Raw genomic sequence first — 144,179 nt, 5'->3', positions numbered from 1 at the left:
AGTCCCCTCCGGAAAACTCAATCATTCAATTACTGTAAACTTCTTTTTCAAGCCGTTATGCAAAAGGTGCTGGTATGAAATGGGTACCGGTTGTGTCTCAGTCCCAATTAGTACATACACCACAACTATCTATAGCCCATGGGACATTTATTGAGTCACTAGAGATGTATCCAAATTTCTGAATTACAATAGTACCGAATTTAAACGAATCCGAAATAGCGAAAAATAAAAAAATGAAAAATCACATGTACGTAAGTATTTGCAGCCTTTGCCCAATACTTTGTTGAAGCACCTTTGGTACCAATTACAGCCTGAACTCTTTTTGAGTATAATGCCACCAGCTTAGCACACCTATTTTTGGGCAGTTTTTGCCATTCTTCTTTGCAGGACCTCTCAAACTCCATCAGGTTGGATGGGGAGCGTCAGTGCACAGCCATTTTCAGATCTCTCCAGAGATGTTCAATCGGGTTAAAGTCTGGGCTATGGCTGGGCCACTTAAGGACATTCACAGAGTTGTCCTGTAGCCACTCATTTGTTATTTTGGCTGTGTGCTTAGGGTCATGGTCTTGTTGGAAGATGAACCTTCGTCCCAGTCTGAGGTCCAGAGCGCTCTGGAGCAAGTTTTCTTCAAGGATGTCTCTGTACATTGCTGTATTCATCTTTCACTCAATCCTGACTAGTCTCCCAGTTCCTGTCACTAAAAAACATCCCCACAGCATGATGATGCCACCACCATGCTTCACTGTAGGGATGGTATTGGCTAGGTGATGAGCGGTGCCTGGTTTCCTCCAGAAATGATGCTTGCCATTCAGGCCAAAGAGTTCAATCTTTGTTTCATCAGACTAAAGAATTTTGTTTCTCATGGTCTGAGAGTCCTTCAGGTGTCTTTTGGCAAACTCCAGGCAGGCTGTCATGTGCCTTTTACTGAGGAGTGGCTTCCATCTGGCCACTCTACCATACAGGCCTGATTGGTGGAGTGCTGCAGAGATGGTTGTTCTTCTGGAAGGTTCTCGCTTGAGCTCTCTCAGAGTCACCATCAAGTTCTTGGCCACCGCCCTGACTAAGGCCCTTCTCACCCGATTGCTCAGTTTGGCCGAGCGGCCCACTCTAGGAAGAGTCCTGGTGGTTCCAAACTTCTTCCATTTACAGATGATGGAGGCCACTGTGCTTATTGGGACCTTCAATGCTGCAGACATTTTTCTGTAACCTTCCCCAGATCTGTGCCTCGATACAATCCTGTCTCGGAGGTCTACAGACAATTCCTTGGACTTCATGGCTTGGTTTGTGCTCTGACATGCACAGTTAGCTGTGGGACCTTTTATAGACAGGTGTGTCCAATCAACTGAATTTACCACAGGTGGACTCCAAACAAGTTATAGAAACAAATTAAGGATGATCAGTGGAAACAGGATGCACCTGAGCTCAATTTTGAGTGTCATGGCCAAGACTGAGAATAATTATGTACATGTGATTTATTTATTTTTAATACAATTGCAAAGATTTCAAACAAACTTCTTTCACATTGTCATTATGGGGTATTGTTTGTTGAATTTTGAGAAAAATAATGATCTTAATCCATTTTGGAAAAAGTCTGTAACATAACAAAACGTGGAAAAAGTGAAGCGCTGTGAATACTTTCTGGATTGCAATGTATTCACTTGTAAGTTGTAATAGCAACTGTTTGGGGCTTCATTATATATAAGAAACAGTAACTCATAGCAGCCAATCACAGACCAGCTCTGACTGGAAACTTTAAGCCCAAGTTCCCACTAAGCTGTGGGAATGAAGCCAAACCTGCGAGTTCAGCTGAACTCGCACGATTTCACTCCCGCATGTCAGTCCCGATTTCGGCCGCGATTTCAAAGACATCTGTGCAGGTTTCTGCACAGATGTTAATGTAAATCGCAGCCCGAAATCGCAAAAAGTAGTACAGAAACTACCATTTTAAATCGGTGCAGCGCCGCAGATGCGGCGTCAGACCGATTAGGACGGTGCCATTGTGTCAGAAACCATGAACCAGACCGAGACAGAAGTACAGTAAAATCGCACTTTTTTAATAATAAAAATAAAAAGGTAAATAGAGTAAGCGTAGTCAAAGCATAGCCAAGTCAGCCAAGTCAGAGTTCAGTAATCAGATCAGGTAATCAGCCAGGCCAGAAGTCAGGGATCCAAGTAGAGGAACAGCAAGCAGGATAAGGAGCCAGAAGGGATGTCAGCAAAGCCAGTCTTTAAACAGGAACGCAGGAGATGATTTCTTGTGATGAGACCAAGGCGAAGGCAGGAATGAAGTGAGCTGGAGATCTTTAAGTAGGCGGGACTGATCCACAACAGCTGGTTAACTGTGGAGAGAGATGGGAGCTGGCAATTAGCCGACAGCTGAGAGAAGGAAGGGCTGAGCCAGCCCTGACACATTGACAGCAATTGCCGCCGATTTCACATGTGATTTGACATGTCAAATCGCATTTCAAAATGCTCCAGTGTGAACCAAGGCTAAAGGCGTGTTTTTTTTTTTTAAACAACAAGCATGTTATACCTGCTCTGTGCAATAGTTGTGCACAGAGCAGCCCCGTTCCTCCTCGATTCCCCCATCGGTGCTCCTGTCCCCTCTCTCCCGCAGAGTGCCCTCACAGTTAGCAGCTTGCTGCGGGGACACTCAAGCAGGCTTGCTCCCAAGCCGCTGCTCTGCGTGTCCTTTCACACACACAGAGCCACGGCTCGGCCCCGCCTCCTCTCTTATTGGCTTGATCCGAGAGACCAAAGAAAATGTGATTGATCCCAATGGGAACATTCGATTCCCTGCAGTGCCTGTTAGTCAGAACTCATTTTGAAGCTGCACCCCAGGAAGATGGAAAAGACACAATTCTATAACGTCAGATATTCATCCATTAATAAACATTTGGGTTTGACTTGATATGACCAGCTTGCAGTTCCTAGAACTGAGGCGGAATCAGGAATTCTGCTTGCAAATATGTTGTCTTGGAAAATGCTGCTAGGAAGAGATAACAAAATGGGTAGAGATATGACCTAATCTATCTCCTGCTGCTCCTTCATTGTCCAGTCAGCAGGCTGGGGGTGGTGAGAGGACACCACTGTGTATCCCTTTCACAGTCTAGAATTGTAACAGCGAAGTGGCATCTGGTTGATCTGTTCCATTTATTATTATTGGTGGAACAAACCTCACACACTAATGCTTGTAAAGAATCATATTGCACACAAGAGAGTATGAAGAAATGCTGGCAAGAAATGATCCAACATCTCCTCCGCTTTACTCGTACAAAAAAAAAAAAAAACAAACTGGAAAAGTGCAGTGTTCAAGCTTTGCTCTGACACCATCCTGAGGCTAATATCACAGAGTGCTGTAAGATGCCAGCTCTTTGCACCTAATTACATTCAGCGTTTAATCTCTGCCACTTTTACTTGATTAGAAATGACTATAGGTTACAGCTGTAAAATGCTCATGTCACAGGAGCTTGGAATATACACAGACTGTAATGGGAGCGACAGCAAGAATTTCTGGTGTTTTGCCACTTTCTTGGATATCATCAGTGTTTGCTTCAACAAATTAAAAGGAACGTATCATGTTCAGAACCAAAATAGGTTTACATTTCTTTTCTTTTTTTTTTTTTTGAATAAAGAAGTATATAAATATTTCTTATTTATCATTTCCAAACAGCAGGTGGGGCTATAGCGTCCTTTTCATATGGTTATAGGTGCTTCCTGTATTAAACATTTATTATAAATCATGATAACGCTTATACTGCAAGTCCAGACAAAACTATTCTTTTCTGGTTTTTAAATAGAGTGGGGAAAAAGGGGGGGGGGGGGGGGGGTAGAAAGTTAGGAGATTTCCCCTTACTTTCACTATGACAATGGTTTCTCAAGACAGGACATGAGGAATTATCTGGGACACAGACAGCAATCAAAACCTATAAAAATACAGAAAGGAACACTTGACCAAAGTTGGATTTAAAAAAATAAATTAAAAAAAAGTCCCATATAATTTTATTGTTGATTAGAAAAAGTCTAATAAAATCATCCAATGCATTTCAGGGGCAACACCACTCCTCCATCAGAGCTCAACCGAGAATAAAACCTGGATGGACCAGTGACTTCACTTTTCCTGATCTATATCTGAACCAATACTGAACTCTCCTTATAGAAGTAAAACCTGACAGCAGTTGCTGAGCAGCAACCAAAAGCAGGATTCTCCTACTTAAAGTGGATGTAAACCCGAATTTTTTTTTTTATATGTCATAATGTAGAGTATAAGATTTCCTGTCATTTGAGCCCAGTCTTGCCACACAGAGTTAATCCATCTCTGAGCAATCCTCTTTTATTGTTCAGTGAGATAAAACTTGACAAACTGAGAAAAACTTTGTCAAATCCTCCCCCTTGCTGTGAGTGACAGGTGATTTACATCTCGTGCATTAGCCTAAGACATGCATTATTTTTTAATTCCCTCCCCCACTCCTTTCTTCTGCAGCTCTGCAAGGGTTGGCTGTTCCACACCTCAGCATGATTTGGCATGCTGAAGTCATGTGGTTACTTTCCTGTCTTTTCACTGGATGTTAGAGATCATAGCAGAAGTTCAGTGTAAGAAATACACAGGAGAAAATACATATTGACAAGGGGAGTGTAGAGGTGGGCGGGGAGTCTACTGACATCACGACTCCACCCACCGAGCTCCAGACAACAGACCCACCCACAGAATCTGCAGTTTTTTCGGGTCTAATAACAGACAGAGGAGAGACATTTACAGGTAAAGATACATGCAGGAGACATGTATATCCTTATAGATAACCCCTATGGCAGTAGTTTAGAAAGGATGACATTGGGTTTACATCCACTTTAATTTAACACTTCCCATCTGGCCACTACACGTATGTAGCCAAGCAGGATAAGCATCATTCTGGTGCTGTTGCGCAGCCTTGGGAGCAGGCAGTGGCATGATCTGTTCTTGCTGGGTCCAAATCACCAATCGGATATCGGCCCATTGTGATTGGCCGTGGTGTTATGTGGTCGCTGTGACCAATCACAGCGATCACCTGAAATGTAGTAAACAATGCCCATCATTTATGACACCATTACTGTTATGATCGGTCACAGTGATCACATGGTACAGGGCCAACCACAGCAGCCCTGTACTATGTGATAGCTGAGGCCAATCACAATGATAAACAATGGCAACATGAATGGATGCCAAACAGATTTCTTATACAGTGATCACCACCATCCACATGGGTAATGTTTAGAGCCCATTTTCAGTACTGTATAACCACTTCAGCCATGGAAGATTTTACCCCCTTCCTGACCAGAGCACTTTTTACAATTTGGCACTATGTCGCTTTAACTGACAATTGCATGATCGTTCGACACTGTACCCAAACAAAATTTGTGTCCTTTTTATCCCATAAATAGAACTTTCTTTTGGTGGTATTTGATCACCTCTGCGGTTTTTATTTTTTGCGCTTTAAACAAAAAAAGAGTGCCGATTTTGGAAAAAAAACAATATTTTTTACTTTTTGCTATAATAAATATCCCCAAAAGTTTTAAAAAAAAACTAATTTCATCATCAGTTTAGGCCAATATATATTCTTCTACATATTTCTGGTAAAAAAAAAAAAAACAAAAAAAAAAATTGCAATAAGCATATATTGATTGATTTGTGCAAGGTTATAGCGTCTGCAAACTATGGGAAAGAATTATGGCATTTTTATTATTTTTTTTTTACAAGCAATGGCGGAGACCTGTGATTTTTAACGCTATTGCGACGGACAGAACGGAGACTTTTGACACTTTTTTGGGACCAGTGGCATTTATACAGCGATCAGTGCTATAAAAATGCACTGATTACTGTGTAAATGTCACTGGCAGGGAAGGTGTTAACACTAGCGGGCGATCAAGGGGTTAAATGTGTGTTCCTTTAGCATGTTCTAACTGTGTGGGGATGTGAGTGACTAGGAGAAGAGCCATATCGTTTTTCCTTCTTAGTAGGAAGGAACAATAGGGCACCTCTCCTCTGACAGCACAGGGATTTGTGCGTTTACACACACAAATCCCCGTGCTGGCGCTCGTGCACTCGATCGCGCGTGGCCGGCGGCGATCATGCCAGCCGACCACACGCATCGGGTCCACCGCCATGCAGCGGGCACACACTCTCTGGTGGCCGAAAAGGGGTAGGACGTACCCGTATGGGATTTTGCCCAGGAGGGCCATTGTGCCGCGGTATATCTGCTTGACACAGTCGGCAAGTGGTTAATGGAAACCCCACAAGCACCATGCCGATGAATGTACATTGCATTGCAGCGTTAGGGCGCGCTGTTAGAAATGCTACATGCACCTTTTTTGGTGTGTTAGTCTACCGATTCAAATGAATGGGCTGCCTTAATGCAACACATGTTAACACTCAACATAACATGGATTAATGCAGCGCAATCTCGTGAATGGTCCCTTAAAGTTTTGGAAAGTTGTACTTCAAGGGGAAGAATAGATACATAAGGCTTCTGATAGCAATACAAATGGGTTTGTGTAATTCATTTTATACATCCTTACAGTCTAATTTTCATTACAACATATACACTGATCAGCCATAACATTATGACTACCCACCATAACATGACCACCCACTTAATATTGAATAGGCGCAGGGCCAGATTAACGAGGGGCTATTGGAGCTGCAGCTCCAGGCCCCCACCGTAATATAGGCCCAATACACTGACACTGCACACAATGGCCGTCTGCCGGCTGCTACATTGTACAGTCATTGCAGAGCTTCAGCGGAGCGGTGCCTGTGTGCCAAGTGCGCTCCTGCTCAAGCCTAGGACCAACACACTTCCCTCCCTGTCAGGCGAAGTGATCTCCACCCGACAGGAGTTCCTGGTCCCAGCGCGATGTCATTATTCAGGGGTCGGCCCGGGAGGTTCGATGGGAGAGGAGTGCTGGCGGTGCTGTGAGCATCAAAGAAGCCGCTGTACAAGTGAGCAGAGCAAAGCAATAATCGTATGCCGCGTACACACGAGCGGAATTTCCGTCAGAAAAATCTTAGCTGGTTTTTCTGACGGAATTCCGCTCAAGCTTGGCTTGCATACACACGGTCACACAAAAGTTCTCTGAACTTTCGACCTTCAAAAATGCGGTGACGTACAACACTACGACGAGCCGAGAAAATGAAGTTCGAATTGTTTCCGAGCATGCGTGATTTTTTGCGCGTCCAAATTTTTTGCGCATTTTCGGATAGGAACCGACCGAAAAATAGAGAACATGCTCTCATTCTTTTGCTGTCTGGAATTCTGCCAGCAAAAGTCCGATGAAGCATACACACGGTCGCAATTTCCGACCAAAAGCTCTCATCGGACTTTTGCTGGCGGAATTTCCCCTCGTGTGTACGGGGCATAAGGGGTCTGGGCTGGCAGTGGCAGATGATTTTGTCCTATCGTATGTTTCGTCAGCTCAGTGTGAACAGGCTGAAGTGGAGTGGGGGAGGAGGGAGAGGAGGGAGCGCGCCCACAAGGTAACCCCCCCGGGAGAGCGCTTCTCCCAGGGGGTTATCTGATATGGAGAGGAGCTGCGAGAGCCGCCGGGGGACCCCAGAAGATGAGGATCGGGGCTACTCTGTGCAAAACGAGCTGCACAGTGGAGGTAAGTATGATATGTTTGTTATTTATTTTTTTTTTTAAACGAACCATTAATGTCACTTTAAGTTAGGGCTGCAACTAACGATTATTTTCATTTTCATCGATCAGTCTGCACTGATGGCATTGGCAAGGCTGCTGCATTGATGGCACTTGTGAGGCTGCAGATGGGCATTGATCAGGCTGCATTGATGGCAATGGTGAGGCTGCAGATGGGCACTGACCCTTATTTTGCTTCAAAGTTCCTTATTTAAAATTTAAGTTTTTTTCCTGAAACTTCCCTCTTAAAATGAATGTGCGTGTTATACGCCTGTGCGTGTTATACGCCGATAAATACGGTATATATATATATATATATATATATATATATAATGTTTTTTAAGCAAACACCCTAGGCAATAAAATTACAGTCGTTGCAACTTTTTATCTCGCACAGTATTTGTGCAACAATTTTTCAAATGCTTTTTTTTAAAAAAAAAAAACTGTTTCATGAATTAAACAACAACAAAGCAGTAAAGTTAGCCCAATTTTTAGGTATACTTTGAAAGATGATGTTACGTCGAGTAAATAGATACCCAACATGTCACGCTTTAAAATTGAAATTGCGAACACTCATGGAATGGCGCCAAACTTCAGTACTTAAAAATCTCCTTAGGCGACGCTTACATTTTTTTTTACAGGTTACCAGTTTAGAGTTACAGAGAAGGTCTAATGCTAGAATTATTGCTTGCGCTCTAAAGAGTGCAGAGTTCAGGGGGGTTACACACAGAGCGCAGAGCTGTCACTTGTAAACACAGAAACCAGACTTCTGTGTTTACAAGTGATTGTGGTGAGCAGGCCCCCACATGGGTCTGAGCCAGAGGTGGTGGCACCAAGTTCCACCAAGTTCCCCCTGAAAAAAAAGCCCTGTGTGTACTACTTCTTTATCATTAAAAATTTGTATCACCACAGAGTGTTACTGTGGATATGACACTTTTGTAAAAAAATTTCCACATCCCGATAATATGGATTGAAAAATATAAATCAAAGGCAAAAAAACTTCCAATGCATCATTAAAAGTGGTCCTAAAGTAAAATTATAAAACATAAAGAAGTAGTAAAAAATGAATTTTTGGATGATGGACTTTATAAGCATAACACAAGTATATATTGAAAATATATTTATTACAAAAATAAAATCAATTACACAAAATTTCATAGTTTATTCACAAGATGTGCCTATGAGCATAAACAACGCACCACCTACATACATATAAAATATAGATAAGTATAGTTATGTAGGTGGTGCGTTGTTTATGCTCTTAGGCACATCTTGTGAACAATCTTTGAAATTTTGTGTAATTGTCTTGATTTTATTTTTGTAATAAATATATTTTTAATATATACTTGTGTTATGCTTATAAAGTCCATCATCCAAAAATTCATTTTTTACCACTTCTTTATGTTTTATAATTTTACTTTAGGACCACTTTTAATGATGCATTGGAAGTTTTTTTGCCTTTGATTTATATTTTTCAAACAAAAACAACAAGAGATAAAGAGAGAGCTAGCACTGGTAGTTATATCCTCAACACCAACATTGCAGGTTTGCTTTAAACCAATTTAGGTCAAACATTCAGCATTCTCTATAAAAGTTGCCTCCTGTTTAATATGGAGGATTTTTATAGTTTCATAAAATCAAGTAATAATGTTACTCTGGATATCTTCCAGTTTCAGGGATAGAGGGCAGGTGAATTCATTTTAGCCCATTTCCTGGTGGCCGCTTTGGAGAATTGCTAATGAACGATGTCAGTGAGCCTCCCCACTATGTCAGCCAGTAACAGATGCAAGCCATCTACTTGAACAGAATCTGAAAACAGAACTTGGTGACTAATGACTCTAACAGACCCGATAGTGAAGGTGCAGCGATACTGGGACTGCTCCACCTAGCACATGACAAGGCCCAGCTGGAGAGTGGCAGCAGAGATTGCTGTTTATGTTTTATGGGACATTGTTATGACCTTACTAATTGTCTGCTTGTTTCTTTTACAGGGAGTGAGGAAAGGATTATAAATGATGGGAGTTGGGCTCTGTGACATGCAACTGACTTCTTGGGAGTCTTCACTATGCAGAACTAATTGTCACATCACCATTAACTTGTTAGTGTCCAGTAGTTCATTTTAAGTGACTGTAAAAGGTATTTTTTTTTTAATAACAATTACATACCTCCCAACATTTTGAGATGGGAATGAGGGACACCTACTAGCAAACATATGTAGGCATAGGACACACCCCCTGCCACGCCTCTTAAAGGGGACATAACAAAAAAAAAAGGTTAATCAAATCCACAAGTGCTTTTTTACCACTAATATTCCTTTATATTGGCTTTAAAAGTTGACAAATGCAGCAATTTAGAATTTGGATGAAAGGTTTAGCACTGGGAAACACTTTTTGAAAGATAAAAAGTGCAATTTATATACTATATAGATCAGACCAAAATGAGGGACAAATGGGGAGGAAAGAGGGACAGAGGGACATTGCTCCTGACTCGGACATTTTGTTGATAGGCAACTCCTATCCTCATATTGATTAGTGGTTCCAAATTAATAATAACTACTGCAGTAGGGAACAGACACAAAAGATATGCTCAGCATCTTTCCAAATAACTGTTCTGCTTTATTATGATGTAATCGAAAGTTTTTATACACATGATTACGTAGGTATCACATTAATATTACAATTGTACGTTTATGGTAACAAGGGGCGTTACATAGGCAGGCTAATTCTAATCAGGATTCGAAAGAATGTAAACATGTAGAGCCCTTGCACACTGGGGCGGTTTGCAGGCGCTATTGCGCTAATAATAGCGCCTGCAAACCGCCCCAAAAGTGCCGCTGCATGTATTCCTGTGTGAAAGCCCCGAGGGCTTGCACACTGGAGCGATGCGCTGGCAGGACGGTAATAAAAGTCCTGCTAGCAGCATCTTCGGAGCGGTGAAGGAGCGGTGTGTATACCGCTCCTTTACCGCTCCTGCCCATTAAAATCAATGGGACGGCGCGGCTATACCGCCGGCAATGCGCCTCTGCAGAGGCGCTTTGCGGTGGTTTTTAACCCTTTCTCGGCCGCTAGCGGGGGGGTAAAACCGCCCCGCTAGCGGCCGCATACCGACGGTAAAACGCCGCTATTAATAGCGGCGTTTTACCGCCGACGCCGCCCCCGCCCCAGTGTGCAAGGGCTCTTACTGAAAACATTATTAGTGCCGTGTGCACAATGAGGGCAGTGTGTAATACATACAAAATATAATACAATTATATACAGAACTTACAAATTTCCATTACACTCCAAATCAGCCGCTCCTGGCTCCTCCCCCTTTCCAAGTGCCTCCATAGCAAGCCACTTGTTATGGGGGCACTCGTGCAGGCTTGATCCTGATGCCCATTGAAACACACAGCTTGGCTCAGCTCCCCCCTCGCATTTTCCTTACTGGCTCTGATTGACAATGCATTAAAGGTAAAAAAACCTTCTGCCTTTACAACCACTTTAACCTCCCTGGCGGTAATCCCGAGTGTGGCTCAGGGTGAATTTTCATTACCAAAAGCGGTAACCCCGAGCCACACTCGGGATCGCATTGCAGTATTCTGGGAAAGTTACTTACCTTGTCCCCAGGATCCTGCGATGTCCTCCCGCTGTGTTCGCTGGCTGTGTACTCTGCTCGATTTATCAATGTGCCGGGCTCCGTTCCCTGTGAGCGTCACGACACATGAGGAACGGAGCCTGGCGCCAAATTCAAAAAGTAAAAAAAACAAGACACATACAGTACACTGTAATCTTACAGATTACATTACTGTATCAAATAATTTCACCTCTCTTTTGCCTCTAATGCTTTGTCCTGCCTGCAGTTTTATATTATATTTAGTGTTCTGTCTGCCTGGAAACGTGAAAATGTCCACAGCAACCAAAAAGTGTCCCTTTAAGTCAAAAAACGGTTTTAGACCAGCTAGAAAAAAACGATAGCGAATTAGAACACTTGCAGAATTGAGTGATAGTGATTTGTGGGGAAATTCGTCATCTGACACTGAAAGTGACGACAGCGACAATTCTGCAACTGAGTAGATTTCTGTGTTTTTGATTTGATTACATTATTGAATACATTTTATTATTATTATATTATTATTTGTTATAGTTATTTATTATATTATAATTTATGATTTCGTGTTTCAAACTTTATCACACCCGAGATGTCTACTAGACTCTTGTTTGGACAGATTTAAGTGTGTTATTACTAAGAATTACAGGCCTACAATATAAAACGCCAAATTTCCATGCAAAACAATTGTACTGCTTTGAGAGGTAAAAATCTGACATAATCATACCGCCAGGGAGGTTAATGTTGATTTACATGTAAATGTGCAAAATTGTTACATAAAACATTATATCTTTGGGACCTATAAGAACAAGGAAGTGGTCTCGGGACTTTAAATGAGGTAGGTCACAAAGTAAACTGATAATTTATTTAAATTTACAAAATATTTGGGACCTAACTTTCCCAGATATCTAGGTTTAAAGTATTTCTAAAGGCAGAAGTTTTTTTTTATCTTAATGCATTCTATGTATTAAGATAAAAAGCCTACTGTGTGCAGAAGCCCCGCCTCAGCCCCCCCCCCCCAATACTTACCTGAGCCCCATCTGGATCCAGCGATGTTGCACGAGAGACTCGGCTGTCCAGAACTCTCCCTCCTCATTGGCTGAGACAGTGAAGCATCATTGGCTCCCGCTGCTTTCAAAGTCAGCTGGCCAATGAGGAGAGAAGGGGGCAGGGCCAGGCCGCGGCTGCTTGCTGTGGGGGCACTCAGCAGGAGGGAGGGGCCAGGTCTGCTTAAGAGGGACCCGAGAAGAGGAAGATCTGGGCTGCTCTGTGCAAAACCACTGCACAGAGCAGGTAAGTAAGTATAACATGTTTATTATTTTTAAACAAAAAAACAATAATGAGACTTTAGCATTACTTTAATTCTCTATGTAAAATTTCAGGTTGAAAAAAGGGTCAGCAGACTATAAAATTTGGATGATTCAAAAGACTGCTGTGAAGAACCGCCAAAATGGTGTTAAAGTGTTACTAAACACCCACTTTACATTGTACCCACATTGTACATTGTACAGTGTTACCCCCTCTACATTGTAAAGTGCTGCGTAAACTGTTGGCGCTATATAAATCGTGTATAATAATAATAATACTAAACCCACAAAAGTAAAATCAGTCTGTATATGCAGTAAAGCATGCTTGTTATATTCACTGTGGAACCCGAGGGGTTAATCCTCCGCATTGTGTAAAAAGGCTGTTGATCCTGTCTTCTCTGATCCTCCCCTTCTTCCACAGTCCCCAGTCCATCTCCCTAAAATCATAGTAGTGGTTCTAGCCCACCTGATGTGTGACTATACAGTAATAGGAAAAAATAGGATTTTTGCACGTGCTGTAAAGTTCATTCAATGGCGTTCATTGAGGGCCACAGTATTCAGAGACAACTTAGTTATAGAGACAACAGTTATACTGCACCTACAGGATGAATTGGACACTAGCAAACAAAAAAAATCAACTAAAACAGAACTTTTACAAGTTCAGCCACATGAGAAGCACCTTGTACAAAAGTCTTAATCAAAAAATAGCAGGCTAACAGTTTCTGAAGCATGTTCACAAGTGCCAAGACCTGGCCCTTGGTGATACTCAGGGCCAAATGTTGTTCCAGGCTTGATTCGTAAAAAGTCAGCATTTATCCCATGGAATATTTCTTGTGATGAAAGCCACTTTCCTCACACAAAGCAAAGTATGCATTCTATGTGCAACAGTAGACTTTTGGGAAGTAGACTTCACCAATTCAGAGAGAGACCCCTGTACCTCAAGACCTGGGCTTTACCAGCCATAAATTTAAAACCAACGGCCATGAAGCAGGATAGTAACTCATTCAGACAGAAGAGCCTGATGGTTTGGAAGAGCCCACAGAGCTCTGATCAGCACAGACTACCACATTTGCATGGGTCAATATGGAGTTTTGAGTATCACCTGAATGCCCTACATCTTGATCCTTCGATTCAGATGAGGAAAGAATTTCAGGGGGGGGGGGGGGGGTAGATCAGACTGTACAGATCCCATGGAGCCACCAGAGAATCTACAACATCTGCCAGATGATCTCTGCACCTGGAGACAATCTTGTTCAGTTTGTTGTTGAACCTGGAAGCCAGGAGGTGCGCATATAGGGCTCTCACCTGTAACACAGTTCCTGGAACAGCACCAGGTGTAAAGTCCCTTTCTCCAAATCCGGGCATTGCTGAATGAGGAAGTTGGCCTGTCAACTGTCCACACCTGGGGTGTGAAAATCAGGCAAGCCTTGAATGTGAAATTCTGCCAAGACAGAATACTTTATATGTCTCCTGCTGCAGCAAGTCTTCTGGTTCTTCCCTGATGGTTAATATATGCCAATGCTTTGGATTTGTCAGACTGGATCCTTATCAGATGACCCTCCAACAATGATGTCCAGGGCTGTATGGACAACCAAATTGCCCACAGCTCCAGAATATTGATCGGGAAGCAAGATTCATCTGGTGACTGAGTCCCCTGTACCAACAAGATGTCTAGGACTCCTCTAATGCCAGTCAGGCTGGAATCGGTTATGAGGTTCTTCCAAGAGATCGGGAGGAAATATTTCCGCAACCCCAGGACTGCATTTCTGAGCCACCAGGACAGAGAATAGCTGATCATCTCTGTCAGATGAAATGGTTGATTTGTCCTGCGTTCATAGGTTAATGAGTCATAGGGGTCTGGAGTGCAACTGAGCAAACTGGACTTCAAAGGAGGCTACCTTTATCCCCAGGACTTTCATGCAGAAACGAAGAATCAGGTGACTCCTGGACTGTAGTGCTCAAGTCTGAGTGGAGAGTTTTAATTTTCTTTTGGGGAAGAAAAACTCTTGAGCTGTGTCTAGGACAAGACCAAGATACTTCAAATAATGAGTCAGCTCCATTGCTGACTTCTGAAAGCCAAGATTTAATTGAACCTTTTAAGGTCTGAACTGTCTGTACCACATTGTTGGCCAGAACTTGTACAGACCAGATATCCCACAATGGCGATATGCTAGGAGCCTATTCAAGAGGAGTACAGAGGCCAAAACCTTGTAAACACTCAGGGGATGAAAGACAGGCCAAATCCAGGGCCAAAAATTAGAAGTGCTGGATACTCACTGCAAAGCGATGAAAACGCTGATGTGCTGAAAATATGTTGGCTTTCAAATATGCATCCTTGATGTCCACAGAGGCCAGAAAGTCTCCCTGATGGAGGGAAGCTTTAGCAGACCTGGTGGATTCCATGGTGGAATTTTTGGACCTGAATGAAGACATTTTGGGCCTTGAAATCCAGCATGGAACAGATGCAACCTTTTGGTTTGAGTACTGTGAAAATGTTGGAGTAGGAGCCCTGAATACCTTCACGCTGTATGAACTACAGCATCATTAACTGCTTTATCCAGAACACTTGTAAGGGCTGCATTGAGATCTAATCTGTGCTATAACACAGGCAGTTTGGAAGCTATGAACTGGGGAGGGGGAAGTGAGCAAAACTCTAGTTTGTAGCCCCCTGGAAACCACCTGCATGTTAACTGACAGGAGGCTCATGCAAGAAATAGATGAGAGAAATCTGCAGCTTTAAAGTGGTTGTAAAGTCACATTCTTAATTTACTGGTATACCCTCTGGTATAAATATATAAACTACAGTGTGTGTGTTTTTTGAAAATTATAATGCGAAATACCTTTTCTCACACTGCCACTGTGTGGTCACGTGATCCCTCTCCGTTCTCCTTCCCCAATCTAAGGAGAGCAGTGGGAGGGGCTGAGATTCCCTTCTGATGTCAGCCAGCAGAGGGAGATCATGTGATCGCACAGCAGAGGTGTGAGAGAAGGTATTTAGCATTATAATTTTCAAACAAACACACACTGTAGTTTATATTTGTTTAAACCAGATGGGATACAAGTCTTTGTTTTAGAAATTGCAGCGGAATAGCAGCAGGAGAGGAGGGGAGGGGCGGGGAGGAGATCGGCTCTTACAGTGACTAGGAACTGACAGGCAGGGAGGGAGGTGGGAGAGACTCAGAACACACAGCATGATAATGGAGGGGTGTAAACTCCATGGTATCATGGATCAGCAGCCATGATTACTGTAGTCAGCACACACAGGGGGACACAGGAACAGGTAGGATCAACCAGGTATTTTACAGCAACCACATTCTCAGTGTCCATTAGGTAGTTGTCCATCACTTTCTCGGTCATCCTGTGCCCCTAATAGACACAATGTGACTTACACATAAGAAGTGCTGGGGGAGCTGAACCAGAAGTTTCCTGACCTCTTTAGGGTAAGCTGGGTTCCACGGGCCCCCCGCCCAAAGTGACTCCCGTCACACAACCACTTTAGGCACACTACAAACAGGGAATCCACTTGGAGTTGAAACAGGATCCCTTCTCATGGCTCCTAGTCCTGACCCCTAAAGTTTGACAAACTAGCATGGCAGCCAAGGAAGATTACAAAACAGGACCAGCCAGGAAAAAGGATTTACATCTGAGACTAGCGGATGCACCAGAATGGTCATGGTAATTTTAGTGCCTCTTAGGGATTCTAGACAGGTGGCAGCACTGGTAGAACCTGCAGCCTGATCTTCCAGTTTCAGAGTGGCACACACCACGTTAATAGAGCCAAAATAATCTCTCCAAGCCTGGGAGGCTTGGCAGTGGCTTCTGGCTCCTCATGGGCCACATCACCTGAGTCTGAGCATCAGACAGAGCCTCTGCGACAGATAGCTCAGAAGCTGCTAAGGCCTTAGACAGATCAGACATCTTGCATAAGTGCTGTGAAATTGTCCTGGAGCACAACCAAAGAGGGGGACGCACATGATGAAGCTAAGAATGACTCAGATGAGTGCAGGGACTCAAGCAGAGGAAAATTCCAGGCTGTCAGTGTCAGGCCCTCAAATGGATGCACTGCAGGCAGCACCAGAGTTGTTAGTGAATTGTGAGCTGGTGTACCTGTTACAGCAGTACTGCTCCCTAAATGTCTGGGATCCAACATCTTGTGCTGCAAGGCATGAACAACATAGCTAAGGGTACAGGGCTCTGCTTTGAACACTCAAAAACCAGCTGCTTTTGGCGGGAGCGGTTCAGACAGCCAGAGGTGACCAGGTCACTGTAGATGGGCAGCATAGACAAACCAAGGAAGAGCCATATTTCACTTGAGATAAGGAGCAGTAGCAGGAATGTTTTAGCAAAAGCTGAATGGTGAGAACAAGGGTGCAGAGCATGTGTGCAAGGCACTCCAACTAAAGGATTAAATCAGCACTCACTCCTTCAATGTTAACCTTATCAGCGGTAAACTAACAGAAAATAGAAATAAGGGCACCCAACTGTCCAGTTAACAAGGTACTTCCTAGTGCTTGGCCCACACAGCTTACCCACAAAGTGAGTCTTCAGAGACTGGGTCACACCAGAGAATATTGCCATGGACCTGGTAAGGGCTCCACAGCTAACACAGTACACTCAGGTTTGGAAAGCACCCCAAAGCAGCGCCCAGTGCATGAAGGGCACATTTCAGGCTAGTCCTGTAATTGTTCAGTCCAACAGGGACTGTCTTTTCTCTGGTTGTCATGCTCATCATATGGTTTCTGCTCTGTCACGGAAAATTTACATGCAAGTTGGGATGTCCTTATGTCACTGACTGTTGCTGTTGATCAATAAAAGTTTACTCATAATTTTATAACTCTACCTTGGTGGAAGGTAGGCACTCTGTTGTGCCTATGCCTGACAGCAAATTAGGACACCCCGGCAAATCAACACCTCAAATCTAGTATGTAATGCAAGCTTGTTAAACTGATTGTAAAGGTTTTCTTTTTTTTTCTTTTAAAATAACAAACATGGGGGGACATTTATTAAAACGGGAGCACTCATAATCTGGTGCAGCTGTGCATGGCAGCCAGTCAGCTTCAAGCCTTGGCTTATTCAGTTAAGTTTTGACAATAAAACCAAGAAGTTGATTGGTTTCTATGCAGAGCTGCACCAGATTTTGCACGCTCTCATTTTAGTAAATCAACCTCATTTTATACTTACCTGCTCTGTGCAATGGTTTTGCACAGAGCAGCCCTGATTCCCCCCTTCTGGGGTTCCCTACCGGCCCTATTTCCTCCTCCTTTCCAATACTCATTTGGAGTTATTTAAAAACATATTATACTCGCTTTCGTTTGATAATATCCAGTAGCCTGTCCTCAGCTGTTAGGGCTACCTGGGTAACCTATGTATGATAACGAAGGGGGGCGCACCTATTCTAACCCACTGTTAAAACCGAAGTGGACTATGCTATTAGGGGTACTATCCTGCATGTTAAGTGGACACCACTAACCATTTAGCTACTGGACGGAAGTCCACAGTATTGACTCCATATATTTATCAGCATTTTATCAGCATTTTGCTAAGACCACTAAATGGACTGTTCTCCTCCTTTCATGTTTATCCCCAACTTGTGTTTGGAATAGGACCTAACACAAAGACCCAGCTGTGCATGACAATAGAGAGGCCTGTATGTCTGTTTGTGGTGGCCACCTGTGTCCTTAGACAACTGTCTAATTTTATATGTATGTGGTGGAGGTTTGGTTTCTCTATTCATTATACAATGTCATTATGTGGATTTTTTCAGTAAAGTAATTTTTTATTCGTGAAGAATTTTGAAGAATTCTTTGTGAAACCTCTTCTTTCCCCACCTTTTTGTATACTTCCTATACTTCCTCCTCCTGCCTTATGAGTGCCCCCAGAGCAAGCCTCTTGCTCTGGGGGCACTCATGCGGGCTAGATCCTGAGCCACACTTTGAGTGTCTGGTACAGCCCTGAAATCGGCACCCTCGTCACTGTATTTGATTGACAGCAGCAGGAGCCAGTGTGGTAGGAGAGAGAGAGAGGATACATTAAGGTAAAAAACATTTAGCCTTTACAACCACTTGAATGGTGCCATAATCTGGACCATGTTTTGCACAAGATAATAAGTCAGTGCCTAGGAAAGCAGAGTTATAGAATCCTTACCAGTTAACTTACTAAGTGAGTCCCCAAACCTCCAACAATTTGTTTCTTTAGGAAATAACATATTTTATAATGATGGTGGCTGCAGCACATGGCTTTATGGGTGTGTCACCTCATCATGACATAGGCAACTCTATTGGGACTTTGCAGGTTTGTCATCAATCATGGGCACATGCTGAGTGGTAGAGACACCTTTTCTAGCATACAGAATGTATTTGTCCTTCCATCTGTGGTGAACATCCCTTGTCCTGAAATGTAAAAATCCTGCAAAAAGGGATATTGAGAGTTGTGTTCTGTAGTCAGTACAGTGGAAGAGTAGAGCTACATGTACGGCAGACTCCTCCAACAGCACAGCTCTATTTTTGCTAAATAATCATGAAACAAAAAAGTACAAAGGTGTCCTCATTCCCATGTGCCTAGGGAACAACAATGTGGAATTACAGAATTGCCCTGTTCAGGCATAAATGATCCCTGTTAAATGCACGGATATCCACCTTCCATAAATACGTGTTATTTCTGCCTTATAAATTATTCCTTCCGTTAAGCTTTTTTACTGTAATATAAGCAATTAGGTTAGAATTTTGGTTTATTATTTTTATCTACAGAAAAATTGTTAATTCATCCCCCAAGGAAAGATTGTGCAACATTATGGAACATGGTTTTTATTTCTTAAAAAGATATTCATGAGAAAATGCATTAACCACTTCCCAACCGCTGCACGACGATATACGTCCGCAGAATGGCACAGGTGGGCAAAAGGGCGCACAGGTACGTCCCCTTTAAGAAGCGGTGCTGCGGCCCACTGCGTTCTCCGTGACCGTGGACTCGATGTCTGCCGGATGCCCGCGATCGTGTCACGAAGAGGTAGAATGGGGAAATGCCCCGTTCTGCCTTGTGACATGACAGGGATCTACTGCTCCATGTTATCGGGAGCAGTGATCGCTGTCATGCGAGTTGAAGCCCATCCCCCCCCACAGTTAGAAGCACTCCCACACTTAACCCCTTCATCGCCCCCTAGTGGTCAACCCCTTCACTACCAGTGTCATTTACACCAGTAATCAGTGCATTTTTATAGCACTGATCGCTGTATAAATGACAATGGCCCCAAAATAGTGTCAAAAGTGTCTGCCATAATGTCGCAGTCATGATAAAAATCGCAGATCGCCGACATTACTAATAAAAAAAAACTAATAATAAAAATGCCATAAAACTATCCCCTATTTTGTAGACTAGGGGTCATCAAACTATGGCCCTCCAGTTGTTCAGCAACTACAATTCCCACCATGCCTAGTCATGTCTGTAAATCTCAGAGTTTTACAATGCCTCATGGGATATGTAGTTCCGCAACAGCTGGAGGGCCGTAGTTTGAAGATCCCTGTTGTAGACGCTATAAATTTTGCGCAAACCAATCAATATACGCTTATTGCGATTTTTTTTTTACCAAAAATATGTAGAAGAATACATATCGGCCTACACTGAGGGAAAAAAATTGTTTTTTTATATATTTTTGGGGGATATTTATCATAGCAAAAAGTTAAAAATATTGCTTTTTTTTAAAAATTGACGCTTTTTTTTTTTATAGCGCAAAAAATAAAAACCGCAGAGGTGGTCAAATACCACCAAAAGGAAGCTCTGTGGGTAAAAAAAAGGCGTCAATTTTGTTTGGGTACAACGTCGCACGACCGCGCAATTGTCAGTTAAAGCGACGCAGTGCCGAATTGCAAAAAGTACTCTGGTCAGGAAGGGGATAATATCTTCCGAGGCTAAAGTGGTTAAAAGATATCTGCACTTTTAAAACACAGCAGCTCTTTATTGCATCCAGGGACAACAAGAAATCCTGCAAATATAACCTTTTACCTCTGCATTTTGAAGCTGTCATCACTGCGCCAAGCTAGTTTAACAGTTGCTTATTTATATTATTTCTGTCTGCATCTACGTTACACCAGCATACAAGGACTGACGAGAAGGAAGGCATCTGCTTCACATGCCTTTTTGCTCCAATGTCTTCAGTGCTAGGAGAAATACATTATGATTTCTATGTTGCAATTCACTCACTAGAGACTATGGAGTCAGCATCCAGAGAGGACTTCACAGGGGCACTGGGAATTTTTTTTTTTTTTTTAAGGCTGAGCTGTGTAAATTTCTTTGTCTTGTTTCCTGCATAGCCAATCACATTTAATCATTAAGGCTGGGTTCACACTTGCTGCGACCACGGCTTACAGCAGAGGGTCCAGTGCGTCCCTGTTCACCATTTCAGGTACTAATCAGGTCCAAGTTTTTAGCTTGAATTCGGACGTAAAACGGACTGGAAGATGCACAGGACCCGTCCGCGGCCACCCCGGAGGTGTGTGAACTGGTTCCATTAAGAGCCGGTTACACTCTGCTGTCATGCGAATTGGATGTAGGGAAATCCACATCCAATTCGCATCAGTGTGAACCCAGCCTCAAGGTAGTCCTAAGTCTGATTGGAGCCTGGGAGAAACTTTTGAGTACTTACTTTTTTCTTTTTTTTTTAAAAATATAAGGCTTTCTGTATGGAAGGGATAACAAGGAGCCTGCAGTGGGTGCGTTTGTGAATTCCTATCCTTTATAGGAGCAGAGGTTCTCCAATCCCTGGACTACTGATAAAAGGGAGTGGACCTAAGGCCTCAATTCACACACAGCGTATCAATTCGTACACCCCTGTGAAGGGCGTTTTTGCCCACATCGAAAGCACTGGTGTTTCGAGCATTCAAGTGCAGGGAGTCCTATTCATGTCAGTTGGGATGCAGCAGTTGCAGGGAGGCAGACACTTGTCCCAATCTGACTGCCACGCAGGTAAGTGTCCCCCAACACACACTGTGTGTCCATGCAGCCGCTGCTCCCCAACTGACATGAATGGTACTGCTTGCACACAGATTTATGGAACACCTGTGCATCCCATGCAGGAAAAGTCGGCCCTCGCACATGTATGCATTGATATGCCCCATGTGAACAAGCCCTAATGCATTATAGAAATATCTGGATTAATAGTATCAACAGATACTGTGCTTCCTGCACGCATTATAGGTTTGATTTTCAATTTCGTGCTTTGAGAATAATTTAAAGGCATCTTTTGCAAAAAAAAATAATAATGCACCCACACTGATTGCATTTATTAATTAACTAATTAATGCATTTAACTGAGTGCATTTATTAATTTTTTGCATTGAAACCTGCAAAGCATTGCAACCATGTTAAGTGGAATGCAGGTGCAATGCACAGGTTCCTGTAAACTACTCCTCTACTACTACTGCTGAGGTACAGACCTTTGGTTATGGGGCTGGAGGCAGTATTATTGGACTACAAGTGCGACACAAGTGTCAACGTACTTGTGCTCCATTGAGGTCTACAAATCTTTGTTGTAGTGACAGATGGGACTTGTATTCTCTCCATATATAGCTTTGCCGCACAGCCAGGCAAATTAAAAAAATTGACAGGAAGCTGAAGAGAAGAACCCCCAGATTCCTTTAAGACTTAGGGGGGGGGGGGGCGACTGTGACCATGTTTTATGTTACACCCTAAATATGGGTATAACATAAAACCTGGTCAGGGAGGTGACCACCAACTTACCTTTGGCCAATGCATGTGTGCAGTCAGTACAGAGCAATGGAACAACTCTGCTTGAAGATAAATGCTGGCTGCGCTCATACGCTCTTTATACACTATGTAGCTTTAAAGAGTACCTGTCATCATAAGAGAAATACATAGATTTCTATTAGTAACTTTATTATGAAAAAAATAGTTTATAAATGTCTTTCTATGCATAGATCAATTAAAATAATTGACATGAGGCTGCAAGGAAAATAACCTCTCGATTCAGTAAAGGGGTGGGGCAGTGACGATGTTATATGCCACACCCTAAATATGGGTGTAACATAAAAACAAGGTCAAAAAGATGGAAGTAATCTTAATTTTACACTTAATCCCTACACTGGCTCCCAATCACCCAGCAAATTAAATTCAAAATACTAACCACAGCATACAAAGCCATTCACAACTCTGCCCCGAGCTACATCACCAATCTTGTCTCTAAATATCACCCAAGTCGTCCTCTCCACTCTTCTCAAGACCTCCTACTCTCAAGTTCTCTCATCTCCTCCTCCCATGTTCATCTCCAGGATTTCTCCAGAGCCTCTCCCATCCTCTGGAACTCGCTACCTCCACCTGTCTGGCTATCCCCTATTCTTGCTACCTTCAGGTGATCCCTGAAAACTCATCTCTTCAGGGAAGCTTATCACGTCTCCAACTAATTTTTTACCACTTCCATCAGCTCATTCCCCACAGCTACAACCTTTTGTACCACCTGCCTCACCCTATTAGATTGTAAGCTCTTCTGAGCAGGGCCCTCTTAATCCTCTTGTATTTTATTGTATTATAACTGTATTGTCTCCTTTTTATATTGTAAAACACTGCGTAAACTGTTGGCGCTATATAAATCCTGTATAATAATAATTAATTACTTATGCCTCAAGGCATCATTGGACCTAACACAAAAACAGATGAAACCAATAAAAAAATAAAACAATCAAATGATATCTGTAATTGTAGTAGTATTTTAGTGATATATTCAAGCAAAAAGTTGTGAAGAATATGATTTGAACTCTTTTCAAACAATTCCTCACTGCTCATAATCAGGGACTCAGAAGAAAAGAACACTTAACCTCTGTGATATGTTTCCTGCTCCCACTACATATCACCAAAATGGACCTGATTTATTGGCACAGACGATAAACAAAGAGATTCTCCCTGGAGATGGAAACATAAAATTCCAGATGTTTCCAGACTGTGTTCAGGACTTGTTGTGTGCGTCCCTCTCTGCACTGCCAAGCTGCAGGAAGACAGAGTCCCATATACACAAACACAGACAATCCTCTTCAAGGCCAGAACTTTCAAACAAACACACTGGATCCGCTTGCTTTTCTTTGCCACTCTTGAAGAGTTACTTGGCCAAAAGTCAATCTTGCCCCTGAGCTGTGGGCTTCCTGACTTCTGCTCGGGCTCTTATGATTCACCTTTGAACTGTAAGAAGTGAGGTAGACCTTGTTTTCCTGCAAGATGTCCTGGTGATGAATGAGCAAGAATACAGAGGCACATGTGCATAGGAGAGATAAACCGGACTGGCCTGGGTCCTACTGGTCAATGCATTAGCTTTATCCTAGGGTCAGGGGCCCTGGCCTTTCCACCAGCTGGAAGATTTAATCTCTATGAGCTATTTCCACCACCTTCCCTTCTTCTCACTGTAAGGAACTGGGATATCCGTCTAAAGGCCTTATTTCTCTATTGTTTCATGTATTTATTACAACAAATTCCTTTCCCTTCCTTTAAATGTCCGGATCAAATCACTTCATTCATGGACTACAAAGTGGTGCCTAACTATGGTTGTGTAGCCTGGTGACATATACCCGATACACCAGGGTTGTTGGAAGGAGAAGGATTTGGCTTTATAGTTCGTCGATAAACAAAGTCATCATGATTTACAACCCTCCATCCCTTTCAATATTGACAATGCAACAGTTTCCTAGTAAAAATAATAAAATGAAATAAATGTGTTGGGTGTATTTTGTAACCCTTTTCATGTACAAATTAGAGTTCATAATAAATATTTAACTAGACATTACAAAGACAGGTCAAAACTAAAAGCTATCTTGATATAGGTATACAGTGGGTATAGTAAAGAATCACCCCCCTTTAAATATTCACATGTTGTTGCTTTGCAACCTGAAATGAAGACAGGCACCGTTTTTGTTTTATCCAGCTGTATTTACTAGTGCAACTTATAATATCTAAGTGAAAGTGTGAAACTCCAAGTGTCAGAAAAAATAAACAAAATTCAAAAACAGAATCAATGAGTTGGAAAAAGGATCACCCTCCTTATGTCAGTATTTTGTCGGCCACTGCACATAAACGGCCGGGTGGTCCTTTCCTCGTTCTGAGTGGATTTTCAGGGACGTCCCTCAAAACGAGTGCTCGCAGCATGGCCCACGAGGCATGCTGCGGCTCGATCCTGTGATCACAGAATCCAGCTGAGCAGAGATCGGGATATGGGCACTGTGAATGGCCCTCCCGATCACGTGACACCTGTGTCCAATCACAGCCGTCAAAATGTAAACAGAGACGCGTGTCTCTGTGACAGTTCTCCCCGCCAAGCTCAGTGAGAGCTCAGTCCGCCGGGGGTGGTTGGGGGACGGGTTGCAGGGGAATCTACAGATCTGTGACAGCTCTCTGTGTGAGGATGATTTTACACAGAGAGCTGTTACAGATCACCCCACAAACAGTACACCAAGCACCACTGAAAAATCTGTCTGTCCCCCATCACTGCCAACACCAAATAAACACTGATTTTTGGTTATTTTTACCAAAGAAATGACATTCAATTACAATATGACTTGTATCGCCATTGTACACGCTATATTATTTTTTCTTAATTTGCTATTTTTTTTTCCCCCACGAAAGCGGAATTACCCTTTAACCACTTGACGACCGCCTCACGCCGATGTACGTCGGCAAAGTGGCACGGACAGGCAAAATCACGTACATATACGTGATTTGCCTTCCGCGGGTGGGGGGTCCGATCGGAACCCCCCCCGGTGCCCGAGGCGGTCGTCTTTTGTCCAGCGGCGATCCGTGATGAGGGGGAGACCATCCGTTCGTGGCCCCCCCCTCGCGATCGCCGCCGGCCAATGAGAACACTCCTTTGCTGCCGTATGCTAAACAGCAGCAAAGGAAGTGATGTCATCTCCCCTCGGGTCGGTATTTTCCGTTCCGGCCCGAGGAGAGAAGACATCTATGTGAGTGCACAACACACACACACACAGTAGAACATGCCAGGCACACAAAACACCCCGATCCCCCCCCCGATCGCCCCCCAATCACCCCCCCCCCCCTGTCACAAACTGACACCAGCAGTTTTTTTTTTTTTTTTTTTCTGATTACTGCATAGTGTCAGTTTGTGACAGTTACAGTGTTGGGACAGTGAGTATTACCCCCCTTTAGGTCTAGGGTACCCCCCTAACCCCCCCTAATAAAGTTTTAACCCCTTGATCACCCCCTGTCACCAGTGTCACTAAGCGATCATTTTTCTGATCGCTGTATTAGTGTCGCTGGTGACGCTAGTTAGTGAGGTAAATATTTAGGTTCGCCGTCAGCGTTTTATAGCGTCAGGGACCCCCATATACTACCTAATAAATGTTTTAACCCCTTGATTGCCCCCTAGTTAACCCTTTCACCACTGATCACCGTATAACCGTTACGGATGACGCTGGTTAGTTCGTTTATTTTTTATAGTGTCAGGGCACCCGCCGTTTATTACCGAATAAAGGTTTAGCCCCCTGATCGCCCGGCGGTGATATGCGTCGCCCCAGGCAGCGTCAGATTAGCGCCAGTACCGCTAACACCCACGCATGCAGCATACGCCTCCCTTAGTGGTATAGTATCTGATCGGATCAATATCTGATCCGATCAGATCTATACTAGCGTCCCCAGCAGTTTAGGGTTCCCAAAAACGCAGTGTTAGCGGGATCAGCCCAGATACCTGCTAGCACCTGCGTTTTGTGCCTCCGCCCAGCCCACCCAAGTGCAGTATCGATCGATCACTGTCACTTACAAAACACTAAACGCATAACTGCAGCGTTCGCAGAGTCAGGCCTGATCCCTGCGATCGCTAACAGTTTTTTTGGTAGCATTTTGGTGAACTGGCAAGCACCAGCCCCAGGCGTCAGGTTAGCGCCAGTACCGCTAACACCCACGCACGCACGCAGCATACGCCTCCCTTAGTGGTATAGTATCTGAACGGATCAATATCTGATCCGATCAGATCTATACTAGCGTCCCCAGCAGTTTAGGGTTCCCAAAAACGCAGTGTTAGCGGAATCAGCCCAGATACCTGCTAGCACCTGCGTTTTGCCCCTCCGCCCGGCCCAGCCCAGCCCACCCAAGTGCAGTATCGATCGATCACTGACACTTACAAAACACTAAACGCATAACTGCAGCGTTCGCAGAGTCAGGCCTGATCCCTGCGATCGCTAACAGTTTTTTTTGTAGCGTTTTGGTGAACTGGCAAGCACCAGCCCCAGGCAGCGTCAGATTAGCGCCAGTACCGCTAACACCCACGCACGCACCGTACACCTCCCTTAGTGGTATAGTATCTGATCGCATCAATATCTGATCCGATCAGATCTATACTAGCGTCACCAGCAGTTTAGGGTTCCCAAAAACGCAGTGTTAGCGGGATCAGCCCAGATACCTGCTAGCACCTGCGTTTTGCCCCTCCGCCCGGCCCGGCCCAGCCCACCCAAGTGCAGTATCGATCGATCACTGACACTTACAAAACACTAAACGCATAACTGCAGCGTTCGCAGAGTCAGGCCTGATCCCTGCGATCGCTAACGTTTTTTGGTAGCGTTTTGGTGAACTGGCAAGCGCCAGCGGCCTAGTACACCCCGGTCGTAGTCAAACCAGCACTGCAGTAACACGTGGTGACGTGGCGAGTCCCATAAGTGCAGTTGAAGCTGGTGAGGTGGCAAGCACAAGTAGTGTCCCGCTGCCACCAAAAAGACAAACACAGGCCCATCGTGCCCATAGTGCCCTTCCTGCTGCATTCGCCAATCCTAATTGGGAACACACCGCTTCTGCAGCGCCCGTACTTCCCCCATTCACATCCCCAACCAAATGCAGTCGGCTGCATGAGAGGCATTTTTATGTCCTCCCGAGTACCCCTACCCAACGAACCCCCAAAAAAGATGTTGTGTCTGCAGTAAGAGCGCGGATATAGGCGTGACACCCGCTATTATTGTCCCTCCTGTCCTGACAATCCTGGTCTTGCATTGGTGAATGTTTTGAACGCTACCATTCACTAGTTGAGTATTAGCGTAGGGTACAGCATTGCACAGACTAGGCACACTTTCACAGGGTCTCCCAAGATGCCATCGCATTTTGAGAGACCCGAACCTGGAACCGGTTACCGTTATAAAAGTTAGTTACAAAAAAAGTGTAAAAAAAAAAAAAAATATGAAATAAAAAAAAATAGTTGTTGTTTTATTGTTCTCTCTCTCTCTATTCTCTCTCTCTATTGTTCTGCTCTTTTTTACTGTATTCTATTCTGCAATGTTTTATTGTTATTGTTATTGTTATTATGTTTTATCATGTTTGTTTTTCAGGTGTGTAATTATTTACACTTTACTGTGCTTTATTGTTAACCATTGTTAACCATTTTTTTGTCTTCAGGTACGCCATTCACGACTTTGAGTGGTTATACCAGAATGATGCCTGCAGGTTTAGGTATCATCTTGGTATCATTCTTTTCAGCCAGCGGTCGGCTTTCATGTAAAAGCAATCCTAGCGGCTAATTAGCCTCTAGACTGCTTTTACAAGCCGTGGGAGGGAATGCCCCCCCCCCCCACCGTCTTCCGTGTTTTTCTCTGGCTCTCCTGTCTCAACAGGGAACCTGAGAATGCAGCCGGTGATTCAGCCAGCTGACCATAGAGCTGATCAGAGACCAGAGTGGCTCCAAACATCTCTATGGCCTAAGAAACCGGAAGCTACGAGTATTTCATGACTTAGATTTCGCCGGATGTAAATAGCGCCATTGGGAAATTGGGGAAGCATTTTATCACACCGATCTTGGTGTGGTCAGATGCTTTGAGGGCAGAGGAGAGATCTAGGGTCTAATAGACCACAATTTTTTCAAAAAAGAGTACCTGTCACTACCTATTGCTATCATAGGGGATATTTACATTCCCCGAGATAACAATAAAAATGATTAAAAAAAAAAATATGAAAGGAACAGTTTAAAAGTAAGATTAAAAAAGCAAAAAAATAATAAAGAAAAAAAAAACACCCCTGTCGCCCCCTGCTCTCGCGCTAAGGCGAACGCAAGCGGCGGTCTGTCGTCAAACATAAACAGCAATTGCACCATGCATGTGAGGTATCACCGCGAAGGCCAGATCGAGTGCAGTAATTTTTCCAGTAGACCTCCTCTGTAAATCTAAAGTGGTAACCTGTAAAGGCTTTTGATGGCTTTTAAACATGTATTTATTTTGTTGCCACTGCACGTTTGTGCGCAATTTTAAAGCATGTCATGTTTGGTATCCATGTACTCGGCCTAAGATCATCTTTTTTATTTCATCAAACATTTGGGCAATATAGCGTGTTTTAGTGCATTAAAATTTAAAAAAGTGTGTTTTTTCCCCAAAAAATGCGTTTGAAAAATCGCTGCGCAATTACTGTGTGAAAAAAAAAAATGAAACACCCACCATTTTAATCTGTAGGGCATTTGCTTTAAAAAAATATATAATGTTTGGGGGTTCAAAGTAATTTTTTTGCAAAAAAAAAAAACTTTTTCATGTAAACAATAAGTGTCAGAAAGGGCTTTGTATTCAAGTGGTTAGAAGAGTGGGTGATGTGTGACATAAGCTTCTAAATGTTGTGCATAAAATGCCAGGACAGTTCAAAACCCCCCCAAATGACCCCATTTTGGAAAGTAGACACCCCAAGCTATTTGCTGAGAGGCATGTCGAGTCCATGGAATATTTTATATTGCGACACAAGTTGCGGGAAAGAGACAAATTTTTTTTTTTTTTTTTTTGCACAAAGTTGTCACTAAATGATATATTGCTCAAACATGCCATAGAAGTATGTGAAATTACACCCCAAAATACATTCTGCTGCTTCTCCTGAGTACGGGGATACCACATGTGTGAGACTTTTTGGGAGCCTAGCCGCGTACGGGACCCCGAAAACCAAGCACCGCCTTCAGGCTTTCTAAGGGCGTGAATTTTTGATTTCACTCTTCACTGCCTATCACAGTTTCGGAGGCCATGGAATGCCCAGGTGGCACAAAACCCCCCCAAATGACCCCATTTTGGAAAGTAGACACCCCAAGCTATTTGCTGAGAGGTATAGTGAGTATTTTGCAGACCTCACTTTTTGTCACAAAGTTTTGAAAATTGAAAAAAGAAAAAAAAAAATGTTTTTTCTTGTCTTTCTTCATTTTCAAAAACAAATGAGAGCTGCAAAATACTCACCATGCCTTTCAGCAAATAGCTTGGGGTGTCTACTTTCCAAAATGGGGTCATTTGGGGGGGTTTTGTGCCACCTGGGCATTCCATGGCCTCCGAAACTGTGATAGGCAGTAAAGAGTGAAATCAAAAATTTTCACCCTTAGAAATCCTGAAGGCAGTGATTGGTTTTCGGGGTCCAGTACGCGGCTAGGCTCCCAAAAAGTCCCACACATGTGGTATCCCCGTACTCAGGAGAAGCAGCTAAATGTATTTTGGGGTGCAATTCCACATATGCCCATGGCCTGTGTGAGCAATATATCATTTAGTGACAACTTTATGAAAAAAAAAAAAAAAGTGTCACTTTCCCGCAACTTGTGTCAAAATATAAAATATTCCATGGACTCAATATGCCTCTCAGCAAATAGCTTGGGGTGTCTACTTTCCAAAATGGGGTCATTTTGGGGGGTTTTGTGCCACCTGGGCATTCCATGGCCTCCGAAACTGTGATAGGCAGTGAAGAGTGAAAGCAAAAATTTACACCCTTAGAAATCCTGAAGGCGGTGATTGGTTTTCGGGGCCCCGTACGCGGCTAGGCTCCCAAAAAGTCCCACACATGTGGTATCCCCATACTCAGGAGAAGCAGCTAAATGTATTTTGGGGTGCAATTCCACATAGGCCCATGGCCTGTGTGAGCAATATATCATTTAGTGACGACTTTTTGTAAATATTTTTTTTTTTTGTCATTTTTCAATCACTTGGGACAAAAAAAATAAATATTCAATGGGTTCAACATGCCTCTCAGCAATTTCCTTGGGGTGTCTACTTTCCAAAATGGGGTCATTTGGGGGGGGTTTGTACTGCCCTGCCATTTTAGCACCTCAAGAAATGACATAGGCAGTCATAAACTAAAAGCTGTGTAAATTCCAGAAAATGTACCCTAGTTTGTAGACGCTATAACTTTTGCGCAAACCAATAAATATACGCTTATTGACATTTTTTTTACCAAAGACATGTGGCCGAATACATTTTGGCCTAAATGTATGACTAAAATTGAGTTTATTGGATTTTTTTTATAACAAAAAGTAGAAAATATCATTTTTTTTCAAAATTTTCGGTCTTTTTCCGTTTATAGCGCAAAAAATAAAAACCGCAGAGGTGATCAAATACCATCAAAAGAAAGCTCTATTTGTGGGAAGAAAAGGACGCAAATTTCGTTTGGGTACAGCATTGCATGACCGCGCAATTAGCAGTTAAAGCGACGCAGTGCCAAATTGGAAAAAGACCTCTGGTCCTTAGGCAGCATAATGGTCCGGGGCTCAAGTGGTTAAAAAGCTGTTGTCAGTTGTTGAAGGTCTAATGATTTAATCTAGCACTTGTATCAAAAAGTTTATATCAATAATACCTGGAATATAAAGTAAGGAAAAGGACATGATTTAGGTTAAAAAAAAAAAAACTATTATAAAAATGATTATTTGTAGTTTTGAGTTGTTCAAATATTTGTAAATGTGTAATCGAGTTATGTAATGTGATGATTGTAGCTGTAGACAATGTTGCAAGCACCGGCCCAGGAGTGATAGCATTGCACACATCAAGATTAGATGTGTAGAAGATGGAAACATGAGGATTTGACACCCCGTCACACAAAGATATTCCTGGTTCTCTACACAGTATAGCCAGGGATTTCAGTTATGGCCAGTAATTTAAAAAATTGATAGTGGAAGTAAATAAAAACAATCAATAAGGGGAAATAAGAAAAAAGATTAATAAAAAAAAAAAAGATTTCTACAGCAGGTGGCAAGTGACACGCTGAATCTGGTGACAAAGGACTGGTGGCAAGTGACATGCTGAATCTGGTGACAAGGGACCGGTGGCAAGTAAGAATGAGCTCGGGCGTGTTCGCACAACCCACGTGCAGAGCCCGCCAGGAAGTCAGCACGGCGCTGCGCTAATTACAGGCAGTGAGACATTTTCCTGATGTGTGGCTGCAGAGATCGGGAAATGTCTCACTGCCTGTGATTAGCGCAGTGAGACTTCCTGGCGGGCTCTGCACGTGGGCTGTGCGAACACGCCCGAGCTCATCCTTAGTGGCAAGTAACACGCTGAATCTGGTGACAAGGGGCCGGTGGCAAGTAACACGCTGAATCTGGTGACAAGGGACCGATGGCAATGTCATGCTGAATCTGGTGACAAGGGGCCGGTGGCAAGTGACACGCTGAATCTGGTGACAAGGGACCGATGGCAATGTCACGCTGAATCTGGTGACAAGGGGCCGGTGGCAAGTGACACACTGAATCTGGTGACAAGGGACCAATGGCAATGTCACGCTGAATCTGGTGACAAGGGGCCGGTGGCAAGTGACACGCTGAATCTGGTGACAAGGGGCCAGTGACAAGTGACACGCTGAATCTGGTGGTAGGGGACCGGTGGCAAGTGACACGCTGAATCTGGTGGTAGGGGACCGGTGACAAGTGACACGCTGAATCTGGTGGCAGGGGACCGATGGCAATGTCATGCTGAATCTGGTGACAAGGGACCAGTGGCAAGGGAAATGCTGAATCTGGTGACAAGGGACCGATGACAAGTGACATGCTTAATCTGGTGGCAGGGGATGGGTGTCAAGTGACACAATGAATCTGGTGACAGGGGACCGGTAGCAAGTGACATGCTGAATCTGGAGGCAGGTGACGGGTGGCAAGTGACACGCTGCAAGTAGAAATATTGTACTTTAATTCTTGAGAGTAAGTGCGTAAATTGGGGCATGCTTGTAGGGGCCCCATAGCATTACTTTGCCCAGGGGCCCATGATGCTATTAAGATGGCGCTGGTTAATAGTGGACACTGCAGTCTTTAGCCAGTCTGTTAGCTTGGAGGAGGGAGAAGCAGGGGAGTATCTTGCCATCCTAGACTATAGGGCTGAGTGTTTCTATTGATGCACACAGGATAGGGAGACACAACTTTAGTTCATGCATGCAAGGGTGGCTCCATAGGATGCTGCAAGAGAAAGGAACCACCCTGAAACAGAAAACCTCAGTCAGCGATCATGTCACCAGCATAAATAGGAACTAAGCGTAAATAGGCATACTAAAGCCCCATACACACTATTAGATTTTTTGCAGATTTTTGTCTTCAGGTTTACCAAAATCTTATAATATGAGGTCAAACCTTAATGCCGCGTACACACGGTCGGACTTTTCGTCTACAAAAGTCCAACGGACGCCGACGGACTAAAGCTGGCTGGTAATCCGATCGTGTGTGGGCTTCTCCGGACTTTCAGCAGACTTTTTCAGCCTCAAATCCGACGGACTTTAGATTTGAAACATGCTTCAAATCTTTACGTCGTAACTACGACGGACCCCGAAATCCGCTCGTCTGTGTGCTAGTCCGACGGACAAAAACCCATGCTAGGGCAGCTATTGGCTACTGGCTATGAACTTCCTTATTTTAGTCCGGTGTACGTCATCACGTACGAATCCGTCGGACTTTTGTGTGGTCGTGTGTAGGCAAGTCCGTTCGTTAGAAAGTCTGCTGCAAGTCCGCCGAAAGTCCGCAGGAAGTCTGTCGGACAGGCTGTCGGACTTTTGTAGACGAAAAGTCCGACCGTGTGTACGCGGCATAAGAGTTTCAATTTGTATGCAATCAGGCCCTTGCAGTACACGGTTTTGGTAAATCTGAAGACAAAAATCTGCAGAAAATCTAATAGTGTGTATGAGGCTTTAGTTAGTGAATTAAATCAGCTGATGAGAGTGCTTAAAAAATTGAGTGTTTAACCGCTTGCCGACCAGCCGCCGTCATTAAACTGTGGCAGGTCGGCACGATCTTGCGAGCCGTCGTAGCTATACATCGGCTGCTTTAAGCAGGATAGCAGGCGTGCACGCTGCACTGCAGGGGTGCTGATGCTCATGGCCAACGGTTGCGATAACCGCCGGCCACGAGTGATCGCGGGCACGAGAGGAGAGGCAGATCGTGAGTTCCTAAAAGCTAGGAACCACAATCCGTCACTTGCTCTACGTCAGTCCCCTCCCCCTACAGTTAGAAACACACACGGGGAACACAGTTAACCCCTTGATTGCCCCCTAGTGTTAACCCCTTCCCTGCCAGTGACATCAATGCATTTTTATAGCACTGATCGCTGTATAATGCCAGTGGTCCCAAAAATGTGTCAAAATTGTCCGATGTGTCTGCCATAATGTCGCAGTCCCGATAAAAATCGCAGATCGCCGCCATTACTAGTAAAAAAAAAATAATAAAAATGCTATAAATCTATCCCCTATTTTGTAGGCGCTATAACTTTTGCGCAAACCAATCCATATATGCTTATTGCGATTTTTTTTACCAAAAATATATAGCAGAATACAAATTGGTCTAAACTGAGAAAAAAATTAGCTTTTTTTTTTTTTAAAAAAAATGGGGATATTTATTATAGCAAAAAGTGCAAAAAGCATTTTTGAGCTCCAGTGTGCATGGAGCCTTTGGAATTGGGGTTCCTACTTTTTTATGGCCATTTCTTAAAAATGATATTAACTACTTCAGCCCTGGAAGATTTGGCTGCTCAATGCTTTTTTCCCCACAAATAGAGCTTTCTTTTGGTGGTATTTGATCATCTCTGCGGTTTTTATTTTTTGCACTGTAAACAAAAAAGAGCAACAATTTTGAAAAAAACACAATATTCTCTGGACACCAGATTGCTGGCAGAAAATGCTGGTTGAAAAACTTGTTTTGTACTAGCGTTTATGAGCGCTTATGCGCGTTTTTTAGCGTTAGCGTTTATGGGCGTTTTTAATAAAAAATACACAGAGGACACTCCAAAAATCCCACCCACAATGCATTCCCAAACTCCCACAATGCAGTGAAAAAATAGAACGCTGAACGCTAATTAACGCGCGTTTATGCACATTTATCGGCGTTCGTTTTTTTTTAGCTTTTTTTTCGCCAGAAAAACGGCACTTTGAACGCGATTTTATGGTGTTCAGAGAACAGTCCATAGACTCCACTGCTGATAAAAGCTAAAAAACGTCCATGTGTGAGGGGTCATAGGATAACATAGAGTGGGGTTTATGGGCTGTTAAAAAAACACCCACATTTCAAAAAACGTCCGTTTATGAGCTCCAGTGTGCATGGAGCCAAAAAGTTGGGACGCTGTGTAAAATCGACATAAAAACAAAATGCAATGATTTGCAAATCTCATAAACCCTTATTTTATTCATAATAGAAAATAAAAACAGAACAAATGTGTAAACTGAGAAAATGTACCATTTTAAGAAAAAAATAAGGTAATTCTGAAATTGATCGCAGCAACACATCTCAAAAAAGTTGGGACAGGGTAACAAAAAGATGGGAAAGTAAGTGGTACTAAGGAAGAGCTTTTTGCAACTAATTGGGTTAATTGGCAACAGGTCAGTAACATGATTGGGCATAAAAAGAGCATCTCAGTCAGAGTGTCTCCGAAGTAAAGATGGGCAGCAGTGGCGGTCCGTCCATAGGGGGCGCCTGGACGCCACCCCCCAGGTGCTTAATTTGCGGGCGTTTAGTCCGCCTTGCGGCGCTTTCTGAAGCGCCGAGCAGCTTCCTGAAGCGCCGAGCAGCTTCCGCCCGGCGCTTGTAGTATGTATTACTATGGCCGGGCAGTTTGATTGACATCTGAGTTTGATGTCACTTCCTGTTTTCTCTCTCCAGTTGCGCCTGGGAGAGAGGAAAGGACCTCTCCACAGCAGACACCGCTGGAGAGGACAACACACAGCAAGGTAAGTAATGGGGGGAGGGGGGTTTGATGTGACACAGGCAGGCTGCTGCATTTGGTGGTGACACATGCAGGCTGCTGCATTTGGTGCTGACACATGCAGGTTGCTGCATTTGGTGGTGACACATGCAGGCTGCTGCATTTGGTGGGACACAGGCTGCTGCATTTGGTGGGACACAGGCGGGCTGTATTTGGCGGGACACAAGCTGTATTTAGTGGGACACAGGCTGCATTTTATGTGACACAGGCTGCATGTAAGGAGGGACTCCGCTGGGGGCACCTGATGTAAGGACGGACTCCGCTGGTGACACCTGATGGCATCTGGTGGCAGGCGATATGGCTAGTGACACGCTCAGGGCTCCCACTGATTCAGCATTATGGTGAGTTGAACGATTTCCTTTTATATTATAATGTAATAATAGAAATAATGCGCTTCAATCATCCTGACACCATAACAATCATGGTGCCGGGATGATTGAAGTGCTAACACCAGGAGTTTGGAATATCTTTATCTGCTGATTGTTAAACTTTCTAGAATTCACATACTTCTATTGTTGTGCAGGATCTGGGCCTGCTGTCCCTCCATCCCTCTCTCCCTCTCCCTCCATCCCTCGTTCATCTCAGATGCTAACCACACCACCTTAGAGCCATGCCCACTATTTCGCTGAAACCACGCCCATTTTCACCAAGTGGGAGGAGTCAAAAAGGAAGGGTGGGGTCTGGCGCCCCCCATCCTAAAACTTCACCAGCCGCCACTGATGGGTAGAAGTTCACCAATCAGTGAAAAGCTGTGTCTACAAATTGTCAAATTCAGAACAATGTTCCTCCACTGTCAGGGTCTGGGATTAAAAGTACTGTGTCAGTGTTTGCAGATGACACCAAGCTATGCGGTGGAATAACATCCATACAGGATGTCCTCAACTTACAAGCTGACCTCAATGCACTGTTTAATTGTGCAACTGTGTGGCAAATAAGGGTTACCTTAAAGTGGTTGTAAACCCTTTACAACCACTTTTTACTACAGGCAAGCATATAATTAGGCTCACCTGTACCTACACTGGATATCTCCTAAACCTACATGGTTTAGGAGATATCCCCTCTCATCGGCACATGCGCACTTAAGCAAACTGAAGCAACGGCACTTAAGTCGCGTTGCTTCAGTTAGACTGTGCCGTTACCGGGGGCTCCTGCACGCATGCGCGGGAGCGACGTCATCATGGCTGCGGCCAATCACAGCGCTGAAGCCATGATCCCCGGGAGCGATGCCGGCCGCCGGAGCGGTGAACGAGGGCCTCTGCGGGGGCTTCAATCTCAGGTAAGTAATTCATAATATGCTATGCATACTAGCTCATTATGCCTTTGTCTTGCAGGTTTTTTTTTTTTTTTTTAGGATTTTTTTTTTTAGGGTTTACAACCACTTTAAGTTCACACTAACAGCGGGATTGAACTTGCACGATTTCATACCCACATGTCAGTCTGACTTCGGAGGCGATTTCTGAGACATCTGTGTGGGTTTCTGCACAGATGTCTATTGAAATCGCACCCCAAAGTCACCAAGAGTAGTACAGAAACTACATTTGGGAATCGGTGTGGCATCGCACTGATTCGGATGGTGCCATTTCCAGCAATAGTCGCTGATTTGGCATGCGATTTGACATGTCAAAGAATATGCATGCATCATACATACTAGAGGGAGTACAACTGGGGGAATCCATAGTGGAGAAGGGTGGGGGGGTTTTGGTAGATCATGAGCTTAATAATAGCATGCAATGCCAAGCTGCAGTTTCCAAAGTGAGCAAAGTCCTTTCTTGTATTAGAAGAGGTATGGACTCCAGAGAGAGGCATGTTCAAATACATGTGCAAGTACATAAGGCAGGGGTAGGCAACCTCAGCCCTCCAGCTGTGGTGAAACTACAAGTCCCATGAGACATTGCAAGACCCTGACAATCACAGGCATGACTCCTCAGAGGCATAATGGGATTTGTAGTTTCACCACAGCTCGAGTGTCCAAAGTTGCCTACCCCTGACATAAGGGGTTCATATAGTGAACTTGGTGTTTCGTTATTTACTTTAAGGTCATCACAGAGGAGGACACTCTTTACATCTGGAGGAAAAGAGATTTTATCTCCAAATACAGAAAGGTTTCTTCACAGTAAGAGCTGTGAAAATGTTGATAGGGTTGAAATAATGACTTAGAGTTCCACTTAAATTGTGTACGTATCAATTGTTCTATTTAAATTGTTTGTGCTCCTTTCTTACCTGTGTACGTATCAATTGTTCTATTTAAATTGTTTGTGCTCCTTTCTTACCTGTGTACGTATCAATTGTTCTATTTGAATTGTTTGTGCTTTTTCTCTTCTGTGTACGTATCAATCTGTATCTAGATGGAATTTGGAACTGCTGAATAATCATTACATGTTCGCTGATAAGAAACTCTTTGTACCTTAACCTCATTTGGTAATGCCGATAAGATTACTGCTTGTAGAGCTGCCTATAAAAGGCCTTTGAAAGAGGTAAAGGCAGCAGTCCATTATGCTCAGAACTGATACACAGATTTCTGACTCTGTGTCTTAATTCCTATAGAAGCAATAATTTGACAAAGCAATATAAACTTAAAGCAACTTATTTAAGAGTTGCCCCTAACATTTTGGCGCCCGAACGAGGGACTCACCGATAATACTACAAGAGGTGGCTGAGCTACGCTGACGGAACAAAAAGGAATAGGCATTCCGGGAACCACAGATCAAAAACCTGGCCAGGTAAGAAAAAGATTTATTTTTCTTATATTCTGTGCTCCCCTGATTTGTGCCTATCCGTTCTGTCAGTTACGGTTCTCCTGGTTTTAAAACACCAGCCTCTGTAGTGGTGAGTCTAGAATTACTGCATATTTTAGTTTATATTGCTGGAATTATTTGTTTGTTTGTTGTCTGTGTCTGTCTGTCTGTCTTGTTGAGAAAGTGAATGAGCCTTGTCAAGGATGGTATGAGTTAGAAGAGGATTGCCGAAATAAGCAACGGAATGCGCCCTTAACTCGCAAGAGGACTTTGGGGGTCTGAAGCTTATGCTTAACCTCACATCTAACTCATAAACCATAGACGGGTTGAGAGTATAAGCCCTGTCTGCTCCATAAAGCAGGGATAAGAGTGCATGAGAGGGATCCCAGGTACGGGGAGGGAATAAGGTCTCCATAAAGTCCAGGGATCTAGTCGGATACCTGGCCACTTAAAGGAATGCTTGTATATGTTGTAGCCGCATTTTTGTATATGTTGTAGCCGCATTCTGGTTTGTTATTGGGCTAGCATATAAAGTAATTATTTGTTAGTTGGGCTAGCATATAACGTAATTCGATTTCAGAAATCTCATTCCGGAAGAGGTTTTTAGTATTCTAGCACCCTAGGAGGAAGGCAACGAGGAACTAGTGTAACTTAGCTGGTTTGTTATTGGGCTAGCATATAAAGTAATTATTCATTCTTGTATATGTTGTATCCGCATTATATTGTACACTAAGTGTCCCACACGCTACCTAGGCAGGACTGTTAGAATGGGCCAGAGGAACACAAAACCCCGTCAGGGAATTGTGGCACACTATACGGTGCCACAGATAATTAAAAACATCTGTGGGAAAGATGAAGCATAGGACTTAAAGGATGTCTTTCATAAATTTAAGGTGAAAGGAGCAGCGGGTTTAGACCCGGATGTATGGAGTGAAATAGTGAAAAAAAAAGTGAAATAAAAAGGGACAGACAAGGAGAGGTGTTAGAGAAGCAATGGATGAGTCAGGTTCAATGCTTAATTAAGGTTTCAAATAGAGCAAAAGAAGAGGGGTGGAAATATAATCCAGACTGTGATGGTTGGGATATGAAAGATAGAAGAACAAAAATGTTGAAATTTTAAATAATCTTAGCTCAGCCATCCCACCCCCATATACTGACATAGAACATAAACCACACAAGATATATCCTGTACTTGAGGGGAGAGGATGGGTTTGTCAGCATTGTGGGGCACAAAAACCTCATCCAGAAACTGTAGCTCCCGTACGCACTGATACACGCATTATAGCAAAGCCAGCTGCTTTCTGTAGATTTGTGACACAGTTAATGAATACACATGAAGCAACCTGGCAGGATGGGGAGGATTTATGCAGACATAAAATGACTCTGACCCTGTTTAACCAGTTTATGACTGACCTGCAGACCGAGCTGAGGGGGATGGCAATCTGGAGACAGGACACGTCAGACACATAGACTCAAGGGCCCCTTTTATTGCTAGATTAGAAGCTTTCTGTCAGGCAAAACAACAGGAGAGGGGGTCAATATCACCCATGAAACAAATGCCAGGACAGACTGTATCAGAATTTTACTTATCTATGGAAAGTATGATGGCAGATGAAGGATTGGATTTGGCTCTGCCAGTCACGATCCGAGCCTTCAATGGACAGTTTATGGAAGGATTAATTCCACAGATAAGTGAAAGACTGAAAGCTTGCACACCACCCTTAATTTGTTGCGATTTTTGGCAGAAAAGGGTTGTAAGGTTAATAAGAAAAGTTGCAAGTGTGTCAGGAAAAAGTTATCTTTTTGGGACATTGTATATCACAGGGTACGAGACATCTCACTGAGGAGAGGGTTCAAGTGATAAAGGGAATGTTACTCCCACGGAATTTCAAACAATTGCGTATGTTTTTAGGTATCGTGTCATATTGTAGACAATGGATACCACATGCTAGCGCTTTGATGCAGCCATTATACGATTGTTTGAAAATTGTACCGTATATGCTTACAGAAGTAGCTTATGAATCGTTTATCACTTTGAAAAAGTTGTTGATTTCTGCCCCGGCTATTGGTATACCAGATTACACCAAGATATTTAATCTGTACATTGCTGAGATCGCTGGACACGCCACAGGTGTTCTGACACAGGCACATGTAAAACAAAGACCAGTCGCTTACTTTTCAGCAGCATTAGATCCAGTATCTAGAGGTTCACCGTCTTGTGTACGGGCGGTAGCTGCAGTGTCAATTATCATAGATAAGTCATCAGAGATTGTTCTAGACAATCCAGTTGTAGTGCATACCACACATGACATATATGCAATCTTGTCTCAGGTACAGCCCAAACACATTTCAATGGCTAGGCAATTAAGGTTACAGTGTACTTTACTCTTACCTCCAAATGTCACTTTTCAGCGCTGTACAACCTTAAATTTGGCCACCTTTTTGCCTCTTCAGTCACCAGATTTGGCAAGGGGGAATGATAGTACTAATTGTACTAGTGAGAAAAGAAATGAGGACACTGACACTCTTTTGTTTAAAGAAGTAGATGAACACGATTGTTTTCAACTCATGGAACAGGAGACAATGGGATTCCCACACTTTACAGATACACCCATTTTAAACGCTGAGTACACCTTGTATATAGATGGCAGCAGGTTTGCTGATGACAAAGGTAAATATCACACAGGGTATGCTGTAGTGACTGATACCCGGGTGATTGAAGCACAGGCCTTACCAGCCCACATGTCAGCACAGGAAGCAGAATTAAAAGCTTTAGAACAAGCCCTAGAATACTTAAAAGGACGAGAAGGGAATATTTCACTGAGTTAATACCTAGGTTTGGTCTTCCTGAAACCATAGAATCAGATAGGGGGACACACTTTACAGGAGAAATCATGCAGAATGTGATGACCATGTTAGGGGTTCAACAAAGTTTTCACACCCCTTACCACCCACAGAGTTCAGGATCAGTGGAGAGAGTAAATGGGACAATAAAGCTAAAAATACAAAAGCCATGCAAGAGTTAAACAAGCCTTGGCCAGAATGCCTGCCTCTGGCTTTATTCTCTATAAGGTACACTCCAACAGGAAAAACAGGATTATCCCCATACGAAATACTTTTTGGGAATGCACCTAGATTAGGTTTATACTTTCCACAGAGTATGCAATTGCAATGTGATAGTTTGACTGCATATGTGATACAATTACAACAACGTCTAACTAAGATCCACAAAAGTGTGTATTCTTCTCTTCCAGACCCTAATTCAATAACAGGTACACATACGCTGCTACCAGGGGATTATGTATATGTAAAGAAACACACCAGAAAGACATTGGAACCCAGGTTTGAAGGTCCTTACCAAGTACTCTTGACCACAGCCACCTCAGTAAAGCTGGAAGGAAAACCTACCTGGATACACGCATCACATTGCAAGAAACAACCCGAGAAAACAACAAGATGAAATATCTACTTACATACCGTATTTATCGGCGTATAACATGCACTTTTTTCCCCTTAAAACCAGGGGAAAATCGCAGGTGCGTGTTATACGCCGATCCCCTGCGATCCCGACCTGTCACATTTGCAAAATCGCCGACCGCGATTTGAAAATGGCGCCGCCGGCGCCGAAATACATAGAGCCGGTCCTCGGCTCTTTCCGGCGGCTCTCGTTCATTTTCGGCTCCACTCGTAGTCCCGAGCGGAGCTATCCGAACCTACTCGGCTAGGTTCGGATAGCTCCGCTCGGGACTACGAGTGGAGCCGAAAGTGAACGAGAGCCGCCGGAAAGAGCCGAGGACCGGCACTGTGTATTTCGGCGCCGGCGGCGCCATTTTCAAATCGCGGTCGGCGATTTTGAAGCCCAGAATGGCTGGGATCACTGGGGAAGGCTGCACTAGGGAAGGCTGCACTGGGGAAGGCTGCACTGGGGAAGTCTGCACTGACAAGGCTGCACTGGGGAAGTCTGCACTGACAAGGCTGCACTGGGGAAGTCTGCACTGACAAGGCTGCACTGGGGAAGTCTGCACTGACAAGGCTGCACTGGGGAAGTCTGCACTGACAAGGCTGCACTGACAAGGCTGCACTGACAAGGCTGCACTGGGGAAGGCTGCACTGACAAGGCTGCACTGAGAAGGCTGCAATGATGGGCATTTAAATGTAAGTTTTTTTTCGCTTCAACTTCCCTCCTAAAAGTTTTTTTTTCCTTAAAATTCCCTCCTAAATTGGGGTGCGTGTTATACGCCGGTGCGTGTTATACGCCGATAAATACGGTATTTTTTGTTGAAGATTGTTGTTTTACAAATATATGCATGGACTCCTGGTATTAATGTACTTGAAGTAGAGGAAACAACAACTTTCGAATGGGCTATAGATGATCCTAAAGTAGCAAATGATTCAGGATATGAGATGAATAAGGATTATAATGTAGGTAATTAACACTAGAACATACCCTACAGAATAACCTTGTATCTGCAATTATTGACAAAGGTAGACTAGTACATCTTTCCTCACAGATACAACAGGATACTGCACCACATTGGTGGGATATATTTAGTGGAATGTCTTCTACGGCAACCAATACCTTTCACTGGTTGTTAAGTCCAATGGTAATTATTATTCTAATATTAATATCACTTACAATCACAAATATATGTGTATACAGGAAAATAAATAGGAAAATTAGGAGAATAGACAGGGCATACCGATAAATGTGTATTGACATCACCCTACTCCTATAAAACTCCTCTTCTTGAATTTTAAGATGTTGGTAATACCTAGGGGGATGGGTTCTACCCCTCTGACAACTCGCGGTCAGGGAAAGGACTCTGGGGAAAAACTGACTAGAACTTATTCATGAGGACCCAGGGGGAGGGAGAGGATGATGTCAAAGGGGGAAATTGATAGGGTTGAAATTTTTGGATTTGTCGTAAAACCTTACTTGAAGAGGGAATCAAGGACAGCCTGGACATGGGGCAAGTGAGACTCCCAGTCCATGCTATGTACCACTATATCATCCAGATAGGCTGCTGCATACTGTCTGTGAGGTCTTAGGGTCCTGTCCATAGCCCTCTGAAATGTTGCGGGGGCATTTTGCAACCCAAAAGGCATTTTCTTATACTGAAACCAACCCTCCGGGGTCACAAACGCAGTCTTCTTTTTGGCGCTACCAGTCAGGGGTATTTGCCAATAACCTTTTGTCAAGTCCAAAGTGGTCAGATAGCGGGCCTTGCCAAGTCACTCTTTAAGTTTGTCTACCCTGGGCATCGGGTACGTGTCAAACTTTGTCACTGCATTAAGCTTCCTGAGTCGTTACAGAACCTCCAAGTGCCATACGGTTTTGGGACTAACACGATGGGGCTAGACCAAGACCATGTTCCAAAAATGAATACACCCCAATGAAAGTCTTAGGAGCAAAGCTAAATTTTAGACAACAAAATCCTAATTAATAAGAAATCAACTATAGGCGAGTCTAATTATTCATTAAACAGGTGTCCAACAGACAGTTGATTATAGAAGGGTGATACGTAACAGAGAAAACCCCTTCCCATTTCATGCTGGCAGCAACGGCACCACATGGAAAAGAAAAGTCTCAAGGCCTGAGAAAGAAAATAGTTTCTTTACACAAGAAAGGTGAAGGCTACAAAAAGATCAGCATAGCTCACTTATCAGTAAGAATACTGTGGCAAAATTGATACAAAAATGTATCAAAGATGAAACTGCAACCATCTCACAGAGACGTCCAGGCTATCCACAGACTTTAACACCTCTACAGGAGCGTCATGCATGGGTGTCGTCCACGAAAAAAGCCTCTCCTAAAGCCTGTGCACAAAAAAGCACGCCTAGAATTTGCCAGGGCTCATGCTGAAAAAGAAGACTACAGGGATTCTGTACTCTGGAGTGATGAGACCAAATGTTTTTGGAACTGATGGCTTCAAAACTGTATGGCGTCGTAAAGGTGAGGAGTTCAAAGAAAAATGCATGGTGCCTACAGAGAAACATGGTATTGGCAGTGTCCTTCTGTGGGTCTGCATAAGTGCTGATGGTGTCGGGGAGTTGCATTTCATTGATATTATCATGAATTCACAGATGTAATGCTCTATATTAAAAGAGAAGATGCTACCATCACTCCATACCCTTGGTTGTCGTGCACTTTTCCAACATGACCAGTGTTGCATTTTGGCCTAGGCTGACAAGGCCCAGGCCTAGTGCGGAACTTTGCAGGGGGGCAGCAAAAAAGCTCTACCGGCCACTGGTTTCTAGAGCCACCTGGCATTTAGCAACCAGTGACGTCACAGGCGTGACTCCTTGACCCTGGCCATAATTCAACTTGAACATGATTTAACTTCCTCTTCCTACGCGTCTAGTGCTCGTGGGGCCCAAAGCAGCTGCCAAGTTGAACCCTTTGTTATGGAGAGTCCCGCCGGTCTGGTGGTGGTGGGGTGCAGGGCAGCGGACCTAGAACTGCCAATCAGGTCCCGATATCAACATCCTTGGGCTGCAGGCAGGAGGATATTCCCCATCTGAGGGGAAGGCGAGCAGCACAAGGCTGGCTAGTACTGCGAGTCTGGGAGGGAGTAGACCTCCACTGCCACCCCGACTCAAGCAGCAGCATCCTCAGTGCCTCCCAGAGCCTGCAGTCCTTCTTCAACCTCCTCTCCTATCCCTGCTGTAACATCAACAGGAAGACAGGCTGACCGAGGGCCCAGAGGATGAGGACAGGCGGGAGGGTAGGTGCATCACACACCTATCCACAGACAGGGCGCAGGAAGGACTGAAGGCAGGGCTAAGAAACTCCCAGCCCCATCTCTCCCACCCCCTCCTCTCTCTCCCAGCCCTCCTCTCTCTATCCCACTCAGCCCCCCTCTCTCTCCCAGCCCCCCACTCTCTCTCTCCCAGCCCCCACTCTCTCCCAACCCCTCTCTCGCTCTCCCTCCCACCCCTCTCTCTCCCAGCCCCTCCTCTCTCTCTCCCAGCCCCCTCCCTCTCTCTCTCCCAGCCCCCTCTCTCTTCCAGCTCCCTCTCTCTCTCCCACCTCCTTTCTCTCTTTCCCAGCCCCCCTCACCCCCCAGCCCTCTCTCTCTCTCACTCAGCCCTCTCTCTCTCCCAACCCCCCTCTCTCTCTCCCCCCAGCCCCTCTTCCTCTCTTTCGAAACCCTCTCCTACCCCCTTTCTCTCTCTCCCAGCCCTCTCTCTCTTTCTCCCAACCCCCTCTCTCTCTCTCACCCCCCTCGCACCCCCCCTCTTGTACAAACTCAAAGGTTCATGCTGGGACTTGTAGTCCTTCAATTTTGGAGGGAGTCACATCCATTACACAGGAAGGGGTGGGGCAAATTTACATGGGGGGGGGGGGGGGACGGACAATTTTAGTCTTGCCTAGGGCAGCACAAAACCAAAATACACCACTGAACATGACAATGATCCAAAACACACATCTAAGGCCACAGTTGCATTTCTGAAGAAGAACAGGGTGAAAGTGATTCAGTGGCCAAGTATGTCTCCTGATCTGAACCAATCGAACACCTATGAGAAATTCTGAAGTGACAAGTTGAGCATCACTCTCCATCCAGCATCCAGGCTCTAAAAGAGGTCGTTCTTGAAGAATGGAAAAAGATAGATGTTGCAATATGTCGCCAACTTGTTCATTCCATAAAATTGAAAATCCAGACATGGTGCTGTCCTTAAAATCATGGAGATCATACAAAATACTAGATGTAGTAGTTTTTGTTGTGGTGTGTATTCATTTTTGCATCAACTAATTTGAATAAAATGAAGTTTTTGTAATCCAAGTTATATTATTAACCTTACTTTCATGTAATGAGCTAAACAAATGTTCTATAAAACTCAGTCTTGTAAAAATTTTGGAAATTTGTTCTTGTGTTCATTGAGATATTGATTAAAATCTTACTTTTCAAAAGGGGTGTAATCATGTATGCTGAGCACTATAATTTCAGCAAAAAAATCTGCATTTATTATTTTTTTTAAAACGAGCCAGCAAAGCATAGAAACAGTCATCAGTGCCAGGCTCCTGCCGACTTTCATTTGGAAATCTGGAGGAAGTGATCACCACATGTGTTCCATTGAGAATTGCAAATCTGTCTGCTGAGGTGACGGGGCTTGTAGTCTATTCATTCACAGATTTCCAAAACTGACAGCTGCTGGTCCAAAAGGTGGAGTTAGCCTTTAAAGGGGTTGTAAACCCTCATGGTTTTGCACCTTAATGCATTCTACGCATTAAGGTGAAAAACCTTTTTTAGTGCTGCAGCCCCCCGTTTTACTTACCTGGACGCTGTCATCCTCTGTCCGGGAAGGAGCACACCATCTGTAGCCGGTGTCTCGTGTCCTGATTGGATAGATTGATAGCAGCGCAGCCATTGGCTCCCGCTGCTGTCAATCAAATCCAATGACGCGGTGCCAGGGGGCGGAGCCGAGTCCTGCATTCTGTGTGAATGGACACAGATGCGGGATTTGGGAGCACGCCCGCACAGGTGTCCACCAAGGAGAGCACTTCTCCAACATGGACACTCGATGCAGGGAGGAGGCACCAGCGCCACCGTGGGACAGTGTTGCCAACCTATCAGATTGAAATTTACTGACACAACACCCAAAATTTACTGGCACGGCCACGTTTTTACTGGCATTTCCAAAAGTTTAAAAATTACTGTTCTAAATGCAAATTTAAGTATTTAGGCTACAAACAAGTACAATATGCAATTAGCAATGTGATTTAAGGTAGATAATAAAGCAAAATAAATATTTATTTTATTTTCGATATAGTAAGTAAGTGGCTCAAGGATGGGAGGGCAAGAAATTAGAATGGGTCGGCGCACACATGAAATTTTACTCTCAAAGTGTCACTGACAGCAGTGTGCAGCAGCACAGATGATGATGAAACCTCCCCAACACGACACGTCCCCTCCTGAGTCACAGTGACAGTCTCTCTCCACACCAGGTGGTCCCTTCAGTCCACTCCAGTCTAAACAGCACTGATGGTCCCGCTCCTGGCCTGCCTTGCTCCCGTCCCGCTGACCTGCACATGAGGCTCTGGCTGCTCTGCTTGGCTCCCTTGCACTATGACATCACACGACATGCTCAGGCACCGCCTCCGCCAGAGCCACCTGAACACACTGTAACAGGCACTCGGATGGTCTCAACTGAGCCGAGTGTCAGGTATATTTTTTACTGGCAACCTTTTCCTTTTACTGGCATTTACTGGCAGGAGAAATTTGCCTCTTTTTTACTGGCTGCCAGTAAAAATACTGACGGTTGGCAACACTGCCGTGGGACCCCAGAAGACGAGGTTCAGGGCAACTCTGTGCAAAACGAACTGCACAGTAAAGTTAAGTATAACATGTTTGTTATTTAACAAAAAAACAAAAAAAAAACGAGGGTTTACCACCCCTTTGAGGATCATTAAAATGGACTATTACATACAAACCTATTTATAGAGGCTGCTTAATGCCTAATTAAATATTAAACTTATTAATTCAGTAAAAACAAGGCAATATAAATGCTACTAACACCAGTTTCGAGTATGTGAGCATGATAACATGCATTTCGGGAGCTGAAGCCCACCTCTACAGCCCAATAACTAAGCAGTTAAAAAGAACATAGCACAGCAGAAGAAGCAAAGCTCATCAGAAAGATTCAAAAACCACAAGTTATGGAGAAGAGGTAGGTTAGGACGTAAAAGAGGAAGGTGAAACAATGCAGATCTAAAAAATACCAGATCACACCAATGAATCAACACTGCAATGGGTACATGGTTAGAGAAGCTGACAGAGAAGCTGACTTAGCAATTAACATCTCAGAACATTTTCATAATAGAGTTTGTTGCTAAGCAGGTGCCTCAGGATTTGTCTATAGATAGCCATGACACAGGACTTGACCTCAAGGCACACTATGATCACCACCACCAAATGCCAGATGGGCACTTAGATTATATGTCAGGTCTGCAGTTAACATGAGCTGACTTTTGACAATCTGAATTTGACCAAAGGAACCATTTTTTCTGAGGTTGGTCAGCCCAGAGTAAGTCCACTCCGCACACCGTTTGCTTAGTACCAATAGATATGGATTATTATCTAGATATCATGTTACAATTTTAAAGTTCACTCCAGCCAAAAGAAAAATTGTGCCTTGAGATGCATAAAGAGAATCCCGACTATGGAAACTGATGTTCTATATACTGTTGGCATGTAGAATGCCTCAAAAAGTCATTTTTAGTACTCATGAGATGAGATTAGCTCACCACTTTTCCCAGAGGTGCACATCATTAATTCAGATAACTGGTATACACTGCAATAAGAATTTTATTTTTGCTGAGAAATTTTCAACCACTCAGACATGTAAAGAAATTAGCTTTTTCTTTATTTTTTTTTTTTATTCTTTATTTAGGGTACAAAAGGTAACTAACAAATCGCTTCAAATTCTGAACAGCTAACATGTAGTCAAAAAAGATAAATGCATTAAGGGTACAAAAGTGCAGATCACAGACTGTACAGAGATGAATAGCACCGACATTTAAGCTAAAATAGGACTACTAAGTGCACCCAAGGTTGGGTACCCAGGTTTTTAATGTAATAGATAGGAAAAAGAAGGGAGCAGAGAGAAAGGAAACGGATAGCTAAAGGGAGGGGGGGCTTTAAAAAGGCAAATAAACAAACTCGCTGGCCAGGGTGGGATTTTTAACCACTTCAATATCGGGCACCCCCCCCCCCCCCTCCTGCCCAGGAAAATTTTCAGCTTTCAGCAGTGTCGCATTTTGGATGACAATTGCGCGGTCATACAACACTGCATCCAAACTAAATTTTAATTATTTCCTTCCCACAAATAGAGCTTTCTTTTGGTGGTATTTTATCACCACTGGGGTTTTTATTTTTTGCTAAACAAACTAAAAAATTCCAACATTTTGAAAAAGAAAAGTTTTTCTTAGTTTGTCATAAAATTTTGTTTTTCCTTCACTAACGGATGCTGATGAGGTGGCACTGATGGGCACTGATGAGTCGGCACTGATGAGTCGGCACTGATATGCAGCACTGATGGGCACCGATAGGCGGCACTGATATGGGCACTGACAGGCAGCACTGATGGGCACTGACCGGCAGCACTGATGGGCACTGATAGTGGCACTGACCGGCGGCACTGATAGGTGGTACTGATTGGCACTGCTGGACACTAATAGATGGCACTGATGGGCAGCACTGATGACGAGGTACTGACAGGTGTTACTGCTGGGCACTGATTGGCACTGTAGTGGGTACTGAGACTTTATTGAGGGGCACTACTGACAGCTGTTGGGCACTGATTGGCACATCTGATGGGGGCTGTGCTAATAATCAATGTGCTGATTATCAGCACAGAATCCACTCCCACCCCCCTGACAGGGAGAGCCACTGATCGGCTCTCCGTGAGCGCAAACCGAGCAATGCCGTTGCCACTTCCTGGTTCACGCGATGATCAGCCGTGATTGGTCACAGCTGATCACATGGTAAGAAGCCTCTGTCAGAGGCTCCTTACCATGACTGGAGATGCAGTGTGTCAGACTGACTTGTTCCCTGCGGGCGCTCGCCAGCATGTTATCCTGCTGGACATCATATGACGCCCAGTCAGGATAACAGAACCACTTCCCGGCCATCAATCTGCTATAGGCGGGTCGGAAAGTGGTTAAGGTGGTTGTGGGGCACCATCTAGCAGGGATCTGCCCTCATTTGAGTATCTAAACATATTCCAGGGAAGTCACGTTTTCTTATAATTTTGGTGTTTGTTTTGTACTAGGTACTAGGTCCTCCATTTTGTTAATGTCTTATGCCACATTTGGACAGATGGAGGGTCAGAATCTTTAGATCGCAGAGCGATGCAGAGCTTGGTAGCGTTAAGTAAATGACGTATTACCGACTTTTTGAACGTTGCAGTGGGAATGTCAGAGCAATGAAGCAGGAAGAAGGCAGAGTCCTCTGGCACTGAATAGTAAACTGTTGCGTGAATCTGCGCACTTCCTTCCAGAAATTCTCTAATCATGGGCAACCCCAAAATATGTGTATGAGCGTCCCCCTTTCTCTCCTGCTTCTCCAGCAGCGGTCTGAGGCTTCTGGAAAGAAGAGGCTTAGGATGAATAGAGTGTGATACCATCTTGTAAAGCAACTTATAATTGGACAGATGATTTAAGGGCAAACTGAGTGATTTGTCCCTCTTGAGCAGGAGTAAATGACCGCCCCAATTCTGTTTCTCATTTGATGAGTCCAGGTAGCCTAAATTCCCCAGGTGGGGAGATCAGTAAGGAGTACATGATAGAGAGGGCGCGGAGTAGTGTGCCCCGTCCATGCAATAGCATTCAAAGAAACGGGCCTTTTCTTATTACTACAACTTAGATTTTTCATAGTGGGCAAGGCTTTGCTCCAGGGTTGGAGCTTTGCTCTAAAGCAGAAGTAGTTAAATCTTTTGTAAACGAAGTGTAATTTTCAAAATCTTAAATATCTGACATTATCAGTTTAAAGTGTCCCTGACACATTACATATTCAGTGCAAGTGACAGAGTCTGTGAAAAGGGCCTTTCCCCACCCACTTATACTTTTTTGTGATCCTCTGCTCCTCCTTCCTCCATCAAAGCTGCCACCAATATAAATGATGGTGGTTGATATCATAGACTAGAGGAAGCGCGGAGTGATGACATCAACCCCTCCATCATGTTACAGTGCTTGGGCCTAGTGCTTGATCACTAGACTGAAGCAATGGGTTTTTTGTGCTGGCTAAGCCTAGGTCCTCACTGATGTGGTGCGGGATTCGCATTAATTCCTGTGCGCTTCCCGCATCGCATCACAATCGGACTCCATTCATGTGAACTTCTTTGGGTGTCAATGTTAAAGAGGAACTATACTGCATCTGAGCACCACAAACCAAAAGCACTATCTAATTCATTTTTAATATTCAAAGCAAACTCAACCCATCCATCCATGTCTCCATGCTTTATTTTGCAGGGAAATCATATAGAAAAACACCCCTCTAGCATTTCTGGCCGTGGCCATCTTGAGTAAGGGCAAAGGATTCATGTAGCATTTGCCCTTAGCTTACGCATGCAGGCATGAGGGTGTGCTTAGCAGAGAAAACCCCTCCCCCCTCCTGCAGACTCCTGGGATGTATGGCATTATTTGCCTAGGCATGGAAACCAGGAAGTAACTAAAGAAATGTAGGGAAAAAAAAGTTTAGGTTAAATATGATATACTTTCCTATCTATTTAGTAATGATAGCAGCATAAGGACTCAAAATAGTCAATGTTGATTGAGAGAGTGACGTTTTATTTTAATTTACAATACCCCAAAATGGTTTCCAAAACCCAGTGCAGTTGGCCGATTTCGATCCTATGGGTGTGAACACCCACGCGATCCGATTCCAGTGCGACAAAAAAAAGGTGCATGAAAGTTTTTCGTGCAGGTGCGGTGTGATTTGAGCCATACAAAATGAATGGGCTCAAATTGTTGTTTGTGTGGAAGAAAGGACATAAATTTTATTTCGGTACATCGTTGCACGACCGCACAACTGTCAGTTACGTAACGCAGTGCCGTATCGCAAATACTGGCCTCGTCATGAAGGAGGGTAAATCTTCTGGAGGTCCAGTGGTTAAGGTATATCACAAACACTCCAGCATTATCCCCACTGGAGGTATTTCTTGTCACATAGGGAGAATAAACAAGACTCAAGGAATCAGGAAGACCCCTTCATCAAGGTAACAGTCACTGCTGAGGCCCAGAACATTGCATTTTTTTTACTATGTGACAACAACAAATACTTCCGGTGAAGATTAGGCTGCTGTGCTGGTGACATACCTTATCTTGGATTTCTCTGTCTAGGACAGCACCATCCATCATTGTCACTACAGCACCCTTCTTATCAAAAGGTCTACATGCTACATGGAGTGTGCTGAACTACAAGCTTTTAGCTTTTCGCAAACAATGCTACATTGCCTTGAATGCGGAAAGTGACAGTGTCTCTTTAGGGAAACACCCTGTATAGATATAAATACAAAAGTCAACCACCTTACACACTGCAATAAAGTAGAGTTATCCAGCAATTAAAATGGCTGTGGTCTTATCAGAAGGATTGCTTTTGAGCAGAACATGAATAATCAGCTGGCCCTAAAAATGATTACAACACAAAACCCATTAATAACTACACCTGTGACCTTTAAATATTCCCACAAGCTACACCCTAATATGTAGGTAAGTAACATCTCCATTTTTTATAGAACTCGAAAATGTATTGTTCTTTAGCTTTTTAGGATCAGTAATTAATTGTACACTTTCACTATCAGTAGAGGTTGGATCTTCTAGCTCCACCACAACGATATATCCTGAAGTGACATGAATGATATCCTGAAGTGTTTTGAATGATAGTTCATTTGTTCTCATATGTCCTAAGCTCAAATCATTTATAAAGACACGTTTCTGTGTTGGTCTTCAAAAAAAAATAGTACTTGATTTTTTTAATTCAACGCCAATCATTTTAAACAAGAGTATTTATGTACTTCGAGCTCTAATCAAAAGGAACAAAACTTTCAAATCAAACAGTCCTTTTCTTTAAGAAGTTAATATTTCACAGAGGAGACATCTCTCCAAAATGCCAGTCAGTTTGACAAGCAATTACCTGCTGCGATTAATTGAAGGACCTTTTGAAAAGATGACAGAGGCAATGAAGCAACCAGAAAAAGCATTGTTGAATATTTGCAGGCGGGAACGGATTCTACAACCTGAATTCTATGGATTGAGAAGACAGCAGACTTATAATGAGGGCCATATGGACAGTTTTTAGAGTAGGTTCTTCAGTGGTCTTCAGGGACTGCGTCCTGACACATTACTTCAGTAAATCATGTTAAAAAAAATCACACAGCCAGTAGTTATGTACCTACTTTACATTTGGTAACCACTACTAGTCAAAAAACTAATCATGCATGTTTTTTAAAGGTGATCTCCAGGTAAGACCAAACCTTACCCCCAAAACCAACATCTCCCTCTCTAGAGCATGTTCTCATGGCATGGTGCCTCCATGGCAGCATACCTATGATCTTTTCACTCTGTTCCTGTAGCAATAAACAACTTTTTTTTACTCCATGTGATGTCACCCCCAGGCTTGTAAAATTCTCACAGGTATAGCTGCTGGGAGGTCAGTTCCTTATAATTTAGGTTGCCTCTGGAACTACTGTACATCCCTAGTGCACTTTCCATACACACAGTGTTGGGCAAGCTCTAGTAAGTCTAGACAGCAGCATTGTTTTGCTGGGAAATAATTCAGTGTATGCATATGAAGAAGGACGGATAGGAGGGGGGATGGGAGGAGTTCTGTAGTGCATCAGATGCAATACTGTCAGCCCAAAAGTGTTTGGAATTCACTGTATTTGTGGTAGGACCACCAGGCTTTTTTTGAACTTGTGCATACCTCCCAACATTTTGAGATGGGAATGAGGGACACCTACTAGCAAATGTATGTAGGCATAGGACACGCCCCCCTGCCACACCCCCTTAAAGGAGAATTCACCAAAAAAAGGTTAATTAAATCCAGAAGGGCTTTTTTTTTTACCACTACTATTCCTTTATATTAACTTTTAAAACTTGCAAATGCAGCAATTTTGAATTTGGATGAAGGGTTTAGCACTGGGAAACACTTTTTGAAAGATAAAAGTGCATTTTATATACAACTATATAGATCAGATCAAAATGAGGAACAAATGATGGGGAAACATTTATCCAAATCAGGGACAGTCCCTCGAAATCAGGGACAGTTGGGAGCTATGCTTGTGCACGTTAACCACTTTCAGTCTGGGCCTTTTCTGGTACATTTTGTTCACATGAACCAATCAGTATTTTTTGCTAGAAAATTACTTAGAACCACCAAACATTATATGTTTTTTTTAAAACCGAGGCTCTAGAGCAGGGATATGCAATTAGCGGACCTCCAGCTGTTGCAAAACTACAAGTCCCATCATGCTCTGCCTCTGGGTGTCATGCTTGTGACTGTCAGAGTCTTGCTATGCCTGGAGGTCCGCTAATTGCATATCCCTGCTCTAGAGAATAAATTGGTGGGTTTTGCAATTTTTTATGTCACACAGTATTTGCACAGCGGTTTTCAAACCTAATTTCTTGGGAAAAATACACTTTTTTATTTTAATGCATCAAAATACAATACATAACCCAATTTTGTTGTGAATTAAAAAAGATGATGTTACTCTGAGTAAATAGATACCAAACATATCACGCCTTAAAATTGGTATCTGGTGCTAGAATTACTGCCCATGAATCTGAGGTTCATGGCGATACCTCACATGTGTGGAAAGATTGCCGTTTGCGTGCGTGTGAGACCAAAGTGCGCGCGAGCATGGGAGGACTTTATTTCTTTTTGATTTATTTTAAATTTTATTAATTTTTTTTACACTGTTGCTTTAATTTTTTTTTGTTATCACTTTTATTTGTGTTGTGTTGTTACAAGGAAAGTAAGCATCCTTGTGACAGCAATAGCCATGTGACAAGTCCTCTTTATGGAGAGATCTGGGGTCTATAAGGCCCCAAATCCCTCCTCTGCACTTAAAAGCATTCAAAACACCAAGATCAGTGCTTTTGAATGCTTTTGTTTTTTTAAAAATGGCGCCGATTGTTTCCGAGTAAACCGGAAGTGACGCCATGTCATCGCTTCCGGGTTATTATTCCCGGTATAACGGTGATTGTCCAACTGTGTACCGTGTGAGATTTGCAGGTGTGCCGTGGGAGTTTTAAAAAATATTTAAAATTGCTACTGTTAAACCTTGAACATATTGAAAAATTAAATGGTAAATCAATGTCACAAAAGTTAAAAAAGTAACATATTTAACCACTTAAGCCCCAGACCATTTGGCTGGGCAAAGACCAGAGCACTTTTTGCGATTCGGCACTGCGTCGCTTTAACTGACAATTGCGTGGTAGTGTGACGTGGCTTCCAAACAAAATTGACGTCCTTTTTTTCCCAAAAATAGAGCTTTCTTTTGGTGGTATTTGATCACCTCTGCGTTTTTTATTTATTGCGCTATAAACACAAAATATAGCGACAATTTTGAAAAAAAACGCAATATTTTTAACTTTTTGCTATAATAAATATCCCCAAAAAATATATAAAAAAACATGTTTTTCCTCAGTTTAGGCCAATACGTATTCTTCTACATATATTTTGTAAAAAAAAAAAAAAAATCGCAATAAGTGTTTATTGATTGGTTTGCGCAAAAGTTATAGCGTCTACAAAATAGGGGATAGTTTTATGGTATTTTTATTGATAATTTTTTTTTACTAGTAATGGCGGCGATCAGCGATTTTTATCATGACTGCGACATTATGGCGGACACATCGGACACTTCTGGCACGATTTTGGGACCATTCACATTTATACAGCGATCAGTGCGATTAAAAATGCATTGATTACTGAGTAAATGTAACTGGCAGTGAAGGGGTTAACCACTAGGTGGCGCTGTAGGAGTTAAGTGTGTCCTAGGGAATGATTCTAACTGTGGGGGGTTGGGGGCTATGTGTGACACTACACTGATCACCGCTCCCGATCACAGGGAGCAGTGATCAGTGTCCTGTCATTAGGCAGAACGGGGAGATGCTTGTTTACATCAGCATTCCCCCGTTCTTCCTCACCGTTAGATGATCGCGGGTATTCCCACGGCGCTCCCGGCGGGAGCGCGCCTGCAAGCCGCCTCTTAATGGGCCACGTACAGGTATGTTAATCTGCTTGTACCTACCCTTCTGCCGCAGTATATATGCGTGAGGCAGTCGGGAATCGGATAATAACGCAATCTCTGTCAGTCTGTCATTCATTGGTTCCTTTTGTAAAGCAAGACTTGTGCGAGATCTCGATCAATCTAATCATATTATAATAGGGACTGTTTCATTTGTTTCTTCCGTTTGTCGACTTTGGAGCCTCACCTCAATCTGTTTTGCTCTGGAAAGCAGGCACATCCTTCACATTAAATCTAAAATTAAATATATATGTAAAAATAAAAAAGTTGTTAAATCTTTTCAGGTGTGCCATGAAAATATTTCGATCTTTTTGGTGAGCTGCAAGACAAAAAAGTTTGAGAAACACTGTGTCATAACTACCGAAAGTACAGTGACGTACGGGCAGGGCTTTTTTTCAGCAGAAAATAGGGGGAACTCCAGTGGTATTCCACCACTACTGACTCAGGTCTTCTGCTTTCTGCTCACCACTATCACTTGGTAACACTGAAGTCCAGCTTCTGCGTTTACAAGTGATAGCTTATCTCCCAGTTGTTCCCACAGGTCAGATCCCCTGCGCAGATCCCACTGAGTGCCGGAGAGGGACAAGGGAGATACAGAACAGGTGCCCAGGGTTCAGTGCAGTCATGGGCAGGAGAGGGTGCGTGGTGGGCTGCACCCTCTGTGGTCTCCATTTTTTCCCTGGTGACCGGTTGTTGATGCTCCTACTGTATGATCTCCCTTGCAAGTGACTGTAGTATAGTATAGTATGCTGAGAGGTACTACAGCCGGATAGGTGTTTCAGCTTAATATTGCAACAAAGTTAAGAAATATGACAGATGGTGGAGCTTTTAAGGAGGGGGGAGAAGATGTGGGCAGTGGAGGGAGGGGTTGTATGAACTATTTGATGCCATTTTGCAGGTATGTGTGTGGTGGGCATGGTTGAGTTCCTGCACCTATTCTCTGAGAAAAAAAGCCCTGCGTACGGGTACGTCCCAGGACGGGAAACGTTTATAGGGATATGACCCTTTATGACTCTCCAGAGCTGCTTCCTCCAGAAGCATCCTTCATCAATGCTTTTGCACAGAGCAGCCACGATCCTCTTCTTTTGGGCTTCTACTGCACTCCATGCCCCCCTTCTTCTGAGGGTGCCCCTACGAAAAGCCGCTTTCCGTGGGGGCACCCGAGCATGCTCACTCCCAAGCCCCGCTGCTGCGTCCATTGATGCAGTCAGTGGGACTCTCCCCACCCCTTGATCTTGTGTCACAGCATTTGATTGACAGCAGCGGACAAGCCAATGGCTGCCACTGCTCTCAATCTGCCCAGTGAGGAGCGAGACAGTGTCAGGAGCCTCTGCATTCGTGCACATCGCTGGATCGGACCGGGCTTAGGTAAGAAAAAGGGGGGGTCGTGGGGAAGCTGCAGTAGAGAAGGTTTTTCACCTTAATGCATAGAATGTGTTAAGGTGAAAAACCTTAAAGTAGTTGTAAAGCATTAAGGTGAAAAACCTTCTGTGCTGCAGCTCCCCCCCCCAGGTCTTTTTCTTACCTGAGCCCAATCCGATCCAGCAATGAGCATGAGCGCAGCAGCTCCAGCCATTGTCGCTCTCCTCATTAGGCAGATTGATAGCAGCAGGAGCCATTGGCTGTGATGACACGGGGGCAGCGCTAAGTCCCGCTGTCTGTGTCAATGGACACAGGAGTGGGACTCGGGAGCAAGCCTGCATGGGTGCCCTCATGGAAAGCAGCTGATAACCTGATAAAGAGAAGGGGCCTGGAGCACCAGCATGGGACACCAGAAGAAGAAGATCGGGGCTGTTCTGTGCAAAACCCTTGCACAGAGCAGGTAAGTATAGGGATGTTTTTGTTTTTGTTTTTAAACAAAAGTTTATCACCACTTTAAGGCTTTAGACCCACTTTAACCCAATGCACATAAGGTCTATACATATGTATTAGGCCCCACATAATAACATACTAGATCTTAGATCTTTACTAAAGAAAAATTCAGTATCCAAAATCAATCCCACTAGCTACTTCTTATGTTTCCAGAATTTCTGTAGCTATAGGAAATACAAAATCCATAAAAACCTTTGGAGATTACCACAATTTGTTTCAGCAATTCCTTACATAGTTACATAGTTAGTCAGGTTGAAAAAAGACACAAGTCCATCTAGCTCAACCAGTAAAAAAAATAAAAAAACAAAAAACACAACCACACAATCCCATATACACCTAGTTATATAGTAGGTGAGGTTGAAAAAATGCCATCCAGTTCAACCTGTGTGTGCTTATATGTTAATAGTACATCGTATACCCCTGTATGTTGTGGTCGTTAAGATACCCATCTAATAGTTTTTTGAAATGATCGATGCTCCCTGCTGATACCACTGCTTGTGGAAGAGAATTCCACATCCTTACAGTAAAGAACCCTCTACGCAGTTTTAGGTTAAACCACTTCTCTTCTAACTTTAGTGAATGGCCGCGTGTCTTTTTAAATTCCCATTTACTGAAAAGTTTGTTCCTTATGCTAGGGTCACCAGTACGGTATTTGTACAATGATATCATATCCCCTCTCAAGCGTCTCCTCTCCAGAGAGAATAAGTTCGATGCTTGTAGCCTTTCCCCACAGCCGAGATCCTCCAGTCCCTTAATTAGCTTTGTTGCCCTTCTCTGGACTCTCTCCAGTTCCAGCACATCCCTCCTGAGGACTGGTGCCCAGAACTGGACGGCATACTCTAGGTGCGGCCGGACCAGAGTTTTGTAGAGTGGGAGAATTATTGTTTTATCTCTGGACTGAATGCCATTTTTAATGCATGCCAATATTCTGTTGGCTTTGCTTGCAGCAGCTTGGAATTGCATGCCATTGCTGACCCTGTCATCTACTAGGACCCCCAGGTCCTTTTCCATCCTAGATTCCGTCAGAGGATCTCCCCCTAGCGAGTAACTTGAATTCACATTTTTGGCACCCAAATGCTTTACTTTACATTTTTCAACATAAAACCTCATTTGCCATGTAGTTGCCCACCCTATTAATTTGTTTAGGTCTTCTTGTAAGGTTTCCACATCCTGCATAGAAATTATTGCCCTGCTTAACTTTGTATCATCCGCACATACTGAGATTGAGCTGTTTATCCCATCCTACAGATCATTTATGAATAAATTAAAAAGGATTGGTCCCAGGACAGAACCCTGGGGGACCCCTCTTTCCACACCAGACCATTCAGAGTACTCCCCATTTATCACCATCCTTTGGACTCGCCCCTGTAGCCAGTTTTCAATCCAGGTACTTACCCCTATGGTCCATGCTGACAGACCTTAGTTTGTACAGTAAAGGTTTGTGGGAAACTGTATCAAATGCCTTTGCAAAATCCATATAGACCACATCCATGGGCCTTCCTTTATCTAGATGGCAGCTCACTTCTTCATAGGTTAATAGATTGGTCTGGCAAGAACGATTTTTCATGAATTAATGTTGATTACTACCAATGACACTGTTTTACTTGATTACTAAAATCTTGTATATAGTCCCTTATCAATCCCTCCAAAAGCTTGCATACTATTGATGTTAGGCTAACTGGTCTGTAGTTCCCCAGAATATATCTTGGCCCTTTTTTAAAAATCGGTGCCACATTGGCTTTTCTACAATCAGCTGGTACCATTCCAATCAGTAAACTTTCCACAAAAATTAGGAACAATGGTCTGGCTATCACCTGATTGAGTTCCTTAAGGACCCTCGGGTGCAAACCATCTGGTCCTGGTAACTTATTAATGTTAAGTTTTTCAAGTCTATTTTTTATTCTGTCCTCTGTTAACCATGAGGGTGCTTCCTGTGACATGCTATGAAAATTAAGATTACAGTCTTGGTTACTGTATTTCCCCGTTTCCCTTGTGAAGACTGAGGAGAATTTATTCAAAACCTTCGACATCTCTCAGTCTTTTGTAACCGGATTCCCTTCATCATGCTTTATGGGGCCAATATGATCTGGCCTCCCTTTCTTACGATTTATATACTTAAAGCGGAGGTCCGCCCACAGCTGCAAAAATACTGCAGCTGCTGACATTTAATAATAGGACACTTACCTGTTATGGAGTCCAGTGATGTCGGCACCGCAGCTGATGTTTCCATCAGCTGTCGCCATTGTGGGTAAGGGAACTCTGCAGTGGGGCCTTACGGCTTCACGCCGGGAACATTACTGCACATGCAAGAGTGTCCCCTTGTCCTCTGTGATGACCTTAAAGTGAATAACTCAACACCAAGTTCACTTTATGGATCCCTTAAGTATTTGTACATGTTGATCATATCCCCCCCTTAATCTCCTCTTCTCAATAGAGAATAAATTCAGTTCCTCTAATCTTTCCTCATAGCTGAGCTCCTCCATGCCTCTTATCAGTTTGGTTGCCCTTCTCTGCACTTTCTCCAGTTCACCGATATCCTTTTTGAGAACTGCTGCCCAAAACTGAACTGCATATTCCAGATGAGGTCTTACTAATGATTTGTACGGGGGCAAAATTATATCTCCCTCTGGAGTCCATACATCTCTTAAGACAAGAAAGGACTTTTCTCGCTTTGGAAACCACAGCTTGGCATTGCATGGTATTATTAAGCTTATGATATATTAAATAAATGTAGCGCTAAATCAACTTGTATAAGTAATAAATGTGCACGTGCATATAATGTCCCAAATAATGCCGTGTGGCTGTCAACACAAAAGTCCACAATCAGGGTAAATGAACCATGGGGCAAAACATGCAACTTCTCAACGATGTACTCAGAAGTCTTCAAGGTAAGTAGAAGGATGGAATACGCTTACCAGCTGTGTTGGATTCTATTGCCATAAGCATAGAATCAGTAAGACTTTGTGCCACCAAGGGCAGAAACATGAGGTGATGGAGGCAAGGGTAGAGCCTCTATGGTGGAGGCAAGGGTAGAGCCTCTCTCGGCTATGGATGTCCCTTCTGGTCCACTAGAACTGGGTCAAAGATGATTTCCACAGATCAATAGTTCCTTTCTCTGTTGAAAAGAATTTGCTGTTTGTTTCATCTTGTTCTTTGAACAAGATGAAACAAACAGCAAATTCTTTTCAACAGAATCCAACACAGCTGGTAAGCGTATTCCATCCTTCTACTTACCTTGAAGACTTCTGAGTACATCGTTGAGAAGTTGCATGTATTGCCCCATGGTTCATTTACCCTGATTGTGGACTTTTGTGTTGACAGCCACACGGCATTATTTGGGACATTATATGCACGTGCACATTTATTACTTATACAAGTTGATTTAGCGCTACATTTATTTAATATATGGTATTCATTCTTGTCACATGGTTTGTAGCAGCTTACTCACTCACTGTCCATCCTCATTTTTTAGGGTAGCGCAATAATTATTCCCTTCCTTATTAAGCTTATGATCTACCAAAACCCCCAGATCCTTCTCCACTATGGATTCCCCCAGTTGTACTCCCCCTAGTATGTATGATGCATGCATATTCTTAGTCCCCAAGTGCATAACTTTACATTTAACAACATTAAACTTCATCTGCCACATAGTTGCCCAAGGAAAGAGTGCATTGAGATCGGCTTGTAAGTTGGAGACATCCTGTAAGGATATTATTACACTGCACCTTCTGTCTCACTTATCCCGTTCTCTGCCTCAAGTACACTCATCCTGATAGAACACTACCTCTGCCTAATCTACAGCCAATATGAAACCTTTATTGGATGCGATGGATGTTGTAACAGGACGGTTGTGCAATATCATGAAAAAATATATATTTTCTAACAGTTCCCAGTCATAGAAACTTCCCTTAAATTTGTTTACCGTATTATTTTTGCATAAGTCCCTTTCTTTTTTCAATACACTGTGCAAGAAGTGCTATAGCAGGCCAACATAAAGAGGCAGCATTGCATAATCGGCAAGGCACTGAAACTGAGGTTTCAAATATCCTAATTTTTAAATGGCCAGAGGGAAATTTGACATCTGACACACTTTTTCCTTATGAGACAGCTATAAATATACCGTATTGCACTATGGCATAAACCAACATAAAACCAGTTATTACACTAATGACCAAAGGTACATTATTACAGAAGCCACAAAAACCACAGTCTTGAAAGGCTTAATGAAAAACACAGTTCAAATAATTATACCAGAATCATGACCCAAACAGACAGTCATGGGAGTCAGTTAGTAAAGTAGAGTCCGTAAAGCATACGGTAGACATAAGAAAAGAGAAGTGTACGACTGATAAACAGAATTTTTTTGCACTTTTACACTAAAAGTAGACCTTTGCTTGTGACACCTCATCAAAGTACAGTAAAAGCATCACCCTAGTTCCCTGCCACTCTACCAAGACTAGAAGATATTTTATCAGTGCCGTTTAAAGAAACACGTTTTAGGTCTATTATAACAAAATTGCACCTTACTTTTGAATGCATGAACTTGGTCCAAAAAGGCAGTAAAAATAGCCCAGGATGTTTTTGTGGCCCACCAATGCTTACTTAGAGCATTAAACCACAGCCCAAAACAGTGACTACTAGTTCTACGTATTCATCAATCAAAAATCCCAATAAAAATTCACAATAAATAAAAATTAAAAATCAGTGCATCACATGTATATAAAGTGTAATCATATAGTCCCAAATAGATACAGAGTCCCAAATGTTCAATTCATATTAGAACTTTCTTCATCTTCATCTTCATAAGTTGTTGGTGTGCAAAAGAATGAAAACTATAAAGTGCTGAAGTGATCCAAATGATCACACTGTGATATGTGCCCCATACAGACCCCTTTGTGCCTCTACTCACCAGACTGTATGGACCCCTAGCAGTATTGCATGTGGGTCAAATACGCTTAAGTGAGCAGGGAGATGTAGAAACCACACGTCTTCCAAGTCTTCCTATGCGGGCGATATGATGTCTAGAGGTCTGCACTACTATCACCACTTATACATAGAAGAGGATCCGTATAGTGTAGTAGGTTCTTTTATTGTATAAAAAGTATAAAATCACACTTCGTGTTCCAGAGAATATATACGCTTTTCAATCATAAATGACAGGGCAGCCGACTAGCTCCAAAAAAACTCCCTTGGTTCGCCACAATCTCGCATTCCACCGCTAGACCTGACTTCACTACTGTCTTTTTGACATATGGTATTTGTACAAAGGTTTAGGTAGGGACTTTACAATGTAAGATCCTTGAGGGCAAGAACTAAGGTGAATTTATAATATGTAAAGCGCTATATAACATACATATTTACATAGCTGGTAAAGTTGAATAGAGACACCAGTGCATCCAGTTCAAACTGAGTGTGTATGTCTACTGTTTTCCATATCCCTGTATACTGCACTCTAAGAAACACATATAAAAGTTTTTCAAATTTATCTACACTCTTTCTTGACACCAACTGTGGGAGGGAGTTTCAAATCCTTACCAGTCTAGTAGTAAAGAACCCCTTATGCCGCGTACACACGAGCGGACTTTTCGACCGGACTAGTGCTTCGGACAATCCGACCGTGTGTGGGCTTCATCGGACCTTCAGCGGACTTTTTCGGTCGAAAATCTGATGGACTTTAGATTTGGAACATGTTTCAAATCTCTACGTTGGAACTCCGCCGGACCAGGTTCCTATCGAAAAGTCCGCTCGTCTGTATGCTAGTCCAACGGACAAAAACCGGCACTAGGGCAGCTATTGGCTACTGGCTATCAACTTCCTTATTTTAGTCTGGTCGTAAGTCATCACGTACGAATCCGTCGGACTTTGGTGTGATTGTGTGTAGGCAAGTCCATTCATTCGGAAAGTCCGTTGGAAGTCCGGTCGAAAAGTCCACTCGTGTGTACGCGGCATTACACAATTTAAAACTGAACCACTTCTCATCCAACTTCATTGTGTGGCCGGGTAAGACCTTAGGTTAAATAGTTTCCTCTCAGTGTTGGAGTCATCATTCAAAGATTTGTATATTATGATCATATCCCCTCTTAAAGCCTTGTACACATGGTCAGATTATTGAATGAATTTTCTTCAGTTTTTTGTTTGATGCTAGTCTCAAATCGAAAGTGAAGTGGGTACTCACCATCAGAAAATTTTCTGACGACAGAATTCAACGTCAGAAAGTGACATAATGTGTTGAATTGTTTTGTATGTGTTCTTTCATTTCTGAGCATGCCTAGTCTTGCGCTTCAGATTTTTTTGTGTATGAAAACCGTACTAATGAAAAGAAAATCGGACGTTGTGGTCACATCAGACAAAAAATTTCAAGCCTGCACATCCAGTTTTTGTCTGCCGAAAATTCGTTATTGGTTGTCAAAAACAGCATACTACCAGAAAATCGGCAGATTGTTCATCTGACAAAGTTTATCTTCAGATTTTCTGACTGTGTGTACGAGCCTTATGTGTCTCTTCTACAGGGAGAATACGTTTAAGGTTTATATCTGTTCCTCTTAGCCGAGGTTCTCCAGCCTTTTATTAGCTTTGTTGCCCTTCTCTGGACTTAAAACACAACCTTCCTGAGGATTGGTGACCAGAAATGGATGGTATACTTCAGATTATATAAATGCCTGAAATAAAAATAACACAAAGGTTCTAAAGCCGAGGAGAATAAAAGTGATGTCAGAGGCAGATTTAAAAAAAAAATAACTTATCATACTTACCTGCTCTGTGCAGTGTTTTTGCACAGAGCAGCCCCGATCCTCTTATTCTTGGGTCCCACTCCAGCGCTCCTGGCCCCTTTCTCCTGCCAAATTCCCCATACCTGGCCCAGCTTCTCTACCCCTCACCTGCCTACAGAACCATTTAAATAGCTGTAGGGGAAGGAGTGAAAGGGAATATTATAGAATGTAACTTGCTTGACAGCTCTGAGTCTGCTGGGTCTGCTGACATCACATCCAAGATGGCGGCACCCAACAGCAGTCACATGGCTTCTGGATGTCTACACAAGGGAGTCTTTTACAGGTAAATAACATGCAAACAGTTATGATACATTCACATTATGGTAATATTTCTGTTGCAATGAATAGTCTGGCAACAGGACTTCTTTAACCACTTCAGCTCCGGAAAAGTTACCCCCCTTCATGACCAGGCCATTTTTTGCGATACGGTACTTTTCCCCACAAATAGAGCTTTCTTTTGGTGATATTTGATCACCTTTGCATTTTTTATTTTTGCGCTATAAACAAAAAAAGTCAACAATTTTGAAAAAAAAAATTTTTTTTTATTACTTTCTGCTATAAAACATAGCCAATAAAAAAATGTAAAAAATCTAATTTATTCATCAATTTAGGTCAATATGTATTCTGCTACATATTGTTGGTAAAAATATCCTAATAAGCATTTTGATTGGTTTGTGCAAAAGTTATAGCGTCTACAAACTATGGGATATATTTATGTAATTTTTATTCATGTCATTTTTTTACTAGTCATGGTGGCGATCAGCGACTCATAACGGGACTGCGATATTGCGGCGGACAAATCGAACAATAGCTGACACTTTTTTGGGAACCAGTGACACTAATACAGTGATCAGTGCTAAAAATATGCACTGTCACTGTACTAATGACACTGTCTGGGAAGGGGTTAACATCAGGGGCGATCAAATGGTGGACTGTGTGCCTAGCCAGTGTTTGTGTATTGTGTGGGAGGTAATTTTTACAAAGGGAAGACATGGATCCATGTCCGTGCTTTGCAGGAACACAGGATCCATGGCTTCTCTACGGATAGAACGGCAATCTGCGTGTTTACATAAGCAGACTGCCATTCTGCCTCTGCAATGAACGATCAGCGGGTGCTGTCAGACATCAAGCCTGCGGTACCCGCTAATTGGCTCCTGCTGTGCATAATTACAGTGGGAGCGAGCCGCCAGCATCACGCATTCGCGCCCACTACCGAGAAGTGAGGGATCACATATATATATGTGATCCCATGCACGGTGGCCGCCCTTTAGCAGTAAAACTGCTATAGGGCTGTCGTGAAGTGATATTTCAGATATCAAAAACTAGTGGATTCTTAGGCATAGCTCCCAACTGTCCCTGATTTCGAGGGACTGTCCCTGATTTGGAGCAATGTCCCTCTGTCCCTCATTCCTCCTCATTTGTCCCTCATTTTGGTCTGATCTATATAGATGTAAAGAAAAAAGAACTTTTTATCTATGAAAAAGTGTTTTCCAGCGCTAAACCTTTCATCTGATTTCTAAATTGCTACATTTGTAAATTCCAAAAGCCAATAAAAAGGTAGAGTAGTGGTAAAAAAGCATTTTTGGGTTGAACCAATCTTTTATTTTTTGTACAATTCTCTTTTAAGGGGGCATGCCAAGGGGTGTGTCCTATGCCTGCATACTTTTGCTGATAGGTGTCCCTCATTCCCATCTCTAAAAGTTGGGAGGTATGTCTTAGGGACTCCTCAAATGAGATATGTGTGCTTGGAGTTATCGGCCTAAGCATGCGCTTTGCCCTAGTAAATCCTTTTCTCCCTGTTAGATTTTAAGTTTAATTTATAATATTGAGAATGGTGGAGGAGTGGGGACACCCCTAGGTGTCTGGAAAGCCTCAAGTCTTCACGATGGGCAGAAACCAAGCCAGAAACTACATCAGGCAGATGCCACCAGGAGTTATACCAAGCCAGGGGGTGACTACATAACCCAGACTCACCTGTAACTAAAATAGAACTTTTAGGTGGACTGGCCTTATAACAGTTACTATGGCTAAAGGCACATCTAATTAAAAATACTGCTACAGACTACCCAAAAACAAATATTTTTATGAGAATAGTAAGTGCATTACACTGCATCTGTAAAAAATGCAAGACAAATACAGCTTTTCTTCCTGTTCCAGGATCTTCGGTCTGTGAGTACCTATTTTGGAAAACCATTTGGCCAAGATAAAAATATGTAATGTTTTAAAAATGAGATAATTGAGCCTTCAGTGTTATGAGTGCTTTACAAATTTGCCAAGTTTATGTCAGATCTTATCCGGAGATCTCGAGGTAATCCTATAAGTGACATATCTTAAGCATAAAGCCTAGATCCTAAATCCCTTCAGGTTTGGGTTAAAAATAAATTGGAACAGGATTCTGATGAGAAAACTTGGAATGCACCAAGTAAAATACATTAACAAATAGGATTCTCTGTGCAGAATAATAAACTCTTATAGGGAAACGTTACAATTTGGCCATGTGTTGCTTACTGCATTGAACGTGAATGCGTTGTTTCTGTACATATCCTGAAATCTCAGATTTGTCTTCTGCCAAAAAATGTTCTTCTGTGTAATCATACACATTTACAAAAGAAATCTGTGTGGGGTATATATAGTTAGAAATGTATAAGTGCTGTGACCTGATAAAAGTTTATAATCTGTACGCCAACTAAGTATTAGCTGCTACTGTATTGCCTTGTACGCACGATCGGACTTTCCACCAACAAAACCGTGGATTTTTGTTCAAAGGATGTTGGCTCAAACTTGTCTTGCAAAAACACGGTCACACAAATGTTGGCCAACAATTCCAAACGTGGAAACGTGGTGACTTACAAGACGTACGACGAGCCGAGAAAAAGGAAGTTCAATAGCCAGTGCCAGATGATGTTATGCCAAGTAAATAGATACCAAACATGTCACGCTTTATAATTGCACGCACTCGTGGAATGGCGACAAACTACAGTACCTAAGAATTTCCATAGGCGATGCTTTACATTTTTTTTACAGTTACCAGGTTAGAGTTACAGAGGAGGTCTAGTGGTAGAATTATTGCTCTCGCTCTGACGATCGTGGAGATACCTCACATGTGTGATTTGAACACCGTTTACATATGCGGGCGCGACTTCCGTATGCGTTTTCTTTGCTGCACAAGCTCGCGGGGACGGGGGCACTTTAAAAAAAAATATTTTTTTCTTATTTATTTTATTTAATTATATATTTATAAATTGTGTTTTAAAAAAAAAAAATTTTTATGACTTTTATTGCTGCTACAAGGAATGTAAACATCCCTTGTGACAGTAATAGGTGGTGACAGGTACTCTTTATGGAGGGATCGGGGGTCTAAAAGACTTCCAATCTCTCCTGTGCACTTCAAAGTATTCAGATTGCCGAAAACAGCGATTCTGAATACTGTGTATTTTTTAAAAATCGGCGCCATTAGCAGCCGAGTAAACGAGAAGTGACGTCATGACGTCGCTTCCACGTTTACAATTAGAAGGCTGGAACGAAGCCACCCACAGCTTCGTTCCAGCCCACCCCCAGCCTCCGGAGGCAGCCGATTTGTCAGCAGGCCTCCCGATCGAACGGGAGGCCCGGTAAGAACGGCGGGAGGCGGCGGGAGGGGTGACGTCCCCTCCCGCTCCTCCGGTATAACAGCCGACATCGGTTTTGTTAACCACTTGCCATTGTTATATTCGGATAGCCAATCACCGGCTCTAAACAACGATACTGGGATGATTCCTGCAGCTGCGGGCATCATCCCGGTATAACCCCGAAAGCCGAGTACGCACATCTGCGTACGCTCGGCGGGAAGGGGATAATAAAACTATAATAAAAGTCTTACCTGTAGGTACCTTGGAATCAACGTCACTGGCACATGAACAGTATGCTTTGTATTCATGGCACACTGAGTGTGCCGTAATTGCAGAGAACGCTGTGTCGCAATGGTGAGTAACCTCATTGCAGCCCAGCCATTTTAAAGGCCAGAGACCGTGACTTACATCCTAAGGGTAGGAAGTTCCACATTTTTACTGGTTTAACAGTGAAGAACTCTTTCTGCAATCTAATGCCGCGTACACACGGGCGGACTTTTCGACCAGACTGGTCCGACGGACTTTCCGACGGACTTCCAACGGACTTTTGAACGAACAGACTTGCCTACATACGATCACACCAAAGTCCGACGGATTCGTACGTGATGACATACGACCGGACTAAAATAAGGAAGTTGATAGCCGGTAGCCAATAGCTGCCCTAGAGTGGGTTTTTGTCCGTCGGACTAGCATACAGACAAGCGGATTTTTCGACCAGACTCGAGTCTGTCGGACAAATTTGAAACATGTTCCAAATCTAAAGTCCGTCAGATTTTTGACCGAAAAAGTCCGCTGCAGGTCCGATGGAGCCCACACACGGTCGGATTGTCCGCTGGATTCGGTCCGTCGGTCCAGTCCGGTCGAAAAGTCCACCCGTGTGTACACGGCATTAGGTTAAACCTCCTTTCTTCTAACCGCAAATTGTGCATCGTTAGAGTAAATAGTTTATTACAGTTACTGAAGTCACCTATGGTATATTTGTACATTGTAACCAAATCCCCGCCTAAGCACCTCTTCTCCAGAGTATATAACTGTGTAGTTGATCCTCATAGCGGAGGTCCTTCATCACCCTTATAAATTTTTTGTTGACCTTCACTAAACTCTTTCTAATCCAACAGCATCTTTTCCTGAGGATTGGTGATCAAAATTGAACTTATGAGGCTGAACAATTATATTGTAAATGGGTAGAATTATTATTTATATCTGGAATGTATGCCCTTTTTAATGCATCAGAGTATTTGCTAGCTTTGTTAGCTGCAGCTTGGTATTGCATGCTATTGCGAAGTCTATGATCTACAATAGTGGTCTCCAAACTGTGGCCCGGGGGGCTGGATGTGGCCCTTAGCTTGCCTTTATCCCTTGGGGCACTGTTCCATCCAATGACACTAATGATAGGGCATAATTCCTGTCACTGACACCAACAATGCGGTACTATTCCTCCCACTGACACCATCAAAAAGGCACAATTCCTTCCACTGACACCAACAACGGGGCAAAATCCACTGATATCAACATTGGGACAGAATACCTTCAATTGACACCAACCATGGGGCACAATTCTTTCCACTGACACCAAGAGGGCAAAATTCCTCCCACTGATATCATTGATGGAGCAGAATACCTTACATTCACACCAACCATTGGGGAACTATTCCTCCCACTGTCATCAAAGATAGGGCATTGTTTACTCCCACTGGATGCCATGACATTTCCTACCCCCACTGCTCACAGTCTGCCCCCCTAAAGTCTGAAGGACAGTAAACTGGCCCTTGGTTTAGAAAGTTTGGAGACCCCTGATCTTCAAGAACCCCCAGATCCTGTCCTAAAGTTCATTTTGCATGTGTATTTTTGGCACCCAAGTACATAACTTTACGTTAATTAATATTGAACCTCATTAGTCATGTAGCTGCCTAACCCCCTATAAGGTCTTCTTTTAATGATGCCATATCCTATGCCAAAGTTATTTCCCTGCATAATTTGGTATTATTAGAAAACACTGAAATTGAACCCTTGATTACAACCTTTATATCATTATTAAACACATTGAACAGCATTGGCCCCATAACAGAACCCTGGAGCACACCACTCACAACTTTAACTCATACCATATACCTACATACAACTTCATCAACTCCAACAGACCTTATTTTATAGATTACAAGTTTATGAGATAAAATATCAAATGCCATAGCAAAATCTAGATAAACTATGCTCATTTGACTTTTACCATCCAATTTCTCACTAAAGCAAGTGATACATTATACAATATTCTTTCCTTCAACCACATGTTGAAGGGAAAAAAATAGCTTGATTCCCCAATTAGCAGTCAGTGTTGATGGGGGAATCCCTCCCGCTGTGCTATTGTGTTCTGACAGATGGAGTTTTCCCCACCATTAGAATACAAAGATCGCTGCCAATAGCAATAGCCCACGGCCATGATCGCACGAAAATAAATCTGACCGGCTGGTTGTACTGAATTTGATTGATATTCAATCTGATCGAAATTCAACCAGTTGAACTGGCCCAATTTGGATCTGTCTATGGCTGGCCTCACTTCCTCATTGAATGATAACCATTTGGTCTGACAAGAAAAAGCTTGCATAAATACATATTGGTTGTCACCTTCATCACAGGTTGACACCTTTATCGCAGACAAATTTCTGTATCGAGTCCCTTACCATTCCATCAAATACCTTACATAAATATTGATATTAGGCTGACTAGTCTGTAGTTTCCTAGTATACATCTTGATCCTTTTTTGTGAATTGGTGCCACATTTGCTCTACGTCAAACAGTTCGTACCATTTCAGCCAGTAGGATTTGTTTAAAAATTAGAAGGGGCTTGGCTATAACTGATCCAAGTTCCTTAATGACTTTCTGAGACATCTGGACCGGGTGATTTGTTCACAATGAATTTCTGTAGTCTCTTTTGTACCTGGTTTTTAGTCAAACAGAGGTACCTTTGGTGAACATCATTAACCGTTTACCGACTGTTTACAGTATATATACAGCGGCAAGGAGGCTCTCCTGGGCAGGATCACGTACCTGTATGTGATCCTGCACTTCCGGGTCTGGGGCACGAAGGCTTGCCACTGATGACCAGCTCCTGCTGTGATTGGACACAGCGGGAGCCAATCATAGGGTCCCGTCGACTGTTTGGGACACAGGCAGAATGCCAGTCTGCCTACGTAAACAAGTCAAATCACCGTTCTGTTAGAAGGGAAGGTTGTGAACCTGTGTTCCTGCAAAGCAGGAACACGGATCTCTGCCTTCCCATAGTACAAGCACATCGCACAATGTACACAAGCACAGGTTAGGCACACAGTTAACCCCCTTTCCTGCCAGCATCTTAAGTACACTGGTACCTAAAAAGTGTCACTTAGTGTCCAATTTATCCGCCGCAATGTTGAAGTCCCGTTATAAGTCGCTGATTGCCGCCATTACTAAATGTGTTTCCCATATTCTATTTCAGGTGCCCTGATAGCTCCTTGCACCAGGAGCCCAATTGGGTTTGTTTCAATGCAAGAAGTATGCTGATAAGAGGAGAGAGAGCAGATTGACAACTGAGTTCTGCTTCTCCTTTCACTGTCCAGTCACAGGGTGGGGAGCAGACCTATTGTGTTACTGAATGTCTATTACTGAACTGCAGCACAGAATTACAAATCTTATGCCAGGTAAAACAAGTTACCATTAATGCATTTCCACTGCAAATGTAATTGCTAACTTGGAGTTCTAATTTAGAGAACCACTATCACAGTCTCCTCTCCAGTAAAAATCAAAGTTGGACATCAAAGTTGCATGACAATTTGTTCCCCACGTTTTCCAATGATACCCATTCGTATATGTGCAACTTAAAGTCGATGTATACCCGAAATTAATTATTATTTTTTTAATTAAGGCTTGCACCTTGTACAGTATAGGATTTCATGTAATCTGTGCCCAGTCTTGCCACAAAGAGTTAATCCAGCTCTGAGCAGTCCTCTTATCTTTTTTCAGTGAGATAAAAACTGAGAAATGTCTGTTTCTCCCCCTTTCTGTGAGTGACAGGTCATTTACATATCTCATGCACGGGTGTGAGAGGCATTCTGAGTACACATTCTGTAGGATTGGCTGCTCCACACCTCAGCATGATTGGGCATGCTGAAGTCATGTGGTGACTTTCCTGAGTTTTGACTGGATGTTAGTGATCATGGGGCATAATCCACAAGACCAGCAGAAGTTCAGTGTAAGAAATATCGATGCCTGGCCAAGGGGAGTGTAGAGGTCGGTGGGGAGTCTACTGACATCACGACTCCACCCACCGAGTTCCAGACAACAGACCCGCCCACAGAATCTGCAGTTTTTTGGGTCTCATAACAGACAGAGGGGAAACATTTGACAGGTAAGGATACATGCAGGAGACATGTATATCCTTATAGATATCCACTATGGCAGTAGTTTAGAAAGGATGATAGTGGGTTTACATCCACTTTAAAGTTGCAGCAACTTCAAAGTAGTTCATGCACTACTTTGGTCCCACTTTCATGCAACTTCTGAGGGTTAACATTGAAGTCTATGGCCCTCAAGTTGCATGAAAGTCGTACCTAAATGATATAAAATGCAACTTGTGTGCAGCAGTTGTCCATTATCACTGGTCAAAGCCAAAGTCATATCCAAGTTGCACCCATCCAAAGTTGTGTCAAAGTTGCACCAAAGTTGTACTCCAAAGTCGGTGCAACTTGGGAGTCATACAAGTTTGAATTGAGTCTTGGTCTCTTATTTCTCCTACAAACTCATACAAATCCAGGGGACACCCACAAAGGTTTTCCAAAATTTAGGACCCATGGGTTACATCCCAGATGACTATAACCTTCCACCAATTTTCAGCAGTTAATCTAACCAGCTGGCGCATATAGTGTAGGACGACCGGTTCCCGGAAGTCATGATTCAATGGGATGTATGGATTGCTCACAAAGATACTTGGAGAAACAAGATATCAAATGCAATTCCTGAGCCCTAGTTGAAATTGATTGTACACATCATGTTTAATGTCGAAGTTTTATGTTGCTTTGTTTTTCTTACAGAGAAGGGGAAAAAAACTATTTCTTGAGGTGACCTACAATTTGCAATACTGGCTTCATGTACAGTATTTCACAAGTTTTGGAACTTAAGAAGTTATATGTGTGCCACATGTTATTACATGAACTAAAATAACCGTATGTCCTGAAAAGACAAATAAAAAGCAATAAAAAAAATCTATTTAGTACATGAACTCATTTTATTTTAATTTTAAAGATCTACATTTATTTTTTTATATTTTGGTCTATTGGGACTCAATGACAAGATCAAGAGATCCCTAGTCATGGCCTATCTTAAGAAATACACCCCTCATATATGTATATTACAAGAGAAACACACCTATTGGCCCACTATCACCACGCTACGTACTCTGGGTATGCCCGGGGGGTTAGCATGCTAATCCACAAGACCCTGTCTTACACCCTACTAGATGTTAAGACTATCCTGGAGGGTAGGTACGTATTGCTACATGCTGTGATGGACACTATTGAGATGCTGATTCTGGGCTTTTATATACCGCCACCAGCTACAGTATCCCTCCTAAAGTATTTGACTCCTATCCTGTCTAGATACCCTACTGATAACCTGATTATAGCAGGGGATTTCAATATGGCTCAGATTCCGTCCCTAGATAGGCTGTCTCCAGGCATTGGCACTGACTCTCCCCTACACAGATGGGCATCTCTCTGTGGTCTGAAAGATGTCTGGCGGTGGAGATACCCAACTGATAGGGCCTTTACCTACCAATCCACCTCCTACCATACAATGTCTAGAATTGATCTGGTTTCTCTCAGTGGGGAGCTGCTTCCCCGAGTGTGTGAAGTGAATATACTCCCAAGGGGCATATCAGACCATGCTCCTATGCTCCTCTGCCTACAGACTCAGACACCCCCCTCGGAGAGACTGTGGCGACTATCCCACTACTGGATCTCCGACGAAATGATAGAAACTGAGATCTCCAAGTGTATCTCTGACTTCTGGTTGTCGAATACTGGATCCACCCCCTTGCACAATAGGTGGGATGCCTTTAAGGCATACTTCAGGGAGTACTACCAATCCTCTATCTCACAAACTCGGCATAATGCCAACATTTCTATTGAGGAGGCCAAGGCCAAGGCCAAGGCTCCGGGTCTGGAATGTCAGTATGTTCTGACCCAGAACCCGATCACCTATTTGGATATGCAGGCGGCCTACTGAGAAGCAACTCTTCTGGGGGTGGCAAGGGCTAAAAAGCAGCAACTGGCACAAACGTAGCGCATCTTTGAGTAAGGAGAAAAAAACTGGACGTCTCCTGGCTTGGCTAGCTAAGGAGCAACAGCCCATAGCCACCATTGCCCGTATACAGAATAAAGACTAGGTGCCGGTGGTAGATCCGGTAGCCATCAACGCACGTTTTGCCTCGTATTCTAGTGCCCTTTACTCTTCCAAGGCAGATTACTCAGGGGAGGAACTGGATTCCTTCCTTGGGCAGCTCTCCTTTCCTACTCTTAGTGACGAGGCCCATTCTATAGGCAATATGGGGAACAGTTGTCACCCAGACTGCACGAGATGATAGTCAAAACCCTGAAAGACACCACTCTCCCAGGTTCTATGGCAGAAGAAACCATTGTCGTCATCCCCAAACCGGGTAAAGACCCTGAACTCTGCGCCTCCTATCACCCCATCTCTCTGCTTAATGCAGATGCCAAGATTCTTACTAAAATTCTAGCTAGAAGACTTAGTGAGGTTATTCTTACCCTGACACATGAAGACCAAACCGGATTCATGCCCGGTAAGGGGACGGATATAAACCTCCGCAGACTGTATACAGTTCTGGGCGCCAAGGAGTCTTTCACCCAATTCGATGCAGTGGCCTCCCTAGACGCAAAGAAAGCATTCGATTTGGTGGAATGGAATTACCTATGGGAGGTCCTGCATCGTTTTGGCTTTGGCCCTAACTTTATATCCTGGGTGCAGCCTCTATAAGTCCCCCAAGGCTAGAGTTCGCACTGGGTCGACTCTATCTCCACCCTTCCGTCTACACAGGGGTACCAGACAGGGCTGCCCTGCGCTCTTCGCATTGGCCATAGAGCCGATGGCGATTCTCATGCATTCCTTCCCCTTAGTCAGTGGTAGACCTGGTTCTGTCCAGGAGAAAATATCCCTCTACGCGGACGATATCCTGCTGTACCTTAGGAACACCTCAAATTCACTGGGGGCTGCCCTATCACTTATCAACACCTTTGGTAGATACTACGGCATATGCATAGTTAATGCATATAATGCATATAATGCATAAAATCTGTTATCTTCGCGTTGCACTCCTCGGAGGCTTTGATACCAGCAGATACCCCTCTACAACGGGTTTCACAATTTAGGTATTTAGGAGTGGGGAATCATAGGGACCTAGCACAGTTCATCCCTCTCAACCTGACCCCGGTGATGTCCCTCCTAACTCAGATGCGCTGCTTGGAAAACACTGCCCCTTACCCCAGTCGTACGGGTCAACCTCGTTAAAATGTCTGTGCTGCCTAAATTTTCGTATATCTTTAGACAGATCCCGGTACGTATTCCGAACGCGTTCTTTAAAAAACTGGACAGCTTGATTATCTCATTTATTTGGAATGGTAGCATCCCTAGAATAGCCAAATCCACTCTGCAACTGCCTATCACCTTGGGAGGCCTTGCCCTACCCTGCTTTCTCAAATACTATTGGGCTGCTGTCCTTGTCACGCTCAGATGTTGGTTGTCGGAGGAGCCGGCCAACCCTTCATCCACATTGGAGGCGGCGTTGCTTAGGTCATACTCTGAATTGCAGAATCGAATACTCCGTGGGCCTAGGTCCAACCCAAATCTCACTCCCTCGATGCGGACCACCCTAAGGGTTTGGGAAATTGTTTGGACCAAGGTCCAGAAGACCAACGGGTGATCCCCCCGCACTCCGCTGTGGGGGAATCCGTGGTTGACACATTTCCAGACTATTCCAGACCCTGTGCTGTGGGCCCGCTTTGAAATTAAGACTTTGGAAGACATAGTGTCCCCTGATAGCTTACTCACGTTTGATGCAACAGCAACAAGGGCTACCTAACCACATGTTCTTTAGGTATTTGCAGCTCAGCCATGCTTTTTGGTCCCAGTTCCCTTTATTCCTTGTGCTGGAGATCACTGGTGTCAAACGGTTACTGAGTGCAGTGGATGAAACTAAACCCCTGTCCACTCTATACTCTGCCCTGGCGGGACTGGACACCTCTAAAGTTTCACAGCTGTTCTCAATGTGGCAGGCAGATGTGTCCACACTAGCTGATGATGACTGGAAAGAGGGCATTCAGCAATACCTCTCTCTGGTGATCTCCGCTACAGATTCACTCAAATTAAGTTTTTGCATAGGGCATATTTTTCTCCACAGCGACTAACTAGAATATATCCCAATAGAAGCTCGCTCTGTCCCGAATGTGCTTCGGAGGAGGGCTCTTTCTTTCATGTTGTTTGGTCCTGTCAGCACATAAAAAACTTTCTGGAAGGGAGTCGTTAATGTAATGTCATTAATTCTGTAAGTAAACTAAAAGTACCCTGTGACCCGATACCATTATTACTTGGTATAGTCGATACATTGGAAGCCCCCTAATCCAAGAAACTATTTGTATTCTATGTGGCCTTCTATGCCAGGAAGGCGATTTTGCTACAATGGAAGGGATCCTCCTCTCCGACGATACAGCAGTGGAGAACCCCAATAAATGCGGCTCTTCCATTGTACAAGCTGACCTACCTGGAATGCAATTGCCCCAAAAAATTTGATAAGGTCTGGGTGACCTGGGTGCGTGAGGAGCAGCTGCCCCTGGAGTAGAGATTGGAACCAAAGGACCACCACACATGCACTTGAATACTATTCACTTACACAACTGTACACTATAGGTTACTTACAACCGAAGCTCTTGCTGATTTTCCTTGTACCCTGGTAGTGATACCCTCCCCCCAACCCTCTTGCTTGATACCCATATGCCCAATTCTAGGTTAATGATGACCCTTCAGAAGTTGGGAATCCTTACACTCTCCTCATTTACCATTCTCTGTACATGGTGATTTAAATATCTGTATCCTTCCCTGAATAGAGTGAATGATATTCTCAGTTGTAATAAGAAAATGCAATACTGAATATGTACCATTGTCTTAACTCCTTTATTTTTAAAAATGGATTATTGTTTATTCGTGTACCATCTACATTGATTTCTACAAATGTTGTGACTGTAACTACTGCTTACTGTTTTTCCCTTTTTTTTGTTGTGTTGTTTTTATTGAAAATAAATAAACTTTATGTTAAAAAAAATACAAGATGTTCACATTTTTACTGTAAAATTGTGCATTCCCATACCTGTCTATTTGAGTGAGCAAAGTATTTTGGGGTGCCGACTATCATGTGGAATCAGCCAGTCAGCATCACATTTTTAACACTAGTCCTACGTTGGCCAATACCATGTCATACCTTGAAACAAGGATGCTGAACTTCCTATATAAAGTAAACTTTTTGTCTTTTATTAATGTTTTTAGGCATGGAGGCTAAATATTGACATGAATGTAGAACTGTGTTTTGACTTTAGGCTTTCTTTAAAAACTGCAGCCGCAAAAGCAAAAGCATAGCTCCATAAAGCAAAAAGCAGACAAGGGTCTTACAATCACCATTAGTGCCTGCCTGATGTTCAATATGAGATAGCAGTAACTCCAGCTGTGGTACAACATTTACAAGCATTACGCTCTATCTGCAATGCTAAATGTTCCAGTAGCCACGAATTGCTGCAGTCTCCAGTATGTTAGACGTCTTCTATGATGACTATCTGCTCAATTATCATGTATGGTCTGGTGGATAAAAAAAAGAGGGCATGCAGCTTCAAGTGTTGTCCCGGAATCCACCCAAACTTGGCCTTCTTATCAATGCTGATAAGAGAAAAGCATCAAAGAACATTAAGATATTAGCTTACAGTGTTTGTGTCTAGAGTCTACAAGATGAGGTGTGGTCAACTAATCTGTCACCACTTGTTGACATTCTTCTTTCAATCTCTCCAAACTCTCCAACTGTGGTCAGAGATATGATACAATATCAAACTGTATCTGTTCCCAGTTATCTCTTTTACCACAGAAAAATGCAATTTCACTTTATGCTACTGTGTGACCCAAGGCACGACCTGAAGTGACTGATACTCGCAGCACTGGCAAATGTAATGATATTATATAAAAAAGCAATTCAGAGTGATTGTGATAACACAACACTAATATCAGGAATGGACTATGTATTTTGGTTGGGATGTACCAAAGGTACAGCACCCTACAGCATGAAAATAGTTTTACCTCTTCTGCATATTTGGAAATGTTTTAAATAAAACCAGCTATCATGCCATCATAACTGAGATACCTTCACGAAGCTTCTTAAGAAACCTTGGGTGCCTTAACATACAAAGTCATATACTGGTCCCCCTTCGGTCTTGCACAACGTTCTCCTGGCCCTTTAACTTTTTAAAACAAAAAAAGTCTTCTGAGCACTTCATAAACTTTTGGTTGAACTTACAAATTTATATGAATGGAGCGGTGACAGAGTAGGAGCAGGGAGGAGAAGAGAGGACAACACCAGCTGGCTTATTTTTGTTATCAATAGTGACTGCAGTGCTTGACATTATACAAAAAAATATCCTTTAGGGCCTGTTTACACCATGAAAGTGAGAAAAGTGTGGCGCTAAAGAATAAGTGACAGTGGTTACTAAAAGTGAAAGTACATAACCCTGAGGTGCGTATCTAAATAATGATGATACTATGCGATGTGTGGAAGGACGATCAAGTCACTTCATGTAACACTATAAAACCACAAAATATGAGAAAATAAATATAACTTGAATAAACACGTGTGTAAACACATATAAACAGTGAAAAAAACGTGTATAAATAAGTATATCAGTTTTTTGGGGCAGAGTAACCTAACCCAAAACAACGATTCAAAAATTGAATCACAGTAAGTAATTAGAAAGTAACAACAATATAGTGAACTACAACTCAAAAATGGCCTGCTCCTTTAAACAAGGCCTACATGCAAAAAAACGTGAAAGGAAATGAGTCCATAAAAGTGTAAATATTAAATGTCCATCATTGTGCAATGGGGCGGTTAAATGTCCATCATTATACAATAGGGTGATCCCTGATGGTTCCCCGACAGCTTGGGTATACACAGTCCACATACACACTCGATGGAGACCATTAGGAGAGTTCTTGCATATAAACAAATTCCTATCTTGATATGGAAACTTTCACCAAGAAAATATGAGTATCAAATGCCCTTACCAGACAAGGTGGACTCACAGGCCCTTGGCGGTGAGTCAGACAAGCGTGTACCGTCAAGCGGTGAAGTATGGTAGACCGTATGTGGATCCAGGACAGAGTCTCCTCAGACGTCACCGGATGGCGTATCTCTGGAAGCAGATATCTTCAGAGTTTGGCCTCAATCATCAGTTTGGGGGATAGTTTCCTCAGCGACCACCCATATGAATGGGCGAAGGTAAAAAAGAAAGAAAAAACTTCCACATGGTGTAAATCCTTATTAAAAACGTAATAACGTTTATTGGTAACAAAAGAGATGTAAACCAAATGAGTGTACAGATATGGGCAGTAAAAACTCGGCTCACACAGGTACACAAAGTAGAGAAAATTGTAAAAATTAGCGCAGTAGGTGATGGGGGTAAAAAACACAGAGTTTTGGGTTAGGTTACTCTGCCCCAAAAAACTGATATACTTATTTATACACGTTTTTTTCACTGTTTATATGTGTTTACACACGTGTTTATTCAAGTTATATTTATTTTCTCATATTTTGTGGTTTTATAGTGTTACATGAAGTGACTTGATCGTCCTTCCACACATCGCATAGTATCATCATTATTTAGATACGCACCTCAGGGTTATGTACTTTCACTTTTAGTAACCACTGTCACTTATTCTTTAGCGCCACACTTTTCTCACTTTCATATACTTACAACAGTCAGGTTGTTGTGTTGGCTGCTTCACGTTATCCTTCTAGGAGTTTGGCGCAATTTTTTAATTTTTCCTGTTTACACCATGGTGTTGCAGTAATGCAAAAGTGTTATGGGAATGTGCATTAATTGGGCTGGTGTCATGTACCTCATTTGTTCTGAATAGCACCCCAAAGAATCCTGCCACAGACTGCATTGCTGTTATGTGCTATGCATTATGTGCTGTGTGGTGTGAGGAAGCCCTAAGGTTGCAATCACACCTGAGCGTAGCGTCTTTGAGCGTTTTTCTGGTGTTTTTCAAGCATTTTTTGGCTTGTTTTTATGTGCGACCTGCATGCGTTTTTGAGCTTTGGCATTTTTTAATTTAGCCAATAGAGAACACTATCATCTTTCATTTGTTGCTAGGTATTTCAGCTTTTTTAGCTTTTGTCTTAGCTTTTATTTCTTTGTTAACTATTATTATTCATTTTTTTTTTTTTCCATTAGGGTAAGGGGTTAGAGTTAAAGGGGTTGTAAAGGTAAAAATTTTTTCACCTTAATGCATTATATGCATTAAGGTGAAAAAACTTTTGACAATACCGCCGACCTCAGCCCCCCCCGTTTTACTTACCTGACACCTCGAATCTCCGCTGCTCGTTCCCGTCATCTCTATTGCAGCTCAGCCTAGTCGCTGATTGGCTGCAGTGGATGGATTGAAAGCAGCGCAGCCATTGGCTCGCGCTGCTGTCAATCACATCCGATGACGCGGCGCGCCGGGGGGCGGGGCCGAGTGATACAGTGAGCGGCTATAGCCGCCGGCTGTATCACGGGAGCGCGCCCGCAATAACTAACCACCATGCGAGGGAGCTCGCATTAAGGTGGTTAGTTCTTGCGGGGAGGAGCTGAAACAGCCGTCGAGGGACCCCAGAAGAGCAGGTTCGGGGCCAGTCTGTGCAGAACGAGCTGCACAGTGAAGGTAAGTATGACATGTTAGTTATTTAAAAAAAAAAATAAAATTACCTTTACAACCCCTTTAAGGTTAGGTTAGGATTAGGAGATGGGGTTAGAGTTAGGAGGCGAGAGGGCTTCCCTTGATGCTCTGGTCCAAGCACCCCTGAATGTGATTGCAGAGGTACAAGGTTCAAAGAAAGTGCCAGTAGCTTGATAGCAGGTGACTCAGGAGGTCAGGAGGCGCCTACGTGTCAGTGCCCACTGGATATTAGCCTGAGCTTGACATGTGTGCTGGTACACGAGAATTAGCTGTATGGGAATGAGCAGTAGCTGCAAAAGAATTAGCATTAGCTGCAGAAGAATTTGCATTAGCAGTATGAGAATTAGTATTAGCTGAACTAGCTTACTAGCTTTCTGACATAGAGGTATTTTTTCTTTTTTTAGGGTTAGGGTGTTAATAATATTACTGCTACTACTACTACTAATAGTAATACTAATAATAAACGAATACATAAATGTAAAAAACACTCAAATAAATAAAAATAATCATACATAAATAATAAATTCAATAAATGAATACTAAGTAATAGTAAATAAATAATTAATCCCTATCCTTAACCCCTAACCCTTACAAAATAAAATAAAATAATAATAATAAATAACTAAACACCCTAACACAAAATAAATACATTATTATTATTATTATTATTATTATTATTATTATTAATCATTTATTTTCTTTGTTGGAGTTTGGATGTTTATTATTATTATTATTTATAATAATGTATTTAATATTTTTTAAGGTTAGGGGTTAACTATTATTTATTTATGTATTAATACATATTATTCATTTATTTTATTTATGATGATTTTTAGTTATTTGTGAATTTAGTTTATGGTACATTAATTTATTCATATATTATTGCTATTTCATGTTTTACAATTTTTAGTTTGAGCAGAAAATCGTGCAAAAACCCATGCGAAAACATGTGAATGCGCACAAAATTGTGTGAATATCGCATTTCTAGTCATTTCTATGGGAATAAAAATGCATCAAAAACACTCAAATCTGCCTTATTCAAGCTACAAAAAAAGCTCCAGAACTTTTTTGAGCTTCAGGCGACTTGGAGTGGACATGTGAACCATCTCCATAGAGAATAATTGTTTTTTTCTCCTCCAGCGTTTGAGCTCCAAGCTACAAAAAGCTCAGATGTGAATGCGGCCTAAGAGCCTGTACGCGCCATGTAGTTGCAGTACTGGTGTGATAAAGTGCTATTCACTGCTACAGATGTGCGTTGTTGTATACTGACATAAAACACGCACTGTTTATTGGCAACTCATTGCACCGCATGAACCATTTGCAGTGCATACATCTTTTTTGGCAATGCATGTTAGTTGACATTTGTTGTGCTATCCTGCAACGCACATCTGTCAGAAAGTGTGCTGATATGCCTTCAAAAAAAAAATTGCACTACATTGCACCAATGCATTTAATGTGTGTTGCACCACATTACAGCAGCTCAATGGGCTTAAGAGGCCCCTAATGCATTTGTACTTGTTGATATTAGTAAAGTAATGCTGCACAAAGTAAAGTAACCAGTTCCTTCAAATGAAGCAGTTTTTATGTTTGGATTAATTACTAGACAAAATCCATGTATGCTCAGTATAAAGAAACATTTTAGAAATTCTGATTAGGATAGATATCACATAATTTTAAAGGGATCACTCTTCTCTTTTTAATATATATTCATCTTGGTTACTAGTCTTCTATCAAATGTGATGTCACACCGAGTTTGGACATCATGCTACCCTAGAAGCACCTGATTACACTGTACTTTTCCACTCCATATATTGTAGTTATTTCTGCAAAAACTGAAAAAAAAGAATGTTCTATCTGAAACAGCACTCACTTATGCAGTATATGGAGCTACTTGACAACTTCACAGACCTCCAGACAACTAGGAGAAGTGGTTTCACGTTGCCTGAGCCACAGAAATTCTTATGACTCCTTTCCATAGCCCCTGACCCCAATTTCCCTGCAGTTATTTCACAAGTTTCGTCCACAAATGTCCAAAGCCGGCCAAACAAAGCAAGTACAATCCTCCAACCCGGTGTCCCTTGGGACTGTCCTTATTTTAATGGTATAGATCAATAATGGAGAACCTTGGCACCCCAGATGTTTTTTTTAAACTACATTTCCTATGATCATGCTCATGCACTCTGCAGTGTAGTTGAGCATCATGGGTAATGTAGTTCCAAAACATCTGGGGTGCCAAGGTTCGCCATCACTGGTATAGATACTACAGTGTGGTACTTTGCCAATAACTTTGTTAATTTCAGTATACATCCATGTTGCCCACTTGTCATATGTTAATTCAAAAACAACAACAACAAAAAAATATATATAAGAAGGCCAGTATGGTGGCCTGAATTTATGTGTCAGGAGAATACGGATTCCTGTGCATCAGTTTTCCACCTACGGATCTACTGCATACCGGAAGCCCGTGCCTCTGCGTGCCCCCAGCTCCCTGTACCAACTTCGGGGGTCTGGGTGCGCGTGGTCGTAAGGGCGAGCCGCTCTCGGCATCTCGGCCTCGGTGAGTATTAGTCTTGACAGTACAAACCAGCCAGATGTCCGAGGCCGACAGAGCGCGCTCTCCTCTGGAGATCCTGTGTCAACAGGTATCCACTCTTGCTGACTCAGTACAGAAGTTACAGGAAGGCTATACCCAAATTGATAACCGCCTTCAGCAAATCACAGGGTCACTGCCCTCTGCAGCCGCAGCTCCCGCACCCAGCAGTGGGGGCTCGCTTCCCTCAGGCTTCCGCCAACCCCACTGTCGTCATGGCACTCCCGGAACCCAGGGTCCCCACTCCAGAACGGTTCTCAGGGGACCGTAAGAAGTTCAGGGCCTTTAAAAATGCATACTTCGCCCTCCAGCCTAGAACCTTTTCTTCAGAGATCGTTAAAGTGGGATTTGCGATTTCTCTATTGCCTGAAGAACCTCAAGCCTGGGCCCACGGCTTGATGGAACAGAGCAGTCCAGTTCTGAATACAATCGATGCCTTCTTTGAGAGTATGTCCCAGCTCTATGACGACCCGCAGCGTATGGTTACAGCTGAGGCCATCTTGCACCATCTGTCCCAAGGAAGAAGACCTATTGAGGACTACACGGTGGAATTTCGTAAATGGGCAGCTGATACAAATTGGAACGAGCCGGCCCTACGCTATCAGTACCGCCAAGGCTTGTCCGAGTTACTGAAGGACGAATTAGCTAGGATGGAAACCCCTGCTTCTTTGGAAGAACTAATCCAAGCAGCCACGAAATTGGATAGGCGACTGCGGGAGCGACGCTCAGAGCGCTTCCAAGGCCTGCGCCCCACCTGGGCGCTACCAAGACCCCACTCAGCACAGACCCCGACCTCAACTACGGCTGCTGCTACATCAGTTCCTGAGGTCGAACCTATGCAGCTCGGCCTGGTTCGGGGCCCACTAACCTCTGAAGAGAAACAACGCAGACGGCAGTCCAACCTGTGTCTCTACTGCGGAGGAGCCGGACACTTCCTGCGCAACTGTCCGATCAGGCCCAGTAAGTCCCCTCAGCCAAATGTGTTGAACTATCCAAGCAACAATATCCCAAAGACTTACGTGATGTTGTTTATTTCCCTACAGCTTCCGGAAGGGGAGACCCGCTTGCAGGCCATCATTGATTCTGGAGCATGCAGTTGCTTCATTGATGCTGCCTTGGCTCACAGTCTGAATATCCCTCTGCAAACCATCAAGGTTTACAGGTACATCTGGCCGACGGATCTCTTCCTCGCTCAGGACCCATCACCCAGGAAACCCAACCTATTCCGGTAACCACTGATTCCGGCCACCGGGAGTTTCTACGGCTCGACCTGATTCATTCACCCATCTTCCCTGTTATACTGGGCCTGCCCTGGTTACAGGCTCATGACCCACAGATTAAATGGAGCACCAAGGCGGTATCCTTCTCCTCTCAATACTGCTCCCAACATTGTCTTCTCACGGCTCCCAAAGTTTGTGCTACGATTGCTGCTCCATCAGGCAACCTCCAACATGTCCCCTCCGAGTACCTTGAGTTTCAAGAGGTCTTCAGCAAACAGATGGCTGACCGCCTACCACCTCATCGGTCCTACGACTGTCCGATCGACCTCCTGCCCGGATCTGAGATCCCATTCGGCCGTATATTCCCTCTCTCAGAAACTGAGCTAGAAGCTCTTAAACAATATATTGATGAAAACCTCAAAAAAGGCTTCATCCGTCCCTCGTCCTCACCTGCCGGAGCCGGTATCTTTTTCGTTGGGAAGAAGGATGGTACTTTGAGACCTTGTGTAGATTATCGGCAGCTCAACAACATCACTATTAAAAACTGGTATCCTCTACCACTCATTCCCGAGCTATTTCAACGGTTCCGATCAGCTAAAGTGTTGTCTAAACTCGACCTCCGGGAGGCCTACAATCTCGTCAGGATCAGGGCTGGGGACGAGTGGAAGAGTGGAAGACGGCTTTTAGGTCCAGATTCGAGCATTTCGAGTACCTAGTGATGCCATTCGGACTCTGTAATGCCCCGGCCACCTTTCAACACCTGGTGAATGATATATTCCGAGAATACCTGGATGATTTCCTTGTTGTATACCTGGATGATATTCTTATCTTTTCCCCTACTCTGGAGATGCACAAGGGACACGTAAAAAGGTCCTTACCATACTACGACAACACAAGTTATACTTGAAAGCTGAAAAATGTGAATTCGAAAAATCGACCATACAATTTCTTGGGTTCATCCTTTCAACCAATGGGGTCGCAATGGACCCACAGAAGATTCAGGCAATTCAAGAGTGGCCGGCCCCATCTAACAAAAAAGGGGTACAGCGGTTTATAGGGTTCGCCAACTTCTATCGAAAATTTATTGTTGGATTCTCTGCTATTGTGGCACCTATCACCCAACTAACTCAACACAGTTCGTTCCAGTGGTCCCCAACCGCTCAAGAAGCCTTTCTGAAATTGAAGAAATTGTTCAGTTCCGCCCCGATTCTTTGTCATCCTGACCCGACTCAACCATTCGTGCTAGAGGTAGACGCATCAGAGATCGCAACTGGAGCAATTCTCTCCCAGAGACAAGGACCTAAAGCCATTCTACATCCTGTAGCCTTCGCTTCCAGGAGACTCAGTCCACCGGAACTCAACTATGATGTGGGTGACAGGGAGCTGCTGGCCATAAAATTCGCTTTGGAGGAATGGAGGTATTTGCTGGAAGGTGCAGTACACCCGGTCATGATCTTTACGGATCACAAGAATCTAGAATACCTCCGAACAGCAAGACGACTAAGACCCCGTCAAGCCCGTTGGGCCCTCTTCTTTTCCCGTTTCAACTTCCATATATCCTACAGACCTGGAGCAAAGAACGGAAAGGCAGACGCACTCTCTCGGATGTTCTCCGCAGATTCTCAAACATCAGCACCAAGCACGATCCTCTCTCCACAAAACTTCCTTGGATTAACTTAGGCGGACTTAATGTCATCCATTAGATCCTCATCTAGCTCGTGTACTGAACCAGAAGTACACTCCTTGAGGAAATATGAGGATCTTTTTTGGATTCGAGGAAAAATTTTCGTTCCGCAAGAGACACAGCCTTTAACCCTTAAAATGTGTCACGACCATAAGATGGCAGGACATTTCAGGATAAAGAAGATGTCTGAGCTACTTTCTCGCTCCTTCTGGTGGCCTGGATGGAGACGGGACTGTAAGGAGTACGTGGCGTCCTGCCCTCTGTGCCAACGGAACAAGGGCCAAAACGCTAAGTCCTGGGGCTTGCTCAAACCGTTTCCCATCCCAGAACGGCCATGGGATTTTATTGTCGATCTACCAACCTCAGAAAATCTTTCTACCATTTTTGTCGTTATCGACCGTCTCTCCAAGATGGCCCATTTTTTTTTTACCTGAGGGGCACTCCTTCTGCCGTAGACACAGCCAATATCTTTTTGAAAGAGGTCATTAGGCTCCATGGTGTACCAAGGAGTATTGTGTCGGATAGGGGCGTGCAATTTACGTCCAAATTCTGGAGGGAACTCTGCAAGTCCCTTGGCATCAAAGTCTGTCTCTCTTCAGCTTATCACCCTCAAAGCAACGGCCAAACAGAGAGGACAAATCAAACGTTGGAGCAATACTTCCGTTGTTTCTGCTCAGGTTCCCAGGATGATTGGGCAAGTCTTCTCCCATATGCTGAATTTGCATATAATAATTCAGTTCATGCCTCTACTAACCAAACACCCTTCTGGGCAAATTGTGGGTTCCACCCAACTTTCTTTTCTAACGACGTCCCCGAAATGACAGTTCCTGCAGTCCAGGACAGGATAACCTCGTTGCAATCCAACTTTCAGAAAATTCAAGACATGTTACACAAAGCGCAAGAGGACTACAAAAAACAGTACGATCGGGGCAGGAGGGTGAACCCAAAGTTTGACCTAGGGGAGGAGGTCTGGCTATCCACCACTAATCTCAAATTACCTTTGCCATCTCGAAAACTTGGACCCAAGTTCATTGGTCCTTTCCAAGTCAAGAGAATCATTAACCCTGTGGCTGTTGAGCTAGCACTACCCAAGACATACCGGATTCATCCTGTCTTCCACGTATCGTTGTTGAAGCCTGTTGTGCCTAGCCCTTTTCTGGGGAGAAGAGAGCCTCCTCCTCCGCCAATCAGGGTAGATGGCGAAAATGAGTTCGAGGTGGAGTCCATCCTGAACTGCAGGAAGAAGGGCAGGCAGCTACAGTACCTGATCCAGTGGAAGGGTTATCCACCTGAAGACAATTCTTGGGAATCCGCTAGGAACCTGCATGCTCCACGGTTAATCCAAGCCTTCCACCAAGATCACTTGGAATTGATGGCTAGCCTGGGCGTCCAGTGTCCGCCCTTAGGAGGGGGGCACTTTCAGGAGACTGGGAGCGTCTACGCTCGCCGGGCTCCGGGGCGCATGCGCGGGGGACTGGCACTTCGTCGCACACCCGTCTGCGGCCTGCTGGTGCGGCGCGTGCGGGTGCACGGCGGTCCCCGTGTGCGGGCCGTCGCCCGTGCGGGTACCCGGTAGCGCGTCACGCTGACGCGCTCGCCGGGGGGAGACTATTTCTGACGGCTCCAGCGCCCAGTCGGGTTGCTGGTTCGTCGTCAACTCTCCCTGATCCCTGTGTCTAGTTGTTCCTATTGAGACCTGTCTACTGCTCTGTGTACTGAACCCCTGACTTGTTAAATACCTACTCTGCCTGATTGCCTGATACTCTGACCTCTGCCTGCATAACGGACTTTGCCTCGGCCTGATTGCCTGATACCCTGACCTCTGCCTGCATAACGGACTTTGCCTCCGCCTGATTGCCTGATACCCTGACCTCTGCCTGCATAACATACTTTGCCTCTGCCTGATCGCCTGATACCCTGACCTCTGCCTGCATAACGGACTTTGCCTCTGCCTGATTGCCTGATACCCCGACCTCTGCCTGCATAACGGACTTTGCCTTTGCCTGATTGCCTGAGACCCATCTGACCTCTGCCTGTTATACGGACTTGCCTCTGCCTGATACCCGGTTCTGACCTTTGGCCTAATATACGGATTCCTGTGCATCAGTTTTCCACCTACGGATCTCCTGCATACCAGAAGCCCGTGCCTCCGCGTGCCCCCAGCTCCCTGTACCAACTTCGGGGGTCTGGGTGCGCGTGGTCGTAAGGGCGAGCCGCTCTCGGCATCTCGGCCTCGGTGAGTATTAGTCTTGACATTATGGGAGGAGTCTGGGGGGTATTTAAGCAGCCTACTCATCTGTGGTCTTTGTCAGTAACTAGGCTGACTCTCCCAACTCACTCGGTGTTCGTGAGCTGTGTGTCCGAACTTCCAGAGGCTTTTGGTTCTCCGTTCGTGGTTTTTTCGTAGATCGAGTCTTTCTCAAACTGTCGCAGGTAGGATTCATATATAATTTCTTCATTTCACACATCGTTGTTTCCCAGGTACCTAGCATCACCGAAACCCTGCTACGGAACTTACGAGCCATTCGTTAAGTCTCCGTATGCAGCCTTTTTAGCCTCGTACAAAACCACAAACTTGTGGCTTGCAAACATTTAATTTGTTACATTTCGCATACCCTTCACTCCAATTCGAATTCAGTCACATCTGCGATGCACTAATTCATGTCGACTCGTGTTAGCCATTGTTATTTCCTGTTCCACAAACAGGTTCGCTGTCAGTCACTACCGGCTCTGTCATTTGTGCCTCTGTCATGGCAGTCATTTTAAGTCATTTCATTTCATATACCCCACATGCTGATCGGACTCCAGTCACTTTAGAAGCACTCAGATTCGTGTCGGCTTCATTTCGCTCATTTAATTTCGCCATTATTTCACCCCATATTACACAGCTCGGTTCACTGTCAAGTCACAGTTACAGCACCCAGATTCGTGTCACCATCACTTCAATCATTCAGTGGTCTTATTTCATATATTATCTGTCATGTCCTCCTTAGGTTCGGCAGTCGCTTTGTGTTGGGTCATTCATGCATTTTTCGTTTCTTTGATCCCATCATACGTTCTACAGTTGTTCGATGTTGGTTGCCTCAGCGACGCAACGGTTTACTTTTAAATTCAGATCACTGTATGATTTGTCACGTCATTGACAGACACCCCTCAGAACGGCTCACCCTACGGTCCAGTTCGAATCCAGTCCCAACAAGGCACATTGGCCCACATAACTTCAGACTAACTGTTCTGAAAGCTGTTTTCCTTCAAATTCCATTCATGGTTTCAAATTTGTTCATTTAACCATCATTCACCTCCCGATAAGGTTTCCCTTGCAGTCGTTATAAACGCATCTCAAAGTCGCACGACCCGGCCACTCATTCACCTTCTAATGGCATGTAATTAAGCCACACTCTGTTGTCAGTCTGTCATTTCTCCTCTAGGTCAAGTTCAGGTAGTTCCATCCTGCACCAGGCCGGCAGCGAAGACCTCACATCTGCCCCTCTGTCACCCCCTCTGGTTTCAGAGAGCGGCAGTGTGCAGTCCCTCAGGGGATGGACCATTCCCAAGTTACCAGCGGAACTAAGGCGCAGGGGCATGCCCTTCCACGCTACAGCCAGGAAAGCTGAGCTCTTCAGGCTCCTCTTCCCACCACCAGCGACAGACAGGCCCAGCTCCCAGCAGGCGTCTCTTCAGTCCATGTCCTTGGCCATATCTCAGCTTCACATTAAAAATTGTTTGGTTTACGACCGGTCTGCGCCTCATTCTTCCAACATCCCGAGTTTGAATTCATTAATTCCTTCAGAGGAATTCTCCCTGAAATATGCTTCAGTCGACATGGCGATCCAGGCCATTATCAAAATAGGCACAAATGCCTGGCTCTCTAAAGCTGACATATCAGACGCATTTACGCTTCTACCCATCCAACCATCCCTCTGGTGCTGGCACGGCATTAAATGGAAAGAGTATTATTACTTCACCACTAAACTGACCTTCAGCTCTAAAAGTAGCCTGTGGCTCTTTGACACCTTCCCTCACTTGGATCCAGTCGCACCAAGCCCAGTGCCAGATGGCCATTCATTATCTGGATGACTTCCTGCTAATTGAACAACCCGGCGTGCCCCTGGTAGACCTAGATAGGTTAGGAGCGGTGTTTGGGTATCTCAATGTGCCCATAGCAGAACACAAAGTGGAAGGCCCAGCACACTATCACCTTCCTCTGGGTCAACCTTGACACTCGTTCCATGCAGGCCAGTCTGCCCCCCGACAAACCAACCCGTATTAGGTCGATTCTTCGTGACTTTATCCCGTGCACAAGGGTGTACTAAGAAACAGCTTCAATCCCTCTTATGGATTCTCAACTTCGCAATGAGAATTATTCCAAGGGACGAGCTTTTATTTTGCGCCTCTTGGTCTTCCTCTCTCAGACACAGGACCCCGATCAAATCCTTGGACTAGACAAAGCAGCAGCGGATTTGTCTATGTCGGATGAGTTCCTTACTAGTTGGAATGGCATATCCATGTTCATACCATCAGTATCACCTCTATCATCGCAGAAAGTAAGGTAGGCCGCAGCCTCCACAGGCATCGCTGCAATTTTTGGCCATCTTTGCTTTGCAGGACTGTGGCCTCCAGAGATACTCCTAATCCATGGGTTCGTCCAGTCTTCCTCACTGTTCGAGCTACACCTGATCGTGGCAGCTGTTTAGGTCTGGGGCCATACCCGGACCGGACAAACGGTGGCCTTTGCCACCGACAACCAGGCCACGGCCGATATCGTTAACAAGGGCAGGTCCAAGTCGCTCCCTATTGCGTCCTTCCTACGCAGGCTGGTACAATTATCCCTGCAACATCAGTTCAATGTGCACTGCACATTCATTCCGGGCAAGTGCAACGTCACAGCAGACGCACTGTCCCGTTTAACTTCATTTCATTTTTCCAGCAGAAATCCGGAGCCGACCCAACGTCATCTCTTATCCCACCTTGGTCTCAGCTGACATTGGATTAAAGCAGCACCTTCACAGCGTGACCCAGCTCATCAATCAATCCTTATCCCGCAAAACACTCAAGGCCTACCACACAGCTTGGAACACCTTCTGCAAGTTTCTGGCATCCTGCCCCACGGCAACGTCAACAGACACTAAGCACATACTAGCTTTCATTTCATATTGCCACACTCAATTGGCTCTATCACACAACACCATCAGACGATACTTAGCTGGCATCTAACACTTCCTGGCCTTACAGGATCTCGCAATGCCTATCTCGTTCGAAACCCATGCGATCCGAGCCATTTCCGTGTGGCATTCAGAAGCAGCAGCCCATAGCCAACTCTAAACGCTTGCCCATCACGAGTACCACCTTCAGAGACATGTTGTCCATCCTCTCTCATTCCCCATTTGGCATTCTTCCCAGCTTAGTCATTCAAGCAGCCATCTACCTGGCCTATTACTTTTTTTGCGGCCTAAGCGAGTTTACCTGTAATAGCCCTGCCGGCCAGGTACTGCATAGACGTCACCTGGCTCGCTTCCAAGATCATTTCATTCTCCACCTCCCAGTATCCAAAACCCAGCAATCTGGCCCTGGGGTCGACATCCATCCTTTCAAGACAAACAACATCTGATGCTCAGTAGCGATACTCGACTGCCTACTGTTGCTCCTACCCAGCCAATTGAACTCTAGTCCCCTACTACCTTTGCCAACCAACCTCTTGAGTGGCTGCCAGTTCATCAAGCATGTCAGGATTAGGGATGAGCTTCGAGTTCGAGTTGAAGTCATGTTCGACTCGAACATCGACTGTTTGCCAGTTCTCCGAACAGCGAACAATTTGGGGTGTTCGCAGCAAATTTGAAAGCCGCAGGACACCCTTTAAAAGCCTATGGGAGAAATCAAAAGTGATAATTTTAAAGGCTTATATGAATGGTATTGTCATAAAAAGTGTTTGGGGACCTGGGTCCTGCCCCAGGGGACATGGATCAATGCAAAAAAAAGTTTTAAAAACGGCCGTTTTTTCGGGAGCAGTGATTTTAATAATGCTTAAAGTGAAACAATAAAAGTGTAATATTCCTTTAAATTTCGTACCTGGGGGTGTCTATAGTATGCCTGTAAAGGGGCGCATGTTTCCCGTGTTTAGAACAGTCTGACAGCAAAATGACATTTCAAAGGAGAAAAAGTCATTTAAAACTACTCGCGGCTAATAATGAATTGCCGGTCCGACAATACACATAAAAGTTCATTGATAAAAATGGCATGGGAACCCCGAACCAAAATTTAAAAAAAATGACATGGGGGTCCCCCTAAATTCCATACCGGGCCCTTCAGGTCTGGTATGGATATTAAGGGGAACCCCGGCCAAATTTTGTTTTAAAAATGGCATGGGGTCCCCCTCAAAATCTATACCAGACCCTTCAGGTCTGGTATGGATTTTAAGGGGAACCCCGTGCCAAAATTTAAAAAAAAATGGCGTGGGGACCCCCAAAAATCCACACCAGACGATAGAAGAAGCATTTAAAGAAAGGAATTGTCAAAAACTGTCTCTTGTCATTTTTAACATTTTTGATCTGGGGGTCACCTTGTTAAAGGGAATGTGGGAATGAGGCCCTTGTCCCCATCAATGACCAATGTTGAGGGCATGTGGCCTGGTACAGTTCGGGGGGGGCACTCTCTCGTCCCCCCTCTTTTCCTGCGCCCTGCAAGGTTGCGTGCTCGGATAAGGGTCTGGTATGGATTTTTGGGGGGACCCCACGCCATTTTTTTTTAAATTTTGGCGTGGGGCCCCTTAAAATCCATACCAGACCTGAAGGGTCTGGTATAGATTTTGAGGGGGACCCCACGCCATTTTTTTTTTAAATTTTGGCAGGGGTTCCCCTTAATATCCACACCAGACCTGAAGGGCCTGGTATGGAATTTGGGGGGACCCCCACGTCATTTTTTTTTTAAAATTTTGGTTCGGGGTTCCCCTGTGGGGAATTCCCATGCCGTTTTTATCAATTAACTTTTATGTGTATTGTCGGACCAGCAATTCATTAATAGCCGTGAGTAATTTTAAATGACTTTTTTTCCTTTGAAATCTCATTTTGCTGTCAGACTGTTCTAAATATGGGAAACATGCACCCCTTTACAGGCATACTATAGACACCCTCCAGGTACAAAATTTAAAGGAATATTATACTTTTATTGTTTCACTTTAAGCATTATTAAAATCACTGCTCCCGAAAAAACTGCCGTTTTTAAAACTTTTTTTTTGCATTGATACATGTCCCCTTGGGCAGGACCCAGGTCCCCAAACACTTTTTATGACAATAACTTGTATATAAGCCTTTAAAATGAGCACTTTTAATTATTCATGTTCGTGTCCCATAGAACTTTAACGGTGTTCGCGTGTTCGAACAAATTTTTTGCCTGTTCGCATGTTCTGGTGCGAACCGAACAGGGGGGTGTTCGGTTCATCCCTAGTCAGGATCCTCCTGCGCAACCTAGGCCTCGACCCCAGTCGGTACTCTCGACACTCCGTCTGAATTGGAGCAGCCTCGGCCGCATCCCAGAACGGGGTTCCAGACCATATAATCAAGAGATTAGGCAGGTGGAAGTCTGCCTGCTTTGCCCGGTACATCCCGAAAACTCAGGTAGAAATGTCACAAGCATTTACCAAACATGCTCAGTAAATAACACTAAACATATAAAGAGCTTTCACCTCTACCTGAATGTTTTTGCCCCCTTTTTTGGTATACCGACCAGCAGATCAGGGAACACTTCAGGTCCATTTCATGTTGTAAGTCTTGTGGCATGTTTATGTGGTTCACATCCATCCCAATTTAAGGTCTTTGACCATAAAAAAGAAGGCCAGTATGGTTGCCTGAATTTATGGGAGGAGTCGGGGTGGGGGGTATTTAAGCAGCCCACTCATCTGTGGTCTTTGTATGTTCCGGTGTGCGATACCCTCCCTACCATTCCCCTTTTCAGGGCATTTCTCAAAATAATTTCTCTCCACAAACATCTATTACTTATCTTGGGTATGCCCCTTTTTTGGTATAGTGACCAGCAGATCAGGTCACACTTCAGGTCCATTTCATGTTGTAAGTCTTGTGGCGTGTTCATGTGGTTCACATCCATCCTGCTTGAAGGGCTTTGACTATATATATTTCAGCTTACCGGTCATTAAAGTGGTAGTAAACTCCACTTTGTGACTTTTACCTACAGGTAAGCTTATAATAAACCTTAGCTGTAGGTTAGTAGAGTAAGGAAAGTAGATAAAATTAATATCTCCTAAATGTGCGCCGTTTAGGAGACATTTGCTTGTTTGCCAGCCGGTGAGGTCACTGGCCCACACGCTTTGAAGGAAGCATGGGTAGTTCCTTCAAAGCTCTGTGCCGTGGCTGTGGCGTCATTGTGGTTAGCCCATTCAAATGGCTGCAGCCCGCGAACCCGGAAGAAAGACCGTCTGACAGCGTTTTTTTTTGTAATGACTTCACTACCACTTTAATTGAGGTGGTTGCATTGCTTTTTTTCTCAGACTGTTTTCCCTTTATGTTTTACTCAAGCACCCTGCGAATAACACACTTCCGGTTTTAGGTTGAATTTGTTTAATTAAGCTTTAAACAGCACATAGCATAAACATGAGAATGCTAGTCCATTTCCAGTGGATGAAGAAGTATACATTAATACCATTGCAATAAAAGGTCAAACATCACAGGGTTATTATAACATAAAGGTCTTTAAGGCATGGTAAAGTGAACATAAATAGAATATAGAATATATATAGAAAGTAAACTCAAAAGACCAATCAATGAATGCAAAAAAGTGCTCTGATTGGACGATATGGAGGGGTGGTGATAAATAATCTTCACCTTATCCAAACAGAGAACACTTTGAATTCATTGAGAAATTGCAAACTGTTCTTTAAATGGCACCTTTGTTGGACCAGCAACCTCCTGTGTTCAGCAAGCAGCAGGGCAGCCTCTCCGCATGGGGCCCGGAAGCCACGGGCTGCAGGAAAGAAATTTGCACGTTTCCCCCATTAGCACTGACAGCACTGACAGGGGAATCCATCCTGCCGAATAATTGTCTGCTCCCGGCGGACAGTAATTATCGCTAGCAGCCGAATCCAGCAGGCTGGTTGTACCAAAGTTGCTCCATCGACCAATCAACTTGGTACATTCAGTCTGCCCATTAATGGTTCGAAACCTCGGATGGTTCCTGCTGAACCGGTCAAGATTCGAATCGTGTATGGCTGGCTTTACAATGGTACTTGCTGACACCTTTTGCCTTTGCTCAGTACATTCGGTTGAAAAACTTTACTTGAAACCTGAAAGTGAATAGGTTTGCTTTAACAATAAATGTCCATTCTAGTTCATACCCTTTGATTATAATGTAAGCTACTACACTGTCCACAGGTGAACTTGATCTAGGTGCCCAAATCCTCAGATCTTACCATAAAGTGCAAAAAGCAGTCATGAATGACCCTTTCTGTCTATGCAGAAAATGCTTTCCACCTGTGTTTTGTTGAATTCATTTATTTTCTGTGCAGGAAGACTGCTATTATTGGATAGAAACAGACTGGCATGTAGAACTATACAAAATAAAATACATAAACCTTTTTTTTTTCCAGCTGCCAAAAACAACTGTTTAAGACGAGAAACAAAACAGAAGTAATAAAGCATATTTATCACACTCCATTACCGGGCTAAAAAAGACTAAATGCTGGGATAGCATTACTGCAACGAATGCCATAATTAACTGGCTTGCTCACTGGCACAGAATGATTTTTTTTTTTTTAAGTTTTGTTCTATTTATTACTGAGGAGTACAAACAGGCTCAGAGCAAGGCAGAAAAACAAAAAAGGATTTACATTTATTTTAAGAGTCTGTCTCATTTATTTCCGCATTCTAAACAAATTAAACTTACAGAAAACAGTAACAACGTTAACCGTGATGGCTTAAGCTGAACCTGCGGGTAATAGAGCTAAACTCTGTAAGAGACAGTTGAAGAACATACTTTTTGTAACAGAATCTGTTACTACAGCACAGCTTGGATCCCTTCCAAGGTGTCTATGCAAAAAGTTTTCTCCAAGTTGGTATTTGAGCAGGTATATCCAAATCCCCTAGCCTGAGGGGTCTCATCCAGGACCCCCCACTCCCAGGTTCAGTGATTCAAGCAACCAATGAGAGATAGCCACATATGTGGCCTGACAAGCGTGTTTTTAAACGTATGTTTGTGAGTAGACATCTTTATGATTTTATACATATCTTTTAATAAATCTGGATAATGCACTAGGCCAGTGGGCCCTCTTCTTTTTCTATTCTCACAGCACTGTCAGGACGACCGCAGTCCTAGAGGGCAGGAAGGCATCTATGAGATTATCCATGATTTGACTAGGCACCTGTGACACTATACAGTCAGCTGACTAGCGCAGGGGTGTGTTGTTCTTTTCTGTTGGCCCCACATGGCAAAGATGGGACCTGTCATTTGGGTATAAGGGATTGTGTTAAGGGTTGGTGAGAGGGGCGTGACTTTCCTCCTTTATGTGGAATTGGATATATTGGGAACGGGCTTTCTATTGTGCAGAGTATTGATATAAGTGCTGGAAGCTTGTTGTATGCAGAGGATAGCTTTACTTTCATGGAGGATATCTTTACATGTCTTACATCATGAGAAACATGAACAGGAATATACAAGTACATGCACTGAGAAAGACAATACATCCTGTTATATCATAGAAAACATGAACTATACACTATAATACTACAGCGCCACCTGCTGCATAGATAGGTATAATGCATACAGTAGTGTCAGTTTATTAACAATTTTACATTACATGCTGTTGTTCTTTTCCAACAATTTTAAGGGTAGTACCCCAGTAACGGGTCGGAAATCAAAAGGTGAGTTTACTGTTAGATTGTAAGCTCTTGGGAGCAGGGCCCCCCTAACGCTCTTCTATTGAATAACTGTAAGGTTTCCCTCATATTGTAAAATGTTGTGCAAACTATTGGCGCTATATGAGATGTGTCTAAAACGTTCGATGAATGGTCCGATAGCTCAACGGCAACATGGGCCAGGCACACGCGCATGCACATGGCTATCCAGAGACACATCGAGAAGTGCCATCAGCGTGGAGTACACATGACCGCCAGGGTAAACCCGCTGCGAGAAGGCAAAGTCGGTGTGAGAGGACAGGAGAATCGTCAGTGTTAATTTGAATTCTGTGGGATTATATAAACACTTTCCTGGTGTTTATATAAGTCACAATGTTCAGCATTAAATTAACACTTATGAAAGTTATTCAACTCTGTATTTTCACCGGATAGAGAAGATTGTTTACACTAATAGTGTTAATTCCTTGTAATTCAACACCATAATATTAATACTTTACTCTAAACAACTTAACACCAGGATTTTAACACTGGTGATTTTACTGTGGTCACAGTGCAATGAAGCAATGAATGAACATCGAGTTCTGCTACAAATTGGGGAAAACGGTGACAGACACATATGAAATGTTGGTGCAAGAACGGAACAGAGGCTGTGAGCAGAAAACGTGTTTACGTCTGGTTCAGATGCTTTTGCGATGGGAAGTAATGAGCCATGTTCGGCAATTGATGGAATGGCGTTCACCATCTTCCCTGCGACCCAAAAAGAGTTGCCTGCAAAAGTCCAAGGTTAAGACAATGTTGATCGCCTTCTTCGACAATGATGGCATCAGCCATAAGGAATATTTTTCTGCGGGTCAAACCGTGAACGCTGCCATCTACGAGGAAGTTTTGAAACAGTTGCTACGATGCATCTGCCGTGTTCGGCCAGAGTTGCAGTACTGAACAGTAGATGTTGCTGCACGATAACTTGCCTGCACACTGTGCTATCTGTGTGTGCCAATTCTTGGCTCAGCGTGGCGTACCTGTTCTTGATCATCCACCGTAGTCCCATAATCTGGCACTTGTGGACTTCTTTCTGTATCTCCATCTCAAGAGAGCAAGTTTTGCGGACGTTATGGCAATCCAAGAATGTGTGACATCGGTTCTGCGATCGATTCCTAAAGAGGCCTTTGCTGACAGTTTCCAGAAGCTTTATGAATATTGTCAAAAGTGTGTTGTGAAGGATGGCGATTATTTTGAAGGCCAATAAAGGTAATTTGTTTGTATCTTCTGTTTTGTTTGTGTTCTGACACCATTCACCAAACTTTTTAGACACACCTTGTATACATCCTGTATTATAATAATATTAATAGTTTAACTTTGTCCTAAGAGTTACGTTAATGCTTGAATGCTTAAGGGCTCATTTTTTATTTTTATTATACAGGATTTATATAGCGCCAACAGTTTACTCAGCGCTTTACAACATTAGGGCATACAGTACATTTACAATACAATTTAATACAGTAGGTATCAGATGGCACTGCTCGTTAGAGCTTACAATCTAAGAGGGAGGGTCAAGAGATACAAAAGGTAATAACGGTAGAGGCCGGATGGGTTGTTCTGAAGAGATGAGTTTTCAGGGATTGTGTAAAAGTGGGCAGAGTGGGAGATAATCAGGCAGATTGGGGTAGGGAGTTCCAGAGGATGGGAGAGTCTCTGGAGAAGTCCTGGAGGTGGGCATGGGAGGAAGTGACAAGGGAGCAAGATAGGGAGAAAGGAAGAGAACACTTTGGTTGGTATTTTGAGACAAGGTTAGTGATGTAGCTGGGGGCAGAGTTGTTGCTGGCTTTGTAAGTTGTTAGTATCTTGAATTTAATTTGTTGAGTGAGCGGAAGCACTTTACACTTGCTTCGACTTTAACATGCATTAAAGCACCTACTGCTTCAACGTGTTTTATCTATGTGCTTTTGATGCTTCGTGATGCTTTTTTGAAGCTTTAATCAAGCTTGGCAAATGCCCTGTGTGTGTTAATTTTCTATTTGTTATAAAGGGGCTCAGCAGAACTCCGGCTCAGTAGTCCCCCCATGCAGCAGATCCCCAGATTATTAATACCTTGTTCAGCAGATCCTCTGCTCAGTAGTACCCCCAGCTCTGCTGATGCCCCACTCAGTAGTACCCTGAGATTTGTATATCCCCCACTCAATAGTAACCCCCAGCTCTGCTGATCCTCTGCTGCTGTCAGGGCTGGGCACAGCCCTTCCTTCTCAGAGTTGGCCACTCACCTGTCAGCTAATTGCAATCTCCTATCTCTCCACAGTTACTCAGCTGTTGATGATATCCTGCTCGCCAGTCCTACCTATTTAAGCCGTCCAGCTCAAAGGATCTCTGCCTTCGCCTTGGCCAACATCACAGAGCCTATCTCCTGTGTTCCTGGTTAAATACTTGCTTTTCTGACATCCCTTCTGGCTCCAGATCCTGCTTGCTGTTCCACTACATCCCTGACTTCTGGCTTGGCTGACTATCCATTCCGGTTACTGAACTTTGGCTATGTTTTGACTACTGTTTGTTCTTTTTACTTTTATTATTAAACACGTGTGATTTAACTGTACTTCTGTCTCATGGTTTCTGATTTCATGGTTTCTGACAGCTGCTCAGTCCTATCTCTCCAGTCCATGCTCACCTTCTGCTATAGTGTTCCCATGTTGCCCACCACGTGTGCCGTTTGCTAGTTTCTACGTTCCAGTCAGGACCCCGCTCACCTACCTGCTGCTCCACGCTGTATACCAGATGTGACATCTGCACCGGACACTTCCAGAATATATACCCAAGAACCTGCAATACCTCCAAAACAAAGTAAAGCTAAATCTGAATAAAAGCCCCTCAAAAGCTTCAGGTGCTGTAAGCAAGCGTTGTCATAGACTTCTATGGAGGCTTTGGAGATGCTCTGAAGCATCAAGAAAGCGACATGAAGTATAATTTTTTAAGCAAAGCAGACACAACGTGTGAACAGGACTGTAAGGTAACCATTTTATTTAGTGACAAGAGGGAGGGTCAAGAGATACAAAAGGTAATAACGGTAGAGGCCGGATGGGTTGTTCTGAAGAGATGAGTTTTCAGGGATTGTGTAAAAGTGGGCAGAGTGGGAGATAATCAGGCAGATTGGGGTAGGGAGTTCCAGAGGATGGGAGAGTCTCTGGAGAAGTCCTGGAGGTGGGCATGGGAGGAAGTGACAAGGGAGCAAGATAGGGAGAAAGGAAGAGAACACTTTGGTTGGTATTTTGAGACAAGGTTAGTGATGTAGCTGGGGGCAGAGTTGTTGCTGGCTTTGTAAGTTGTTAGTATCTTGAATTTAATTTGTTGAGTGAGCGGAAGCACTTTACACTTGCTTCGACTTTAACATGCATTAAAGCACCTACTGCTTCAACGTGTTTTATCTATGTGCTTTTGATGCTTCGTGATGCTTTTTTGAAGCTTTAATCAAGCTTGGCAAATGCCCTGTGTGTGTTAATTTTCTATTTGTTATAAAGGGGCTCAGCAGAACTCCGGCTCAGTAGTCCCCCCATGCAGCAGATCCCCAGATTATTAATACCTTGTTCAGCAGATCCTCTGCTCAGTAGTACCCCCAGCTCTGCTGATGCCCCACTCAGTAGTACCCTGAGATTTGTATATCCCCCACTCAATAGTAACCCCCAGCTCTGCTGATCCTCTGCTGCTGTCAGGGCTGGGCACAGCCCTTCCTTCTCAGAGTTGGCCACTCACCTGTCAGCTAATTGCAATCTCCTATCTCTCCACAGTTACTCAGCTGTTGATGATATCCTGCTCGCCAGTCCTACCTATTTAAGCCGTCCAGCCCAAAGGATCTCTGCCTTCGCCTTGGCCAACATCACAGAGCCTATCTCCTGTGTTCCTGGTTAAATACTTGCTTTTCTGACATCCCTTCTGGCTCCAGATCCTGCTTGCTGTTCCACTACATCCCTGACTTCTGGCTTGGCTGACTATCCATTCCGGTTACTGAACTTTGGCTATGTTTTGACTACTGTTTGTTCTTTTTACTTTTATTATTAAACACGTGTGATTTAACTGTACTTCTGTCTCATGGTTTCTGATTTCATGGTTTCTGACAGCTGCTCAGTCCTATCTCTCCAGTCCATGCTCACCTTCTGCTATAGTGTTCCCATGTTGCCCACCACGTGTGCCGTTTGCTAGTTTCTACGTTCCAGTCAGGACCCCGCTCACCTACCTGCTGCTCCACGCTGTATACCAGATGTGACATCTGCACCGGACACTTCCAGAATATATACCCAAGAACCTGCAATACCTCCAAAACAAAGTAAAGCTAAATCTGAATAAAAGCCCCTCAAAAGCTTCAGGTGCTGTAAGCAAGCGTTGTCATAGACTTCTATGGAGGCTTTGGAGATGCTCTGAAGCATCAAGAAAGCGACATGAAGTATAATTTTTTAAGCAAAGCAGACACAACGTGTGAACAGGACTGTAAGGTAACCATTTTATTTAGTGACAGGCGCTTTGAATTGCATTCAGAATTTAAAAAAGCGTGTCCAATGCCTCATTTTGAAGCAAGTGTAAACGAGTCCTAGGAAAAAAAAAAAAAAAAAATACCCTTGCAGTAAGCTCTCCCACCCTACAAGGCTCATTTATGCTTAGGGTACTAGAAAAAAAGAACTTTTCCTTAATTAATCCTATTATCCATGTTATAAAATTAGCCCCTGCAGCCTCTTCTATAAGGTACTCCAGCAGTCCCAGGAACTCTGAGATCATCAAGTACAATGCAGTCCTGCCTTGTAAGGATGCTGAAGAACCACCCACAGGCTGGAGCATCAGGGAGAAGAGTTGAGTTCCAGTTGCCGGGGTGCAAGAGATAAGGTAAGTAAAAGTCCTTGTTACTGGTACCCTTGGCATGAATGAGAATTTAAACCTTGCAGTATGGTGGGAGCCCACTACAAGGGTATTTTTTTTCTTTTTCTTTTTTTTTGCCTTCTCCAGAGTTCAGCTTGAAGAGATAAAGTTGGCTCTTAGCAGCACAGCTCATTCTGCTCCCCTCTGCAGAGCTCCTTCTCTGTGTTTCCTTTGGAGAATCAAAGGTTGCTAAGTCATTACTAAGAGGAGGGAGCAGGTAGGGGAGCTTGGTTGCCAATCTGAATGCTTCTAATGTGAATTTTGAGGATGAATTGCTCCACGGAGCTGGCAGCTACAGATGTCAGAGTGGGCTTGTTTTAAATTGTATGCACTGCTTGTTCAGAATAAGTTGATTGCTAAGTCACTACTGAGAGGGGGCGCTGAACTGCCTTAGACATCAATCTGAATGCTTTTAATGTGAATTTCGAGGATAAATTGCTCCACAGTGCTGGCAGCTACAGATGTCAAAGAGGGCTTGTTTTAAAGTGTATGTACTGCTTTGTTATTATGAAAACACTTAAATGTCCTGTCCATAGCCTAGCCACAGGTTAACCTTAAAGGAGAACTGGTCTGGTTTAAATGGCCTGAATGTTTAATCTTTCATGCCTATAATTCATGCCTAACTATTCCTCGATTTCTGTAGATGCATTGAGGTATCTAATCAAGTATAATTATCTAAACAATAAACTGAAAAATGTATGTCCACCTTAGACAGTTTATCTAACTGCATCTGAAACATGTACCGGTATCTGGATTGCCTATACTTTAGATCAGTGTTTCCCAATCTCTTTTTAGTCAGGACACCCCATTCCAAAATGTAAAAAATTCAAATAGTTTTACATATCGCAGCAGCATAAGACATGTGGGCCACCTAACATTAGGGGGGATTTATTTCTCCAACTTTGCAAACTGGTGCTGACTAGTATTCTAGGGTTTCTCTTCTCCCTCAGTTTCGCTCCCGAGTCTCTACTAATGTGACCCCAGTGCTGACAGGGAGGGGCAGGGGAGGTCTAAACAAGGATGCTGTGCAGACGCCCAACGTCCTTCTTATTAACCGATTATGTCATTTGTTGTTATAATGTCAGTGGCTGACCCACGCAGTGCCCAAACTTGTATTGCTACACAATAAAAAACCTGTGGCTTGTGGCTTTGTGTAAAAAAACAGCAGGTTTGATCTACTTGCTGTTTTGTTGACAATTTTTAGGCAATTGCTGGCAATTTTTAGGCATTTTGCCAAGGCACCTCTAAAGAACCCAGAAGGCATCCTGGTTAAAAAAGGCTGCTTTGGATCATATGGGGCAGCTATTATTTTTTTTTTTAATTCATGATCAGAAAGGAGTGCATTTTTTACTGATAAGCTAATAATATAAATTCATAAAGATGATATGTGCCTTGAATGAAAGCTAAATCATTAGAATCATTACTCCATCAGGCTTGTGCAAATAAGATTTTTATTAGATAGAACAGACAGCTAAATTTATTCTTTCAGATACCTTGATAAATACGGCTTAGTAATAAAACATTTCACTACAGATAATGACAAGTTGCGCAATATAGTTAAAACTCTTGCAGCAAAAGGAAAAGTTTTAAAAAGCTGAAAACATTTCTTTCTTTGCCAAAGAACAAACTTCAGAAGATAATCTCTACCGTACTTTCAAGATGTCGCTAACCAGCAGATATTAGCTTTGTACTGGGTAGGAGGCCAGGCCCATTCACAATAAAAGAAGCAGATTGAAAACATACAACACGGGAAACAAAACAAGGTTTTTATTGATTTCTTGTATTTTGCTAAATGATGACGCCTTGCTTTGACATCCGCATTTTTTTTCAAACGTTCAGCATGTTGAAAAGCAGAAAAACAGGTGGTGTTGGGCTTTGTGTGTGGTTTTGATGAGCATTGCTGTGTGTTTTAACTCCTTCGGATCCGCTCCTTCAGATGATGGCTACAGCGCGGATCTACTTTGCCGGGAGGCCGTCAATAGGCATCCTCCTCTTTGCACGCTCCCTGCACGCCCCCTGCAGGGCGTGGAGTGATCACCGCGCTGTGATCCCCTTAGCACGTGACAGCTGATCACATGATGTAAACAGAAGATCGGTAATCTTTTTTTTTTTTCACGCTGATAGCGTGAGGAGAAAAAAAAGCCGATCACCGGCTTAAGTGCAAGAGACATTAGTCCAGAAGAGGAAGAGGAGCCGCCTCATCTGTGCCCACCAATACCGCCTTCCAGTGCCACCTGCCAGTGCCCACACAATGCCACAAATCAGTGCCAGCAATCAGTGCCACCTATCAATGCCCACCAGTGGTGCCAATCAGTGCCTCATCAGTGCCACCCAGCAGTGCTGCCTATCAGTGTCACCTACCAGTGCCGATCAGCGCCCATCACTGCCACCCATCAGTGCCCATCACTGCCACTGCCACCTATCAGTGCCAGCTATTAGTGCCACCTATTAGTGCCCTTCAGTGCCACCTATCAATGCCCTTCAGTGCCACCCATCAGTGCCACCTCTCAATGCCCACCAATGCCACCTATCAGTGCCCACCTGTGCCACCTCATCAGTGCCCACCAGTGCCACCTCATCAGTGCCCACCAGTGCCACCTATTAGTGCCCAGTGCCGCCTTATCAGTACCCATCAATGCATCCTATCTGTGCCCATCACTGCAGCCTATCGGTGCCCATCAGTGCCACCTCACAGTGCCCACCAATGCCACCTATCAGTGCCCACCAGTGCCACCTCATCAGTGCCCACCAGTGCCCACCAGTGCCACCTCATCAGTGCCCACCAGTGCCACCTATTAGTGCCCATCAGTGCTGCCTTATCAGTGCCCATCAATGCATCCTATCAGTGTAGCCTCATCAGCGTACATCAATGAAGGAGAAAAATTACCTGTTTGCAAAACTTGTTAACAAAATATAAAATGGTTTTGTATTTCTTTTTTTTTAATTTCGGTCTTTTTTAATTTTTTTAACAAAAAATAAAAAACCGCAGAGGTGATCAAATACCACCAAAAGAAAGCTCTATTTGTGGGGAAAAAAAAATATAAAAATGTCATTTGGGTACAGTGTTGTATGACTGCGCAATTGTCGTTCAAAGAGTGACAGCGAAAGGGGAAAAGCTGAAATTTGGTCTGGGCAGGAGGAAGGTTTAGGTGCCCGGTAAGCAAGTGGCTAAAGCATAAGTTCACCTTCATGAAAAAAATAATAATGCACGTTTTTTGCAGGAAACAAAAATGTGCATTTGATATTTTTTCACAGAAGCCTGCAGAGCATTGCACCCATGATCAGTGGAGTGAGGCTGCAATGGCAGGCAGACATTGCCTACAACTCTGTACGCAGTCAATACATAGTCAATAATAGATGGCGCAAATTGTGGGTAAAGCTGAGATCAGGAGCCAAGGCAGTAGGATGATCACAGAGGGGCAAACTAGGCAAAAAAGCGTCACTCAGAAGAAGGCAGCTCCCAACTCTGTCCGGGCTGTCAGTTTCAGAGCTGTAGGGAGCGTCAATGGACCACAAGGACTCTCATCATTTCCCTCACAGTCCACTTAAAGCTACAAGCTGACTGCTGAGGTGGTAGATGGGACTTTTATTTTTTTTCATCCACAGATTCCTGCTTGGAGCCTCACACAGCCATGTTAATTTTAAAATGTGACAGCATCTGCAGGGAGAAGAACCCCCATGTGCTGTCACAGGGGAAGTGGTTAGGCGGAGAGAGGGACAGGAGCTGGAACATGTTACATGTTACACCCTAAATGTGAGTGTAACATGTTCTAAAAGGTGAACCTAGTTTTTAATGTGTTTACATGCATTTTAATATGTTTACCATTATATTTTATTTGTATGGATTTAGCGAACAACAATCCAGTAAAAAAAAGTAGTTGTGTGCACATACAGTGCAAGGTAAATATGTTGCAAATGGATGCATGAAGTCTTAAGTATGTCCACAGCACCCATCCTGTAGGCCCAACACCAGCCATTTTTTTTCAACTCTGGGCAGATATAAACCAAGAACGCTAAACTTCGGGCAATTTTTTTTCCCATGCAGTGGGGATATACTCGCACTGCAAGGGTCAACTGCGAGTGGAGATATACTTACCTAATCCTATGATCCTCCCAGCACAAGACCAGTCCCTGTGGATCCTGCCATGCCGCACCACAGGGCTGTGTGGTGCGGCATGGCAAAGAAAATCTCAGAACTGGATATACAGAAATGCAAACCTTTAGCGGGCAAAACAACTCCCATATACACTATATTACCAAAAGTAGTAGGACACCTGCCCTTACACGCACATGAACTTTAATGGCATCCCAGTCTTAGTCCGTAGGGTTCAATATTGAGTTGGCCCACCCTTTGCAGATATAACAGCTTCAACTCTTCTCCTAAGACTGTCCACAAAGTATAGGAGTGTGTCTATGGGAATGATTGACCATTCTTCCAGAAGCAGATTTGTGAGGTCAGGCACTGATGTTGGATGAGAAGGCCTGGCTCACAGTCTCTGCTCTAATTCATCCCAAAGGTCTTCTATTGGGTTGAAGTCAGGACAATCAAGTTCCTCCACCCCAAGCTTGCTCATCCATGTCTTTATGGACCTTGCTTTGTGCACTGGTCCAAATCATTTGGTGGAGGGGGGATTATGGTGTGGGGTTGTTTTTCAGGGGTTTGGGCTTGGCCCCTTAGTTCCAGTAAAGGGAACTCTTCCATACATACCAAGACATTTTGGATTTCATGTGCGTGTAAAGACAGGTGTCCCAATACTTTTGGTAATATAGTGTATGTATGTCATCAGTTTAGTTAACTGTTTGCCTACATTACTGTCAAGTTTTTTTTTTGTCTTTGACACCATTTCTAGCAATTTCTTTCCCTGTGATGCCGATGCATGAAATGGAAGGGAACTGATTGCATAGGGAATGGCAAACACAGTCAGAAGTTTTAACATCGCTTCACTAAACCTCCACAGCATGGACACAAACAGTAATAAAGATCCAACAGAGGCACTAACCCTTCTCCACTTTATCCAATAGAAAAAAATACGGTTTTGGCTGGAATTGGACTTTAACCCTTTCACTGCCAGAGCCGTTTTTGCATTTTTTTGCACACATGCTTAAATAAATAAATTTAGTCCTGAAGATTACATAAGCCCCCCCCTCCCAAACATTATATATTTCCTAAAAGACGACACCCCAGAGAATAAAATAGTGGTAGGCTAATTTTTTATGTCACATGATATTACCGCAAAGGTCCAGGGAATGAAAAGTTAATTTTAGGGCACACAAATATAACAAATATTTAGGTAAAATCTAAAAGATATGGTTGCCCCGACTAAAAAGATACCCAACATGTCAAACCTCAAATTTGCACGCGCCTGTGAAATGGCAACAAACTTCAGTACCCTATATTTTGCACTGGTGACACTTTAAAAGCTCCCTATAGGTCACCAGTTTAGTGTTACAGAGGAGGTCCAGTGCTAAAATATTGCTCTGAGATACCCCAGACACATGCGTTTACATTCATACGTGTATGTGGGGGGCTTCAAACATTATTGGGGGAGGGGATTTTATGTGATTGGGTGTAACAAATTTTTTACTACTAAATTTTTTTTTTAATACCTAACTTTTATTTTTTCAACACATAGGGGACAAAAAAGGCCCCTATGTGATGATTTTTTGGTGACAGGTTTGCTTTAATGAGACATCCAGGTCTAAAAGACCCTGCATATCTCCCCTGTGCTCCACTGAATGTAATCCAATGCAGATCACATTGCATTCTTTTCTGGCCAAGTTGGCTGGGGACACCGAGAGGCTGACTCGGAAGCGACGCCAAACATGTCACTTTCTGGGTCAGCAACAAGGGAGGAGAGCAGACATGTGTACACTCTTTTCCCTCCCCTCTACCTGGAGGCACCCACTATGCCGGTCTCGGGCCCACAGATGGGCAAGTAGAGCTGTGTCCTATTGAGATTTTCCTTCACTTGTTGTCTCACAGCCAAAACAGAAATTGAGAGGCAATCCCTCATGGTCACCAGAACTAGTGTCCCCATTGAAAAATTCCCTGTTCTGGTGACAACCCAAAATTTGGAATTGGGAGTGTAACTTTCACTCCTGGTGTTATGGTCGGTCACAGGAAAAATAGAGAGGGTGAATCTCTCTCACGGGGGCACAGACAGCAAATAAAACTGACCGGTGTTCAATCCCTCTCCACTCTATCCAAAACTAAGAAAAAAAGTTTTGCCTTCAGTTATACCAGTAGTTAAAGTACTGTATTTTTCGCTCCATAAGACGCAATGGGGGAAAATGTCGTCAGTCACAGGTCAGGCTGCATTTATAATATGCACAAGTCAGGCTGCATTTAGAATGGGCAATGGTCAGGCTGCATTTAATTGGCACTGATCAGGCTGCATTTCATGGGCACTGGTAAATATTTTAGTACACCATTTGGTTCAGAATATTTTTTCTTGTTTTCCTCCTCTAAAACCTAGGTGCGTCTTATGGTCAGGTGCGTCTTATGGAGTGAAAAATACTGTACTTCCTGCCAGCGCTATAGTCCTAAAATGGTGACAGCGTGGGCTTAGTTTGCCGGGAGGGCGTCCATGGACGTCCTCCTGTGATCATGCAGCCCTTCCTTCAGACTCAGCTGATCACAGATCGAGGTAAAGGGCCAATCACAGTGGCCCTTTACCACGTGATCAGCTGTCAGCCAATGACAGCTGATCACAAGATGTAAACACAAGCCAGTTATCTGCTTTTCTTTCCTCACGCTGACAGCGTGAGGAGAGAGGAAGAAAGCCGGTAATCGGCTTATGTTAAAGGGCACTGATTTATCAGTGCCCTGATTATCAATGCAGTCCCACCAGTGCTGCCAATTAGTGCCCACCAGTGCAGCCAATCAGTGCCACCTATTAGTCCCCACCAGTGCAGCCAATCAGTGCCCATCAGTGCCACATATTAGTCCCCACCAGTGCTTCCAGTCAGTGCCTAGGAGTGCCTCCTCATCAGTGTCACCTATCAGTGCTGCCTATCAGTGATTCTTCATCAGTGTCACCTATCAGTGCTGCCTATCAGTGCTATCTACCAGTGCCTATCAGGGCCCATCAGTGCCACCTATCAGTCCCCATCAGTGCTCACCAGTGCCTCCTCATCAGAGTCACCTATCAGTGCTGCCTATTAGTGATTCTTCATCAGTGTCACCTATCAGTGCTGCCTATCAGTGCTATCTACCAGTGCCTATCAGGGCCCATCAGTGCCACCTATCAGTCCCCATCAGTGCTCACCAGTGCCTCCTCATCAGAGTCACCTATCAGTGCTGCCTATTAGTGCTTCTTCATCAGTGTCACCTATCAGTGCTGCCTATCAGTGCCCATCAGTGCCACCTACCAGTACCTATCAGTGCCCATCAGTGCCGCCTATCAGTGCCCATTAGTTCCGCCTCATCAGTGCCGCATATGACTGCAGCCTCATCAGTGTCTCCTCATCCGTGCCCATCAATTCCACCAATCAGTGCCCATCAGTGCAGCCTATCAGTGCCCATCAGTGCAGCCTCATCAGCGCACATCAGTGAAGGAGAACAATTATTTGATATATATATATTTGAGTACAGTGTCATGTCACTGACAGCACTGAAAGATCTAAATTGGCCTGGGCAAGAAGGGGTAAAAGTGCACAGTTGGCAAGTGGTTAAAGTCAAAGTTAGTTTGGTACACTACAGAACTGTACAGTGCACAATATGTCTGAATGAGCCCTATTATGTTACAGAAAGGAGCCGTTTAAGCTGTAAAGATCTAGATTTCCATATTTCCTGACCTGAGTAAATTATCAAATGAAATCCATAAAAGTTCTTTGTCTACCGCGAGCCGCAAGACAAAACAAACTTTTTTTTTCAAGATCAAAATGCGTTAACCTCCTGTCAGTTGATATTAACAATTAAATACTCCCACAAATGTAATAATGTTTATATATCTGACCCATTTTATTTTCTCCAAGGTTTGGGAAATCAAATGTGATTAATGACTAAGTAATATAATCATCGACGAGTCCTAACAGCGATTTTTCAGTTCCTACTACAGAACGCAAAAGATATCTTGGCAGATTTGTTTATATGACGGAATTATGACACGTTCATGATCTTTACCATAAAGGCAGATTGAAATCCAGAATGACAGAGACAGACATCAACATCACAGGTACCTGCGCTCCACCACAAGCCCCGCCTTCTCTCCCCACATCTCACACCAGACAGGTGTGGGTGACACGGTGAGCCAGACGGTGAATCAGCGAGGTTCAGACAAGGCTTTCGCACACAGCAATTAGCCAGCCTGAGAAATAAAGTTACAATTATTATAGCCCTGCCCAATACATTTAGTGTTCTGCCCAACACATTTAGTGTTCTGCACTTCACAGGAGTCACCTTTGTATGTCATCAGGACAAATACCTGATATTACCTTCAAATAAAAAAAACGGCGTTCACCTTGTACAATATGCAAAACTGGGTTCAGTATCTAATTAACAAAATTTGGGACATTTACCATCAGCTGCCACCCTAACACACTTGTTTCAGAAGCTTCAGGTCTAATTATCACCTTGCACACAGAGATTACAGCATATGCCATTTATCAATGTTAAAGCCCAAGTTCGGTTAATCACTTCGATACCGGGCACTTTTACCCCCTTCCTGCCCAGGTCAAATTTCCAGCTTTCAGCGCTGTCACACTACTGAATGACAATTGCGCGGTCATGCAACGCTGTACCCAAACTAAATTTTTATCATTTTGTTCACACAAATAGAGCTTTCTTTTGGTGGTATTTAATCATCACTTTTTTCGATCGAAAATTTTGAAAAGAAAACAAGTTTTACTTTATTTCTGTTATAAAATTTTGCAAATAAATAATCTTTCTTCACACATTTCAGACAAAATGTATACTGCTACATTTCTTTGGAGAAAATAACTCAAATCAGTGTACACTATTTAGTTTGTAGGAAAGTTATGCCGCGTACACACGAGTGGTTTTCCCGTCAGAATAAACGCTGACGATTTTTGTTCCGATGAAACGGACTTGCATACACACACGATCACACCAAAGTCCGATCGTTTAGAACGCAGTGACATACAATGCATATGATGGGACTAGAAAAAGGAAGTTCAATAGCCTGTAGCCAATAGCTGCCCTTGCGTCGTTTTTGGTCCGTTAGAATAACATACAGACGAACGGTTTTCCCAATAGGAATTGATTCCGTCGGAAAGATTTAAAACATGTTCTATTTTTAGGATCGTCAGAATTTTCGAAAGAGAAAGTCCAATGAAGCCCACACACGATCGGAATATTCGATGAAATGATTCCATCAGACCTTTTCTGCCGGAAAGTCCGGTCATGTGTACGCGGCATTAGAGTCCACAAACTATGGTATATATATATATAATCGATAAATCCTGATGCATTGATGACTCTCATTTCTTGAGACCTGAAAACACCAGGATAGGCCAAAATATCCCCCAAAAGACCCCTTTTTGGAAAATAGGCAGTCCAAGTTGTTTAGTAAAAGGCTTGGCAAGTTTTTTGAAGTTGTAATTTTTTGTCACAAATTTTGGAAAATGAATTACAAAATGTATTTTTTATTTTTTCCATATTGTCACCATGCAGTACAGCGTCATCATAGACCTGGTGTGTCGGTGATCAGAGACACCGACTGGTGACAGTATGTAAAAAAAAAATAAATAAAATATTGTAATCATTTTTTTCAAATTTTTTAATAATTTTTTTTTTATTATTACATTTTTTTCCTTTTTTTTACATAACAGATATAAGCAACCATTTTTACTGAATAAAAACTACTCATTCAGAGTTTACTATTGTGATTAGCTATAATTGGCCACAGTTCATCACATGGTACAGATGGGCTGTGATTGGCCCTGTCTGTACTATGTGATGACTGCGACCAATCACAAAGCTCATCACAACAATACACAATAAAAGGCATGTAACAAAGCATTTCATTGTGTATAACTGTCATGTGACCTGCTGTGATTGGCCACAGCAATCACATGGTACCGGCAGTGGGCCGGTACAACGATGTCATCGGCCATGTCCAGTGGACACCACGGGTGACAGATCACGCTGCAGCATGGCCCGTGATGCCTGTGACCAGGGGCGTTGCTAGGTCTACAAAAGATCTGGGGCTAGAGCCTATAGCAGCGTAGTAAAGAAAGTCATATGCCTGGGCGGGGATACACATGTATATACAGTAATATACGTATGTGTGTATATATCCCCAGAGAGCTCCCCACTTACATCTAGGTCCCCAGAGAGCCCCCCCCTTACATCAGAGTCCCCAGAGAGCCTCCCCTTGCATCAGGGTCCCCAGAGAGCCCCCACTTACATTAGGGTCCCCAGAGAACCTCCCCCTTGCATCAGGGTCCCCAGAGAGCCTCCCCCTTGCATCAGGGTCCCCAGAAAGGCCCCCAGTTACATCAGGGTCCCCAGAGAGCTACCCCTCCCCTTGAGGACCTCTGCAGAGACTTGGGGCTATGGGCCCCAGATTCGGGGCTATAGCCCCGAAAGCCACCCCCTAGCGACGCCACTGCCTGTGACACCACGGGTAAACGATCACACCCTGTGCTCGAGGTGCATTCCTGAAAGGATGTCATATGATGTCCACCCAACAACATCGTTCCCACCCATCATTGTTCAATAGGCCAGGCGAGAAGATGTTAAATTAAAAAAAATTAAAATAAAAAATCAGCACAAGGAATAGTACCTACATTGAATGAGAAGTGTCCCTTGTGCTGCTGGTTGCTGTGTTCATTGAAAACTTTTGTCTTCTGCACCCCCTCCCCAATACCAGGGCCGTCTTAATGCCATCATGGACCCCTGAGCAAAGTAATGCACTGGAACTCCTACCAGCCTGACCCAATTTATGCACCGTCTCTCAAGAATTTAAGTATAAAACGTTGATGGAATTAAATATATATTCAAGCAATTTCAATAAAATCAATTTTAAAACATTCCATAAATCAAAGACTAATCAACACAAAGAGGGGGAAAGTGGAATGCGATAGTACAGGGGGGATCAGGAAGGCACAATACAGGTTTTGGGATGCTGTCCGGGACACGGACATTCTGTGACAGCTTAGTAAAAAGCATGACTGTCCTAGCCAATCCGGGACAGTTGGCAAGTATGATGTAATGAGAGATTATCATGAGACCCCCATGCACCTGGGGCCCCTGGGCAGTGCCCAGGGTTGCCCAAGCAATAAGACACCCCTGCCCAATACCCCAGCAGCAGTACACTTCCAGTGCTGCTGGGGTTAATACAAGCCACTGGACCTGCCATAGTCGAAAGTGCCAACTATGCACACCCTTTCTGTGCCCACCTCCTCCATTCGTAGAAGCCATACTGTTGCTTTCATCAATGAAAAGAGCTTTCTGAATAGAGGATGGGCAAATGATTAAAAGGTCTGTCTCTTCTGTTCATAGATCACTTTTTACTGTACTGCTTGGCAATTTCCATTAGTATGAAGAGAGGTTACAGCTGAACTCCAGGCTAAACATATACATAGCTCCCAACTGTCCTTGATTTGGAGCAATGTCCCTCTGTCCCCCTTTCCGTCTCATTTGTCCCTCATTTCGGTCTGATCTATATAGATGTATATAAAATGCACTTTTTATCTTTAAAAAAGTGTTTCCCAGAGCTAAACCTTTCATCCAATTTCGAAATTGCAGCATTTGTACATTTTAAAGCCAATATAAAAGAATAGTAGTGGTAAAAAGAAAAAGCACTTGTGGATTTAATTAACCTTTTTTTGGTTAATTCTCATTTAAGGGGGTGTGGCAGGAGGCGTGTCCTATACCTACATACGTTTGTTAGTAGGTGTCCCTCATTCCCATCTCAAAATGTTGGGAGGTATGTATATATTGTCCAAATAGAAGAAGTAGGTGTGCTTTAGCCTCTTTGCACACTGGGGGTTTAGCACTGTGAGCGCAATCCTGACACTTTATTGGGATGCACAGGTGCAGCATCCAGCCTTGCTGCCTGGAGCCTATCAAAGTCTATGGCTGGCTGAAACATGCAGTGGTTGGATAGGATGGAACACTTTACAGAGTGGTAGAAAATCTGCATTCCGGGCATACGTCCCTGACCAATTAGGGTCCTAAATGTGCGTACCGCTGAAGGGTGGTTCAGCATACCATAGACTTTGCCAGGCTGCAAGCAGCTAGGCCTCCCAGACACACTAAAATGCCAGGATTGCACTCACAGGGGCTAGGTGCCTATTGTGGACCGGAGAGGAGTGTGTGGTATAACACCGGTATCTGTCGATCCTGTCTGCTGACCACCTTTGCTGACACTGTGGAGATCAGGGATTGCCAGTAGGATCCCGGGCTGGGGTTGCAGCCATTCGCCCTGTGTGGGGGCGCTAGACTAATCTGCCTCTCAGCCCAGTCTGCCCTATAAGACTGGTGTACACTAATGCCCTGTACACACGATCGGACTTTCCGACGGAAAATGTGTGATCGGAGCTTGTTGTCGGAAATTCTGACCGTGTGTGGGCTCCATTGGACTTTTTCCATCAGAATTTCGGACACACAAAGTTTGAGAGCTGGATCTAAAATTTTCCGACAACAAAATCCGTTCGCGTAAATTCCGATCGTGTGTAGACAATTACAACGCACAAAGTGCCACGCATGCACAGAATCAAGCAGAAGAGCAGCACTGGCTATTGAACTTCATTTTTCTCGGCTCGTCGTAAGTGTTGTACATCACCACGTTCTTGACGTTCAGAATTTCAGACCAACTTTGTGTGACCGTGTGTATGCAAGACAAGTGTGAGCCAACATCCGTCAGAAAAAGTCTGATGGATTTTGTTGTCGGAATGTGTGATCGTGTGTACAGGGCATAAGAGTGTAGTGCAAGCCGGCAGGGACTCTTTCCGTGCTACCCCCCCTGCAAAGTACTGCCCTAGGCCTGGGTCTTGTCGGCCTAGTCCAGGATACAGCGATGCCCAGTGGGTCCTTAATTTGGTTTCTTTCACTAAACAGGAGATCACAGAGTGGTCAGTTTCCTAGCTATGCTGAGAACTCAGCCTGCTCTCCTCCAGTGATCAGCAAACTTGTCCTGACACCACCACTTCCCAAACACGCGTCCCCCCCCCCCCCCCCCACACACACACACACACACACACACACACACGCACACGCACAGCTATTCTCTGGGAAGACCAGTGTGCTCCTGTTTCACCTCTCCCAGCTCTCTAAGATCCTTATGCACCTGAGAACAGAGGGTATTTGATCAAAAAGAGAAAAAAGGTCCAGTAATGTAATATTATTACATTACTGGACAAAAGGTTCAATTGTGGAGGGTGGGCCATCCCATATGATGATAATATTGTCAATGTATTGTCCATAAAGGACGATAAGGGTGGCAAAGCCCCCAGATACGAGACTCTTCCTACAAACCAAGGGTGAGATTGGCATAGCAGGGTGCAAAGGATGCCCCATATCTGGAGGAAGAAATCACCTTGAAAGGAGAAATAATTGTCTGTGTGGTCAAAGTTGCGCACGGCCATGCCAATTTTAAATGTGACATTGGCTGGGGGAAGAAGAACCACCCTTCCCTCCATCCTCTGTCACAGGGGAGGTGGCTCTAAAGAAGAACCACCCTTCCCTCGACCCTCTGTCACAGGGGAGGTGGCTCTAAAGAAGACCCACCCTTCCCTCGACCCTCTGTCACAGGGGAGGTGGCTCTAAGGGTGTGGGGGCTGACAAATACCAACAAGTTGATTACCAACCCTCAATACAGGTGTAACATGTTGGTATAGGTGAACCTATCCTTTAGCCTGCGTTCACACATATGCGAACACAGACATCACATGTGATTCACACCCGCATTGCTGTGCATGCGATGTCTGTGCAATGCGAGTTGAGTCATACAGTTTGTATGGCTGAACTCACATTGGATTTGCAGAAAAAAAGGTGCAGGGACTTTTTTTTCCCCCGCACAGGAATCAGATTGCATGGGTGTTCACATCCATGCGATCCGATTCCTGTCCAAATCCGCAGTTCACACTGCTATCTGTGAACCGATCTGGGGGTGTCATTAACATTGTATTGACACCCACAGCGGTTCGCAGAAGGCTGTGTGAACTGCCTGCAGGAGAGATGTGATTCGGGAACCCGCACTGGAATCGCGCTGGTTCCCACATCGCAAGAGTGTGAACCCAGGCTTAAAAAGCACTTTTACTTAGCTTATCCCTCGCTACTCTGGCAGCCAGCTCTTTCCCCTTCCCTCTGACACTTCAGGTTGTGGGCAGGCTCTTGGTGTCCTCACCAAGAGGGACAACCAGAATATATTGAGTATTCCAGATAATCACTCGCTTTGATAGTTAACTTGAAGAGATAAATCAACCCTCAAAAACAGTGGTCTAACTCCAAAAGGCCACCACCAATAGATATCGGGAGTCCATTCCAATGAATCCATCTAGTTATCCATACACAGCTATAACATAGAGATCCATACCATGAAAAAAAAATAAATCAGAATATAAATAAAAATCACAACACTAAATAAATAATAGCAAGATATAAATAAGGGTAACCACTACCTCATTAACCCAACATAAAGTTCTCCCTGCTTGTCCCTCTGATGTCATTTATATTTGGATCTTTGTCTTTAGCTCCTACATACAAACCTTCAAGTTGCAAACTTCCAAAGATATGAATATGCATTTGCATGTCTAATCGTGATAGTTAATTCACATTTCTGGTGGTTGTGTTTTTTTGTGAAATTTACTGTATACAGTACTGTATCTTTATTTCAAGCTTTTTTTCTGTGTATTATTTGTATAAAATGTGTTATAAACTTATTACAGTAATTTATTGGGCCGATTATGTTGGTTGGGAACCTAGGCTAACTTTGTTGGACTTACAAATAAATTGGACTTACAAACGTGCTCTTGGAACGGAACTTGTTCGTATGTAGGTGGACTTACTGTAATGATATTGAAAAGTTGAAGACCACTGGTGATGACTTTTGAACAGCAGCTATCACTATCCTAAGCAACCTTCCGCAGATATTATAGAACAATCAGTGTCAGCACCCAAGGGTTGAGTGGACAACTGTAGTTGCCAACCATGCCTCTACCTTGGCTCAGCTGTGATCCTCAAATTCTCAAGATCAGTCTCCTTGGCCAAAGGTACAGGTATAATGACAACAAGTATGGTTGCTTTCACCTGAGGCACAAACCTCAAACAATTTACCTTTTAAGACTAATAAATACGGATTAGGGCCTGATTGATGCCATAACATTTTCTAATATCTGGTTCTTTTTAGAAATAATGTTTTTGTTGTTCAATGTGCACAATGCACAAAACTACTTAAGTGTTAACCCTACACTGCCAGATTTCTGTAGTGCACTAAAGTACATTGACACGGAGCAAATCTCTCCAGTGGTGAAATAGTTATGAAGGCGTCCTGCCTTTACAGTACTTTGTGCCCTAGGCAAGTAAGGCTATGCCTGACAGGTTGGGGCCGATCACCTACTCATCACTCATTACTCTGGTCTGGATGCTGTCGTAGAACTTGTCAAACCAGCTTTCTGATGTGCGACTGCTGTAACCCTTGTTGTGCTGGAGGGCAACGTCAAGGCTGCTGCAAGCACAACTCTTCTACACTTGAAGGAGGGGAGGGCAAGGAAAATATTGCTCTGGGATGGGTACAAGTTCAGGTCTTTTCCACATCACTGAACTTTGCTAGCTAAATATGCACCTAGAGCAAGTTATTATTCATATTCTAAACCAGTCATTGACTTACTATGCAATCATATCTAATATTCAAACATGCCAAAAGCACACACCTGTCTAAAACTAATGTTTTGTACCATAATGCAGGTTTGCCTGATGGTAGGCCCAGTGCTAATATGATACCCAAACAACTACATATAATCAGTCATTAATAATGGCGGACACTTGCTTCATCCTGCCCCTGAACAGTTAGAAAAGAAGAAAATGCAGAGTAGTTCAGAGCTACTGACGGCAGTAATACATGACCAATCAAGCACCAGTTCTATTTACATAACTTGTGAGGTTGAATATTATGCAATAAGTAGCCAGTCGTCTTTAGTGTAGAAAATATAAAGGGGTGCACTATCAGTTGAAAGCTTTAGGGCATGGGTGCTCAACAAGTGGCTTTCCAGCTGTTGCGGAACTACAAGTTCCATGGGGAATTGCAAAGGCTGACAGTTAAACAAGCATGACTCCCAAAGACATAGGATTGATGGGACTTGTAGTTCTGCAACAGATGGAGGGCCACAGGTTGAGCACCCATGATTTAGGGAATGTTTGCACTGACCACATGCTAAATGCTCCATTTACTCGTTCAGCACTCAGGCAGTAGTCAGTTTTTAGCTGCAGTTTATTTGAAGGGTAACAAAGTGACACTTCATTTATGTCTCTGCACTTCACACATACTGTTGCACTCACTTCTGCTGCCTCTATGGTTTTAGAATGACATGGAGCCAGTTTGGTTGCATCCAGTAGAGCAAACTGTACAGTATCTGTATCTAAAATGTATTCACATTGATTCATATAGCCTTTGTTAGTGTAGGGAGTCTTAAAGCGGAGTTCTGCTTAAAAAAAAAAAAAAAAAAATTAAAAGTCAGCAGCTACAAATACTGTAGCTGCTGACTTTTAATAATCGGACACTTACCTGTCCCAGGGTCCAGCAATGCAGGGGAATGAAGCCCCACTCGTCTCCCCCTCCTCTCTGCGGCGCCAGAATTGTAACTGTGGGCGCCCAGCTGTGGCTTCACAGCCGGGCACCCACTGCGCATGCGCGAGCCTCGCCGCGCCTGGCCGGGCAATCATCTGGGACCTGTGACATGTCCCAGATGATTGCCGCGAGGCAGGGGGGAGAGGTGATCTCCCTTCCGGTGCCGCGGTGTTCCAGGAGGAAGTGGGAGCTGGGACCCTCTAAAAAGAGGGTATCCGCTCCCTCCCCAAAAAAATGACAGGGGGTCACCTTCCTTAAAGCGGAAGTTCCATTTTTGGGTGGAACTCCACTTTAAAGACAAGTGGACTATTTCATGACATCATACAAGGAGCACTGGGTGAGCTCAGTGAATGTCTGGGCAGTCTACAGTGGACAGTTTGAATGTTTCAAGCACACAGCAGAGAGTCCTTAATACCAGATAGAACTGCAGGTACAAAGAAGTTTGCCAAGGAAGATGTTGCATAACATAAAACGTCTTTAAGTGTTTTGTACATACACTATATTACCAGTATTAAAGTATTGGTAATGCCCTTACATGCACATAAACTTTAATGACCACCCAGTCTTAGTCTGTGGGTTCAATATTGAGTTGGCCCACCCTTTTCAGCTATAACAGCTTCAACTCTTCTGGGAAGGCTGTCCACAAGGTTTAGGAGTGTGTCTATGGGAATGTTTGACCATTCTTCCAGAAGCGCATCTGAGGTCAGGCACTGATGTGGACGAGAAAGCCTGGCTCACAGTTTCTGCATTAATTCATCCCAAAGGTGTTCTATTGGGTTGAGGTCAGGACTCTGTGCAGGCCAGTCAAGTTCCTCCACCCCAAACTCGCTCATCCATGCCTTTATGGACCTTGCATTGTGTACTGGTCCAAATCTTTTGGTGGAGGGGAGGATTATGGTGTGAAGTTGGTTTTCAGGGGTTGGGCTTGGCCCCTTAGTTCCAGTGAAGGGAACTCTTAAGGCATCAGCATACCAAGACAGTTTGGACAATTTCATGCTCCCAACTTTGGGGATGGCCCCTTCCTGTTCCAACATAACTGTGCACCAGTGCATAAAGCAATGTCCATAAAGACATGGATGGTCAAGTTGGGGGTGGAGGAATTTGACTGGCCTGCACCTTAACCCAAAAGAACACCTTAGGGATGAATTAGAGCAGAGACTGCGGACCAGGCCTTTTCTCCAACATCAGTGCCTGACCTCTCAAAGATTCCCATAGACACACTCCTAAACCTTGTGGACAGCCTCCCCAAAAGAGTTGAAGCTGTTATAGCTGCAAAGGGTGGGCCAACTCAATATTGAACCCTACAGGCTAAGACTGGGATGCCATTAAAGTTCATGTGCGTGTAAAGGCAGGCGTCCCAATACTTTTGGTAATATAGTGCATCATTGTGTGGTTAAACAATGATATGAGATGAAGAAGATCCAGAACTTTAAGTCTAACTGCGTACTTTACATATTTTATTGGTTAGCTAAGTTGTGGTCTTTTGTTCCAATATGCAACAAATGTACAAAAAAATGGATATTATAAAAAAAATGTACATAAGGCTTCTAAAACTGCTTTGCTAAGCACTATCCGAAGTGCTTTGGCTTGAGGCCTCTTGTCACCCCTCATGATTTCCAACCGGTGGCCCAATGTCCAATAGGAAGTTGCTGAATCAGGTGGGCCCAAGTTCTTCACCACGGGATCTTTGTGCATGGGGTGATTTTTATGATGCCCGATGGTTCCTGTAGGTACTTCGAGGTGCCTGTATTTATGTTTTACTGTCCGCTAACCTACTTTTAGGTAAATACAGGCTCAGTTCCAAACAGGGCAGGAACAACAGGAGATCAGCTAAATATGCATTTTAGCCATCTAACCAGCTTCACAGACTGAGACAAAATAGTTAATAGCTTATACTTAAAACGGTTGCTTCATTAGATAATTTTTAGGGCCAGATAATTTATTTGATTTAAAACTGATGTAAAAGACAAAAATGATTAATGAACTACCTATGTCAAAAGCCCACAGCAAAGAAAAAGTAATTGGTGCCCATTTAGCATATAATCAATGGATGCCAATGCAAATATCTAATTCTGAAAAGAAATTGATGAATTATTCCAGAAAGGCAACAAAAAGACTGCACTTTGCTCATAAATATATATTTTGCATTATACAAATGAATCTGTACAAGTATACTTAGCAGCTGTACGGACATTCATAGTAACTAGAATGCAGATCCTGTAATGCACAGTGTAAAGTAAACACCGTACTATGCACTGAATAGGTACAGAAACAATGCCGAAGCTACTGTAAGATAATACTTTCGTTAAAGGGTTGAAGAGGTTAAATCAGTTGTTGAGCTTTTACCTTTAAACTTGAGGTTCCAATAAAAAAAAAAACCCACAGAAAAGACCCAAGGGAATAATAACAATAATAATAAAAAATATTCTCCCATCAATTATCTGTGTCAGGATGCCTTTCAGCAGGGCCGCCTGTAACACCTGCGATTTACTGAAGACTCAGAAAAGTGACAGAGATCCCCCTGCGGCACAATGAGGAGGTTTTGGCTCTTGGCTCTGTACAAGCGTTTATTTTATGTTACAAAGAGTCAAGAGGCTGAGATTATTGTGCAGCATGCAATACCCCTTCTGCCTATGTGTTTTACACAATACACTTTTTTTTCCTGGTATTAGCACAACTAAAAACAATATTCCAGGCTTGCAAAGCAAGGAAGAGAATAGGGGAGAAAACGAAGCTTCAGCAATGGAAGTCTGCAAAAGCAACCAATCCAACCGTAATTTTCATTAGCGGCAATGCATGATAGTCATCCCACTCAACGTGGTATTTAAGTTGTTAATAGATGCTGGGTAAAGTCTGTTTTAGGGCTCCAGTGGTGAGATGTATTCACTTGCATTACCAGGGCTGAACAATTGCTTTATGGCCCCAATTATTTTATAGCTCTAATTTATTATACAGTATCTCACAAAAGTAAGTACACCCCTCCCATTTTTGTAAATATTTTATTATATCTTTTCATGTGACAACACTAAAGAAATGACACAGTTCATTGGTGTTGGATAGGTGTTGTGTGCATTAAAGTTGTTGTAAACCTCAAAAAAAAAAAAAAAAAAGAAATGACACTTTGCTACAATGTAAAGTAGTGAGTGTACAGCTTGTATAACAGTGTATATTTGGTGTCCCCTCAAAATAACTCAACACACAGCCATTAATGTCTAAACCGCTGGCAACAAAAGTGAGTACACCCCTAAGTGAAAATGTCCAAATTGGGCCCAAAGTGGCAATATTTTTTGTGACCACCATTATTTTCCAGCACTGCCTTAACCCTCTTGGGCATGGAGTTCACCAGAGCTTCACAGGTTGCCACTGGTGTCCTCTTCCACTCCTCCATGACAACATCACAGAGCAGGTAGATGTTAGAGACCTTGCGCTCCTCCACCTTCCGTTTGAGGATGCCCCACAGATGCTCAATAGGGTTTAGGTCTGGAGACATGCTTGGCCAGTCCATCACCTTTACCCTCAGATTCTTTAGCAAGGCAGTGGTCGTCTTGGAGGTGTGTTTGGGGTCGTTATGTTGGAATAATGCCCTGCGGCCCAGTCTCTGCAGGGAGGGGATCATACTCTGCTTCAGTATGTCACAGTACTCACTTTTGTGAGATACTGTATATTATGTAGAATGCTACAGGAGGAGTTGGAACATTTAAAATTACCTGGGGACACCTAAAACCTCAAGGTGAGCAGAGCCAAAAACAATGGTTGTGAGAGCTCATCAGTGGAGTGACGAAGTTGTGAGAAGCCGGTAGGTGACTCAGTAAACAAGACCTATCAATTGCTAACAGTTACTTATAGTAGTCATGTCGCACCCTGGTGTTTAGGCAGAGTTGCTCCTAAATTTACCTGCCAGGTATAGCTACCTTGGCTAATTGTTGAGGATAAATTGATTCCACTCTAAGGCTATGTTTCCACTAGTGCGACTTTTAATGTGATTTGGGACTGAAAAGTCGCATGACAAGTCGTACCCCATGATTTCCAATGAGTACCGTTCACTTCAAGTCGCTGCAACTTCAAAGTAATCTCTGCACTACTTTGGTCCCACTTTGATGCGACTTGAGGTCTATAGACCTCAAGAATACACAGGCATTTCTTCAAGTCACGGTCAAAAATCACGGTAAAAAATTTGCGGCAAAATCGTGCGACTTTGGGGAAGCAATAGTGGAAACATAGCCTAAGTCTGTAATTGCTGCACTTCTCTCTTTTGCCGTTAGGTGGTCGGGCACTTGGTGGCATTAGATAAGACAAGGGCACTGCAAGGTCAGATTATAGGTATATGGGGTGTCTCAGCCAATGGACAGGGGTTTTCTTAAATCCCTTGGCCTGCTGGGAGAACCTATATATTTGGGTGGAGTCAGGTGATCAGTGTTCTGTGCCACCTGGACGGCTGTCAGGGTGGATGTGTGTTGTTTTGCCCGAGCTGCTGGGCCTGAGTTTGGGCCTATCCTGGGCACACTGTCTGCTAGGCTGTCTGAGGCCCTATCCAGAAGCAAGAGAGCAGCGCAGGGTTGGGATTGCAGCTTGCAGTCCAACCAGAAGTGACGGTTCTGCCAGCCGGAGAACCTGTTGTGGTCAAAGGTAGAGGGGAAGCTGTCGCCACTAAGGGGCCATCCACCTTATGACCAGGGACCGAAGTGAGTAGCTGAAGCAAGTACCAGAGCAGAATTTTCACCAACCGGGGACGGTGAAGAATCTGGAAACTTCAGCAGGTATCAAGGCAGGGACCCAGCCAGCGGAGGTGACACTTGCAGAGCAGCCTTGTGTGTCAAGTCAAGGACCGAGCAGGCCAGTGGGGTGAAGCTTGAGAAGTATCTGGAATGCCAAGCTTGGGACCCAGCAGAGAAGCGAGGGTGACGCTTGAGGAAGATACTATAATGAATATTGGAGGAGCTCAAGGGATTCAGTGGCAGTGAATCATCTAGTCTAGTGAGAGAGACTGGGAACTCAGTGGGTTGAAGAACTACAAGAAGTGATTGTAGGGGAAGTGAAGGAACTGTTACACATCGTGTTATAAACTGCTAAAGACTGTTGCCATAGGCGACAGCATTCCTACACATGCAGATGTGGCGTCTTGCTGGATGCCTTTCTCTGCATGGCTGTCATCCTGTAGAAGTCTCGGAGTCTGCCAAGTTCTGTTTAAATGAAAAAAAACTCTTTGCATTCAAGAAGTGTCTGGCGCCCATGAATCTATCTTGCATTACACACACTATGCCTCACAACCCACTCTGTATGGAAGGATGTCAGCAGTTCTTGGCTCTAAAAGTTCTCATTAGACTAGAGGAGGCCTGGGACCTTGCTACAGTCATATGCAAATAAAAAAGGGGGTAACACAAAATCATGCATCTCTAGACATGTCCTCATGCAAATTATTATATTGAGCCCAAAATTTCAGGCTCAGGTAAAGGCAAAATTTCATATATTGAAGCTTCCCAACCCTTAAATAGGAACTAAAATGTAAAAAAAAAATCAAAATTTACAAGCAGGCAGGCTCTTTATTACAAAAGAGACATGCAATGTCTCTACTGCAGTGAAATACATTTGCCTGCCCGCTCTTAGACTTCTGTAGAATGTACACTGAGCTGCATATGTGTAGCCGTTTTCCATATCTGGCACAGTGCCTGAGTGCCAAGACGAATGAACTTCCGCCCCGTGTGAGAGTTACATCACCCCGCACTGGCGTAAGTTACGTCATCCCGCACCATCCTCAGGCACCATGTGGGCATTGAACTTTTGGAGCAGAGGTAAGTACTGCAGACTTTAGTTCCACTTTAATTGTGGTGGCTGCGTTTGTTTTCTTTTGTAGGCTTTCTATCATCTCTTGATTTATCTAGTAAGTTTGCTATTTTTCAACTTCCTTTAACAGACAAAGCTGTCCAGCAAAAGTGTCAGTTAGCATTCAGTGGTTTGTCTTAAGCCCCTGACAGGGATGCTTACAATGGTCCGCTTTTATTCATTTATGTTAAAGGATAAGTTCACCTTTCTAAAAAAAAATAATAAATGCACATTTTTGCACGTAAAAAAAATGTGCATTATTTATTTTTTTAGGAGCTTGTAAAGCATTGCACCCGCGATCAGCAGATCACTGGTGCAGTGTCAGGCTCCTGTAGATTGTCAGTGTAGCTGTCTGCCCGTACATTGTGCGGACAGGCAGTTACTGAATGACAGGAAGCATCAATGAACTACCTAGAGCACTCATCAGAGCCCTGGTAAGTCATTGAGAACTACAAGCCATCAGCTGCAAAGGATTTTGGTACTTGTAGTTCATTAATTTACAGAACTCTGTGAATGAATGATGCAGCCATGTGGCGTTCTTTTCAGATTGTAATAGCGGGTGTGGGGTGAAGATCCCCCGACCGCTGTCATAATTAGAAGGGGGATCGGGGAGAGGCTGCGGGAGTGGGAACATGTTACATGTTACATGTTCCACCCTAAAAAGGAGTGGAACATGTTTCCAAGGGTGAACTTATCCTTTAAACCTTTACCTTGTTGAGAACAATTTATAATTTCCCTTCCACTTCACAATTATGTGCCACTTTGTCTGTCACATAAAATCCCAATAAAATACATTTACGTTTTTGGTTGTAACATGACAAAATGTGGAACATTTCAAGGGGTATGAATACTTTCTCAAGGCACTGTAACTCTTAAGATTAGTCTTTTTCTAGCTGTACGCTCTGTAGATTTTGGTCAGTTAGATTTAGGCTGGCCATACATTATACAATTTTCATATTCAATTTCCTTTAGATTTACCTACAACCATAGGTGTGCGCAGCCTATTGCATTAGGGTGTGCACCCTAAAGCTCAAATGCATATGCATGTGTATATGTACTGATGGTGTCAGTAGGGCAGTGGACAGTGTCAGTAGTTTTATTTTTATTAAATTATTTTATTTTGTAACATTTTTTTTTTGGATGAAATATCAGTGGTCTAAACAGGGGGGAATCTGCACCACACAAGGCGATTAGGGTGTGCCCAGGCACACCTGGCACACCCTGTGCGCACGCCTATGCCTACAACTATGTAATACAAGGGCCTGCCTGATTGCATGCAAATTAAAAGTGTTTAGGTTTGACATCATATTATATATATTATATATTATATATTATATGATTTGGTAAATCTAAAGGGAAATTGAATAAGAAAATTGTATAATGTATAGCCAGCCTTAATCTCCTCAATCTGAACCACATCAACAGATCCTTTCAGATATGTTGGTAAAAATTTACAGCCCACTGCTGCAAAATACATTTACATATCTCCCAACATTTTGAGATGGGAATGAGGGACACCTACTAGCAAACATATGTAGGCATAGGACACGCCCCCTGCCACACCCCCTTAAAGGAGAATTAACCAAAAAAAAAAGGTTAATTAAATCCACAAGGAATTTTTCTTACCACTACTATTCCTTTATACTGGCTTTTAAAATTTACAAATGCAGCAATTTAGAAATTGGATGAAAGGTTTAGCACTGGGAAACACTTTTGGAAAAATAAAAAGTGCATTTTATATTCAACTATATAAATCAGACCAGAATGAGGGACAAATGAGGAGGAAATTTATTTTATTTATGTTACTTATATAGCGCTGTCAATTTACGCAGCGCTTTACATATTCATTGTACATTCACATCAGTCCCTACCCTCAAGGAGCTTACAATCTAAGGTCCCTAACTCACATTCATACATACTAGGGACAATTTAGACAGGATCCAATTAACCTACCAGCATGTCTTTGGAGTGTGGGAGGAAACCAGAGTACTCGGAGGAAACCCACGCTGACACAAGGAGAACATGCAAACTCCAGGCAGGTAGTGTCGTGGTTGGGATTCAAACCAGCGACCCTTCTTACTGCTAGGTGAGAGTGCTAACCACTACACCGCAGTGCCGCCCAAATAGGGATAGATAGACTTTGCTCCAAATCAAGGACAGTTCCTTTGAAATCAGGGACAGTTGGGAGCTATGCGAGTGCCCCCACAGCAAGCAGCTTGCTATGGGGGCACCCGAGCCACTGCTTTGTGTGTCCAATCAGACACAGAGCCACGGCTCAGCCCCACCCCCTCTCTTTCCTCATTGACTCGAAATCAGGGACAGTTGGGAGCTATGCATTTGCAGCCTTTCAGAAAGATTTGAAACCCGCTGCTCCGATTAATTTAGGTCTCTATGTGGTCTTTGGTCATTTCTTTCCTTGTCCCATAAGCTCTAAATCAGTTAGTGGGCCGCAATAAAAAAAATTTGCCTTCGCCTTTAAAATTTCTGCACAGTTCACTGAAAGTTTTGTTATCACAATCCAACAAAAAGCTCAAACTTTCCTCAGATCTGGTACTGACAGCTCTGGTCATGTCATCTCCGTAATCCCCTCCATTATCCCAAGCAAGGAAAAACCAGCCGAACAGCCCTGGCACACAGACAGTCACCAAAAGCTCCCGCCCTTCTAGGAATCCGAGGCTCGTCGCTCTAATATTTTGGAAGAGAAATGTAATGTCTTGTAACAGCTATAATTTCACGTTGCTGGAGCAGAAGATTTTGGTGTCTGTCATTAGAAGTATAAATGTGGACGATTAAAGTCTGGAGAGCATTTTTTTTTTTTTTTTCCAGCAGTAACCACAAGCTGATGAGAAATAACTCAGCTATGCCGACAGAGGCTGCGTGAGATACAGAGAGGAGGCTTTCTGAAGCCACTCCTGTCCTCAGCTGATCTGTGTCTGGAGCTGGGCTGTGATTACAGAGGAAGGCTCCCTTGTGTGTACTGCGTGCTATAGTAGTAGTGGGAACCGCTGCGCAGTTCAGGAATTGCTGATGATGTTAAAGTAGCTCCAACTGGATGACCCCGGTGTGTCATCAACAATTCTCATGGCTTTTTTGGTCATAAAATATCATATTTTTTTGTTGTTGTTGTTCTGCTGCTCTCCTCTGCCCTTTTTTCAGCCACTTCTTGTTTTCATGCACTAAACATCCGCTGCACTCACTGCCCCTGGAATGGCTTCTCAATAGTGACAATGGTGGACCATGCCTGTGCATAGCTCCCAACTGTCCCTGATTTCGAGGGACTGTCCCTGATTTGGAGCAATGTCCCTCTGTCCCTCATTCCTCCTCTTTTATCCCTCATTTTGGTCTGATCTATATAGATGTATATAAAATGCACTTTTTATCTTTCTAAAAGTGTTTCCCAGCACTAAACCTTTCATCCAAATTCTAAATTGCTGCATTTGTAAATTTTAAAAGCCAATATAAAGGAAAAGTAGAGTTAAAAACTTTTTTTTTTTCCTTTTTTTTAATTAATTCTCCTTTAAGGGGGTGTGGCAGGAGGCGTGTCCTATGCCCACATACATTTGCTAGTAGGTGTCCCTCATTCCCATCTCAAAATGTTGGGAGGTATGCCTGTACAATATCTGTAGTATAGATACAGCATAGATCCCAACTGTCCCTGATTTCGAGGGACTGTCCCTCTGTCCCTCATTCCTCCTCAATTGTCCCTCATTTTGGTCTGATCTATAGAGATTAGGGTTGCCACCTTTTCTTCAAGTCAAACCCGAACACTTTAGCGGCGCACAGCGATTTTGTTTTTATACATATGTTTTGCTAATAAATATTATTTCTAATCATATGAAGTTAATAACAAGAGTCCCCCTTTACATCAGAGTCCACAGAGTTCCCCTTTTAGGCTCAGTTCACACCTAAACTGGCCGCGGATTGCACAGCAATGCTGTCCGTCCCTGTTCTCCGTTTCAGGGATGAATCAGGGCAGAATCTTTGCCTGAATTTGGCCCTGAAACGTAGCCAAAGACGCACAGCAATGACGCACAGCCGCAACAGAGATATGTGAACCTGCTCCATAGGGAGCCAGTCACATTCTCCTGCTATGCGAATTAGATGCGGGGAAACCCGGCTTTACATTTGAACTCGTAGAGTTCCCTTTCCCTGTAAAGGGGACTCTGCAGACTCTGATGTAAGGGAGAACTCTGGGGCCTCTAACATAAGGGATGCTCTGGGAACCCTGATTTAAGGGGGAACACTGAGAACTCTAATGTACGGAGAGTACTCTGATGTAAGGGGGAACACTGTGGCTTCTGGTGTAAAGGGGAACTCTGATGTAAGGGGTGCTCTGAGAATCCTGATTTACCTTAGTGTACTCACTCAGAGGCAGGAGAGAGAAGGGGGGAGACTTCAGTCACAGACAGGGATGGATGGTGAGCTCACTCATCCCTTGGCAGTCAGCACCTCTCATCCAGATGTATCTGAGGCTGCTGGACTTCATATCTCCAGCCCCCACTTTCCTTTTCTGAGGCGCAGCCCTGGGGATTGGAGTGTGAGCAGACAAAGAGGGGTAAGGGTGGGAGGAAGAGGAGCAGATCGAGCCCTCTCTCCTCTCCTGTCTGTGTGTGGGGGGGACTGTTAGTACCGGCTTTGGGCAGTGTGAAAGAGAGTGTAACAGACACTCTCAGCTTAGACAACTACAGCCAGCAACCCTGCTGGAAAGCCATAGCCCAGTCTGAATAATGTGTCCGGGTTTCAGGCAGTCTGAAACCCGGACGCATGATTCCAAACCCGAACTGTCCGGGTGAATTCCGGACAGGTGGCAACCCTAATAGAGATGTATATAAAATGCACTTTTTTTCTAAATTGCTGCATTTGTAAATTCCAAAAGTCAATATAAACGAATTGTAGTTGTAAAAAAGCACTTGTGGGTTTAACCAATCTTGTTTTTTTTGTACAATTCTCTTCTAAGGAGGTGTGGCTGGGTGTGTGACTTATACCTGCATACTTTTGCTGATAGGTGTCCCTCATTCCCATCTCAAAAAGTTGGGAGGTATGCACCAGGGGCACATGTGCGCAGGAGCATACATGGAGGACAGTTGTCACTTTATAACAGGAAGTATCTACACAAAGAACTTCCTGCCAAGATCACCAGATATTTTTTAATGAAAGCTTCAGATTTTTAAAACAACTGAAAAACATTTCTGAAATGACATTAGTATGTAAAATTGTATATGAGAAATTAATGATTGGATTAGATCTACTTTAAGACTGATAACAAAGTCTTGCTTTTTTTTAATTAAAATAACAAACATGTTATACTTACCTGCTCTGTGCCGTAATTTTGCACAGAGCAGCCTGGATCCTCCTCCTGGCCCCTCCCTCCTGCAGAGTGCATACCTCCCAACTCTGGGGGGGTTTGAACACCCCTGACCCCCCCCCCCCCTTATCTACGCCCCTGGCCTGCTGGAATACCCTAGCGCAACAATTATTAATGATTTGGACCAGTGCAAAAATCAAGTTCCATAAAGAGATGGATGAGTGAGTTTGGGGTGGAGGAACTTGACTCGCCTGCACCTCAACCTGAGCTCTACACGTGCAGTTTGCGAACACGCCTGAGCTCATCCTTACTACCCATAGACACACTCCTAAACCTTCTGGACAGCCTTCCTAGGGGAGTTGAAGCTGTTATAGCTGCAAAGGGTGGGCCAACTCAATATTGAACCCTACAGACTAAGACTGGGATGCTATTAAAGGGGTTGTAAACCCTTGTGTTTTTTCACCTTAATGCATCCTATGCATTAAGGTGAAAAAACAACTGACAGTGATCGGCCCCCCAGCCTCCGTTTTACTTACCGGAGCTCTGGAACTTCACTCGGCGGGGACGCGCTGTCCCTCTGCCCAGGGTTCTCGGCTCTTGATTGGATAGATTGATAGCAGTGCAGCCATTGGCTCCCGCTGCTGTCAATCAAATCCATTGACGCGGGAGCTGGGGGGGCGGGCAGAGTCATACATTTGGTGGCTATGGACGTCGAATGATGGACTGGGGAGCGCTTCTCCTAGGGGGTTATCTGATGTGGGGAGGAGCCGCAAGAGCCGCCGAGGGACCCCAGAAGACAGCGTTCGGGGGCCACTCTGTGCAAAACGAGCTGCACAGTGGAGGTAAGTATGACATGTTTGTTATTTTTTTTATTTTTAATAACCGCGGTTAAAACCGCCCCGCTAGCGCCGCTAAAACGACGGTAAAGCTGCGCTATATTTAGCGCCGCTGTACCGCCAGCGCCCGCATGCCTTAGTGTGAAAGTAGCCTTAGTGGATTTAAACATGCTTGGGATAAATGTATATATATATATATATATATATATATATATATATATATATATATATATATACACATACAGTATCTCACAAAAGTGAGTACACCCCTCACATTTTTGTGAATATTTTATTATATCCTTTCATGTGACAACACTGAAGAAATGACACTTTGCTACAATGTAAAGTAGTGAGTGTACAGATTGTATAGCAGTGTAAATTTGCTGTCCCCTCAAAATAACTCAACACACAGCCATTAATGTCTAAACCGCTGGCAACAAAAGTGAGTACACCCCTAAGTGAAAATGTCCAAATTGGGCACAATTAGCCATTTTCCCTCCCCGGTGTCATGTGACTCGCTAGTGTTACAAGATCTCAGGTGTGAATGGGGAGCAGGTGTGTTAAATTTGGTGTTATCGCTCTCACTCTCTCATACTGGTCACTGAAAGTTCAACATGGCACATCATGTCAAAGAACTCTCTGAGGATCTGAAAAAAGAATTGTTGCTCTACATAAAGATGGCCATTACCATACAACAGTTTAGCAGGACAGGTTCCATTCAGAACAGGCCTCACCATGGTCAACCAAAGAAGTTGAGTGCATGTGCTCAGCGTCACATCCAGAGATTGTCTTTGGGAAATAGATGTATGAGTGCTGCCAGCATTGCTGCAGAGGTTGAAGGGGGGGGGGGGGTCAGCCTGTCAGTGCTCAGACCATACGCCGCACACTGCATCAAATTGGTCTGCATGGCTTTCGTCCCAGAACAAAGTCTCTTCTAAAGATGATGCACAAAAAAGCCCGCAAACAGTTTGCTGAAGACAAGCAGACTAAGGACATGGATTACTTGAACCATGTCCTGCGGTCTGATGAGACCAAGATAAACATATTTGGTTCAGATGGTGTCAAGTGTGTGTGGCGGCAACCAGGTGAGGAGTACAAAGACAAGTGTGTCTTGCCTACAGTCAAGCATGGTGGTGGGAGTGTCATGGTCTGGGGCTGCATGAGTTCTGCTGGCACTGGGGAGCTACAGAACATTGAGGGAACCATGAATGCCTACATGTACTGTGACATACTGAAGCAGAGCATGATCCCCTCCCTTTGGAGACTGGGCCACAGGGCAGTATTCCAACATGATAACAACCCCAAACACACCTCCAAGATGACCACTGCCTTACTAAAGAAGCTTAGGGTAAAGGTGATGGACTGGCCAAGCATGTCTCCAGACCTAAACCCTTTTGAGCATCTGTGCCTGTGGGGCATCCTCAAATGGAAGGTGGAGGAGTACAAGGTCTCTAACATCCACCAGCTCCGTGATGTCATCATGGAGGAGTGGAAGAGGACTCCAGTGGCAACCTGTGAAGCTCTGGTGAACTCCATGCCCAAGAGGGTTAAGGCAGTGCTAGAAAATAATAGTGGCCACACAAAATATTGACACTTTGGGCCCAATTTGGACATTTCCACTTAGGGGTGTACTCACTTTTGTTGCAAGCGGTTTAGACATTAATGGCTGTGTGTTGAGTTATTTTGAGGGGACAGCAAAATTTACACTGTTATACAAGCTGTTCACTCACTACTTTACATTGTAGCAAAGTGTCATTTCTTCAGTGTTGTCACATGAAAAGATATAATAAAATATTTACAAAAATGTGAGGGGTGTACTCACTTTTGTGAGATACTGTATATATATACACACACGCACACACGGTATATGTGTGTGTGTAAATTTAAAAAAAATTGGGTGCACTCAATGAACCACGAGTTCTAATATGTGGTTCTCACTTCCCAATGTATCTGGAAAGTAATTCTGGACAATCCCAGAGAAAGTGGTAGCCACTGAAATTCTGTCAGGTCAAAGGTCCCTGTTGGGGACCATCAAGTGTTAGAAAAACAGCATGACATAAACTAAACAAGACGGCCGTCTTCTAATGAAATCAGCAGGGTGTCTCAATTCATTATTCACACTGAAAGTCCTTGGGACAGACACACACCTCCAGCTCTCACATCTTTCCTGGCGTATTAGCTAGAAGGCAAAGCGAACACAAGCTTAATTAATTAACCATGTTTAACCAGAACTCCTGCAGATAAATATCTCATCTACAGGTGGTTTTGGCAGAAATACAAAGCCCAAAGTCTAGATGGCTTACACGGCGACACAGAGAAATATCACACGCCATTGAGAACATAGACAAGTTCACTTGTTACTGGGGAAAAACAACAGTGAATTTCCAAGGTATGCAATGCAAATCGTTATATGCATTACATGTTCTTTACGGTACCTTATGTATACATACTGTATATGTTGCTGTAGTGGCTATTATGTGGCCCTGTGCACATGGATCCTAGGCTTCCTTCACGCTGCACTGAACTCAGAAAAGCATGCAACGTAATCATAGGTGTGCACAGCCTTTGGCATTAGGGTGTGCACCCCAAAGCTCAAACGTACATGATCGGTACCAATCACTCACTGTCTTCATTCAGAAAAGGAAGGGCCTGTTCTTTATCCTGAAACATCCTCCGTTTGGCTGCAGCGGGAGCAGAGAGAAGCTGGCAGCACTGCGGGGGGACATGGGGGGGGGCATCTGTGTTGTATGGGGTGATTAGGGTGTGCCCAGAACATGTGCACGCCTATGAAAGTAACGTTTTTTGGGGCAAAATTTTGCCAAAGGTTGAACTGTGCTCCCCATAGGAGTAAATAGGAGTCCACGGTTTGAATACTACAACACGGCACACTGTGCCACAAACTTTCTATCGGAAGGGATCAATCGAAAAGTAAATCAATCGTTTATCAAGGGGTGCATGGGCACCCTTAAAGTGGTTGTAAACCCTTACAGACCACTTTACCCTACAGGTAAGCCTAGATAAAGGCTTACTTGTAGGTGCAAGAAATATCTCCTTAACCTACATGGTTAAGGAGATATTTTCCTAAAAACGTGCACTGCATGTGCGCCGTAGACAATGGCGCACTGAGCGTGCCGTTAGTGAAGGCGATCATGCCCACACTGGCACACAGCATCCACGTGCATTGCAATCGAATGGGGCCGCTTGCAGAGCAGCCCCCGTTCACTTGAAGGGTCATGTTCAGCGGACGCTATGCCTACCGAAAAGCAACAGGGGGTATTATTCCTGCTGCAGCTGCAAAGCATTGCAACAGTGGCATGTGTACACCCTCAGCCGCTGCAGCTAAAAGGTGGGACGGTAAAAGTGTGGCTCAACCGCTGAGTTTTATAACCACTGATGTGAAGAACCCCTAAAGTGTTGAAACCAGAGACAGATATGGACACGTTCGCTGTGTTTCTGCATGTGTGTTTACATGCATTTGCAATCTGCTTTCAGTGAGTTTACATGCATTTGCAGTGCAATTTTTGTATTTAATTTACTTTTTCTTTTTTTTTTTTACCAAGTTGTATGCGTTTGTGTGCATTGACATGCATTTGCGGTGTGTTTCAGTGCAGAAAAAATGCAGCATGCTATACTTTTTTTTTTTTTTTTTAAACGCACATAAAAGCACTAAATTGTTGTAAACCAGGTTTATTGAAACTCATTAGAAACTGTGTTTCTACTGCGTTCACACTGCGTTTGAAAAGGGCAGTTATCCAAAAAGGGCCTTTTTTGTGAAATATGTAAAAAAAAAAAAAAAAAAATAGTAAACATGATAAAATAAAAGTGACTAATAAACTATACTTTTTATTTTTAGGAACACTTGCACTAAGAGAAATATGTAGGCAGAAATTTCTAACTTTCTTTAGAGAATAGAAGTTGCTTGGACAGCTAGGACTGGAAACAGGCATGCAGCATTAGAAAAAAAAACACAGAGGGCAGTTAGAACTCCTAATCTGCATACTTGTTCAAGGCCGCTGACTATAATGCAGCATGACAGGGTGAAGACTTTGATTTTGATCATCCAATCCTGACTACATAGCTTTGTAAAAAGACAGAAGAGCAGGAAGCAAATCTTCTGTGCATTACTGGTAAGCAAGAAACAGAGCATGCATATGTCATGAGAAAATATGATTGTGCACCCCCATCCATGTACATATTTAAAAAATATACAGGGAAGCACAGGCTGTCAGTGGTAAGCCTAGAACACTCTACCAGCCCGCTGGGTTGAACGAAAAAAAAAACCTCACAGCTCAGGTCAGACCTGCTGTACTAAAAATCTGGTGTTAGTACAGCAATCCCCCACACCCCCCCCAATGCCAGAACACTCTGGTCAGTGCTCCCAGCCATCAGCTCGGTCATGACCCTTTGACAGAAGCCGGTCGAACGGCAGCCATCTGTCGGTCCAGCTGCCATTCACACGGCCAAATGTCGGCCATTTTCTATTGAACCGGCCAGTGTCGCACATCGTTCGGCCTGTGTGTATTAGGCTTTAGTTTCATAGTACTTCGCAATGCAGTAGAGCCTGATTGGCCCACGGGAACATCTTGCCCTTCCCTCTACTAATCTGAGTATTGCTGTGCTTGCGGGGTAAGCCCCCATTCACACCGGCGCGATTCAACGGGTCAAATCGCATGTCAAATCGGAGCCTATTTCCGGCAATAGGACAATCTCAATCAGTGCGACGCCGGCTTTTCAGCGCCGCACAGACTTCCGAAAATAGTTCCTGCACTACTGCATTAACCTACACAGATGTCTTTCAAGTCGCCCCCGAAGTCAGAATAAAATGCGGCTTTGAAATTATGCGAGTTCAAAGCCGTGTTCAGTGTGAACGAAGGCTTACATGAAAATTTTGGATAGCATAGGCAGGGCTTTTTTTCAGGGGGAACTTGGTGGAACTCAGTTCCACCATCTCTGGCTCAGACCCTTGGGGGGGCCTGCTTATCACTTCTCTGTTTACAAGTGACAGATCTGCACTCTGTATGTAATGCAATCCTTGTATTCAATGCCCCTTTAAGACCCTCCTACTGTTCGTGAAATTTGACTGACCACACCCACTATTTGATGTGATTTGGAGGGTGTGTGTGGGGGAGGGGTTTTGGGGGGTCGTGGTTGAGTTCCAGCACCTATTGTTTGAGGAAAAAAAGCCCTGAGCATAGGTAATGGTTACATGATCACTTTTCTACATTTTCAAGATGTCCAATTCGGAATAATTTTACTAGCTGTCCCAGAAACACCAAACGAAATGAGTGGAAATCTCTCCAAAATTAAGGAAAATCCCATCTTTAACAAGCATTCCACAGCTGGCCATACATGGATCAAAATATGTCTGGTTCAGCCGGGGCGGGACAAGTTTCGATCAGTGCATGGGCAGGGCAACCCGCTGGTTGAACAGAAAAAAATGACTGAATGACAACTGTAAAATGTTGGATTTCCCATCAATTTGTGTCCTAGTGACAATGGTCCCCAGGACTAACAGAGAGGGTGAATCGTCCCAGCAGAGACACAGGTAGCAATGAACATCTGATAGGGGTTCCAAGAGTTCCCTAATCTATCCAAAACTAAAAAAAATACTGACTAGAGATATACACCTTATATATATATATATCTATATTTATAGTCAGAATCAAGTACTGTAAAAACTGTAAACATTTAAGAAAGGGGTCTTCAAACTTTCTAAACAAAGGGCCAGCATACTGTCCCTCAGACTTCACAGGGCCCAAACGGCCAAACTGTGGCCAGTGGAAGTAGAAAATACTGTGGGGACAGCGGTAACATAGTGCCTCATGTATGGTATTAGTGGGAGAAATAGTGCCCCATTGCTAGTGTTAGTGGGAGAAATAGCACCCCATAGTTGGGGTCAGGGGGGGAAATAGTACCCCATTGCTGGTGTGAGTGGAAGGCAGTAGTGTATTTAGGTTTTGTGCTGCCCTAGGTCTGACTAAACTCGTGTACCCCCTAATTTAAATATAACCCACCCCTTCCTGTCAAGGCCACACCCCTTGCTGTTTAAGACCTGCCCTGAAATTTTTGAGTGGGGACACTAGTTCTGAGGGCCTGGGGGGGGGGAGCAAATGGATTCCCTTAATTTGCATAGATTTCCTCTCACTTCCTGTTTGGCTATGGGGCAGGAAGTGAAGGGAAATCTCTGCAATGGGACAGGGATGGTAAAAAATAAACTAACAGGGGCTATAACCTTTCCTTACTCTTTCCATAATGACAAAAAAAAGTGTTGCCTATAGTTCTACAGTGAGGAAGGTTTGTGGTCCAGGATGATAGTACAGTCAAAATTAGAAGCGGCGCCACCCCCCCCCCCTACAGTTGCGGAATGCCGGCCGCCCGCAAAACAGAAGCAGTGCGGCCGCTTTATGGGGGCGCTAGACTAATTTGCCTCTCAGCCCAATCCGCCCCATAAGACTGGCGCTACACTATTGCCCCGTACACACGGTCGAACATTGATCGGACATTCCGACAACAAAATCCTAGGATTTTTTCCGACGGATGTTGGCTCAAACTTGTCTTGCATACACACGGTCACACAAAGTTGTCGGAAAATCCGATCATTCTGAACGCGGTGAACGTAAAACACTATAAACGGGGCAGTAGCCAATAGCTTTCATCTCTCTATTTATTCTGAGCATGCGTGGCACTTTGTGCGTCGGATTTGTGTACACACGATCGGAAATTCCGACAAGGGATTTTGTTGTTGGAAAATTTTATAGCCTGCTCTCAAACTTTGTGTGGCGGAAAATCCGATGGAAAATGTGTGATGGAGCCTACACACGGTCGGAATTTCCGACAACAAGGTCCTATCACACATTTTCCGTTGGAAAATCCGACCGTGTGTATGGGGCATTACAGTGTAGAGCAAGCCGGTGGGGACTCTTTCCGCCTTGTCAGCCTAGGCCAGGGTACAGCATTGGTGGAAGGACTAGTGCTCCATCATTGGTGGAAGTGGGAGGAATTATGGCCCGTTGTTTGTGTCGGGAGGAGGAATAGTTCCTCTTATACGTGGGAGGAATAGTACCCCAAGGAGGGGGGGGGTGGGTAAAGGCAAGCAATGGGCCACCATCTGGTCCCCGGACTGCAGTTTGGAGACCTCTGTTTTAAGAGATATGCTGCATGAAACTGGACTCAATTCGGTTTTATATCTGCTTTGTGTTCAGCCTAAAGAATATCCAGTTGTTTTGGTGTGGTTGTCCTAAAAGCCTCCAGGACTCCACACTTTGCCTGAAAGATCTTATCCATGAGATGTTTCTTAGGCTAACTGTCTAATGGAATAGCAAGCAGTGTTCACTGGAGAGGGAGACTTCTAAGAGCGCAGAGACCAGACCAGCACGGTTTGAGAGTTCAGAGCTTAATTCATGATCAAAGCCAAGGCCGCTGTCCCACAGCTAGTCTTTCTGGTTTCTTGACTGACTGCTAACCCCTCCCGCAGCCAAGGTGTTAACTTTGAATCTCTGCTCCAGGCACTGAGCGAGTCTCAGGTGATTGCGAGCTTCTGAAGCACTTATTACATCAGAAGGCTTCATTTTTTTTCTAAGTCCTGCCTAATTAATGAGAGGCCTATCAATATTCATGCTCATAGACGTTTAGAGCCTACAAGGTATGTCAATATATCCATTTTCTTGTTGGAACTAATTGCTTGTGGCTATATCAAAAGATAAATCTATTAATTAAAGTGTACTTTGAAAAGATTTGAGCGCTCGGAACTAGGCCTTTTGGGAAAATTCTTCATGAAAACACATACCCAATATTGGTAAAAAAAAATGTAAAGAAAAAAAAAAATGCAGACAACTTGCAAAACTTGATAAGTGAGAATCAAAGAGAGCAGGAAAAAAAAAAAGTGCTCAGCAGCAAACGGGGCTGAAGAGGCAGCTGGAGTGCAAAGAAAAGAACCACATTCGGAGCTTTTCAAAGTCGGTTTGAGTCTAAAGAAATGCTGTACTTTAGGTCTCCTTAGAAAAGTTTAATCTGTACTATAAATTTTTCTTTACACGCCAATTATTTTCAGATTAGTGGCCATGTAATTCCAGTTTCTATCACTGAGTGTAACTCTGTCTCCGGTGTCCCCATAAAAATCTGATTTTAACGTCCTGCCAATCAGGATCCATGGCTAGAGAGATATTGGTCAGAAGGTTTTGAAGCGTATCTTTGGTCAAAATGTAGAATCATATCTAGCGATACCCCCAAAGGAGCTGCTTTTGTATGTTCAGTCCGTAACAACCTCAGCCCCCTCTGGCACACCTGGCAAACATTTAAGTGCAATGACCAATGAGAAACACACACATTATGATAAAACACAGAAATTGTCTTTACTGCGATATTTCTGTGAAAGAATAACAGACAATTAATGTATATATTCAAATAATCAACTAGAGAGCAATAAAAGAGATTTAAGAGCAATATAGCTCTCAATCCTATGTTCAAGCCGTTTTCAGGGGATTCCAAACCTGAGAATGTCCCCAAGAGCAGAGGCACGCTTTAATGGTAAATAAAGCACAATAGAGTGGCAGGCCCGTGCATTAAGGGCGCACGAGCGGCGCCCCCTCTCTCCAGCTACCTCTCTAGCACCAATAGATAGATTCATGCATTGCATGAATCTATCTATGGCCGCCGCTGTTGGCCCCTGTTCGGGCGCAGGGTGCCTGAAATACAGCGGCGGGGGGTGTTTTTGAAGCACCTGATTAGAGCCATAGGCTCTAATAGGCGTAAAAAAAAAAAAGGTGACCTGCAAGCGTCACTCAGCTGGTCGGGTCAACTCAAGTGCTCAGGTCTGTTACCTGTCACCTGATTGGCTGAAACGACAGGCACCGCTATGGACGCCTATCAGGAGGAGAGCATGGGAGATGAGGACGGCAGGAAACGCATGGAGGACCCCGCTCGTCGCCATTACCCACCAAGACAGGGTAAGTGCCGGGCAGACGGCGAGCGGGCGGGGGTCACACTGGGGGCTTTCAAAGGCACACTGGCAGCATTTAATGGGCACACTGGCAGCACTTGATGGGCACATTGGCAGCATATGATGGGCACACTGGCAGCATTTGATGGGCACACTGGCAGCATGTGATGGGCACAGTGGCAGCATTTGATGGCACAGTGGCAGCGTTTGACACAGTGGCTGCAATTGATGGCACAGTGGCAGTGTTTGAGGGCACAGTGGCAGCGTTTGAGGGCACAGTGGCTGCAATTGATTAATTTTTTTTTTTTTTATTTTGCGCCCCCCCCTCAAAAAATTTTGAACACCAGCCGCAACTGGCACAATATGACACTTTAAATCAGATTCGTTACCTTTACTCGGGTCAGCTCTATGAGTCAAGGTGGGAGGAGAGCAGAGGAATGACCCTCTCTACTGTCCCCTGACACCACAGGCCCAACTTTAAACACTTTATTCAAATCAACATGCAATGGCTTAACTTTCTAGATAAACTGTCCCCCACACACACACACTGCATATACAGAGCCCTGAATATGTGTGTGTGGGTCCGTATGGCACTAGTAGCTTCAGTCCTTTTAAAGAAAAGATAAAGCTTTGTGTCTTCAGCTAGCCACTTTCGTTGGTGCACTTAAACTCCGGAATAGCAGGGCCAAACAACACAACTGGCAGTGAAAGTGAAACAGGCAGGATCTTCCTCAGCAAGGTGAGAGGACAATGATGTCTGTATACAGTGTCCTAGAAATGGATAGGCTTATCTTTTATCCCTGCAGCACTACAAGTGTCAGCAAGATGACTACCAGCAACGATGTCTGTATACAGTGTTCATACTCCTCCTATGGTGCAGTGTCTCTGTTCCCTGCAGATGGGCAAAATTGCCCTCTCACCAAATTCTGTGGTCAATGCCCAAAACGAACGTCCTGGAACAGCTGGCTTTCCTGGTGACCCATATAAAAATAAGTGTGGCGCTAAAAGATGTACGTTATTGGGCAAAGCCAGACAGAATAGTATCTGAAAGGCGATGTGCGCAACAAAGTTTATTACTGAGAATAGATCGTATAAGAACTGTAAATTGACCTTAGCAGAAATAAATAAACAATCTAAGCCAAAAGGTATATAGGTGAGCCATATAAGTGGATCATATATAAACTATTATGTCACACCTAAAGTGAAAAAGTGGCATAACACTGTATGTGAGTATATGGAAAAAGAAATAAAAAGGACTACAAATCCCAACCATAGGGAGGAGCAGTTCTATACCTATGGACCGAAAATGATGTGAAGATTTTAAACATCACAAAATTGTGCTACACACAAATAAGATTAATCGTGTAGTGAGAAAAAGGGCTGAAAATGCAGTTGACATAAAAATAGTGACATAAAAATAGTGAACATATAAACTGCTAATGCAACTCAAAGTCCATCCAGAACTCATAAGTTAATATTAATAATAACTCAAAGTCCAAATAATGCAATTTAGAACGATCATCAGCCGCCGGAATTAGTGATGGAGGACCATTAAATCCGAGATTGGCATCCACAAGATACGGTATCAAACATCTGTATCAAAGGGGTAGGCATAAATACCCTTACCAGAAATGGTGGACTCCCAGCCAACGACTTGGGAGTCAGACAGGCTTGTAATAGAGCAAGGGGAGTAGCTCCTGGTTTCCAACAGCTGAAGATGGTGGAGGAATGGCAACACTCACCGACTCGACCACACCAATCTCACTGACCTATAGCATCGAAGATGTCAGTGGCGGGTGCTCATTGCGGATCCAGCTTCATGGACAGGATGTCAGTCCTCAAAGGTAAAGGGAAAAAAACGAAGACTTCCCCATAGTGTAAATCAGCTTAGAACCAGCTTTATTAAAACAAAGTGATAAAAAACACTCTGACTCTTCAAAAAGGAGTAAAAAGTAGATATAGCGCTAAAATTCAAATGGTGGCAAGACAGGCATAACAAACCCTACGCGTTTCGTCCGATGGGACTTCGACTGGGGTATACCCAGTCCCCCAGTACCCAGGTACCATTTTTGGTCCCTAACCGATATTTAGGATTAAATAAATTACTGATAGCTACAAAATCACCAGGAGCAGCGTACAGGTGAGACAGTTACAGGGCCAGTGCAAGAGTCTATCCAGACAAAGGTGTATTTTGCTGCTGTAAACTGTATACACATTCAGGGGCAAAGTTAAAGGACCACTATAGAGAAAAATGATGTCATTAAAAGAGATGTATGTTTTGTTTTTTGTTTTGTAAAGAATCATACTTACCTAGGTGGATGCTGCATCTGTCCCCCGGGGCCTCTAACACTGAGAACCGAGCGATTGAACACCACTGATCGCTCGGTTTTCACAGCTCCCTGAGCAGAAAGCTGGTGAGTGTCAGTCACTGGCTCTTTGTTCTGCCAACCCTCGCTCACTAGAGCGCTGGGCTGTGGAGGAGGCGGTAGCGGCTCACTGAGAGGCTGAGCCGGGTGCCGGTCTAGGCATGTAGGTGGATCCCAACTTCATTGTTGCGATCTTGCCCCAGTCTGGAACGGCTCTGTGACATCAGCCGACAGCCAGACTCGATGTCCGCCGGTGGCCCGCAATTGTGACACGGAGAGGCAGAACGGATGCCTATGTAAACAGATGCCTATGTAAACAAGACATTTCCCTGTTCTGCCTAGCAACATGACAGGGATCTACTGCTCCCAGTGATCGGGAGCAGTGATCTCTGTCATGTTCTAGTGAGCCCATCCCCCCCTACAGTTAGAACACGCCCAGGGAACACACTTAACCCCTTGAACGCCTTCTAGTGTTTAACCCCTTCCCTGCCAGTGACATTTACACAGTAATCAGTGCTTTTTTATAGCACTGATCGCTGTATAAATGCCAATGGTCCCAAAATAATGTCAAAAGTGTCCGATCTGTCAGCTGCAATGTCGCAGTCACGAAAACAATCGCAGAACGCCACCATTACTAATAAAAAAAAAAAATAATGAAAATGCCATAAATTCAACTACAATCACATATGGTGGAGCGCTTCCTTATTTCCAAACATGTGGACCGTATCCTTTCCTCTTTGTATCTCCGGGTGTCCTTCTCCTGGGGATCTATGATACCCTTATCGCAAACACCCATAAGAGGCTATTCGTTTTCTACGCTCTATTCTATGCAAGGAAAACCATTTTATTTAAATGGAAACAGACAGACCCCCCAACAGTGGGACAGTGGAAAACACTTATTGATAAGACCCTCCCTCTATATAAGCTCACATTTATGAGCCGGAAATGTCCCAAAAAGTTTGAAAAAATTTAGGGTGCATGGGTTTCTAGATGAATGGCCACTGATGTGGATCCCCCCCCGGGAGAACTCGCTGAACTTATACACCACTAGTTCGGTTAAGAAATATTTAGAATACACTTAAAATTATCACTAAAATATACCTTTTTTCTTTGAGGAGGAGGTATTGCTCCTAATATATATCTTTGCAGTGATATGAATATTTGTAACTAAGATGTGAACTGATGTGCCTTGCTTTTTGATGTAATACTGGAGACTATTTGTCCTAGATTGTCACTTTCCTTCTGGAAATGGTTCTTCTTTGCCTTTTTTATGTAATCCTCTCTTATTGTCCCTTTTTTCCCCTTTTTTATATTTTTATGTATATGTATGGATATATGTATATTTATATATATATTTGTGAATGTACTTCTTTTTCATGTTTGTACTGAAACTTTTCTCCGTTGGAGATAAATAAAAACGTAACTGTTAAAAAAAAAAAAATGCCATAAATCTATCCCCTATTTTGTAGACACGATAACTTTTGCGCAAACCAATCAATATACGCTTATTGCGATTTTTTTTTTTACCAAAAATATGTAGAAGAATATATATCAGCCTAAACTGAGGAAGAAATGAGTTCTTTTATATATTCCTGTTCAAAATCGCATGCGGTTCCCGCACCGTATAGTGTGAACCAGCACTAAAACTATATGTGTATCTAATTAGACTACCCTGTT

Source organism: Aquarana catesbeiana, linkage group LG12, assembly GCF_042186555.1.
Source record: "Aquarana catesbeiana isolate 2022-GZ linkage group LG12, ASM4218655v1, whole genome shotgun sequence".
Taxonomy (NCBI): Eukaryota; Metazoa; Chordata; class Amphibia; order Anura; family Ranidae; genus Aquarana; species Aquarana catesbeiana.
The sequence above is the reverse complement of the archived record's forward strand: the minus strand, read 5'-3'. Positions refer to the sequence as shown.